The 144,179-nt window shown below is 39.8% G+C and overlaps 3 protein-coding genes, 1 long non-coding RNA gene and 1 other non-coding gene across 22 annotated transcripts in view; 3 read left to right on the plus strand and 2 right to left on the minus strand.

The window, feature by feature from the left end:
• Positions 1–14,729: 14,729 nt before the first annotated feature.
• SNAPC3 (small nuclear RNA activating complex polypeptide 3) lies at positions 14,730–61,357 on the plus strand. Of its 4 annotated transcripts, none has more exons than XR_012374779.1 (10): positions 14,730–15,065; positions 15,789–15,866; positions 30,458–30,542; positions 38,294–38,398; positions 40,670–40,819; positions 48,914–48,996; positions 50,318–50,482; positions 53,667–53,774; positions 54,951–56,570; positions 56,808–61,357. XR_012374779.1 is itself a non-coding variant. In XM_025887851.2 (9 exons), exons 1-9 carry the CDS (start codon positions 14,749–14,751, stop codon positions 55,096–55,098), a joined length of 1,239 nt encoding a protein of 412 aa, XP_025743636.1. In that variant the 5' UTR covers positions 14,730–14,748; the 3' UTR covers positions 55,099–61,357. The 4 variants fall into 4 exon arrangements, 1 of the variants encoding a protein (XP_025743636.1); XR_012374780.1 differs by having other exon boundaries at positions 54,951–55,588; positions 56,380–61,357; XR_012374781.1 differs by having other exon boundaries at positions 54,951–55,236; positions 56,380–61,357.
• On the minus strand, positions 29,199–53,681 carry LOC112836226 (uncharacterized). Of its 3 annotated transcripts, none has more exons than XR_003211432.2 (3): positions 51,309–53,681; positions 44,488–44,797; positions 29,199–29,997 (listed from the first exon to the last, which is right to left on the minus strand). It is a non-coding gene; the product is annotated as an uncharacterized lncRNA (long non-coding RNA). The 3 variants fall into 3 exon arrangements; XR_012374782.1 differs by lacking the exon at positions 29,199–29,997 and adding an exon at positions 31,938–32,103; XR_012374783.1 differs by lacking the exon at positions 29,199–29,997 and adding an exon at positions 40,229–40,852.
• Positions 58,972–98,810, minus strand: PSIP1 (PC4 and SRSF1 interacting protein 1). Of its 6 annotated transcripts, XM_025887849.2 has the most exons (16): positions 98,651–98,809; positions 97,902–98,115; positions 94,498–94,574; positions 82,633–82,771; positions 80,298–80,402; positions 79,332–79,394; positions 74,135–74,231; positions 73,113–73,188; positions 67,487–67,715; positions 66,530–66,648; positions 63,803–63,858; positions 63,132–63,202; positions 62,817–62,918; positions 62,489–62,702; positions 61,349–61,460; positions 58,972–60,548 (listed from the first exon to the last, which is right to left on the minus strand). In XM_025887849.2, exons 2-16 carry the CDS (start codon positions 97,971–97,973, stop codon positions 60,488–60,490), a joined length of 1,593 nt encoding a protein of 530 aa, XP_025743634.1. In that variant the 5' UTR covers positions 97,974–98,115; positions 98,651–98,809; the 3' UTR covers positions 58,972–60,487. The 6 variants fall into 6 exon arrangements, with proteins under 6 accessions (XP_025743634.1, XP_073736930.1, XP_073736929.1 ...); XM_073880829.1 differs by lacking the exons at positions 82,633–82,771; positions 94,498–94,574; XM_073880828.1 differs by lacking the exons at positions 94,498–94,574; positions 97,902–98,115; positions 98,651–98,809 and adding an exon at positions 93,027–93,150.
• A 19,148-nt stretch (positions 98,811–117,958) lies between these two features.
• Positions 117,959–118,062, plus strand: LOC112836305 (small nucleolar RNA U13). Its single transcript, XR_003211453.1, has one exon. It is a non-coding gene; the product is annotated as a small nucleolar RNA U13 (small nucleolar RNA).
• Positions 118,063–136,703: 18,641 nt separating this feature from the next.
• The window catches only part of CCDC171 (coiled-coil domain containing 171), a 316,432-nt gene continuing 308,956 nt past the window's right edge, over positions 136,704–144,179 (plus strand). For 4 of the 8 annotated variants that reach the window (XM_025887898.2, XM_073880822.1, XM_073880819.1 and 1 more), the window contains exons 1-2: positions 136,718–136,781; positions 139,138–139,192. Coding sequence is in view for 1 of the 8 variants with exons in the window: in XM_073880818.1 (XP_073736919.1) it covers positions 136,704–136,781 (78 nt within the window). In the remaining 7 variants the exon portion in view is untranslated. The other 4 variants (XM_025887897.2, XM_073880820.1, XM_025887899.2 and 1 more) reach the window with 3 other exon arrangements.

Genomic DNA, 144,179 nt, shown 5'->3' on the forward strand with positions numbered 1-144,179 from the left:
GTTGCGTGAACCAGACTAACAGCCATGTTAGACAAATTGGGGACGGCTCTGTGACCTGAAACCTTCTGGAGCACAGGTCCCGCCCTCCACATTCTTTCTTTTTGTTTAACCACACCCTTAAGTACACCTTTGGGGCATAGCATCCTTGACTCACTCTGGAGATAGCAGTTCTTACAGGAGATGGGGTTTTGGCGATCTACTCATCTTGCAGCTGCCCAAGACCTGCATGTGTATGTAAGTGCCCTTCATAAACCATTTCTTGTCAGCCCTTTTCTTCAGTCTTCCAACTCCTTTGGCCTTTGAAGGTCATTTTGCATATACCTCCCTTTCAAGAAACAACTGTGTAGGTAAGTTCAAAGTTTCCTGAGAATGCCAGACCACACTGATTTGGTATTCAGTTCTCCGTTGAATCATACATCATGTGAAAAAAATTAGCAAAGGAATAAAGAAGAAGGTCAAGAATAATACCATAATCTTTAAAGAGGCCAACAAAATGTGGAACCATAGCTACAGAGCTAACTGAAGTTCTCTAAAGCAAAAGTGATTTGTAATGGCCTCAAAGGCTATGAAATCAGAGGCATGGCATTTTTAGAACAATGAAAGGGCCTCCATTGTAAGCTAATTTAATCTCCTCACTTTATAGGTGAGCAAACTAAGCCACCACTTAATTAATAACACAGCTGAGCTCAGAGTTGAGGTTTCCTGACTCCAAGTGCATTCTATAGTCCATGACATCATGGCTGCCTTATAGTCTATATCAATACAGGCCTCCGGGCACATGTGATGAGACCTAAGAGAATCTAGAAGTTGCTATGAAGAGGGAAAAATGAGCGTTGGGTCTGAGAACACTTTGTTCAAGTTACTATGTGCTCTGCTATAGTCTGAATGTTTGTGTACCCCCCATATATTGGAAACGGCCCCCCAAAGTGATGGTATTAGGAGGGGGAGCCCTGGGAAGGACTAGGTCCTGACAGCAAAGCCCTTATGAATGGGATTAGTGCCCTTATGAAAGAGACCTCAGAGGGAAAGTTTTCTCGCCGTGTGAAGTTAACAGTGAAAAGATGACTATCTAGGAAGTGGACTCTCAATAAATACCTAATCTGGTGCCGTGATCTTGGACTTCCCAGCCTCTGGAGCTGTGAGAAATAAATGCTTATGGTTTAAAAGTCACCCATTCTGTGATATTTTTAAAGAGTTTTATTTATTTATTTGAGAGAGAGAGGGAGAGCACAGAGGGAGAGGGAGAAGCAGACTCCCCACTGAGCAGAAAGCCCAACGTGGGACTCGATCCCAGGACCCTGAGATCGTGACGTGAGCCGAAGTCAGATGCTTAAGTGACTGAGCCACCCAGGCACCCCTTTGTGGTATTTTGTTATGTCAGCTCAAACAAACTAAGGCAATTTATCTTCCTTGGCCTAAGTTAATTCATCTATAAAAAGAGGACTAATTCTTCCCTCAAGTGGCTATTTTGAGGATATTTTTAAATGTAATAATGCATATGAGATCACTGTCTCTATGTTTGGGACACAGGGGGCACAAATGAACACTAGTATCCTCCCTTTTCTTAGTCACACTAGCATGCAAGTTGGATTCAAGGCCAAATAACATGAACAAAAAATCCCAACAAGACCCCATAGTTGAGAGACAACGAAATACGTAAGCACTTTCGTTATTACACTTTGTTGGGATCAAGATAGGCTGGACCTGTCCTTCATAGTGTCAGTTGGCTGATGAGTGAAGAGAAATGCCTAGGTAACTCTGTTCTGAGAGCTGCATGGAGCAATGGTGCATGCCAGGCCCAGCCTGGTTTCCAGTCTGTACATCCTTCTTACTGGCTTCCCACTCATGTGCCAAGGGCAGGCTCAGTCCTCTTCTAGTTCCCAGAACCAATCTTGACCTGGGTCTAGATGTGCTCAGATGACTCCAACTCCATATTTGGCTACCAGTCTAATTCTGACCTATTGCTCAAGTCTTGATGGCTGGACTTCTGTGTGTGCTCCTATTGGATTCCTGGCCCTACTGACCTGATTTCTATTTGTCCCTGGACTCTTTATCATTTTGCTGTACACACCTGATAGAAAGCCCACTACCTTGTCACCTTGGCTGCTCTTGCAGCCAAAAATTACAATGGCTGCCTAAAACATCATGGTTTCCCAAAAGGCCATGTCTATGTTACCATGCCATCATCTTGTCCTTAAGCTATGTCTAAATGATCCAAGGAAAGGGAGCGGTAACCTAACAGGTTCTTGCCTGCAAACTCTGAGAACTTAGAGACAGAATATGGTAGGAGCTGAGTCACCCTTGGCAATGTTTAGGAGAAAAGCCCACAAGCTCTTCCTGTTTCTGAAGGACCAACCCTGTGACTACCCTTCCTGAGACTTGACCTTTTAGCTTTGCCTTCTCTTGGGAGCTTGCACAATGAATCTAATTTCTGCTTAAGTGATAGAAGATCAGCTTCTGCTGCTTGCTTCCATTTGAGCTTTATCCAGTACACATCTCAGCTGTTTACTATTCATCTGAATGCAGTGTGTTCCACTGTGAGCCCAGGACTTCTCCTTCAGTCAACTGTCCCAGCCAGGCCAAATCTTAAAGCATAAAAATACACACTAGTATTTCACACTGATATTTGCCCCAGCTTCTCCATAGGATCATAATTTTTGGGAACTTACTTTAGTAATAGCAATTTCTTTGGTCATATTCATTTATTCATCCACTCATCCATCCATCCATCCCTCTGTATGGAGCATCTACTGCACACAAGGCACTGTCCATGGTTCTGGGGTTACAAAAATATTGGGGCACCTGAGTGACTCAGTCGATTGAGCCTCCCACTCTTGATCTCAGCTCAGATCTTGATCTGAGAGTCTTGAGTTCAAGCCCCACCTTGGGCTCCACGCTGGGTGTGGAGCCTACTTACAAAATATAGATATAGATATCTATATTTATCTATAGCATTCTTGTTTTTCAACATCATAGACCAGTGAAGGTAACTGCCATACCAATAAATAATCTCAGGACAAAGGGCTAAGGACTATAATGGAGGTATAAACATGGGCAGTGAAAACACCAAGTTGGGAACGAATGTCTATCTTCATGAAAGGGGTCAGAAAGTCTTCACAGAGTAGCTAATGTTTAAAATGAGTATTAGAGAAAGAACAAATTCACCAAGAGAAGAAGGGTAGTACTGCTTTAAGATAACACTGTAAGAATGACAAATTTGTTAACCATTTAACTTTGCAATCCCGTTTTGGGGATTTACCCTACAGAAATATATGTACTTGTAACAAATGACTTACATATAAGATTAACAATTGCAGCATTGTTTGTAAGAGTTTGAGATTAAAAGCAATCCACATGTTAATTAATGAGCACTGCTTAAATAAATATGGTATAGCCACTTGGTGGAAGACTATGAAGCTGTAAAAAAGAATGAAGAAGCTCTCTATTTATGAAAGCTCTCTGATATGAGAAATCTTTTTCTTTAAGATTTTTTTATTTATCTGAGGGAGACCACGAGCAGGGAGAGGGGCAGAGGGAGAAGGGGAGGGAGAAGCAGACTCCCCGCTGAACACAGAGCCTGACGCAGGGCTCGATCCCAGGACCCTGAGATCATGACCTGAGCAAAAGGCCGCCACTTAACTGAGTCACCCAGGCGCCCCTAATATGAGAGATTTCTAAGATACAGTGTTAAGTTAAAAAAAAAAGAGCAACATTTAGTTTAATACTGTTTTTTGTTTTAAATGGGGTAAAAGAAAAATACACATTCATATTCACATTTATATGAAAAAGCTGTACACATAATATACATCTGATAAAAGTGGTTACTATTGGGTCTGGGGACAGTGGAAGGGGTGAGAATGAGACTTTTCATTGAACACTTTTTTTTTAAGTAAAATATTGTCTATTAAAAATGTGAATAATTTGGGGCGCCTGGGTGGCTGATCGTAAGTGTCTGCCTTCGGCTCAGGTCATGATCCCGGGGTCCTGGGATCGAGCCCCGCATCGGGCTCCCCGCTCGGCAGGAAGCCTGCTTCTCCCTCCCCCACTCCCCCTGCTTGTGTTCCCTCTCTCGCTGTGTCTCTCTCTCAGTCAAATAAATAAATTTTTTTAAAAAATAAATAAATAAAATAAAAAATCTTTTAAAAAATGTGAATAATTTTTCAAAGAATACATTACAGGGAAACACTGAAGTTGGATATAGGGCTCAGAAGTCTACTTTTTTTTTTTTTTTTTAACTGCTCCATGAGTCAGAAACTTTCTGGCAAAAGGAAATCAAAAGAGAATGTCTTATTTCATCTCCCTCTTATGTGGGTAGTAATACTCTAACAGCAATTACATAATATGAGAATAGGCACCTTTAAAAACACAAACATGTGTGGAGACTTATGGCTGGTGAGAAAGCAAAACATTGTTGGCAGGGAGGCCTACCATCTAGATTTGGAAGCAGAATTTTGATTCGTTCTTAGGTGGGTGTATTCATTCAGTTTAAACAACATTCCTTCTGCCTTATTCCTGAAAGGATGTTAAGGCTTTCCATTTAAAACACTGGGAAAATAAAACTGTATACGCTAAAGTCATCTCCCAATTAAAAAAAAAAAAATCCACTGAAATTTTGGGCTTTAGAAGCCTCCCTTGTGGAGAGGGGAGGGTACAAGGCTAAAAAGTCTTTACCTACTCCAGGCAATGGGCCAGTGAATGTCATCCCGCAGGCTTTTTTTTTTTTTTTTAAGATTATATTTGTTTATTTTTGAGAGAGAGAGGAAGAGGGAGCACGAGTCGGGGGGAAGGGGCAGAGGGAGAAGCAGATTCCCTGCTGAGCAGGGAGCCCATACAAGACTCTGAGGCAGACGCTTAACCGACTGAGCCAGGTCCTGCCTTGAATAGCCTTTTTATATATTTTTTCCATCCTTTCAAGCCTCGGGGCACCCCTCTTTAAAAGATGAACAATAGGGACGCCTGGGTGGCTCAGTTGGTTAAGTGCCTGGCTTCAGCTCAGGTCATGAACCCAGGGTCCTGGGATTGAGTCCCACATCAGATTCCTTGCTCAGAGGGGAGCCTGCTTCTCCCTCTGCCTGCCGCTCCCCCTGCTTGTGCGCGCTTTCTCCCCGGCAAATAAATAAATAAAATCTTGAAAAATAAAAGAAGAACAATAATTCCCTCTTAGCCATTTCATACCACCTGATTATTATAAAGTTCATTCGGACACTCAAATGAAAGAAGATATAATTAAGTAAAATCAGTGTCATTCAAATTAGAGTCTCCCCTAACATTTACCATTACCTGGTAATGAGAGTTTAGTTCTCGATTTAATAGTTCCAAAACCTTTGTTTTCAGTGCCCTAAGGGATGATCAAGATTTGAGGGGATTGGGTCATTCTACCAAAATTCAGGAGAATCTTGGCTGTGGTAGGACAGCTGTCGTTTTGCCTGCCCATTGCTGACTGCATTTCTTTGGGAAATTATTCTTCTCCAGTCCACTTGCCAGCTCTGATTTGGATTTCGGTGGAGCTGTCATTCACAGTATCTAATCATGTGGCCACAGGGTGACATACATCTGGGCCAAACATAGTAGCTTATTCCTCTAGCCTCAGTCATTGGCTCCAAGGAATGGGACACTCTGTGGTGGGCATGTATTCCAAGCTGGATTAATCACCCTCTTGGGTTGTTGCTATGGAGCTAGATGAGAGGGGGCCTCACCTCTCAGATCACAAAAACTGGAAAGATATAAATATGGCAGCCAGCAGCCATATGAACAGTATGTGAATATTATAAAATTTGGAAAGCTACTCAATTTTTTAAAGTCATTTGGGTTGTTGCCATTATGTGTGATTAAGAAATGTTTAGCGCTATGATTTTGCTGTGCAATTAAAAAAAAAAATCGTGGGGGTTTTGCCTGGGTGGCTCAGTCGGTTAGATGCCTGGCTCTTAGTTCCAGCTCAGGTCGTGGTCTCAGGGTCCTGGGATCCAACCCAGCATCAGGCTCTGCACCCAGCAGGGAGTCTGCGTGGGATTCTCTCTCTCTCTCCCTCTTCCTCTGCCCCTCCCCCTTCAAATGAATGAATAAATCTTAAAAAATAATCATGGGGATGTATAAAAATATCAAATCACTATGATGTATACCTGAAACTAATAGGATATTGTATGTCAATTATACTTCAGTTAAACACACACAAACACACACACAAAAGAAACAAGCTGATTAAACTTTTGAGGTGGTAAAGTATACAGGACACCTTATAGAGTCTGGATAGAGCAGTACAGATTGGAGTGGGAAAGACTTCACAGGACTAAAGCACTTCAGTTGAATCTTACATGATCTGGATGAACAGAGGAATGGTGACCACATTTTGTGCAGCAAAGGCAGCAAGCAAGAAGATGGACCTAACAAGAGCAAGGAGTGGATGTCAGTAGTAGTGAAGTGGGCCAAAATACCTGAGCTGTATCCCAGAGTCTCAAGACTAAGGGAGGAGAAGGAGCAGCGCTGAGTTGAGGTAAGGGGTACTGGAAAAGGAGCCTCTTCCAGCCTGAGCTAGAGAAGGTGGCAAGGAGCAGGGCGGGAGTGAGGTACCTAATCTCAGACTTACATGCACTAGACACTACTACATTCCTTTATTTATTTATTTATTTATTTATTTATTTATTTTTAAAACATTTTATTTATTTATTTGAGAGAGAGAATGAGAGAGAGAGAGAGAGCACATGAGCGGGGGGGAGGGTCAGAGGGAGAAGCAGACTCCCCGCCGAGCAGGGAGCCCGATGCAGGACTCGATCCAGGGACTCCAGGATCATGACCTGAGCTGAAGGCAGTCGCCCAACCAACTGAGCCACCCAGGTGCCCCTACATTCCATTTTTTTTTAATTTTTAAGATTTTATTTATTTGAGAGCGTGAGTGACAGGAGAGAGAGAGAGAGAGCATGAGCAGGGGAAGGGGCAGAGAGAGGGAGAAGCAGTGTCACAGGGAACCCGATGCGGGGCTCCATCCCAGGACTCCGGGATCATGACCTGAGCTGAAGGCAGGTGCTTAACCGACTGAACAACCCAGGCGCCCCCATAATTACATTCCTAACTGCCTGCTATCTACATAAACAAACTCTGTGTGACCTTACACCCCCAGCAGCCCATCACCATGGCCACAACCGGTTAGAACAGAAATAGAGAAGGGACAGGGCTATCTGGATGCTGACCAATGGCCTAGCATGAGCTGGTGTGCAGGGCTTTTCCCCAAAAGGGAAAACTGGGCCAATCCTCTCATCTCACCTTCTCCCTCTGGCTTTTGCTTTCTCTCTCTCAGGAGAGGCAGAGAAAAGTTTCTTATAACTCCAGGGGCTGATGTGAAATTTTATGAAGTAGACTGGAGGCCAGGCATAGGTTTGCCAGATAAAATAAAGAACAGTTAAATCTGAATTTCAGATTAACCATGACAACAACCATTTTTTAGGTTAAGTATGTCCCAGGCAGTGTATGAGACATATTTATACTAAAAAGCTAAAATAACCCACTGAGCCACCCAGGCGCCCCTTCTTCTTCAAGTATCTATTTCTTCTTTCTTTCTTTCTTTCTTTCTTTCTTCCTTCCTTCCTTCCTTCCTTCCTTCTTTCTTTCTTTCTTTTTCTTCTTTCTGTTTCTTTCTTTCTTTCTTTTTCTTTCTTTCTTTCTTTCTTTCTTTCTTTCTTTTTCTTTCTTTCTTTCTTCTTTCTTTCTTTCTTTCTTTCTCTTTCTTTCTTTCTTTCTTTCTTCTTTCTTTCTTCTTTCTTTCTTCTTTCTTTCTTTCTTCTTTCTTTCTTCTTTCTTTCTTTCTTTTCTTTCTTTCTTTCTTTCTTTCTTTTCTTTTCTTTTCTTTTCTTTTCTTTTCTTTCTTTCTTTCGAAAGAAATTGAGAACAGAGATGGGGGTGGGTGGGGGAAAGGAGCAGAGGCAGAGGGAGGAGCAGACTCCTTGCTGAGCCAGGAGCCCGATGTGGGGCTCCATCCCAGGACCCCAAGATCGTGATCTGAGCCAAAGGCAGACACTTAACAGACTGAGCCACCCAGGCACCCCATGTGGTTTTCTTTTTAATGGGGGCAAAGCAGTGTAGATCTGTCTTTTTCTGCCCTAAGCGGGAAGGCGGTCCAGCTGTCTCTGATGCTGGGAGCACCTGCCCCATGCTGCTGGTGGGTCTTTGGTCCTCTCTCCGCTGGAGCGCCACTAAGCCATTGGAGAGCACTTATAGTTCCTTCCTGGGGATCTTAGCTGCCCCATCTTGCCTGACCAGACATACAGTGTCCTAGGAGTGAGGGATAGGCTTCCATCACCAAGGAGTCAGGCTGTAACTCTATTGGACTTTATTCTTTATCCTCCTTCATACCAGGGAGAGCCTTCCAGACGAGGTCTTCAAAAAGAAAGCATCTGATGTATATGTCTCCTCTCTCCGTCCTTCTTCAAACCCTCTCCAGGTAAGATACCCTCTCTTGAAAGTCCCAGATTAGGTGCCCCCATGCCCCTCCCACTCCCTCAGAAAACCCCTGCCCTCCCTTTCGGAGGACATTCCTCCCCTCAGGCTTTTGTGCCCACTTGCAAACTTGAGCACGTGAGAGGTTGCACTTTGCTTACTCACAGCTGATTTCTGGGAGGGTAAGGATCATCCCCAGTGTTTGATGTACTTGATGTCCTTAGAAATGTACCTAAAAAGCCATGCACACCTCTCTAAGGTGAGTAGTTTTTTCTCAGCTACAATGTCTAATCACATACAAAGGAAGGATATTCTTCCTCAAAATGGTACTTCTTTGGCAAGTTGCAAGAGTAATTGTGTTGAGAAGAATAGCTTCTTTTTAAAATTTTGTTTTACTTATTTGACACAGAGAGAGCATGCACACAAGTAAGCGGGGAGGGAGTGGCAGGCAGAGGGAGAGGGAGAAGCAGGCTCCCCGAGGGATCCCAGGACCCTGGGATCATGACCTGAGCTGAAAGAAGACGCTTAACCAACTGAGCCACCCAGTCTCTCTGAGGAAAAAAAAGAAAAAAACAAAACGGTTTATTTTCCGTGGGTCTAGCTCACATGACCAGAGGTGTATATGGCTCTCTTTACTATCCTAGGGGATAGTGCCGGCTCTAAGTAGATTCTTCTTTATTATCCATCTCCTGCCTTATAACCTAGCTAGAAGGTGAAGGTTCTCCGAACAATTTAGCAGTCTACAGAGAGAGGCAGTGAGAACCACCTGATACAGAGGAAAGCAATGGAGAAGTGCACAGTAAAAGCTAAAAAGCCATGAGAGAAAATGTAGTGCTGATTCCTAGTATCAGATCCTATGTTTTGGACTTCCATAAAACCTCTACATGTATTTCTAAAAATAAGTACAGCAACCACCTTCATCTAGAAAAGGGGTCAGCAACTTTCTGTAAAGGACCAGATGGTAAAGATTTCAGGCTCTGCAGGCCATACAGCCTCTGGCAACCACTCAACTCTGCTATAGTAAGGTAAAAGCAGCCACAGGCTATGTGAAAATGAATAAGCATGACCATGTTCCAATAAAACTTTATTTACAAAACCCAATCACAATACCAGTCTCTGGTTTAAAAAAAAAAAACAAAGCAAAGCCAGGGCTCCTTGGAGAAATGGCTCATTCTAGACACTGGGCAGGGAATCCTTGAGTCAGGAGTATCTTGTAGTGCCAGAGGGTAAGGAAGTGCTCAGAAAACAAGAAGACAAGGAACCTGTTGGAAGGGGACCCAGGAGACACAACATGAAAGAGCTTCCCATGGCCAAAGCGAGAACAGTTTGAGCAACAGAGCAAGTCAGTACTTTTGACTATACTTTCAGGGATCATTTCTATAGTTCGTAAAATGTAGGTTTTATTGTTATTCATGTATGGTGAAGGCTAACAGAGCAGGAGACAAGTGGGAATGGAAGACAATGTCGCACACAGTTCCTAAGAGGTGGGGCAAGCCACCCCACAGGGGCCGCACAAGAAAGCACCAGTGCAGACTGGGAGCCAGAGCGAGCAGGGGGGAAATATGGGCAGGAGCCTTTATTGTGGAGTATGGAAGGGGGAAGAGAGGGAAAAAATGTTTTCATCCAAGATGAAGGCAGAATCTTGTGTCAGAGAGTATCTCCATGATCTGATCCCACACATCTAGCCTTCAATCATTTTATACCATTTCCAGGATCTACTCCCCTTACATGAGTGAATGTGTCTTATAGAGGAACTAAGGTAACTTAAGCAGATAGAAGAATATGGTTGCAGAATCTTAGGATGATGCCAGTCTCAAGTCACGGGAATCAGATAATGCCCAAGTTCCCTCCAACAAAAATGGCCGCTTCTGGGCCATCTGCCTTCGGCTTGGGTCATGATCCCGGGGTCCTGGGATGGAGCCCCGCGTTGGGCTCCTTGCTCAGTGGGGAGCCTGCTTCTCCCTCTCCCACTCCCCCTGCTTGGACTTTGTGTGTGTCAGGTGAATAAATGGAACCTTTAAAAATATTTTTTTAAAAATGGCCACTTCTCGGGCGCCTGGGTGGCTCAGATGGTTGAGCGTCTGCCTTCGGCTCGGGTCATGATCCCGGGATCCTGGGATCGAGTCCCACATCGGGCTCCCTGCTCCTTGGGAGCCTGCTTCTCCCTCTGCCTCTCTCTCTCTCTCTCTCTCTCTCTGTCTCTCATGAATAAATAAATAGTTAAAAAAAAATAAAAAAAATAAAAATGGCCACTTCTCCCAAATCTCTTCCTCACATCACAGAACATTTTCTGACTATATTTTTTTACCAATGGACTTTCTTACTCTCTTTGTTCACTCACAAGAAATAGTACAGGTATTCTAAAGCAATTAGTTCGGGCAATTTAGAGAATAAAAAGAAAATCATTATGCAAATACATATTAACAGTCATTCAACCTTGAAAAGCATTGTTGCTTCAATGAAAGGGGATGCTAGATTCATGTTTTCCGCCTCAGTTGTTAACATTCCTTGTAATTAATGTCAGACCTCTGAATGGTGATCTTATTCCTCACTAAATGGTTATTATTCTACCAACTGCCTTTATGACTAAGAGCCCTCCAGCTATCTTTCCCAGTCACATCATTCCCTCTCTGTCCTTCCACTACTACTTTCTTTGGCGGAGAGAAACCCCCACGTGGTCCCCTGGCTTCAGGAAAGCCATTTTCCACCTGAACACACAATCAGTGGAAGCAGAGAATCCAGGAACAGTAAGTACCAAGCAAAAGATTTTCTCTTCTTTGTATTATCTTTCTTTCTTTCTTTTTTTAAGATTTCGTTTATTTATTTGAGAGAGAGAGAGCAAGAACGAGAGCCAGAGAGCACAAGTGGGGTGAAGGGCAGGGGGAAAAGCAGACTCCCTGCCGAGCTGGGAGTCCAATGTGGGGCTTGATCCCGATCCCGGGACTCCGGAATCATGACGTGAGCTGAAAGCAGATGCTTAACCTACTGAGCCACCCAGGCACCCCTCTTCTTTGTATTTTCAAAGAGGAGTCCCCAACCCTTTTGTGTAAAAGAGCTGGCTAGTGATTTTCCTAAAGCCTCGCAGTGTCTAAAGTGTTAAGGGTGAGGACTAAGCTTCTGCCTCTACCCCTTCTCACTAGAAATGCCACATGCTTGGCTGTGGCCTTTCTTTGAATCTGGTGGGAATCCCTGCCCCACAGAGCCTGAAGGAAAGAAAGATCAAGCACTTTGTGACTGTCATTTAAATTTAGAATTGAGGTATTCTGCCCTGCCAATTGTGGCTCAAATGTAAATGTAAACAACTGAAAAATCAATTGGCTTAGTATAAGATCACAAGCAGTGTAGCTTTGGTAATTCATCAAGAGAGATTTATGCTCAATTGAGGCAATGGGTTGCAAAGGCGTATTTTTTTAGAGACACAATTTTTATGACAATTGAGTTCTTTGGGGGAGGCTCTGCATTTAGGCAGACAGTGGAGTTCAGGGGGAAAAATGCCTATTCTCAAATGCCTTCAGCTCAAAATACTTTTTGTTCTGCAGTGGCTACTATGGACCCCATCAGCCTTATTCCAACGAGAGGCTGCTTGCTGATAATAAGACTCAACTGAGTGTTATGTTGTGATTGCTGCTGGTGCTCACCACCAACCCTTTCCCCACTAATCTTTGGAATCCACACCCCTCAAGCTGCTATTCCCAGTACCACACCTTACAGTTTCAAGAACCACCTTTCTCTGACATGCGTATTCTGGTCCTGCCCCTACCCACTGCTGCTCAGGAACCACTGTGGTCTCCACTCCTGAAGCCCATGTTGCTAAATCCCCAAATGTAGGTTAGAATTCTTTCACCTGAAGTATGACCTCATTCTCCGGAGAGAGAGCGCCCCCTGTTGAGAGGTTTGGACCAAGTCATTAGGTTGCAAGACTCCCAACTCATGGGGCATCTGGGTGGCTCAGTTGGTTAAGCCAGGCTATGATCTCAGGGTGCTGGGATCGAGTTGGCTGTCCGCTCAGAGGGTAGTTTGCTTCCCCCGCACCTGCCGCCCCATGCACCCCGTACCCCCTTGCCCCCCACCCCCCTCCACGCTCATGCTCACTCTCTCTCAAACTAAAAAAAAAAAAAAAGAATCCAACTCAAACTAGCTTAAAACAAAAACAATCACTGGCTTACATGATGGCAAGTGGGGGGGCGGTGTGGTTAGATGGCCTTAGCCACAATATTCTAATTCACATGACTTCTCTCCTCTCCACTTTCTGACTTTGCTTCTTTAAACTCTTGGCCTTCCTTCTTTTAACTCTTCCTTTGGCTGATATAGGCTATCTGGGGGCACATCCTTAGGTCCTCAGAATAGAAGAGTTTCTTAGTTTATAAATCCCCAGAGGAGGATTCGGCTTGGTTCTAATTGAATCCACTTACTCATCCTTGAACCAATCCCTGTGGGAGGGATTCTTTGATTGGCAGCCCCAGGAGGACCGAAAGGAGTGGGGGTCGTTTCTAAGAAACAGGAATCTTGTCAGACAAAAATAGCAGATGTTTCCCTCAACAATATATTGATAAATACCAGAACTCTTATAAAAAGACACATAACCTAAAAATTGTCAAAGGTGGGGTGCCTGGGTGGCTCAGTCGGTGGAGAGTCTGCCTTCAGCTCCTGGGATCAAGCCCACATCAGGCTCCCGGCTCAGCGGAGAGCCTGCTTCTCCCTCTCCCTCTGCTACTCCCCCTACTTGTATGCTCTCTCTCTATCAAATAAATAAAATCTTAAAAAAAATTGGCAAAGGACTTGGATAGACATTTCTCCAAAGATATACAAATGGTCAATAAGTCAAGATGCTCAATATCATTAGGTATGATATGCAAATCAAAACCACAAGATACTACTTCACACCCACTAAGATGGCTATAATCAGATAATAACAAAGATGTGGAGAAATCTGAATGAATCCTCATACAATTTTTGGTGGGAGTGTAAAATGGGGCAGCCACTGTGGAAAACAGGCAATTCTTCACATGGCTTAACATAGTTAACATATATATATATGTATATATATGAAAGAGATGAAAATATGTCTGCACAAAAAACTTATACATGAACATTCATAGTGGCATTACTTATAGTAGCCAAAAATTAGACAACTTTTTGATGAATGGGTGAACAAAATGTGGTATACCACACAGTGCAGTATTATTCAGCTATAAAAAGAAATGACGTAGATACAGGCAAAATATGGATAAACCCTGAAGACATTATGCTAAGTGAAAGAAGCTAATCACAAAAGACCACATAAACATGCCATTTATACTAAATGCCCAGAATCTGTAAATCTATAGAGACAAAGATTAGTGGTTGGGTAGGGCTGGAGGAGTTGAGTGGATTCAGGCGATAACTTAAATAGAGTTTCTTTTTGGAGTGGTTAAGATATTCTCAAATCGATTATGGTGATGTTGCACAACTCTGTAAATATACTAAAAACCATTGAATGAGCGCTTTATATGGGTAGAGTATATGATGTGTGAATAATATACCAATAAATAGCCAACCAGTGTTCCTTCTATATGTCCTGCTCCCTCCTTTGGGGTCTCTGAGCCATGGGGAAAGCTCCATCTGAAGCTAGACCGACAGTTCCAATCCTGCTTCTATTTCCTTAAGAGTTAACTCCTTCCTCGATAGTACCATGGGCATGATGATCCCTGCCTGGGAAGGTTATGATTTTTAAAATATACACTAGGGTTAATAATGTACAGTATCTGATACACAGCTGACGCTCAATAAACACTACTGTGAATGTGTACAGCAATGCATATGTATATAGACAAGAACATGGGGGCTGTTGGGGAGATATTTTCCTATCCGTGGTCTCAGCCCTCGCTGCCCCTGTCTCTCAAGCTCTGGGACATTGAGGCATCGGCGCAGCGCACGAACCCCGGTGCCAAGGAAAAGTCCCGCATCCCGGGCCGAGCAACGGCAATGAACGGGCTCGAAAGGTGTCCAGAGGCCGCCCTACCGAGCAGAGAGCGATGCCACGTAATCGTGGGGGAACCGGAACGCAAAAACACAGGTTAGGTTACCCGGGACTGAGAGCCCAACCAACCACTCGCCGCCTCGCCGCGAGCGGAGAACAATGCGCTCAGTCCGGCGCGCGGAAGCTCGCGGTGCCGTTCCCGGAGGCGGGCCGGGCCCGGGGCCTGCTGGGAAATGCAGTGTCTGAAGCTCTCCCACTCTACCCCACTGCTTTTCGGAGCGAGCCCAGTGCAACTACAAGTCCCATCACGCCCCGCGAGGTCTTGATCGCCCGGCTTTTGCAGGGAAAGGAGTGGGGCGAACATGGCTGAAGGCAGCCGGGGCGGCCCAACGTGCCGCGGGATGGACTGCGCGCAGGACCCGGTCTCCAGCAGTGGGAACTGCAACTTTCCAGAGTACGAGCTTCCCGAGCTAAACACGCGCGCTTTCCATGTGGGCGCTTTCGGGGAGCTGTGGCGTGGCCGGTTGCGCCGGGAAGGGGACTTGTCGCTGAAGGAGCCACAGGCATCCGCGTTGCCTGGGAGCCAAGGGGTCGCCGACTGGGGCCAGGAGGATGCTGCGGTGGCCCGGGATCTGGGCTGCAGCTTGGAGGCAGCAGCGGAGCTGCGGACGGTGTGCGGGTGAGTGCGGGGCCGAGGGGCTCTTGCTGTTTCGAGCTAACCTGGGTGCAGCCTTGCTCCTGCGCTCCCCTGGGATTCATCCTTGGGAGGGCCTGTGGTTTACTCCCAGGGGTAGGAGGACCGGTCTTCCAAAGCTTTCAACCTGCTCGAGCTTTCCTGGAATCCCGGGAGAAGTCCCGTGATCGGAATGCATAATTTCGGCGAGTTGGAGTGAAGGGGACGAGAAAGCTGCATGAAAGATTAATTTTTATATTGGTTAATTTTTTTAAGTGCTTGTTAATGTTGAAAAGCAGTCATGTGTAGCTGCCATTGACAAGACACTTTGACAATGGAGGAGCCTTAGTAATGACGAGGCTGGAAGGAGATTTAAGGAGAGGAGTGTTAAAACCTTTGATTAATTGTGGTTCTTTTCGGAGGACCTCCAAGTATGCTGTTACCGAAAATTTCCCCCAAAGTGCCTTTTATGGGGTGAAAATATTTTTTAAAAAAACTTTTAACGATTCCTTTCTCCGTTTAACAGTATGGGCCACCATACATCAATCGGCCATGTATCCTTTTCTCTGTAGGAAAACCGCACTGATGTCATTGTCTTGAATTCGGGCCTCCTGTGAATCCCGCCTGCTGGATTTTATCTGACTTAATTGCTTAATGATGTATTTAGGACACAACCCTGACTTGCTGTGATCAAGATGGGTGATTGCTTTTCCTTTGTTTATGTTTTAGCCTTGATAAACTGAAGTGCCTTGAGGAGGGTGAGGATCCAGATGTCGTCCCAGAGAATACCGACCTAGTGACTTTGGGGTATGGAAGACTTTACTTTTATTATGTGGTACTTATTTAAATGTTTTTCCAACATTATATTGGAAAAATACTTATTGTTATCACCCCACCCCCTAAATACAACCATTAACATTCGGCTGAATTTGCTTTAGTTCTGTGTGTTTGAGATACCTGCTGCAAGTCTTTTTCTGTTGCTGAACCATTCACTAAGTTTCAGACATCGTAATTTAGACCTGAATACATCAGCATATAGCTCCCCTAAGGATCATTCTCCTTCGTAATCAGAGGAGTATGATTGCACCTAGGAAAATTAGCAGTAAATGCATAACCTCTGGGGCGCCTGGGTGGCTTAGTCGTTAAGCGTCTGCCTTCGGCTCAGGTCATGATTCCAGGGTCCTGGGATCAAGTCCCACATCCGGCTCCCTGCTCAGCAGGGAGTCCGCCTCTCCCTCTGCCTGCTGTGTTCTTTCTCTCCTCTCTCTCTGACAAATAAATAAACAAAATCTTTAAAAAACATACCCCTAATGTCCGGTCTGTATTCAGATTTATTTTTTTGTTTATTTTTATTTTTTAATTTTTTAAAGATTTTATTTATTTATCTGACAGAGAGACAGCGAGAGAGGGAACACAAGCAAGGGGGAGTGGGAGAGGGAGAAGCAGGCTTCCCAGTGAGCAGGGAGCCCGATGTGGGACTCGATCCCAGGACCCTGGGATCCTGACCTGAGCTGAAGGCAGACGCTTGAGGACTGAGCCACCCAGGCGCCCCTTGTGTTTATTTTTAAGTAAGTGTGTTTACAAAGGTACAATTAATCTGCTTAGATTCCAGTGCAAGCTGAATACTGATAGTGTCTTTCAAACTGTTTTCTTTTGTTTTCAACTTTTAATTTTTGACAGTCAGTCATATTTTTGTGAAATAGGATACCAATGAATTACTAGGAAAATAGGATTAAAAGACAAATGCAATAATAAAAGTCCTTTATTTTAGAACAGAGGTTATTATTTTTTTTTGAAGATTAAAAAGACTTTATTAAAGATAACTTCCCCCCCAAACTTCCAGATTTCCAGGATGCTTTTTATTTTTTCATTATTTGAAGTATACCAGTGTCTTGATTTTTTTTTGGAGAGCATTTGTGCAGGGGTGGGTGGGGTGCAAAGGGAGAGGGAGAGAGAGAATCCTAAGCAGTCTCCACACTCAGGACGGAGAGCTGGAGCTCGATCTCACGACCCTGAGGTTCTGACCTGAACTGAAATCAAGAGTTGGCTGCTCAACTGACTGAACCACCCAGGTGCCCCTTGAATTTGTTTCTATTGAAGTATAGTTGACATAAAATGCTTCATTAGTTTCAGGTGTATGGCATAGTGATCTGACAGCTCTATATGTTCAGTGCTTACCGCAAGTGTAGCTACCATCTGTCACCACACAAGGCTATTGATAATACCAGTCACGTTACCACTGACTGTATTCCCTATGTTGTCCCATTATCCCCAGGACTGACTTATTCCACAACTGGAAACCTATACCTGTCACTCTCCTTTACCCATTTGCCTCTCTCCCCACCTTTCCTGGCAGCCATCAGTTTGTTCTCTGTATTTATGGGGCTGTTCTCTGCTTTTTGGTATGCTTGTTTGTTTTCCTTTTTTAAATTCCACATATCAGTGAAATTATACAGTATTTGTCTTCCTCTGTCTGATTATTTCACTTAGCATAATACCTTCTAGGTCCATTCATGTTACTGCAGTGGGCAAGATCTCATTCTTTTTTATGGCTGAGTAATACTCCATTACACACACCACATCTTTATCCATTCGTCTATCCATGGACACCTGAGTTGCTTCCGTATCTTGGCTACTGTAAATAATGCCCTAGTAAACCCAGGGATGCATTTATCTTTTGGAATTAGTGTTTTTGTTTTCTTTGGGTTTTGTTTTGTTTTCCTAGTCATGGAATTACTGGATCATACGGTATTTATAGTTTTATATTTCTCAAGAAACTTCATACTGTTTTCTACAGTGGCTGCACCAATTTAATTCCTACCAAGCGTGCTCAAGGATTCCTTTTTCTTTATATCTTCGCCAACACTTGTTATTTCTTGTCTTTTTGATTCTAGCCATTCTGACTAATTTGAGATATTTCTTGGTGGTTTTGATTGGCATTTCCCTGATGATTAGTGATGTTGATCTTTTCATATGTCTGGCCATCTGTATGTCTTCTTTGGAGAAATGTCTATTCAGGCCCTCTGGTATAGTCCCAATAGTTTATTTTGTGTGTGGTTTTTTAAAAAAGATGTTATTTTATTTATTTGTCAGAGAGAGAACGTGCACAGGCAGGGAGAGTGGCAGGCAGAGGGAGAAGCAGGCTCCCCACTGAGCAGGGAGCCCGATGTGGGACTCGATCCTAGGACCCTGGGATCATGCCCTGAGCTGAAGGCAGATGCTTAACCAACTGAGCCACCCAGGCGTCCCATCCCTTGCCTGAGGAGACGTCTTGAAAAATATCGCTAAGACTGATGTCTAAGAGATTATTGCCTATGTTTCCTTCTAGGCATTTTATGTTTCAGGTCTCACGTTTAGGTGTTTAATCCATTATTGAGTCTATTTTTTGTGTGTGGTGTGAAATAGTGGTTCAGTTTCATTTCTTTGAATGTAGCTGTCCAGTTTTCCCAACACCATTTGTTGAAGAGACTGGCTTTTCCCCATTGTATATTCTTGCCTCCTTCATAGAGTAATTGTGTAAGCGTGGGTTTATTTCTGGGCTTGGTCTATGTGTCTGGTTTTGTGCCAGTATGATATTCTTTGATTACTACAGCTTTGTGGTATATCTTGAAATCTGGGATTGTGATACATCCATCTTTCTTCTTTCTCAAGATGGCTGTGACTGTTCTGGGTCTTTTGTGGTTTCATACAAATTTTTATATTCTAGTTCTGTGAAAAATGCTGTTAGTATTTTGATAGGGATTTCCTTGAATCTGTAAGTTGTTTTGGGTAGTATGGATATTTTACCAATATTCTTCCAATCCATGAGCATGCGGTATCTGTCCATTTGTGTTGTCTTCAGTTTCTTTAACAGTGTTTATAGTTTTCAGAGTACAGGTCTTTCACCTCCTTGGTTGAGTTTATTCCTTAGTGTTTTATTCTTCTGGTGCAATTGTAAATGGAATTGCTTTTTAAAAAAATTTTTCTTTATGCTACTTTATTATTAGTGTATAGAGATGCAATCAATTTCTGTACATTAATTTTGTGTTGTGCAACTTTATTACCTCCAATTACATTTTATTATTAAATTCAATAGTAAAATTACTATTCATATTCATACTACTACTTCATATTGCTGTGACTGTTTCTAAATGTTTACTCTCATTGTCTGTACTGATTGAATAACAAATAGCTCTCAGATCAGTGTTGGTCTGCCAGTCACACTTTGAGAAACACTATGCTGTGATAGTAGTGTAGAGAAAATGTGTAATGGTGACATTTATAATTTCTAGTTTATAGCCCACTTACTTCATACCACCTCATCTTTTTAAATCCTTGATCCTACCCTTTGTGTTGTTCCCTTTGAAAATTTAGGCGTTTCAATTCCACCTTGGTTGCTTATTTATTTATTTATTTTTATTAAAAAAAATTTTTTTTTTATATCCACCTTGGTTTCTTTTATAATAGCTGCCAAATTTGTTTTCCTTATCCCCACTGCTTATGTTTACATTAGTGATAACTTTGAGCACCGTGAACACCTCCCATCTCTCCTAGGTCCGGTTTTTTCCTCTTCTGATTTATTCATCTCTGCTACTACCTGAGCATGCTCATTTTTTTTTTTAAGATTTTATTTATTTATTTGAGGGAGAGAGAATGAGAGAGAGCACGAGAGGGAAGAGGGTCAGAGGGAGAAGCAGACTCCCTGCTGAGCAGGGAGCCCGATGCGGGACTCGATCCCGGGACTCCAGGATCATGACCTGAGCCGAAGGCAGTCGCTTAACCAACTGAGCCACCCAGGCGCCCCTCCGGATTTATTTTCAACCACTTTCTCTTTCAGATGGCTCAGGAGGCCCCTCTCCCATCTAAAACGCCATTATTTGAGGCCATAAGATTCCTTTCCTCATTACTACAACCTATCTCTTCCCTTAGGAAATATATTCACTTACAATGTCCAGAACTCAAATTGTAATATTTCTAAAGTTTTTGAAGTCTCATTGAGAGTCAAGACCCCTTCATCTTTGTATTGCCCTTAAGCCTATTGCACTGTTTCGTTTCCCTTGGTGCTCTTTAACTACCATTGATTGATGGGTTGGATATTTCTAAAATGCACATCTGGTTGTGTCTCTCTTAAAACCTTTCACTGGCGCTTAGACAAGTACTGAGTTACTTGGTGGTTCACAGGGGCCTCTATAGAATGGATCTTGCAGATCTTTTCAGTTCTATGTCTGCAATGCTTCAGCCACACTACAGTTTTCAGTTTCTGGAATGTGCGCTCACTCCAGGTCTTTGCCTAGAACTCTCACGCCTCCTTATACTTCTGGGTCTTGCTGACTTCCACTCATCCTTCCAGGACTGAAGGACTATGGACTCCCCTTTAGGCCCCATTGTAGCTCCCTGTACTTCCCTTTTGAAATACTCATCACGCTTATGATATACTTGTTTAATTTTCTGTCTTCCTAGCTAGACTTAAAAGTTCCATGAGCTATGTTTGTCGTACACACTGTTGTATCCCCAGTTCCTGGAACTTTGGCACATAATAGGAAGTCAGTAGATATTTGTAGAGTGAGTAGAATTAAGTGAAACTTTCATAAACTTGAGAAAGTAGTTTTTAGCAATTCACTGAAAAAAGATTATTTTTTTTTAAAGATTTCCTTATTTATTTTTGAGGGGAGGGGCAGGAGGAGAGGGAGAGAGAATCTTAAGCAGACTCCCCACTGAGCGCATGGAGCCTGTCGTGGGGCTCGGTCCCAGGACCCTGAGATCAAGACCTGAGCCAAAACCAAGAGTTGGACACCTAACCAACTGCGCCACCTAGGTGCCTCGAGATTGATAATTATAAACAAAGCAAACTTTTTTGCTGTAGTTAATAAAATACCAGTTGGCTTATAATGACTTTTTGGGCACTTAAAATGATTTTTTTAAAATTTTATTTATTTGAGAGAGAGAGAATGAGAGATAGAGAGCACAAGAGGGAAGAGGGTCAGAGGGAGAAGCAGACTCCCCGCCGAGCAGGGAGCCCGATGTGGGACTCGATCCCGGGACTCCAGGATCATGACCTGAGCCGAAGGCAGTCGCTTAACCAGCTGAGCCACCCAGGTGCCCACTTATAATGATTTTATTAAGCCATGTTGAATAGTAATTTTCAGGCCACTTTACACATTGTTTCACCTGGCTGTTTTCTATTATTAGATCAGCTGAATCTCCTTGGTTGTCTTCTAGTCCCTTCCATAGGAAATGTGGAAGGAAGTTTATATATGATTTAATGTAAAAGGAGTCAGTACGGCATTATTCTGCTGGATTTATTTAGATGTACTTTGAAACTATTACATTTTAAACATAACTAACATTAATCTTAACAGTACTGCGGGTAAATTAGACTTGTGCCAAGTGCTAAAATCTGTATCTCTGTGCCTTCTCTAAACCTTCCTTTCTTCTCTCCACCATTAACTTAAAACTAAAAACAAAATCTAAATACATGACCCCTTTATTATGCCATAAAATGAATACACTTCTAGCACTCCCCCCCCCCCATCTAATAAAGATGCTGCTGGGCTCATTTCGTGCCTGTAAGGTGAACAAAAAGCACTTGAAAGAGGTTGATTCTCCTCTGATACATGCTGCTGTCTTTGGTCCATACCAAGCTAAATACTTGTCCTCAGCATTTCTGAAATTTTTTAATTGCTTGAAGACTGTAATTCCTAGGAAGAGGAGCAATAATTGCTACTACATGGGTACTACTGAAACTTATCCGTCATCCCAAAAGCTTCAGCAACATTAGTTTGTTTATTTGTTTGTTTTTTTAAGATTTTATTTATTTGAGAGAGAGCGAGAGAGCAGGAGGAAGGTGGGGAGGGAGAAGCAGGCTCCCTGCTCAAGGAGCCGATGTGGGGCTCGATTCCAGGACCCTGGGATCATGACCCGAGTTGAAGGCAGACGCTTAACCGACTGAGCCACCCAGGTGCCCCAGCAATATTGGTTTGTTTGTTTTTTTTTTCCAAAGATTTTATTCATCCATTTGACAGAGATATAGTGAGAGAGGGAACACAACCAGGGGAAACAGGAGAGGGAGAAGCAGGCCTCCCGCTGAGCAGGGAGCCCGATGCGGGGCTCGATCCCAGGACCCCGGGGTCATGACCTGAGCCGAAGGCAGACGCGCAACGACTGAGCTACCCAGGCGCCCCAGCAACATTAGTTTTAATACAATAGCAATTTCGTTTAGTCTGCCCATTCCTCTCACTTCGCTGGCCAACAAAGCACTGCTCAGTGTACCATTTAAAGGGTATAAAAAAACTTCAGAGTCCTGCAAGAGAAGGAGAACCACAGAAGTGAAGGACTCAACCCTCCCTACCACCAAAACAAAAACACTCTAGTTTACCTGGGCTTTGTTAGGATGACAGAAAAAGAGTACCATTAAACTAGGAATCTTATAAACCCTCTTCCACCACAAATATCACAAAATGAGTAAGTAGAAATAAAATCTATAGGGAATTTATTGCAGAAAATCAGGAAACAACTGTTTATACAAATCAACTGAGGAAATCGCTCTCCTTCTCCCAGTAAATAACTAGGAAACAAGAAAACTAAGCCTGCATTCCAAATAAAATTCAATATACTAAAACAAGCATTTGAGGATAGAAAAACACTTTGGATCTGAAATTTTGAAACTAAGAACAGAAATGATGAGAAAAAGGAAGAAGGAAAAAAGTGACGAACTCAGAAAATGGAAGAAAAAGACAAAAATTTCTCAAGTGAATTATGAGATAACTAAAGCAGAATAGATGCAAATGAAAATTTAATAAGAGGCACTGAAAGGATGCCTGGGGGGCTCAGTCGGTTAAGCGTCTGCCTTCAGCTCAGGTCATGATCCCAGGGTCCTGGGATCGAGCCCCGCATGGGGAATCCCTGCTCGGCGGGGAGCCTGCTTCTCCCTCTGCCTGCCGCTCCCCTGCTTGTGCTCTCTCCCTCTCTGATAAATAAATAAAATCTTTAAAAAAAAAAAAAAAGGCAGTGAAAGACATGTATACAGTTAGGAGAATGCAAGTGATGTAAAGAAATGAAGTGAGAGAAAGTGGTGGGATTGGAAAACAAGACAAAAGTGTATTTATGAGTCCTTAGAGAAGGAAAACAAAGCAACTGAACAAAATTCATGCTTACTATAATCTAAGAAAATATTCCAGATTGGAAAAAAAATCTGGATCTACAAATTAAGAGGGCTCACTGGGAATCTGGGAAAATTAACCCAAAATCACTTAATTTTGAGACATATCCTAATAAAACTGTTAGATTTCAGAAATAAAGATAGTAAGATCAAGAGAGAAAGATCAACGCAGCAAGGCAAAAAGAACACCTGATGCACAAAAGTGAAAGAATTAGAATGGCATTAACTTGCAAAAGTAACATACAAAGAAGGCAACAATGGAGCAGGATTTTTTCACAGAAAGCTCAGTGAAAACAAGGATTTTATATCCAGTTGAAACGCCTTTCAATAGCGAGGCTATAGAAAAAAATTTTAATATACAAGATCTTGGGTAATTATGTACCCACCAGCTATTTCTGAGCAATATACTAAAGAATGAGCTTCACCCAACCAAATGATGACTGGGAAATTTTCACCCAAGGACTAGTAGAGTAAGGATGAGGGTGGAAAGCTACTGTACAAATGTATATTGTAACAAATTAGAATGTTGTAGCTGAAAAAATGGGATGAGAAAAGAGGAAGAAGATAATGTGTAGGCAATCAGTAGATCTTAATACTGACAAAAAACTTGAAAACTTAGTAATATATTAAATAAGAAAATGGGTAATGAAGGGTGTTAAGAATCTATAAGTACAAAGGTAACCACTGGAACAAAAATACACATAACAGACCCTCCTCAATTTCAAGCCCCAAAACATTAAATGTGACAAAGGTCACTTTTTTTTTTAAGATTATATTTATTTGACAGGGAGCGAGAGAGCACAAGCAGGGGGAGCAGCAGAGACAGAAGGAGAGGGAGCCCGACGTGGGGCTCGACCCCAGGAACCTGGGATCATGACCTGAGGCAGATGCTTAACCGACTGAGCCACCCAGGTGCCCCTATTTTTTATTTTTTTAAAAAAGATTTTATTTATTTAATTTAGAGAGACAGCATGAGTAAGAGGGACAGGGAGAGAGAGGGAGAGAATCAGGCAGACTCCATGTTGAGTGTGGGGCCTGTTGCAGAGCTTGATCCCAGGACCCTGAGATCATGACCTGAGCTGAAATGAAGAGTCAGATGCTTACCTCACTGAGCCACCCACATGCCCCCAAAGGTCACATTTTAATGCTAAAAGCCACAAACCCCAACTGAGATAGAATACTTAGAGACATATATTCACATATATATGTATATATACACACACATACCAAATAATATAGTGATCAACTTTATAAAACAAAACTATAGGAGATGCAAGATGCATAGCTAGGATCTCACTAACATTAGGACACTTTAATAACAGTGGTAAAAAAAATAGATAAAAGTTCTAAACAACATAATGGGCTGTGTATTACGGAGATCTATATACTTAAAATTTATAACCTGATATTAGAGAAAAGTTGATTGTATATTAGATCACAAAGAAAACATCAGTAACACCCATAAAGTAGAAAATACTATGAACAGCACTCTGTGATCACAGCATAATAAAACTGGAGTTTACTAAAAAAACAAAAACCAGGCCATTCTAGGGGCACCTGGGTGGCTTGGTCAGTTGAGTGTACGACTCTTGGTTTCTGTTCAGGGTTGTGAGATCAGGCTCCATGTTGGGTCTTACAAACGGCTGGGAGTCTGCTTGAGATTCTTTCCTTCTCCTTCTGTCCCTCCCCCCCCACGCAGGCTTGCTTACGAACACCCATTCTCTCTCTCTCTCTCAAATAAATACATAAATCTTTTTTAAAAAAATCAGACCGTTTTACCTGGAAATTTTAAAACTCATTAAATACAGGGATACCTTGGAGATCTTGTGGGGTAGTTCCAGACCACAGCAATAAAGCAAATATTGCAATAAAGCGAGTCAGATGAATTTTTTCGTTTCTCAGTGCCTATAAAAGTTACGTTTATTTTTTATTTTTACTTTTTTTCAAGATTTTATTTATTTATTAGAGAGAGAGCACAAGCAGTGGGGAGGGGCAGAGGGAGAGGGAGAAGCATATTCCCCGCTGAGCAGGAAATCCGACATGGGGCTCATTCGATCCCAGGGCTCTGGGATCATGACCTGAGCCAAAGGCAGATGCATAACCTTAACCTACTGAGCCGCCCTGGAGCCCTAAAAGTTATGTTTATACTATAGTCTGTTAAGTGTACAGTAGTTTAATGTTTAGAAAAGTATATACCTCAGGTGAGCACTTTATTGGTAAAAAATGCTAAAATTTGAGCTTTCAGTAGTTATAATCTCTGATGACAGATGTCCATAACAAATATTATAATAAAGAAAAACTTTGAAATATTGGAGAGATAAGAGTAGATAAAGAAGAAAAGCTAGCTCTGTCAATGATATGATAGTATACCTGAAAAATTCCAAAGAAATCAATGCTAAAACAAAGAAACAAGAAAAACCAGAATTTAGTGTAAGAGCAGGATACAGAATTGATATATATTTAAAAAAAATAGCCTTCATATATACAAACTAAACAATTAGAGAATATATTGGTAGGGAAAACTCCCATTGATAATAGTCAAAAAGAAGATGAAATACTTAGGAATAAATTCAACAAGAAATATGTAAAACCTAGGTAAGGAAAATTTTAAAACACTCTGGGAAGACTTGGAAAAAGACTTGAAAATATTGAAAGATGTCCTCTCTTCTTGGATAGGAATCTTAAAAATTATTATGCCATCAGCTCTTTATTTGTTTATTTATTTTAGAGAGGGAGAGCAGGGGGAGAGGGAGAGAAGCAGACTGCCTGCTGTGTGGGGTCTGACACTGGACTTGATCTCACAATTCTGAGATCGTGACCTGAGCCGAAATCTAAAGTCAGGCACTTAAATGACTGAGTCACCCAGGCACCCCCATGTCAGTTCTAAGTTAATTTATAAATTAAGAGCAATCACAGTAAAAATGCCAGATGTATTGGTTATTTTAGGAAGTTAGACAAGTTGTGATAAAGTTTATATGGACTGTATCTGGGAAAAACCCCTGGGGGGGGCTGAAGAAGATTGTAAGGTATACTAATTTTACAAGATATTAAAATATACTACAAATTCTTTGTAATTAAAACAGTGGCTACTAGCTCATGAAGAGACAACAGACCAGTGGAGTAGAAGAGAAAGCCCAGTTAGATTCTAATAATTGTGCAAATTTAGTATGATGCTATATAGAATAAATTCCAAAGGGATTAGGGATTGAAATGTAGAGAATAAAACATACACACTTTGTTATAGTGAAAGGCTTTCTAACTATGATTTAAATCCAGAGGTAATAAAACAAAGATTTGATAAAATTGACTACATAAAAATAAAAAATTTTGGATGACAAACACACCATAAACAAAAGATAGCTGCCAAACTTGGAAAAAATATGTACCACAAAAAACCAATAACCCTCATATAGAAGACCTTAAAAGTTGAGGGACAAAGACCAGAAACACAGTGGAAAAATGTGAAAAAGATAAACCAAGAGTTCACACACAAAAAAGATATAAAAATGACTCATAGACATGAGAAAGTATATTCATAATTTGAGAAATGCAAATTAAAATGACACTGAGATCCCTTTTCTCACTTATCAGACTAGCACAAATTTAAAAATATGTATTCTTTGATGAGGCCGTGAAGAAATGGGCATTTCTGTACATTGCTGATGGAAATGTAGATTGGTACAAGCCTTCTCTAGGGTGATATGGTAATGTCTGACACAAAATACATAGGTACACCTTTTCATCCGAATCAGTCCCACTTCCAGCAATCTATGCAAAAGATACACTTCCAACAATATGAAATTTACAGGGTTATTCATTGCAGCATTGTTTGTAATTGCAAAATATTTGAATTGCCCTAAATATACATGCATAGGAGAGTGTTGAACAAACTGTAGGACATCCACACAGTTGAGTGTTGTGCAGCTATACTAAAGGATGAGGAAGGATGAACGAGTAGGGTGATTTCTAGGAGATACTGTTACAGGAAAAAAGCAAAGCCCAAAAGCGTATGCTACCTTTCATGTGGAAAGTAGGTTTGCAAGTTATCAGTTTGTTGGCTCTCATCTATAAATTGACCTTTTTTGCCTGCTCTGTAAAAATGGGCCTTGGCCCTTTAAATAAATATTTATCTTTTGTCATCTGGCACAGTGTAAATGCTTTGTCAGTAAAGATGGAGAAGAAACTTTGCAAGAGGGAAGGGTTTTGCTTCCTGGTCCAGTGGGCAGTGTGTCCGGCAGCTGCAGTACCTGGCAGCCTGTAGCACCCATTACCCAGCAGCTTTCCCTGCCTCTCCTCTCCCCGTGATGCTTCTCTTGTACAGCTTTTCTTGTACCCTAGATTTCCCCAGTTCCACTGGTGGAGAACCTTAGCCACTTTCTCTGCCGTTCAGTGGGTCACAGCCATGGCCTTCCAGCAAAGTGCAGATCTCAGTCCTGGGAGGGAAGAGGAAGACTTCTTGGGTACGCTTTCTCCCCCCAAATGTTAGGGTACTCCTTATATCTGCTATTCCTATATTCTAGAGTTCTCTTCTTATGTGCTAATCTCTCATTACTCTAATCCTCTGTTAAAGTTAATCTTTGCATTAAGCTTTCTCTATTCTAATTACTGTTTAGGTCTCAGAATGATAGAAAAATTTAGGAAAATACACAGATATTTGCTTATTTGAACAAAAGAAATGGAAAGGATAAACAACTGTAGAGATTGGTTGCCTACAAGGGGTGGGTGGGAACGGGATAGGAGGTAAGGAGGGAGTACGAACCAAGTTAGTAGGGATGGAGAGGGAAGGACACTTCTTTGAGTGTGTTTATATATATATTTATAACTCTGATTCTTAGAACCATAGTGATGTTTCATCTGTCTTTTACACATCCCAAAAGCAATCAAAACCAACCAGGATGTGGTTGTGGGAACCCAAAATGGAGTTTAAAAACCAACACATGAGGGATGCCTGGGTGGCTCAGTTGGTTAAACGTCAGTCTTCCGCTCAGGTCATGGTCCCGGAGCCCTGGGATCGAGCTCCGCATCGGGCTTCCTGCTCAGCCGGGTGTCTGCTTCTCCCTCTGCCCCTCACCTTGCTTGTGTTCTCTCTTTCTCTCTCTCGCTCTTTCTGTCTCTCAAATAAATAAAATCTAAAATAAATAAAGTTAAAAAAAACACCACTAACACATGAGCCTGTGTCACAACATAACAACACTGGAGAGAATGGGGAAGAAAGAACTAACCTAAGTCCTACAAAAACGTATCTGGATTCAGTGTTACAAGAGTAAAAACAAAGAGTAACTATTCATGTTTTAGTTAGTGTTTCCCACAGGGTATAGATTAGCAATGCTGAAACTATGTGTTTTCTAGATTCAAACAATAGATAATGGGAGTGGGGTTTCTCACTTGTGGAGAAGAAAGTTACAAGGAAAGGTTAAAGGCTAAAATGAGTGATTTTTAGTTTGGGATTAGAAGTATCAGTATAAACTCATGGTTTTAAGTATATAACAGAAAAATACAGAAGTGCGGATATTTGTACATGCGTGGAATAATACACAGAAGTATGTTTTCTGCCTTTCTCTGCCGAGAGGTCTAGAAGAAGCACTGACTGCAGTAACAGTAATGCCTAGCACTTAGCTAATGGCCTCTAAACACCTGTCTTGGGCGCCTGGGTGGCTCAGTCGGTTAAGCGTCTGCCTTCAGCTCAGGTCACCCTGGGATCGAGTCCCACATCAGGCTCCCTGCTCAGCGGGGAACCTGCTTCTCCCCCTGCTCGTGCTTTCTCTCTCTCCCTCAAATAAATAAAAGCTTTTTTTTCCTTAAGATTTTATTTATTTGACAGAGAGACAGCGAGAGAGGGAACACAAGCAGGGGGGAGTGGGAGAGGGAGAAGCAGGCTTCCCGTGGAGCAGGGAGCCCAATACGGGGCTCGATCCCAGGACCCTGGGATCATGACCTGAGCCGAAGGCAGACGCTTAATGACTGAGCCACCCAGGCACCCCTAAATAAATAAAATCTTTAAAAAAAAATAAACAGCTATCTCATTGAGGCTCTTAGTAGTTGATTTCAGGACTGAGACAAGGAAGTGCAAGGTGAGCCTGGAGCTCTCGCGGTGCTAGAAAGTAAAGAAATGCTCAAAAAAAGGTTGAGGGTTTGTTGAAAGACAGGAGCCAACTCAAAGGAGCACCTAACAGCCACAGGTAGAACAGTTTGATCAATAGAATAATGATAGTATTAGATTTTAACCTACAGAATGAAATAAATACGAGTTCATATTAATATAAATGATCAAATAAATGGGAGGAGAGGGATAGGTCTTCCTCATAATACCAGTGAATAAATGTAGAAGGAGGGAAATAGAGAATTGCCCTTAGGCATATTCCACAGTAATTAGTGTTGCACACAAAATCTTTTGAATGCTAAAAACCCCGGGTGAGAAAGTGAGGAGAAACAAGATTTGCATGGTTTCAAAGTATCTTCCCCTAAATATTTAGCAAAGGAAAAGAAAGTTATCTTTCTAGTGTAGGAATTTGGCAGACAGGAACTTAACCAAAGTAAACATCACCAGTAACAAGACATGTTAATATCAACATCATGAACCTCTTGGTATGACACTGTGTGGACATCATTCTTGTCGTATTCATGCCAAAAATGCGCAGCATTACTTCAGTCATGAGGAACCAGCAGGCAGTGCAAATTCAAGGACATTCTACAAAATAACGACGTAGAGCTCTTCAGAAGTGTCAAGGTGATGAAAGACGAGGAAAACTGCCGTACTGCAGACAAATGGAGGGAATGTAGTGTAGTGTCCTACAGAGGATCCTAGAGCAGAAAAAAAAGGCATTACATTTAAAAACTTGTGAAATTCAAAAAAGACTTAGAGTTACTAATACTGTATTAATGTTAATTTTCTGATTTTGATAATTAGGATCATGTAAGGTGTTAATATAGGGAAAACGGTGAGAGATGTAAGGGGACTGTACTATTTTTACAGCTTCTTTTAGCTGTAAGTCTAAAATTAGTTCAAAATTCGTTCAAGGGATGCCTGGGTGGCTCAGTCAGTTAAGTGTCCAACTTGGTGTCAGTTCAAGTCATGATCTCAGAGTCATGAGATTGCTGGGCGTGGAGCCTGCTTTGGATTCTCTCTTCTTCTTCCTCTGCCCCTGCCTCTCTCTTTCTCAAAAAAAAAAAAAAATTAGTTCAAATAAAAGTTAAGTATTAAAGATATCTTCGAAGACCCAGTAAAGGTATTGAAGTTTGATTTTTCTTGTTCCTCTAACAGGGTTAGAAAGAAGCTTCTGGAACAGCGGGAAGAAACCATAACAATAGATCGGGTCTGCAGACAAGAAACATTTGCTTATGAGATGGTAAGAGTCTCATCTTTCTTTTTTTTCCCCTGTGAAACAGTGAAACACTCTGTCATTGGGTGTTAGTGATGACTGTAGGGTGGCTTTATATTGGATATGCTTAGCTGAAAACAAACTTAGAGAAACCTCATTGGGACTGGGAACTGGTAGGAGAAAAAGACCCACAGAACTCAAGTGATAAGAACTTAAGTGATCGGGTGGCTCAGTCATTGTGGCTCAGTCAGTTAAACGTCTGCCTTCAGCTCAGCTCATGATCCGATAGAGTCCCACCGATAGAGTCCCACCATCGGGCTCCCTGCTCCGCGGGAAGCCTGCTTCTCCCTCCCCCACTCCCCCCGCTTGTGTTCCCTCTCCCACTGTGTCTCTCTCTGTCAAATAAATAAATAAAAATCTTAATAAAAGTTTAAGTGATGGCACATTTGCCTCTTTCAGATCTCTGCCTTTATTCTTGAATTTGTTTATTTGAGAGAGAGAGCACAAGCAGGGGGAGCAGCAGAGGGAGAGGGAGAAGTAGACTCCCTGCTGAGCAGGGAACCCGATACGGGGCTCAATCCCAGGACCCTGGGATCATGACCCAAGCTTAACTGACTGAGCCACCCAAGCACCCCTTTATTTCTGCTTTTAGTTTGGTTTTGCTCTCTATATTAGGCTAAATTCATGCCTTTTCATCTCCCTATTGCTGGTACTTTTGTTCTGCTCCTGATTGTAGTTTAATCACATTCTTAATCCACCATCTCTTATGTAAACCCTCAGAAAAATTTAAGATGATAAATAATGAGGAATTAAGTGTTAGACATGATGGGTTCATTCAATACATATTCTTGAGGACCTACTGTGTGTCAGATGCTGTGTTGGTCACTTGGTAATACATAAAGGCATCTGTTTTCTCTCCCACTTATTTTTTATTGTGGTAAAATTTACATAACATAAAATTTACTATTTTAACCATTGTTAAATGTTCAGTTGAAGTAGCATTAAGTACATTCACTGTATTATGTACCTATCAGTATTTCCAGAACTTTTTCATCATCTCAAACAGAAATTCTATACTGAGTAAATAACTCCCCATTTTCCTTTCCCTCAGCCCCTGGTAACCTTTATTCTACTTTCTGTCTCTGTGAATTTGCCTGTTCTAGATACCTCATATAAGTGGAATCATGCAATATTTGTCCTTTTGTGTTCAGCTTATTTTACTTAGTATAATGTCTTAGAGGTTTTATCTGTGACTGAATAATATTTCCTTGTATGGATATACCATATTTTGTTTATCTGTTCATCTTCTGATGGCCATTTGGCTTATTTCCATTTTTTGGCTATTGTAAATAATGATGCTATGAACACCAGTAGACCGGTATCTGAGTCTGTTTTCAGTTCTTTTCAGTATATACCTGGGAGTGCAGTTGCTCAGTCATACGGTCATCTAGGTCTAACCTCTTGAGGAACCACCAGACTGTTTTCCACAGCAGCTGGGTCATTTGACAGTCCCTCTAGCGATGCGCAGAGGTTCCAGTTTCTCCACATCCTCTTCAACATTTCTTACTGTCTTTTGAGAATAGCCGTCCTAGTGGGTGTAAAATGGTATCTCATCATGATTTCAATTTGCATTTCCCAGAGGGTAAGTGATGTTGAGTATCTTTTCATGTGCCTTTTGGCCGTTTGAATGTCATCTTTGGAGAAATGTCTATTCGAGTCCTTTATTAGTTTTTTAATTGGAGTGTCCCTTTGTTGAGTCGTAAGAGTTCTTTGTATATTCTGGATACTAGACTCAGCGTATGTGTGATTTTAAAATGTTTTCTCTCGTCTACAGGTCATTTTTTTTTTATTTCTGTATTTGAGAGAGAGAGAGGATGAGAGAGAAAGCACATGAGATGGGGGGAGGGTCAGAGGGAGAAGCAGACTCCCTGCCGAGCAGGGAGCCTGATGCGGGACTCGATCCAGGGACTCCAGGATCATGACCTGAGCTGAAGGCAGTCACTTAACCAACTGAGCCACCCAGGCGCCCTACAGGTCATCTTTTCACCCCCTTGATAGTGTCCTCCGATGTACAAAAGTTTAAAATGTGATTAAGTTCACTTTATCTTTTTGTTGTTATCTGTGCTTTTGGTGTCGTACTTAAGAAAATACTGGCAAATCCATTGTAGGAATGAAGCTTTCCCCCATGTTTTCGTCTAAGAGTTTATAGTTTTAGCTCTTAGTTCAAGTCTTTGATCCATTTTGAGTTAATTTTTATATATATAAGGAAAAGGTATAACTTTATTCATTTGTATGTGGATATCCAGTTTTCCTGGCACCATTTGTTGAAGAATGGTTTTGACACCTTCGTTAGAAGTCAGTTGACCATATAAGATTTATTTCTGAGTTCTCCGTTCTATTCCATGAGTCTCCGTGTCTGTCTTATCCTCAGAAATCCTGTTTTGATTGTTATAGCTTTGTGGTCATTTTTGAAATTGGGAAATGTGAGTCTTCCAACTTTAATCTTTTTCAGGATTGTTTTGACTGTTGATGTCAAAACTCGGAATTCCCTAGGGATTTTAGGAGGGTGGTTTTATTTCTGGGTAAAAAAAAAAAAATAGAAACCCCATAGTGATTTTGATAGGGATTGACTCTGTATATGATTTGGGGTAGTGTTGTCATTTGAACATCTTCCAATCCATGAACAAGCCTTGTTGCCAGTTAATTTTGTTCAGTAACATTTTGTAGTTTTTAAGTGTAAAAGTCTTTGATTTCTTTCTTTTTTTTTTTAAGAATTTTTTATTCTCTTAAAGTAATTTCTACACCCAACATGGGGCTTGAACTCACAATCGAGAGTCACATGCTCTACCGACTGAGCCAGGCAGGCACCCCAAGTCTTTTCATTTCTATTAAGTTTATTCCTAAGTATTTTATTCCTTTTGATGATATTTTAAATGGAATTATTCTCTTAATATCTTTTGAGTTGTACACTGCTGGTTTCTAGAAATATAACTGGTTTTTGTGTGTTGATTTCATAACCTGCAACTTTGGTAAATTTATTAGCTCTAATAGGTTTTTTTGTGTGGATTCTTTAGGATTTTATACATAGAAGATCATGCCTGTCATCTGCAAACAGAAATAACTTTATCTCTTTCTAATTTGGTTGCTCATTCATTCCTTTTCCTTTCTTCCTTTTTAAATCTAATTATTCTGGCTAGAATTTCTAGTACTATGTTGAAGAGAAGTGGCAAAAGTACACATCCTTATAGTTTTTCACCATTGAGTATGATTATAGCTGTGGATTTTTTGTATATGTCCATCATCATGTTGAAGAAGTGCCCTTCTGTTCCTAGTTTATTCAGTGCCTTTATTGTGAAAGGGGATTGGATTTCCTCTATTTTTTCTGCATTTCAGTGAAATAATGATGTGGGTTTTTTCCGTCCTCTATTAGTGTGGTGTATTACATTGATTGATTTGCGTGTGTTGAACTACTCTTGCATCCTGAGGATAAACCCCGCTTGGTTGTGGAATATAATCCTTTTCATATGCTGCTGAATTTGGTTTGCTAGTATTTTGGTTTTAAAGATTATTTATTTATTTATTTGAGATAGAGCAAGAGAGAGCGAGAGCATGGGGGGAGGGGCAGAGGGAGAGGGAGAAGCAGGCTGTCTGCTGACCAGGGAGCCCCAATATGGGGCTTGATCCCAGGACTGTGAGATCATGACCTGAGCTGAAGGCAGATGCTTAACCAACTGAGCCACCCAGGTGTCCCAGTTTGCTAATATTTTGTTAGGGAGTTTTGCATTTATATTCATAAATGATACTGGCCTGTAGTTTTCTTGTGGTGTCTTTGGCTTTGGTATCAGAGTATGTTGATCTCATAGAATGAGTTAAGAAGTTAGTATTCCCTCTGGGGGTTGCCTGCATGGTTGGGCAATGCCTTGCAGTCAGGTCATGATCCCAGGGTCCTGGGATCGAGCCCTACATCGGGCTCCCTGCTCAGCAGGGAGTCTGCTTCTCCCCTCCCCCCCCACCCCCATAAATAAAATCTTAACGTATTCCCTCAGGGCGCCCGGCTGGCTCAGTTGGTAGAGCATGTGACTCTTGACCTCACTTTGGGCATAGAGCATACTTTAAAAAAAAAAAAGTATTCTCTCTTCTTCAGATTTCTTGGAAGATGTTGGGGAGGATTGATGTAATTCTTTGGTATAGTTCACCAGTGAAACAATCTAGTCCTGGGTCTGTCTTCCCTCCCTCCCTCCCTCCCTCCCTCCCTCCCTCCGTCAGTGAGAGAGGGAACACAAGTAGGGGGGAGTGGGAGAGGGAGAAGCAGGCTTCCCACCAAGCAGGGAACCCGATGTGGGACTCGATCCCATGACCTTAGTAGAAGGCAGATGGTTAACGACTGAGCCACCCAGGTGCCCCTTGGATTCATTTTGATTGTTACCTTCCTTCTGCTTATTTTGGGTTTAGTTTGCTCTTCTTTCTCCATTTCCTTAGTGTATACAGTAAGGTTATTTACTTGAGATTGTTCTTTTTTTAATGCAGATGTATACAGCTGTAAGTTTCCCTCTTTGTACTGCTTTTGCTGCATCCTATGAGTTTCTGTGTTCTGTTTTTGTTTTCATTTGTCTCAAGGTATTTTCTCATTTCCCTTGTGATTTCTTTTTTGACCCATTGGTTATTTAAGAGTGTGTTATTTAATTTCCACTAAATTTTTTAGTTTTGTTCCTATTATGATTTCTAGTTTTATTCAGTTATAAACAGAAAATATACTTTAATTGATTTTAGTACTTGCAAATTCATTAAGACTTGGTGGTCTATCTCAGAGAATTGTTCATGTGCACTTGAGAAGAATATTGTTGGATGGAGTGTTCTGTATATGTCAGTGAGATCTCATTGGTTTGTAGGTGTTATTTCCTTATTAATTTTCTGTATGGTTATTCTACTCATTATTGGAAGTGGGGTATTGAAGTTTCCACCTGTTATCATAGAACAATATATTTCTCCCTTGAATTCTGTCAGTTTTGCCTCATATATTTTGGCATTCTGTTGTTAGCAACATATGTATATAATTATTGTATCTTTTTGGATTGCACATTTTATCAGTATACAGTGTCCTTTGTCTCCTATAACCTTTTTTGACTTAAAGTCTGTTTTATCTGACAATAACATTTGGTTACTATTTGTGTGGAATATCTTTTTCCATTTTTTTACTTCCAGCCTCTTTGTGTCTTCACGTCTAAAGTGAGTCTCTTACAGAGAGTGTATAGATGATGAAATATTTTTAATCCATTCTGCCAATCTTTGCCTTTTTAATGGGAAAGTTTAGCCCATCTGTGTTAAAGTAATTACTTTATTTCTGCCATTTAGGTATCTGTATGCCATACCTATCTTTCGTTCCTTGGTTCCTCTATTATTGTCTTCTTTGGTATTTAGTTGAATTTTTATGGTGTATTTTGTTTTCCTTCTCTCCATATATATGTGTTTTACTTATTTACGTAGTGGTTACCTTGTGGATTACAATTACCATCTTAAAATTATAACAACCTAATCTTTTTTTTTTTTTAAGATTTTATTTATTGAGAGAGAGAGAATGAGATAGAGCACGAGAGGGGCGAGGGTCAGAGGGAGAAGCAGACTCCCCGCTGAGCAGGGAGCCCGATGCGGGACTCGATCCTGGGACTCCAGGATCATGACCTGAGCTGAAGGCAGTTGCCCAACCAACTGAGCCACCCAGGCGCCCATAACAACCTAATCTTTTTTTTTTTTTTAAGATTTTATTTATTTATTTGACAGAGAGAGACACAGAGAGAGAGGGAACACAAGCAGGGGGAGTGGGAGAGGGAGAAGCAGACTTCCTGCTGAGCAGGGAGCCGGATGCGGGGCTTGATCCCGGGATCCTGGGACCATGATCTGAGCCGAAGGCAGACGCTTCACGACTGAGCCACCCAGGCGCCCCAGCCTAATCTTAATAATACCAACTTTGTTTCAGTAGAAACTTCAAGGATAGATACTCTGCTTATATACATCTCTGTCCCTCTCCCTTGATGATGTTATTGTCTCATCATATCTTTATGTGTCTGTTAACATAAATTTATAAATACTGTTTTATGCATTTGTTTTTGAGAGAAAAGTTATAAACTAAAAGTATAGTAGCTTTGGCTTTTATATTTGCCTATGTAGTTATCGTTACCAGTGTTCTTTATTTCTTCTTACAGATTCAAATTACTGTCTAGTGTCTTCTCATTTCACCCTGAAGAACTCTCTTTAGCATTTCTTGTACAAAGCCTACTGGTAATGAACTCCCCCCCCTTTTTTTTTATCTGAAAATGCCTTAATTGTTTTTTCATTCCTGAAGGATAGTTTTGCCAGGCATAGAATTCTTGGTTAAAGGTGTTTTTTCTTTCCTGACTTCAGATATGTTGTCCTACCCCCAGCTCACTGAGTGCATTTAAAACAGTTGATTTAACATCTTTGACAAGTAACTTCTGTATCTGGGCTTCCTCGAGGGTGGCTTTTGTCAGATTTTTTTTTTCTTGTGACTGTGACATATCTTCTTGTTTCTTTGTGTGCTTTATGTTTTTATTGAGAACAACGAATCTGTACTGGACATTCTGAGTAAATTCTTTTACTTGTTGATTGTTGGAGCTGCGTGTACTCCTTGTTGTGTATGGTTATGGATATTTCTGTTTTATTATCTCTGTGGACAGCCAGTGACCTGTTCAAGATTTCCTTAAATGTCTGCCTCCACAAATTTAAAAAAAAAGAAAAGGCCCTGTTTCTAAATTTCCCAGTAGCTGCTGCTGTGGGAAGCCACTGCTATCAGGAGACCAAAACCCAGGCAAGTGTCTACACCAGGTCATCAGGACATTACCAGAGCAACCAAAACCACCAGTTTTGGGAGAACAAGGTCCCCATTGCTTGTCATGGCATCACCCATCTGTTCAGGAACACAGGACCCTATTTCCACATCTGTAGTGGGGCTGAGGAATGGGGGGTGGTAGTTGGTTTGCACTCCGTGCTTACTAATGAAAGATCAGCAGCTTATCCTTTCATCAAACACTTTCCTAGTTGATGTAACTGACTGATCAGGTTTCAGAATTCCAGAATAGTTGGTTCCGATCTCTCTTTCCATCTTATTAGTTGCTTTGGTGGAGGGACTGATCCCTAGAGCTGCCTACTATGCCATTTCGCGTATTGTTACTCCCTCTTATTTTTGCACCTGTACTTCTTAACTAGTCTACTCTGAGGGCTTTTATTCTATCGTTATTGTGCACACATAATAGATGTGTGAGGTATTAAAGATGTGAGAATGTTGTAAAAAGCAAGACTGTGTTGGTTTTAGAGCCAAACCGATCTACATCCAGACTTGCTGATTTACCTTGGGTAAATCTGAACCTCTGTGCATCTGTCAAATAGCTTTCGTAATATTGTGAGAGAAGGTGTGTAAAAGTGTTATTAGCAACTGTAAATGCCAGTGTTATACCAACATTAGTTGATATTCCTGTTTTATCATCAGTTGCTAAGCATTTAGTGCCAACCATTGTTAGATACTTTATGTACACATTCTCAGCAATAGTTCTGTAAAATGAGTATTCTCTTTTTTGTTTTTGTTTTGTTTTTTTACAGAAGAAACTAAAGTTTAAGAGAGGTTTTAGCAATTTTCTTAAAGTAAAATTAGGAGTCAAAGCCAGGGCTGCCTGACTCTAGCCCTTGATTACAGCTGTTGTTCCACACTGCCTCTTTGCTGAGTCACACTGTGATTTTAAGGTCTCTTACTTGTTTTTCTCCTTCAGGAGTCACATGCCATAGGAAAAAAGCCTGAAAATCCAGCAGACATGATTGAAGAAGGGGAGCTTATCCTATCTGTGAATATCTTATACCCTGTTATATTTCATAAGGTCAGTAGTAAAACCTTTTGAATTTCACAGGTAATATGGGGGACTTTTGTTAAAGGGTTTAATCATTTGAATAGTTACAACCTTTAGGGTTCAAAATAAATGCAAACATACACTGTTTTATGTAACAGTTATAATATTGGAATTTATTTGTAATTGCTGCACTGGAAGCAACTAAAAGTATATGTAAAGCCACAGTGATTGTAATTATGTGAATTCTTGCGTTTGTTTCTTAGGTGTGTTTGTTTGTTTGTTTGTTTTTTACAGAATAGGTGACTGGTAAAGGAGTAGGGTAACCCTTGTTCACCAAATCAGAATACGTGGGAAGCTGTCAAAACTAACTAAAAACAACTCTTCTTTGATGAAAATGCAGAAAGTTAACAGGAACATTCATAAATTTCTTAGAGGTCTCTGATAAAAAGAATTCTACCCTAGCCCCTAGGGTGTGTATTCTTGATTCCCCAAATAGATGTCACAAACTTTGATAAGGTTTAATTGAAATATTACTATACATGAATAGCACTTGTGAATAGTCAATAATGAATCATCTGGGATAGAGTTTTTTGTTTTTTTTTTTTTAAAGATTTAATTTTTTATTTGAGAGAGAGAGAATGAGAGATAGAGAGCACGAGAGGGAATAGGGTCAGAGGGAGAAGCAGACTCCCTGCTGAGCAGGGAGCCCGATGCGGGACTCGATCCCGGGACTCCAGGATCATGACCCGAGCCAAAGGCAGTGGCTTAACCAACTGAGCCACCCAGGCGCCCCTCATCTGGGATAGAGTTAGTACTAATTACCTTGTTTGATTAAGATCTGAAATTACTAGTCAAACCAAACCAATAAAACAGAACTCTGGGTCTATAACAGAGTAGTGTATAGATTGCTTGGAGGAAATTTTAAAACACACTGCTGCTGGGGCATCTGGGTGGCTCAGTCAGTGTAGATCGCCCAACTCTTGATCTCAGGGTTATGAATAGCCCTGGGTTGGACGTGGAGCCTACTTAATAATAAATAAAACACAGTGCTGCTAGATGAAGTTATATTCCAAAGGTTCTTGGTGATTTCATTTTAGTAGCATCTTGATTATAAACTTTAGCTTATTTTGTTTTTTTAAAGATTTTATTTATTTGACAGAGAGAGAGAGAGAGAGCACAAGCAGGGGGAGTGGCAGGCAGAGTGAGAAGCAGGCTCTCTGCCGAGCAGGGAGCCTGATGTGGGGCTTGATCCCAGGACCCTGGGATCACAACCTGAGCTGAAGGCAGACACCTAATGACTGAGCCACCCAGGCACCCCATAAACTTTAGCTTAAACTAAGAAAGTTCTGTTGCTAAGTGTCTTAGTCCCTTGTGGCCGCTGTAACAAAATACCGCTGATCGAGCGGCTTATAACCAGCAGTTTGCCTCAGTTCTGGATGTTGGCAGTCCAAGCTCGGGGTTAGCACAGGCAGGTGAGGCCCTCTTCCAGGTCACAGACCTCTCAGGGGTCCGAAGGAACTAGGCTTTCTGTGCGATCTTTTATAAGAGCACTAACCCCATTCATGAGGCTCAGCCTGCCACCTCATCACCCTCCCTCCCAGAGACCCAACCTCCGAACACTATCACTTGGGCGGTAGGATTCCAGTATCTGAATTTGGGGTGGACAAAGACATTCAGATCATAACACCAAGTGTCTCAGTTGTCTGTGGAATTCTAAGTTATGGAGGTGGCCGAGTGACTATACTAGAGGCCAATGCCATTGAGAGATGTTAATTACTTACATTTCCTGAGAGGAGCAAGTTGACCACAGCCGCAGGGCCACAGAGGAAAGCACCAGTGACAGTTGGGAACGAAAAGGAGTGAGGAGAAGCCATAGGCCACAGCCTTTATTGAGGTTTCCATGGGCAGGGCGAATGGTTCGGGCTTGGCTAGTTTGAGTAATTCCAGCGGGTTCGGGGGTCTAGGGACTGTCCCTAGTTGTCCACTACCTGACCTTACATTGATTTAGGACGAGCAAATACTGGCTTGGCATGTGAGAATGAGAACAAGGAAGTGGCTTCAGAGACCAGGCTCTGGATCACAGGGGAGATGTAAACAGTTTTGGCCATTAACTTGGCCCTGCTATTAGTGGATGCCAAATGGACAAATACAGAATCTAAGAAAACACAGAACACTAAGTTATGGGGATAACTTTAAATTAAGAAAACCAGTAACTTCATCTAGATCTGGTCAGGACAGGATTTACAGTTTACTTGCTTCGTCTCTAAGTGGACACTTATTTATTTACCATTTGAATTTTAGCACAAAGAACACAAACCATACCAGACGATGCTGGTGTTGGGCAGTCAGAAGCTCACAGAACTGAGAGATTCAATTTGCTGTGTCAGTGACCTCCAGATTGGTGGGGAATTCAGCAACACTCCTGATCAAGCTCCTGAGCACATAAGCAAAGTAAGGTGTTGTGTTTTCTTTTTTTTCTTACCCCTCATAAAACAAGAAGAAATAGTAATAGTCATAACAATAATAATAAGCTAAATAAGTAGTGATTACTCTAGCAGACTCATAAATGTTCCAGTAAATCCTTTCTCCTTTTATGCCATTCCATCAAGTTTATCTCTTCCCTTCTTTTTATCATCAAGACATTTTCAGGGGCGCCTGGGTGGCTCAGTCGTTAACCGTCTGCCTTTGGCTCAGCTCATGATCCCAGGGTCCTGGGATCGAGCCCCGCATCGGGCTCCCTGCTCCGTGGGAAGCCTGCTTCTCCCTCTCCCACTCCCCCTGCTTGTGTTCCCTCTCTTGCTGTATCTCTCTCTCAAATAAATAAAATAAATTAAAAAACGTAGGCTTCATTTTGGTGGTTCTTATAAATTCTCTTGGTCTTTCCTCAGTTTTCATGGTTTTAAATGTACTCTAATCTTTGTTCGTGTCTCTCTGTTGCCGCGTTCTCTCCTGATTTCCAAATCATTTTGACTGCCTCCCGGACATTTCCTTTTAGCCTCAGTGCTACCTGCATTTTATTTGAACTGCTACAGTCGATTCACTCTGCCCCTTTTCAGGGGAACGGTGTGATTCGTTCTGAAACTGCCTACATCTCGTGGCTTACCATCAGTGGAAAACCCTTCCTGTTTGTTTAATGGAGAAAATAAAGTTAGCAGAAAAGAACTTTCCATCACCTCTCACCTCCATATAGCCATCTGCCCGTGTACCCTGCCCTCCCACGTGGAACAGTGGCTGGACTAAAGCTGCTCCCACCTGAGGCCAGGCTGCCTGCCCATGGGATCCCCTGTCCTCACCGTGCTTGGCCTCACATCATGGTTCCTTCCATTCTGCCAGCTCTCCCTTCATTGCAGACGCGCTGTGGTCACTCCCTTCCTAAAACCTTGTCTCGACCATGCGTCTTCCCCTAGCCACCACTCAGAGTGTATAACAGCAAGTAGGAACAATAATACTCAATAATAGCCCCTAAATTCATTGTTTCTCTTTTTCTGCCGTCACCTTGTCTTGCACTCAACGTTTGTTCCCAGCACTCCTGGAAAATCACTTTTCTTGATACCACCATAGACTTGGTTCTCACCTTTTCTGACCACTCATCGGCACGTCACACCTTTGAATATTCCTTCTTCCTTGCAACATTTTCTTTACTTAGCTTTTAAGACATTACACCCACCTGATTTTCTTTCTGTCCGGCTGACTTTTAATTAATTCCTTTGCTGGATGCCTCTCATTTTCCTGACTTGTATTGTAAAGCCCTGGGTGTCAGTCCCTCAGAGCTTCCCTCTACATATCCTCCCTAGGTGATCTTAGCCAGATTCATAGCTGTCAGTACTGGGACTTCCAAAATTATATCTCCAATCTCAGCATCTTCTCTGACCTCCAGACTTCTCTATCCAGCAGTCTCCTTGACAGTTTTTTTATTTAAGTAATGTCTAACCCAATGTGGGACTCTAACTTAACAGCCCTGAGATCAGGAGTTCACATGCTCTTCTGACTGAGCCAGCCAGGTGCCCCATCCTTGACAGTTTTAATTTTTTTAATTTAATTTTTTAAATTTTTTTTAAAGAATTTATTTATGTATGTATGTATTTATTTGACACACAGGGAGAGAGGAAGAAGCAACCCCCGCACCGAGCAGGGAGCCCAATGTGGGGCTTGATCCCAGGGGATCATGACCTGAGCCGAAGGCAGATGCTTAACCGACTTAGCCACCCAGGCGCCCCAACAGCTTTTATTGGATGTCTAATAGCCATCTCAAACTTAATCTGTTCAAAAGCAGACTCTACATCTCCACCTCATTCTGTGCCTTCCTCAGTGTTCCTATCTCAGTAAATATGCCCGTTCTGAATCTGGTTACTTGGGCTAAAAACCTGGGAGTCCTCCTTGTCTCCTTTCCTCCCACACTGAAGGCATCAGCAAGAGCTCTGGCTCTACTTTGAAAATATATTCAGGCTTTGCCCCGCTCTTGCTTTCTCTGTCTCTAAGAAAAATAAAAAATAAATCTTTAAAAAAAATTAATAGTTTTCAAAAATAAAAAGAAATTGATCCTGTCCTTCTCCAGTTTAAAAATCTCAGTGGATCTCTGTAGGCTGACATATAAGGCCTTTTGTAATGATGACTTCCAAGTTAACTTTCCATACTATCCACCCCTACTTCTGCATCTTATGCTTCAGCCACAGATAATTTGTTGCTCAAGCCTAACACTTTTTCATGCCTCCGAATGTCTGAACATGGTAGGAAGCCCTTTCCCTCCCTCCATCCATCCGGTTCATACTCATATTTCCAAACCCAGCTTTAAACTCACTTATTACATAAAATTTTTCCTGACTGACCTCTCTTTGCCACTCTGGCACCATTTCGTCTAGCTATTACAGTGCCTATAATAATCGGCTGGTGCTATTTGATAACGTCTCTCTGCCCCACAGGGCGGGCTGTGTTCTAGTCCTTTTGGTGACTGGCAAGGAGACCAGCGTCCTATGACTCACATGTCGATTTCACTTAGTTTTCTAGTTACACCAAAATGGTTTTAAGATAATTGGTTTCTTCAGGTTTGGCATCTCGGTGCTCTTGGAAATAAACATTAAAGAGAAACATGGAATTTCAAGGCTGTGTGCAGACCAGGAAATAAAAATTTATCTTTTAAAGGAGAAGCAGGAATCTTCTGCTGTTTCTCTACCCTACCAAAAAAAAAAGTGTAATTATAAAGTTTTTATAAATTCACTTTGATAAGCAAAATCTGAATTCACTCTGATGGCAATCATGTTTTCACTGCTCAAGGCAATTGGAGTCAGATCTGGGAATGAGTCTTAGTGCCAGGACCCTGGTTTTTGTTTTTGTTTTTTTTAAGATCTTATTTATTTATTTGACAGAGAGAGCAGGAACACAGGCAGGGGGAGTGGGAGAGGGAGAAGCAGGCTTCCCGCTGAATAGGGAGCCCAATGCGGGGCTCGATCCCAGGACCCTGGGATCATGACCTGAGCTGAAGGCAGACGCTTAACGACTGAGCCACCCGGGCCCCCCCCCCCCCCCCACCGAAAGGGTTTTTAACCAGGCGTGGCTAGTTCGTTGTGTTTGTACATCAGTGCTGATGCGTTCAGCAGCTTTCTAAGCAGGGGGTTGGATGACCCATCGTCCTATTTTAAATACTTAACACACGTGCAGTTGTATTGTTTCTGCCTCTTCCGTCTCTTTATTAAAATAATATCCTCTGGGGGCACCTGGTTAATTAAGCGTCTGCCTTTGGCTCAGGTCATGATCACAGGGTCCTGGGATCGAACCCAGCATTGGGCTCCCTGCTTGGTGGGGGGCCTGCTTCTCCCTCTGCCTGCCGCTCCCCCTGCTTTGTGCTCTCTCTGACAAATAAAATCTTAAAAAAAAAATAGGGTGCCTGGGTGAAAAAAAAAAATAATAGGGTGCCTGGGTGGCTCAGTTGGTTAAGTGACTGCCTTCGGCTCAGGTCATGATCCTGGAGTCCCGGGATCGAGTCCCACATCGGGCTCCCTGCTCAGCGGAGAGTCTACTTCTCCCTCTGACCCTCCCCCCTCTCATGCTCTATCTCATTCTCTCTCTCAGATAAATAAATAAAGTCTTAAAGAAAAAATATCCTCTGATTATTGAGCACTTACCATGTGCTAGACAGAAGTACGCTTTGGACAGAATTATCGCTGTTTGAAAGATACGAGGAAGTTGGCTCAGAGCGCTGTCATGCATTGCCTGTGTTTGGTAAGCAGAGTGGAGGCTGCATTCAGACCGTTGTCAGCTTGCCTTCCAAGCCCCACATTCTTGTTTGCTGTGTTGGCACGACGCCAGGCGTGAGGGTCTTTCCCCGCCTTTTTGTTTCCTTGCTGAATAGGCAGTGAGTGAAAACTCGGGCTGTGCTGAGAGTCGCAGCAGCTTCTAAACACATGGCCTCTGGAATCTCTGCTAACATTTGACCTATGGAAAGATTTTTATTTCACTGATTGGCATTTGTATTTTATGGTTTCGTTTTCTTTTTAATTTTTGCTTTGGAGTTTTTTTTTCCCTGTTTGTCTGAGTCGTCTTTCTTGATGAGTCTGGTCCCTTGGAAAATTCTGACCATACATGCAAGAAATAGTATGAGTCCTTATGTACCCATTACCCACCTTCACCAATTCTCAGCATTTTGCCAAATTACTATTATTATTAAAGCTTTTATTTATTAGAGACACAGCGAGAGAGGGAACCACAAGCAGGGGAGTGGGAGAGGGACAAGCAGGCTTCCTGCTGAGCAGGGAGCCTGATGCAGGGCTTGATCCCGGGACCCTGGGATCATGACCTGAGCCAAAGGCAGACATTTAACCAACTGAGCCACCCAGGCGCCCCTTGCCAAATTATTTTTATCTGTTTACCTCATGCCGTTGTCAAACTTAACAAAATTGAGAATTGATCTGTAAGTTAATGCTTTTTTGGACAGATATTTGGCGTGTATTCCACTGGTAATCATGGGAAAAAAAATCAGTGAGTTGCGGTTCTTGTAGCTGAGGAAAGGAGAATCTTTATTTCAACCAATAAGCAAGAATTTTGAATATTAACTTAGATGACTTTAGTATGTGAGAAGACTGGGAGCATTGAGCCAGTATATTTCAATCTATTTTAAAAGCTTATATCTAAAACATAATATGTTTTGCTAGCATTTGTTTTTTGGACTATAGTTGTTAAAGAATGGAGTGCATTTTTTTTTAAATATGTGTATAAGATCAGGCCAGTATTTTCTACTCAAGTGTTATTTTGTTTTGTTTTTTTTAATGACCCCTCACATTTTAATATGTGGTCTACTTTTAACATTTAACAGATTAGTTTTTTGTTTTTTTCTTTTTTGTCAGTAATCTCTTAAGGGTCTTGCTTAGAGGAACTTAAAAAAATACTTGGCACATATTGCTGTTACTTATTATAAATAAAGCCCTGGTGTAAGACAAAGAGCTTCTTCAGCATCTCTCCCATTACCATTTTCTCACAGCAGATCCTAGGAATACTTCTGAAAAAAATTTAAGATTTTATTTATTTGAGAGAGAAAGAGCAGAAGCTGTGGGGAGGGGCGGAGGGAGAGGGAGAAGCAGACTCCCTCGCTGAGCAAGGGAGCCCGATGCCGGGCTCCATCCCAGGACCTTGGGATCACGACCTGAGCCAAAGGCAGATGTTCAACCAGCTGAGCCACCCAGGTGCCCTATTTCTGAAATTCTAATATAGCTGATTTGAATGTTAGCAAGAGAACAAACTACTGATGCCTAAAATTATATATAAATGACTTTATTCACATGATCCTGTTAGTTCTCGATAGTTACTTTGTTTATAAAGTGGAAATAGTACCAGTAGACTCTGGGGCTACATTAGGTACATAACAGAAGTAACTTCTTACACTAGGTTTTCCATTTTGGTTGACGATCCTCCCCTCCCCAGGGTTGGTCAGCTAAAATAGCTGACAAAATAGGGAAACTAGTAGTGAGGATCTCTGGTTGCCACTGAAAATCAAAATTACCTGGTTTTGAGGTTGCTCACATCTTCTGTTCTATTTGTAGCCTGACACAAGGAAAAGTTATTAATGGATGACTTCAGATTTAGATGCAAAACAGTTCCCCTTCTAAATAATTATGCCAACCAAAAGCATTAAGTTCCCTAAATCACCTCAAGTTCTGTAGGAGCATTTTTTTTAAAAAAAAGATTTATTTATTTGACACAGAGAGAGACACAGTGAGAGAGGGAACACAAGCAGGGGGAGGGGCAGAGGGAGAAGCAGGCTTCCCGCGGAGCAGGGAGCCCAATGCAGGGCTCGATCCCAGGACCCTGGGATTATGACCTGAGCCGAAGGCATACGCTTAACAACTGAGCCACCCAGGCACCCTGTAGAAGCATTTTGTAATGAAAAAATGGAACTTTTGTTTTTATTTCCAAAATAAGGCAGTATTCTTTCAGAACCTTTATTTTAGATCCTAGCTTACCTCTTTGAGGGTCCAGAAGTATATTCAGTGGCAGTTTTTGTGTTAGCAGCTAGATACAGCATTCTAGTACATATTATCCTTTTGTCTCTACAAGTACCTGGGAAGGAGGTAATGGCTTGTACCCCTATGTTATGTGAAGAAACAGGGTCAGGGAAATTGAGGGACGGCCCAACGAGAAACTAGCACAGCTAGTCTCATAAGGGTGTCTGATGCCATTGCCCGATAATATGTAAATGAGGGAATGAAGAAAGAAAAATAGAAGCTTCGAAGGAGATAAATTTGGTTATTTTAGAGTAAGATTTTTTTAATACCTGAAACTTACATATCTTTCATAGTTCATAAACTGCTTTGGGGTTTTGCAGTCCTGTAAGATAGTGTGACAGATATACAGGTGAGGAATCCAAAGTCTGAGGAGTACTTATATATAGATTAAGAAAAAGAACACAGGTCTTCTCACTCTCCCCCAGGGGTCTGATTGTAAGGATATTTTGAAGAGCAAGTCTAACAGAGTGCCTCTCAGCACTGCTGGCCCATTTGAATCTCCTGGGGAGCTTGGGAAAACATTAGTGCCTGGGCCACATCCTGAGAGATTCTCATTTAATGACTCTGAGGTGAGACTTGGTCTTTTGGTGTTTCTAGGATTCTGTTATGCAGTGAGGATCAAGAGACACCCCTCTGGAAAGTCTGGTAGGCTGAAAGTTAAGAAACCTGACGATGGTTCAGACCAGTTGTGTGACTACTATGGTCCTCTGGGGCAAGACTGCTTGAGTAAGGGGACGCCTGGGTGGCTCACTCGGTTAAGTGTCTGTCTTCGGCTGACATCATGATCCCAGAGTCCTGGGATCGAGTCCCACATCGGGCTCCCTGCTCAGCGGGGAGTCTGCTTCTCCCTCTGCCCTTCACCCTGCTCATGCTATCTCTCAAATAAATAAAATCTTAAAAAAAAAAAAGACTGCAGAGTAAGAATAGATATTCAAATTCTGCCTAAGAATTATTGAAAATTTGAAGGGAGAATTTTTATAAAAGTACACTGAGGGCGCCTGGATGGTACAGTTGGTTGAGCATCCTAATCTTGGTTTCGGATAGTGATCTCAGGGCCGTGGGATCGAGCCCAGCATTGGTCTCCACGCTCAGTGTGGAGCCTGTTGGAGAGTCTCTCTCCTGATGCCCCTCCTGCTTGTGCTCTCTTTCAAATAATCTTTAAAAAAAAAAAAAGTACACTGGGTGCGTGGGTGGCTCAGTCGTTGGGCGTCTGCCTTCAGCTCAGGTCATGATCCCAGGGTCCTGGGATCGAGTCCCACATCGGGCTCCCTGCTCAGCGGGAAGCCTGCTTCTCCCTCTCCCACACTCCCTGCTTGTGTTCCCTCTCTTGCTGTCTCTCTCTCTGTTAAAAAATAAATTAAAAAAATCTTTAAAAAAAAAAAACTACACTGAGGGGCACCTGGGTGGCTCAGTCTGTTAAGCATCTGCCTTCGGCTCCCGTCATGATCCCAGGGTCCTAGGATCCATCTCCACATCGGGCTCCCTGCTCAGCCGGAAGTCTGCTTCTCCCTCTCCCTGCTCCTGCTCTCTTTCGCTATCTCTGTTTCTCTCTCACATAAATAAATAAATCTTTTTTTAAAAGTATGCTGAAAATATTAAAAAACAACAAAAACATAACTAATCACTTATCGCTGGGGAAATATCAAAGATGTGACTTTTGGTTTTTACTTCTAGTATCCAGAATAACTCACTGCTGTGTATTCATATAATAAAATAATATTGTTTATTTCATTTCTAATTAGGTTCCTTTCACACGTCTCAGAATACACGAATTTAAATCAGACCTAGTGATTAAAACAGCAATAGGATAACATTGAAAATAGCAGCAAGGATCAGATGTTTACACTTTCATGCCTGTAAATAGCATAATACTTGTCACATAGGTTCCCATTAAATAGTAAACAAATTAATGAGCTGAGCATATTTTGTGAGGTTGCATAAAGTTACTATAAAGCATATTAGTGTGGTTTTATGACCTATAGATTTTGAATTGGTAGCAATTTCCTAATTATTAATAGAGGACTCTCTTTCAATGCCATCTATTTCCTTATAGGACCTGTACAAATCAGCCTTCTTTTATTTTGAAGGGACATTTTACAATGATAAAAGATACCCCGAGTGCAGAGATTTGAGCAGGTACAGTTTTCAAAAATCTTCTCAGTTTTTCCTGTTTCTAGTTCTTGAAATAGTGAGATCTCCACAAATCCTATTACTGGTCCATTAAGGGTCTTTGCTAAGGAATTGTTTTGTTAGACTGGTTTGTTTTGGGGTCAGAAATACCAGTTTTTTAAAATATATTCAGTTATTTCATCTGGTTGGCCTAGGTATTAGTAAGTTAATCAAAATTTTTTTACTTCAGAAAGAAAATTTTCCTATCAAAGATCTACAGACTATTTCAAAATCTTCGTGTTATCTACCGTCTTAGAAATTCCAGCAAATCTTGGGGCACTTGGCTGGCTCAGTCAGTAGCAACTCTTGATCTCGGGGGGTCGTGAGTTTGAGCCCCATGTTGGGTGTGGAGCCTACTTTAAAAAAACAAAAAAAATTCTAGCAGATCTTGTATTGAGCCATAGATACGTCTAAGAAACTTTAAATCCCACTTAAACACTTTATTAGTCTCTTTCATATTTAGGTGATAGCAATAAATTAATCTGTTTTTTCTGCTTTTCCAGTATATACTGTTGTTTGCCCTAGATGAGTATGTTAAATATATGGTTAAGTATGTAACATGGAAAATCTATAGCTCATAGTCATGTTAATTAGCCCATACTTTGACTATCAGTGTCTTAGCAACTAGAATATATATGTATATTGTTTGGCAATATACATATATTGCCAAATATATGTATTTGAGTGTTTATATACATTCTCTTTAATTTTAGCCATTTGTATCTGTATTCTAATGTAGCAGTTCTCAAACTTGCTGCTTTCATCATTCCTTTATACTATAATTGAGTCTAAAGAACTTTATGTGGGCTTTAGCTATCAGTATTTACCATATTAGAAATTGAAACTAAGAAATATTTTAAATATTAATTAATTTAATCCCATTACATGTTAACATTAGTAATTCTGTTTTCCAGAACAGAATGAGGCGGATGTCATTGTTCTACATTTTCCATTCAGTCTGAAATGATAAAACACATCATGTAGCCTTTAGAATACTGGTCATTTATGAGAGATTGGGAGTTGAAAAGGGCAAATGACATTTAATCACAAAGATCATTTTGACTTCCAGAACCACACTTTGAGAACTGTTGCTCTAATGGATAAAGACACATTCAGAGTTCTTAATTTCTACATGTGTCAGCCACTAAGATTTTCTCCTCAAGGTGGCAACTGTCCGGTTATATTGAGTGAGCCAGGCTTTATGAAATACTTGCAGTCACAAACCGTTTTCTGTCATTTTTAGGTTTTTGTGGCATAATGAAATATCCTTGTCTTTCCCCCCCTTCAGAACTATCATTGAATGGTCAGAGTCCCATGACAGAGGCTATGGAAAATTTCAGACTGCTAAAATGGAAGATTTCACCTTCAACGACCTGTATATTAAACTGGGTTTTCCTTACTTATATTGTCACCAGGGAGACTGTGAGCATGTTGTTGTCATTACTGACATAAGGTAAGTGGCAGCACTCAGAACATTGTATTTGTTCTGTTTTCCTTTTCTTTATTTCACAGTATAAAAGCACAGGCAGTTTGGTTTTGTTTTTACACTGCAGCTTGGCTTGGGAGCAGCAAAATCATGTTTGCTCTCCATGGATTGACCAACTCTTCATCCGTTTATATTCTGTCTTTATTTTGGGGAGTAGCTATAATAGAAATACTTTTATTAGAGGGTTAAAAATCTGTAAGTGTCTCCATTTGTATATCAGGCAGGCAGTAGCCATCCACTTTGGATATCACTTTGTATATCCTATCACGCCTTTGCTTAGCAAATTTGCAACTGTGTATCTAGGTTTCTTGTCTCTTTGCCAGAATTTTAAGGAGATCAAAGGGAACTAGGGGAAGAGAAGGGTAATTCTAGTATTTGACAAATGTGAAGTCTTAATGCTTTCATCAAGTATAAAGTGAGAAGGACTAGTTTAAAATGAGATTTTGTTATAATTTTGTATAGCTTGGGTGTCTCTCATAAGGCTCTTCCTTATTTAGGAAATCTCAATTTGTGCAGGATCAATATATAGGAATAAGCCCTATTCCATCCCTGCTTTAATTCCGAGAGACCATTTTTATGTTTTTTGTGTGTGTGTGTGTGTGTGTGTGTGTGTGTGTGTGTGTGTGTGTGGAGTAGTGATACACCCAGGCTTTTTATTATACCAGTGTAGGAACTGATGCCTTCAGAAAGTCCCTGCCTCCACTTTTCTTGGATCTTAGTGACCAGTCTCCAAAATTCTGCCTGGCATGCACTTATTCTCAGGAGGTTTCCCGAGGAAGGACTTCGTACTTACTGCTTAGGAAACCTTGAAGTAGAAAAACACGAATGCAGGGGCACCTGGGTGGCTCAGTTGGTTAAGCGTCTGCCTTCGGCTCAGGTCATGGTCCCGGGGTCCTGGGATCGAGCCCTGAGTCGGGGTCCTTGCTCAACGGGGAGTCTGCTTCTCCCTCTGCCAACCGCTGTCCCTGCTTGTGCTCTTTTTCTCTGACAAATAAAATCTTAAAAAAAAAAGAAAAGAAAAAAACCCATGACTGCAAAAGCAGAAGAGATAATGCTGGTAAAGGGAAATTCCATAATGATGGCCATCTAGCAATTTGTCCCGAGACTGGAGCACAGCAGAGAACTCAGGAAGGTGTCTAGAACTGCCAGGTGTCCTGCTGGTGCATAAACACTTGGAGAGTATGCTTCTCATTCTGTCAGGAAGTACAGAACTGAATTAGCGACAGGTACACGGCAACCTAAGCAGATGCGAACCTGAGAGAAGTCGTTAGCTGGCAGCCTCTGGCTCGTAGCTGGAAAACCGTGTGTTACACAGTAAAAGGAACCTGCAGTCGGTTGTGGAGTTGAGGTGTAAGTAGTAATATTAATTTGGCATCATGTAAACATTAAATATTTAACCAAAGTTATTTTGGTTCTGTAGAGGGATGTTGAGGAGGTAAATTTAAAAGAAACAGTTAAGTATGCAAAACAGTGGCCCTTAGGGAAGAAGATTGGCTGAAGCAAAGGGCCAGGGGGTCAGGAGAGCTCATAAACCCCAGTTTTGTAGGACTTAAAATTAGATATTTTTCTTTGATAATTTTATATAAGCTATTCTGCCTGCTCTTTCCCTGAGGGGAACGTGCCTGAGAATTAGCATAATAAGATGGGAGACAAGCCACTTTCCTCTGATTTTAGTTTAACATTTCTTACTGTATGGCAGTGTCAGTCCTTAAACTCCAGGCAACGTGGGAAAACAACACTTATTAAACATTTGCAGCGTGGGATGTTCCTAAGGAATTTTTAGTTTCAGCTTTTTAAAAAAGATTTTTTAGTTTCACTTTTTAAGAGTTTATTTTTAAGCAGTCCCTACACCCAGTGTGGGGCTTGAACCCACAACCCCCAAGACTAAGAGTCACATGGTCTACTGACTGAGTCAGGTGGGCGCCCTTTAAAGAATTTTTAAATATAATTTGGACTACAAGTCATTTTTTACAAAAGATTTTATTATTTGAGAGAGAGAGCGGGCACATGAGCGGGGGCGGGGGCAGAGGCAGAGGGAGAAGCAAGCTTCCCGCTCAGCGGGGCTCGATCCCAGGACCCCAGGATCATGACCTGAGCCGAAGGCAGATGCTGAACCGACTGAGCCACCCAGGTGCCCCTAGACTACAAGTCATTTTTATCTTCTAGGTGGATTTAATCATTCAGTGCCATACTATAGTCTAATAGTTGGTAAGCTGGGGCGCCTGGGTGGCTCAGTCGTTAAGTGTCTGCCTTCAGCTCAGATTGTGATCCCGGGGTCCTAGGATCGAGCCCTGCATCGGGCTCCGTCCTCGGTGGGAAGCCTGCTTCTCCCTCTCCCGCTCCCTCCTGCTTGTGTTCCCTCTCTCGCTGTATCTCTGTCAAGTAAATAAAATCTTAAAAAAAAACTAGTAATAGTTGGTAAGCTTACAAGTTTTATTAATCATTTTCTGATATGAAGTTGATATATTGCTACCCTTACTAAAGGACAAAAAGAAAGAATCGAATTTTTAAAATGGTCATGGACCTTTAGAACACTCTAGTGTAGTCCCTTTTTTGGATGAAGAATCTAAGGTCCAGCATGGTTAAGGAATTTACTCACACCCAGTCAGCTGATTAGTGGCATAGTAGAGACTGACTTCCATTTACAATTTACGAATTCTGACACCTAAAACTAGAGTCCTCTATCAGTTCACATTATACCAGGAGTACGATTTAGATTTTAATAAAGAGGATGGTAAACAAGAGCCACGTAACATATAACCAAATAGATAAAATAGTTGCTCAAACTGTGTTTCATAAGAAGGTATTAAGTGTTGAGTAAAGCAAGGGCTCTCTGATGGAATACATTCAAGATCTGCTGCACATAGATCTCCCTCTTAAAGAGTCACAGAACACATTACCGTAAAATGCTTTGGGAAGTTTCATAGGAAAGAAAACATTGTTTAATCCCAAATGATCTTTAGGAGAGTGTTTCTGTAGAACACAGGTCAGACCTTGTTTATACCTAAGTCTTTCATAAGAAAAAAATTGAAAAATATACCTACTGTGTTCTTAATGTTGAGGTACAGATATATTTCTTTACAGATCACAATTTGCATTTTTTTAACAATTTGCATTTTAATATTTTCGTTTACGTCTCATGTACACAAAGGCTTGCGCATTGTGATGACTGCTTGGATAGGACACTTTATCCCCTTCTTATCAAGAAGCATTGGCTGTGGACCAGAAAATGTTTTGTTTGTAAAATGTACACAGCCAGGTAAGCGATAGGTATTTTTTTCTTCAAGAATTACTGGTTTTCAATAGTGAAATACTTTCGATTTTTGGTATTTCAGTGTTTCCTATTTTGATTTGAACCTGAGAACTTAACTTTGGGGGTATAAATAATAGAAATGGTTTTATCTAGTAGGTAAGTGCTGCAGAGTAGGTTACATTTAAACAGTAAGGAAATGAATTCTATGTAGTGGAAGTCCAGAATTGGGTCAGACTTTGGATGAGTCAATACTCAGTGTCATCAGGGAGCCGTGTCGTCTTTTCCTCTGCAGTTTACAAAATCAGCTTCATCCACGGCTCCTCCATGTAAAAATAACAGCATTCAATATATGTATAATGAGGTCAAAATATGGTTCCATAAAATTTTTACTTTGTGACACTTCACACTTAGTTAACTGTGGATCAGAGTCAAAAAACTCAGAGGAAAAGAGAATAATTGCTTATCAGATTGGGGGGGGTTCTCCCCGCCCCCCCAGTAGGCTTCTCTAAATGGTAAGTAGGAAAACATGATAAATCAGTTATCAAACTGGAAATCAGGGAATGTTAAAATAGACCATGAGATGCAGATTCAAATAGATTGAAAACCAGTCTTTGATCTTCCCGAAACCAGTACATCTCAGGCCAAAAAACAAAAGTATCAGTTGATTGTTGCCCATATTCCAGTTTGTATACACTCTGTAACATTTTATCCTGAATTCTAGGTAAAACACCTGGAGTTTTCAAATTAGCCAGGACTAATTTACCAGTTAAAAAGATAAGTTACACAAAAGTTCATCAGGTCTGTAGCATCTAATATATATTATGGTTTTTCAAGATGGCCTATTACATTTTAACAGTTACTTGGGAGGATAGGTTAGTCATATCAAAAGTGCAGAATGCTTTCTTGTATGGATTTATATTTTTCTCTACTTACCTTCAAGAAGTCTTTCAGAGAAACAGCACTCTGCAGGGTTTCTGTTAGTTGCCCTTTTGCCTTGCAGAGTATTGGTAGTGATATGTCTGTATCTATATGCACAGACAAGATTGTATAAAGGATTACGGTACATTAAGACAGGATAAGGCAATAGTGGGAATGTTATGTTTACACATTACTACAGGTCCTAACACATTAAAGCTTGAGAAAGTTGACTGTAATGATGTACAATTTTTTTTTTGATTACAGATGGGTGACGAACAACGACAGTTTTGCACCAGAGGACCCATGTTTCTTTTGTGATGTTTGCTTTCGGATGCTCCACTATGATTCAGAAGGCAACAAACTAGGAGAATTCCTTGCTTATCCTTATGTTGATCCTGGAACCTTTAACTAATAATAACAAAAAATGTACCTTGTGAAGTTACTGTCCTCTTGGATGGTTACTTTATTTCCAGAACATGCCACTGAGGAACAGGATCCCCCTGAAATAATCAGCTAGTTACCCACGCCCCTGCAAAAGTTGACATCACAGGTCTTTTTTTTTTTTTTTTAAATCACAGGTTTTCTTATAAAGTACCTTGTGTTTAGAAATCTTTTAGTATTTATTTCAAAATGGGGTTTTTATTTAGTGTGCCCATTTTTAAGTATGTTTATCATACTAAGTTGTAGGAGTACTTTATATTTTTTTGAATACAAATCCTGTCAGATTCAAGTATTCTGGTTTTTAGCCAGTCTGTGGCTTGCCTAAATCATTCTGTGTCCAGAGTACTTTTTGCTAATCTATAATTAGAAAAATTCAGTTAATCATACATCAACTGGTGGAAGTGTTTTGAAAATTCTTTGAAGAATGTGAGCGCTATACCTTGTACCATAAGGCTTCCAAGGTAAAGATCCCTTAAATATCCGTGATAAAAATGAGGGAGAAGAATAAAAGTAGATTTAACAAATACAGTATTAAGAATAGCTATTCTGTAATCTGATCCCACGGTGGGCTCTTTTGTAATATTAGGTTTGGTTTTGGTAGAAACTAGCAAGCATACTAATCATTTTAATGAGACTCACTGCATGAATAATGAATGTAAAAAGATCTTTCAGTACATATAGACTCATACCTTCACAAAAGTAATGTTTAAATTGAAGATTCATTTCTTGATGAGAACTTTTTCAGTTTAATTTTATAATTGAAATAGATTTTGGGGCACCTGGCTGGCTCAGTTGGTAGAGCATGCAACTCTTGATCTCAGGGTTTTAAGTTTGAGCCCCACACTGGGTGTAGAGATTACTTAAAAATCTTAAAAAGGAAAGAAAAATAACAGGACCACTGGGACATGGGAAGTCAAGATCGTGTGGATCGCTAGCTCTGGTTCACTCATTCTTGCACAATAACACCCAGTATTCTATATGCAAAAACAAGAGTTTTTCTGGCCCAACTCTTCCATTCCTCCAGCTCCCTCACCCTGACAACCCTGTTTATTCACATCTCTCATTCTGGGCAAAAGGACACCTTAGATGAATTCCAAGGTCTAGATCATCACAGAAAATTACAGCTATCTATATTGAAATGTTTTCCTCAAATCCTTTTTGGTGGAAAATTTAGTTTTAAGACTTTTAAGAATGCTGTAAAATAGTTCCTTTTAGATGTGTCATTATATAAATTCCACTTTCTCTCTCCTAGGTTATTTATTTAAATTCAGCTGAGTTCCACATTCCCTGGATGGCTAAGAACAGACATTTACCATACAAATCAAAAACTGATGAAGCCTTTAAGCCTCTATGTTTAAAAGCTTGGCAGTGAAATGTTTTATGGACTTAGATTACATATCCAATTAAGTTGATTGGTGTGCTGAGGACAAGCACCTGTTTCTGGTATGTGTAGTGATGGTCTCATTCACTGATTCAGTAAATATACCAGAGGATCAGTAAAAAGAAGAGGTGTCTCCCCTGGCTGGCTTATGTTACTGTCTGAATTTTTACTTTCGTGTTTCTAATGATGCTAAATTGAACAGATTAAAAATTCTGCTAGAAAACCATGTTTACCCAATTCCTATAAGTTCTACAGGTAAAAATGTATTTCTCTTTTTAAAAGATTTTTTTTTTCTTTAGAGAGCGAGTGAGCGTGCGGGGAGAGGGGCAGAGGGAGAGAATCCTAAGCAGACTGATTCCAACACAGAATGCAATTCCATGACCCCGAGATCATGACCTGAGGCAAAATCAAGAGTTGGACACTCAACTGACGGAGCTACCCAGGCACCCCCTGCTTCCTTTATTTTTAAACTGTATTCCTTGTAGGTCTTGCATTAGTATGCAAGGGTGTTTATTTTTTTTTTCTCTCCAAATTAAATTCTACTTAGTTAATATATAGTGTAATATGTTTAGGTTTTACTTTGATTCATTTTCATTTCATATTCTCAAAACAGCAAATTCCAAAACGTGCACTGTACTAACAAAAGCATTAGTCCACGTGTGATCATTTTAGTGGACAAAGAAGAAAGACTGTCAATTAAAACATTACTGCTAGTGAAATTCTATCATTTTTTTTTGTTAATTTAAAGATTTGATTTGTCAGAGAGAGAGAGCATGCATAAGCAGGGGGAATGGCAGGAACAGGGAGCAGCAGAGGCACCCCGCTGAGCAAGGAGCCCAAAGCAGGGCTCCATCTCAGGACCCCCGGGGATCATGATCTGAGCCAAAGGCAGACGCTTAACTGACTGAGCCACCCAGGCATCCCTTATTTTATCATTTAAGAATCTCATCCTTCTGGTTCTTGAGGGTAACTTTTCCAGCAAAGTTACAAAGGCTCTGGTGTCTTTGTGTTATCATTTCCCCTTGTGAAATCTAGAGGAAGAAAGACTAACCTAGTCACTCCCAGAAGTTTTGCCCATATTTATCACTTATACAGATGTCCCACCAAATTCAGGTCAAAAGACCTTCCAAGTTTAAAACAGGCCTGAAAGAGGTCTTGAATTAAGTATTTTATAGCTGTAAATTTCAATATTAAACATTACCTAAATTATGTCATTTTATCTAATGAAAAGCAAATATGGTAATGAACTTATAAATCAGCATCCTCTGTAGTTAGAAATGAGATTTCGATAGAATAATGGATGAACATGCACAAAAAGCACTATTCAGAAAAGCAGTACCTGTTTCTTTAGATATCTTTTTCAGCCTTTGGTATCCTGGTAAGGATAATTTTACCTTCTCCTAATCAAATCATAATGTCTTTATTATTATCTCTACGGTTAGAGAATTCCATAGCACAAATATGAAAACATTTCTACATATATCGCAACTTCATTTCTTAAGGTTTGTAATTATGGGTTTGCTATTTCCAATAGATCACCCTTTCTCTGGCCAATGGGACAAAATAAGGTGTTAGTGAAGCCCTCACAGAGCCTTGTAAGCCTTTGGTCTTATATAGGATTAGTTGGCAGACCGCATCTTGACCTGACCTCTTCGAAGACATCAGGTGAGTGTGTGTGCGGGTACTCTACAAGCAGTGTATCAGCAAAAACTGGGTAAAAAAGATCATCCTATTTGAAACTGCAGGATGTAATAGAAGGTTAAGATCGTCAAGTTGTTCATACAGTTTCCCTCCAGTTCAGATGACACCTCTGAAATCTCCAGAGCAGCTAAGAAGGCTTCCAACAATTCATTCTGCAGGGCCATGCATCGCTTACTCTTTTAAATGTTAGCCGGTAGGTTTAAATAGCACAAAATAGGTGGTTTATACATGCCCCCCCCAAAAGAAGAAAATATCTCCTCTTTTGCTAGCTATTTCATTTAAATTATCTTAGTGACTTGTTCAGCAGTGGAGTTTTGATCAAATACACAATTTAAATGGAGCAAATGCTCCTGAAAGTTTAGTATTTATGACTTTTTTAAGAGTTCGGAGAGCGGTAGTTACCTGTGAATTAGCTTATGACCCAACAGAAAATGGAAGGCCAGTTATATTTTCACACTATATTAATCAACTGTTTCGAGCAAGGCCAGCCCAAACAAACCATACATAAATTATCAGAATGCTGCTATATATATATCCTGAAGTTGAATATTCTGTGGTTTCTTAGTAAACTATATTGCTCTGTTGGGTTATAGAATAAAAGAGGAGGGTGAACAAAAAAATAACAATATTTAGTTACCCTGTCTTATCTCCCCAGACAACACAATCTCTATACCAAGCTAACCAAGAAATTACTCCCTTGGAAGCAAATCCAGAATTCCAAAACACTTTTGTAAATAGCAAAGAATTAATTTACTAGTAGAGTTTGATAGAAAAATCCTTTAATCAAAACAAGTTTACAATGTTGACACTTATGGCTTAACTAGAGTAAGTCCAAATTTAAATTGTATTAAGGACCAGATATAATGTAGTATCAATAGTTACCTCAAAACAGTAGGTCCCAGTTCCATTGTAAGACCTCTCAAAAAGCAAAACTCCAATTACTGAAATAATTCAAACTATCCATTTATAGGTGAAAACCATTATCTGAGAGGTCCAAACATACAATGCATGTCACATGCAAACACTGGTATTAAGCCTGTTCTCCGTATTCATATTTTCAAAACATAAGTCTTTTAGCTACTGAAACCACCAACTGACCTAATAATCAAAATATCTTAAAAATGCTGTTAAGTTACCCTTAAATTTTGTTAACCTTGGTTTACCCTGATTTAGTCCATATATATGAATATACAGACTACCAAAATACTCCTTTACTTTAACTGCCTCGGAGCAACATACATATTTTCTACTTACAATTCTGTCACATGGAGGATCTCTAAGAACCCCTTCTGATAGAGCCATGTTTCCAAATAGGTTAGTTTTACTTATATAGCATTTACTTCTATTTACCGCATAAGAATCACGGAATTTTTTTTCCCAATTAAAAAAATACTTTGACTTCCTTAATGACTGACTTTTTAAAAATTCAGAAACGCGAGACAGTTCTCAAAAATAAACTTTTATCATTTAGTTTTTAGTTTCAGCTACTAGTGCCTGTAAAGGATCTCAGATGGTTGAACCCTAAAGCCAGAGTCATTCCTAAACATACCCCTTCTGCTTTCTGTAGAAAAGTCACATGACCTCACTGAATTCCCAGCCATAAATCTGAGTTACTTTCAAAAGTTAACATGAGTTTTGTACCTTGTAGAACTGTCAGTTGGAATCTCTAGTTGTCATACAAAAAGGCATACAGACCACAAATTGTTACAAAGCAGCAGGATAATGTAGCACAATGTAGACTGTGAGATTAAAATTAACTTTTGATAAAAGGAGTGAGTACTTGTATAGAAGTAACATTTTATCTACCATAAAAATGCGTAACTTCTACAAAACCCACAAACAGTGAAAAGACAGTCTGGTAAATCCAAGGTTTGTAAAAACTATGCACAAAACCCACAGTATTTGGGAAAAGAGGAAAGGTTTATACAAGTAGCAGTTTTAAAAATGTAACTTTTTTCTACTATCAATTACACATTAACATACACACGCTAATTGAAATTATGCTACAACCAAATGTCTGGAAAAGCAGTTTAACATTTCCTAAATGGGTTTTCCCTCACATTTACTGAATAATGTAGCTGTTAATACTGCACAAGTACAATTAGCAATAATGTTTAATTACTTTTAAACAAATATAAAGGGATTTTTCTCCCTCAAAACAAGTTTTCAACATCAAAACCTATGCTTATAAAAATTTAAAACTTTCAGCAGTCTAAATATTTCAAATGAAAACCATTACAAACTCTTCAAATGTTCTTTATATTCCAGGTATGTCAACCTAATTATCTAGTGTAGAATCCTTCAGAGATATTTCAGGCTCTCTCTCTTCACTGGATGGCCTAAAGGAAGGAAAGAAAGGTGTGTCAACTGGGATTAGGGGCTTTTCTCCTTCATGAGGGTCAGAAAACACATTAAATCCGTGCATTTTTATTTTTAAAATATCAAATTATTTTTAAAAATCTTGACTTTTTGGTCAAAATTTAATTTTCCATGTTGTATCTTCTTCCTAAAGTAATATTCAGATCAAGCAAATTAACTCAGGGAAGCATCATGGCTCAGGCCCTTTCCATCATTTCCAGCTTTAAAATGAATTCCCTTTAAAAACATGAAAAGGTTATATCTGTGATACCAACATATTACAAACCTTAATAAGGAGAGGGGATGACAGAGACACAGATAAGATTTCCCTGAATTTCAGAATTAGAAGGGATGCTTGATTCCAAGTCCTTCAAACGTGCAGCAGAACAAACCAAGACTCGGGTAACTACAGTCCAATAACTAGTTGTTTAGAGGCTATAATACAAAACAGCCTGTGATTCTAGATCTCATTTTTGTATTACCCTGTCACAATGCAAGAAAGTATGAATGTAAATCACTATTAAAGCTGTTATCAGTGAAAAAAGTCCAAAGATGAAGTTATTTTAAACTGGATTCCTACTATCTAGCTCTATTCCCTTTGACTACAGGCAAGTTAAATGTAAATTATGAAGTTTTTTGCTTTTTGCCTTTCTGATTTGTATCTTGCTTCCTGAGTTCAGGAATTGAGTGATCAAAATACAATCCTATACAAATAACCTTGGAACAGCAATGTGATTTTAAAAATTAAAAATATACATGACCCATTAAAATATGTCCTCACTTTTTCTTACTGCTGGCCTCGTGGTTGTCTTTGCTTTCCTCACTGCTGTCTCCATTGTGTTGTGGTTGATTACCGTCTTGAGCATCGGAGCCTCCATTTAGAGTCTTTGAACCTTTAAAAAGGTTCCAATGGAAAAACTGTTAGAGCTTCTAGTACTTTAAGATGTCCTCTAAAGAGCCAAAATAAAAAATAAAATACGGCCCTAAAGTTTCTAATACTTAATACACCTTATTTGAAATTACACTGTAATCTTTTGGGTAGCTGAGGCACACTAAATAGCAGGGTTACTATATATGGGTACAAGAAAGGGGGGGCTTTTAAAGATTTTATTTTAGAGAGTGTGTACAAGTGGGGGGGGAAGGGCAGAGGAGAAGAGAGGATCTCAAGTAGACACCGTGCTCCATCTCACAATCTTGAGATCATGACCTGAGCCGAAATCAACAGTTGGACATTCAACCAAGGCACCAAAAGCGGGGGGGGGGGGAGGGGGGCCACTTAATCTGGTCATTCCCTTTCTTATAAAAATGTGCATCATAGTAAAATTTTATATCTTTACTTGGTATTTTACAACAAAGTGTCAAAAGTACTATTCTTAACAGGATTTTGTGTCCTACCTAACCTAAGTAAATGAGGGCATCCCTGTAAATCTTATTTCTAAGAAATCTCTAAGGAGACCTATATCATCATTCCCTAATAAATAAAATATCCAACTCCTAAAGACATTTAATAACATGGAATTGGGGGAGCTGATAATGACACTATGTTCTATTTAAGAATCCATCACAGATACATCCTAACATATTTGTGGTTGAAATAGCGTATCTGGAATTTGCTTCACAGAGAAACCTGAAGAGGGTAAAACAGAGCAACAATCATTTACTGATAACTGCAGGAGATGAGTGATGGGAACATGGGAAGTTCCTTTCTTGTCTACTGTTGTCAGAAATTATTCCTAATTTAAGTGAAAAGAACAGCAACTGCTAATTTAAGCTTGATTATAAATGATTTAAACAGAAATGCTCAACCTGAAGCTTCTGTTTTTCTAAGTGCTTTATGAAACCTTAGATAAGGTATTAATGAAATTATACGTCAAAGCCATTTTTTAAAAGCGGTCCCAGCAAACAACTTATTATCACATACCTGTTTGTTCCTTTTCTAGCTTTTTGTTTGGCCCTTTCTTCCCTTGATCTTTGGTTTTATTTGCTTCCTCATGCTGTCTTTGTTCGGCAAGAGATTTATTCAGCACTTGTGTGATCACAGAATCTCCTTCACCAACCAAAAACATATTCTTAAACTTGTTATACAGCATTGTAGACTTTTCCATGATAACCTGACTAACTTTGAAACGCCGTATCTGAGAAAACAAAATAGACACTCACAATTGTTTTCTTCACTGATTTGTAAAATGGTACTTAATGAACTGTTGATGAGGAAATTTTCACACTCTGCACGACTCTGGATCACTTACTTTTTTCAGTGTTGTAATCATTTCTGTGTGCTTCTGAGCTTGTTGCATTGTGACCTGAAGTGAAGCAAGTTCATCCAAGGCCTCAATACATCTGTTCACATCCTTCATGACAAGACAGTAATTTCATAGCTGTTAATCACCACACCCTATATGATCTAGTCCTAAAGATTACTTTTAAAATCTCAAACAAGGCAATAAAAAGGGCCAGTAATAGTCCCATTTTTCTTAAATTTACACATACTTATAAAACATGAGAAAAAACATGAAGCAATAAAAGGAGTACTATATTTTTAAATGAGGTATTTAAAGACTTACAAGATTATCAATTTTGAGTGAATTTTTAATTTCAGCATGTATCCTTTGAAGTCGAGAATCCATTGATGTTTCTATAAATTAAAATTTGAAACACAGTAAATAGTTTTTCCAAAACCAGTATTTCTGTATAAATCTAATAGGCAAAGCACAATGACAAGATTTGAATTTTTAAAAATGTTCTTCATAATCTGCCTAGTTCACCAAGAAGTTATTTGCCATTTTAAGTATTTAGGAAAACAACATTCATCATTTGAAGAAAAAAATCACCATCTAGCTACATAGGTTTCTAAAATAAGCAGTCTGTATCCACAGTTAATAAACCCCTCTATTCCAATCCTTAAACAGCTGTTTTACCTTACTTACACATGTGACCAGAAACAGAAACTCTTATCTGAAACCATGAGATTTGTCAAAAATGGGAAAATACCTAGCTTTTGGCAATGTTACAAAAATGTGACTGTTAGATAATGAGCTTAAGCTTAAAACTAAGCCTGAGTCCTTAGCAAGTGCACCTAATCAAAATACAATGTATATAGAATTCATTAGGGATTTGAAAAAACACTTTTGTAGGATTTAAGAACATAAAATGATTTTAAGACCTATACATGAAAAATTAAGGGTATAATTTCCTTTCTATTAATTTAAACATCTTAGAAAGTGAAATAACTAACCTCGCTTCTTCTCCACTTTCTTAACTTCTGGCTTCTTTCCTTCATCTTTATTCTGCCTATCAAACGTTAACACAAATATTTCAAAACATTGGAACTTTGTGACTGATTACCAAATGCCCACAATCCCTTAGCTAAAATTTTTTTTAAGATAGAAAATCAGTAGCCTAGGTCATAAGGCATTGACTGTAATTCATAGAACTCTGGAATGCCACAGCATTAGTATTAATTCCTAAAAACACATGTAAAAATTAACATGCTAAAATCTAATTTTTCAGTGGCATCACAAATAATTTTAACACTTGTCATGGTGAAATTTTTTTCCAGCAGTACATAGTGTTAGTTTAAAGACCCAATTTCAGGGTCAATGGACAAGCAGACCATAGTGGGAAAAAGAATGCCTATAAACACTTCATGAGTTCTATATCACAATTATTTTTAAAGGTAGCGTGTCAAAAACACTAATTTTTCCCACATCTCCAAAAGGGTAGATAATTGGAAGGGTTAAGTTTCTAGGTTAAACAGACTGTTCAATGATACTATTGTATTAAAATGGATTTTTTTGGCCAATATATCAAACTTAAATGACATTCACTGACATTTACATACCATTTCACAAAAGAAAAGGTACCATTTTACTGCAAATCACAAAAATAACCATTTAAAAATGAGTTCTTAATTTCTAGTACCTTGGCTTTGAGTTCGGGCCCTATTATAAACCAATTGAAATAGACAAGAACAAAACAATATCTAAAAATCAGGTTTTTTTTTTTAAAAAAACTTTATTTTAAAATTTTGGTTACAGTTTCATTTTTGTTTTCTTAACAAGTCTACTGTTTAATCTCTCAGGATTAAAAAAAACAAGATTCTAAAGATTTAAACAACAAAGGAATGTCAAGGGAAGGGCACAACTGCCCCATTCTCTGGGGTATAAGAGCTATTCCAGTTTAACACCTAGCTTCAAAACAAAATGAGTTTTTATATTTTCTAAATGAAATAATGTACAACCACCATCTTCTAACTTTCAAACACAAAGCTTCATCTTAAGCTTGGTAAAAAAAACTTTAACAGGAATGATGGCCGACCTTAGTATGTAGTGTGTACCTTACAGGAATTTTTTTTTTTTTTTTAACAATCATAACACAGTAATAATGCCATTAATGAAGTCCTCAATTTAGAATCTGCAACATTCTTCCATCAAGGGGGGGGAGGGGGAAATTCAGTCCAATGAGTCTGTCTCAAGATCTTCATCTCTTGTTTGCTCCACTTGTATTCTCTTTTCAGTAACTGGATTAATGCTTTGAGCCCAAAATGAGATATATTTTTTATTACTGTAGATTACATGTTGTTTGGCTGGGAATACAATACAATAAACTTTATTTTGCATAATGCATTTCACACAAGCTGCATCTGAAATGCTTTACAGAGCAAAACTGTCCAAGTACAAAGTTTTGTAATAACAGGAGAAGGAAAGAAAACACAAATATTAGAATTTGAGAAAGTTACATTCGGAGGACATTCAAAAAGAAACTGAAACACAAAGATAACTTTGAGATACTGAAGAAGGGTTGGGGCTAGATCTACTAAGCAACGACTAATTTTATATCCTAATTTGGGGAGCACAATAAAGTTAAAAGCAACAAACAGTCCAACAACTTTTCAGTGAAAGGATAGGAAAGGATAGGTAACAAAAAATTAATTTACAGAAATGGTCCAAAGTCTAACAGAATAGAGGGAGTAACATTTTTGAGCTTTAGATCAATTTTTAAATTACTCCCCTCAAGCAGATGAAACTGCTTATATAATCATCCTCCAAACAACTAAGAGAGCAGAATAGTCAAATGCTATACTTGTAGAGACTTTTGGCTTACAAATGTATTTTATAAAGAAAAAGTACAAAATTACTTAAAGAATTCACTACTTATCATTAAGTTTGTCTTAGTGACCTACAGCATGTGTTTAAAATCACCTCCATTAACAAAAAAAACCCCACCAAGTTTAGTGAGAATGCAAGATGCTTCACAAAACGCTTTTCAAAGAAAGAATTTGGAAGTGACAGTCTCAAGATAACTAGGCAAACAAATGTAATATAAGCACATGAAGTGTAATCATCACCAGTGCGATTTTCCTTCTAATAAAACTACTTTATATAATAAAACTGAAGGGGAAAGAAATTCCCCATGGTCTGTATATACTGTCTCCAGGTATCACAACTTCAATCAGCTTTGACCTTGACTTATATTACACACACTTAATGCAAACCCTGTCAGCCTTCAGATTTACCGGCCTTGGGTCTACAACTGTGCTGCTATTATTTTGGCTGGTCTTTTGGGAGTGGCCTGCTGGTGGTATGTGACAAATAAGGATATTTAATTCTTTCTCCACCAACATAGTATCACCACTCTTCTGTACTGAATACTTAACAAGTGAACAGTAGAGGATGAGGACATTTTCAGCAAAGCCACTAACAGTTAAATCCTATCTGCACTTTCAGTTTAAATTAAAAATAATTCACAGAGTGAGTACCTCAGTGAATTTCATCCTCTTACTCAGCAAAGAATGAAGCCTAAAACATGATTATCATCATGTAAGGAAGATTTTTTTTCTAACACCTGGGAAAAGTCACTTCTCTAAAAGGCTTCATATGGTCCAGAAAACAAGATTCTGTCATTTAAAAATTTCATGCTAGCTTAAAAAGGAAATCAAAATTTAGAATAAAAAAATACTTACTGCTCAGTTTCCATCTGTTCCTCTTGCTTGCGTTTTCTATCTGCTGCTTCTTTCTCATGCTGGCCTTTCAGCATATTCCTTCTATGAGGATTTTGAAAGTTCCTTCCACCTTTTCTCTTCTGTTTTGAGAATTAGGATGAATTTAGTTAACTACCAAGTCAGGGACAAGTGCTTCTAGGATTACAATCTTGGGAGGAAAAAAAGCAACCAATACTTAAAAAATCTCAGAATTATACATGTTGCTATCTGAACTTGCCCTCGATGACTCGGGGAATAAAAGTATGTCAGGCTATTTGCCGCTTTGCTGTGGTTCTCTATACTATGGTTCTGACCTGTTTACTGACAAGTACCTGGTTACTGACAAGTACATTGCTCAAGCTATCCAATTAAAAATTTTTGGCTTCTAAAGAAAGTATTAAGAAATAAGGAAAAAAAAACAAAGATACATGATGACCTGGGTCTGTAGATCTCCAAGGCTGTACACTATACTTGTGTTTCTCTATATAAAAAGATGTATAGCTTTAATCAAATTCCTAAACAACTGTGGCACTCAAATAAAATACCACTGATAAAATGTACGTACACTAAACAGGCCTGAAGAGTGCGAAGAATTTCATTGTAGTAAATAATAAAAATGTATAAATGCATCTCTTTTATATCTGTCTTCACTGGTCACAGTCCATTTGGCTTAATTTCTACTTTTCTAGATAGGTGGGTTACTGGAAGTTTATTATATAACATTTGATTTCCACATTATAACTGAAAAGGTGACAGATTTAGAATGTCCAATAAAGTTTCAAATATGCTTTTTAAAACAGCTAGTTCAAGCTTACAAAGGTAGAGAAACTCAGTTTTAATCATACTCATGCTTTGAGATACTGAAAGCTTGCTAGGTAAAAAATAAGAACTACATAGGCAACTAAAAATAAAACAAATATTTTCCTTGATAAACACTACCTTTTCACTTTCTTGATCATCTCCTTCCTCTTCAGAATCAGAGGTTGATGTGACCCCTGTTTTAGCTAAATTTTTTCTTTTGGATTCAACTTCTTTCTTCCCTTCCTTTTTGTCTGGCTCTTTTCTTGGTTTATCTTCTTCCTTCTGGCTGTCTTCGTCCTTTTTAAGCTGCTTTTTAGGTTGCTTTTCTTCTTGCCCCTTTTTCTTACTTTTGTCTTCTTCAGCTACCCTATTTTAGAGAATATAGCAATGGAAAATGATTTTTTAGGTATCATTAGTAGCTGTCTTTTAACCATACTCTCCTAACCAGCTAACAGGAAGCAATAAATTTTTACTTAAAGACAAATTTAACGTATCTTCTAGTAAAATATAATGAAATGTCTTTACCATCCAATCATAAAAGGAAAAAGGAATATCCTTTTCACATAAATTAGAAAATATAAAAATTACAGTGGCACTAGGGTAATAAAAAAGTGATTTTTTCCGTTTTCCAAGCTTTTCGTAATGTTATGTATTTGCTGACAAAATTACCTAGTATGATCTTACGTGCCAAGGTAATTCTTCACCATGGGGTGCGGCAATACAGAAGATGGGTGAGACACCCGGACCTTCTATTCTACATAACTGTAAGAATAACATGTTTCAAAAGTACACAGATGGGGAAAAATACAATTGCAGAAGGGAACTGCTTATGATCAAATATGATCACTTTAGAACTCAAAGAAATACTTTGCAAGGTAAAAGGCTCCTAACTTATGCATACAATGATATGGTAATTAAGCATAATATGTAACAGTGCTGAATTCACTAGCACTAAGCATTCCCATCACCAATGGAATTACAGACCTCACTAAGTCAAAACTACCAAAATTGCTCAGTAAGCCTAATGTTACTATGGGATGATGTTTATGATAACTAGTACAGCAGAAATAAATACAAGTATTTATGGTATGATGACAGGCTCTAGGAGAACCAAATGATGCCAATGCTGACCATATAATTACTTTCATGGTATATACATTCAACTAAAGCTATCCCATAAAAAATAAATATAACTTGAAGCTTGGACAAGCTGTTTAAAAAATTAATCTTTTTACCAATCTAGTAATTTCACTGAGATTTTCGAAGACTACACAATTATATCAATGGATCTGAGAGGTGGAAGAGACTTCAGATCGTTAGTCCAACCCATTCCATTTGACGAAGGAGAAAATGATGGTGTGAAAGGTCAAATAATTAGGCCAGTATCTTGGTTCCAAATCCAGTGACCACCTACCAGACAACTGCTTCCTTGAACCTTTAAGAGATTATTAAATTGGAAGAGAAAAAAATTGATTCTTTAATCTCTTTAGAAATTTACTTGTCACATAACCATCATTGGCTATGGTTATTTTCAAATGTCACATGGGTTTCCTCGTTAATTTCTAATCGATAGAAAAGGCATGCATGTAAAATCATTTTAACTTTCTTCAATATTTTCACAAATGTGAGTATTTCGATAATTTCATGGAGATGAGAATACCAAGTCAAATGTAGAAAGCATTTCCATGGCTCTTAAGAGATACCAATTCCTCGCCCAAAATATCCCCTCAGTGGAAGCAGATATTAAAAATCCAAATACCCTCTGAACTAGCAAATCTGCTTCCAGCAATGTATTCTAACCAGTGTATCTGCACATGTACAGAACAGATGACAGTGGTTTTAAAAGGATGTACCCATACCTGAGAGAGATGTTAAGAATTGTACATACAGTGGAATACCATGCAGCTTTTTAAAATTAAACATAGATTAAGAAGTGTACCATAAGGTCATAAGAAATGGGATTAGTATTTCAAAGGCTTTTGAACAAGAGCAAAGCAGACTGCCACAGACTTAACTACCACGGCTTGCTACAAACAAGTATTTTCCCAGTGGTCCTTCATGAAAAACAGACTTCTCCATAGTGACAATTTCCCTTTTTAATAGGTGAAGGCACAGTAGGAAACTCTTAGTAAACAGTTAAAAGTATGTTAACATAAGCAACAACTAATGCAAATACAACTCCAAATATCTCAGTGGCTTGTATCAAATATTTCTTACTCTACATGTGGATTATGAGATGGTTTCAGCTTTTCTGGGCTCTATTCCACTATCTTGTCATTTCAGGACTCACTGCAAAAAAGCTGTCACTAACACATACATCCTGTTCTCAAGGTGGAGAGCAAAACTTTCAGAAGGGCTTCTATAGTTTAGCTCTGTACTCCAGAGTTTGTGCTCAGGTATATATGGCTGAGAATAGCCATGGCCGATGCCGAACCTACATATAACATGGATACAAACATTTATGTAAAAACTTTAAACCTGTGACACTGACTTTGAGGCTGAGAAATGGAAGATCCTAATATATTTTTATACAATGGGTAACCGGTCACCTGCGATAATGTGAAAGAAAATTCCGTGGCTCTGGGTGAAAAGGCTTCAAGATAGAATGCTAGCATCTTGAGTGAGTTGTTAGCAGGATAAATAGGGCACTTTAAGAAAGAAACAAGTTTAAAAAAGAGCAAAATGACAAAAGGAGAACCTAAAAATTCCATGCATTTCAGTGTTGAAAGTCCCCTCCATCTTGTAAAAAATTTTCAAATTCAGAAAAAGACTGGGGTCAAAGATCCATCAAAGGTATAAACTGCCAGCCTTTCTTTAGTAATTCAAATTGGGCTACCTTGGTCCTTCAGATGAACAGTTTCTAGGGAAGAGGACCAAGGGGTTCTCATGAAAACCTATAAACTAAAGGGAGTGTAAATTAAGTATATAATAAGATAAGCATGTCTGGGGGGGCGGTGGGGGAAAAATTTTAAAAAAGCAAGTCTGAGAAAATCCTATGAAAAGACCACTGGGCATGAAGTTGACTAAAATACACCCACAGGCCATAAAGTATTATTATTACCGAAAGTAACACAGCCTCCATCAAGAGAAATTAATGAAGATCAAAAAAGGAACCTTGGGTCCCCAATACCCTCTATCCTGAAAGCAGACACAATACCACCCAGCTGATGATATTTTCCATTGACCTTTTCAGATACAACTAAGGAGGATACTGAAAAGTAGACAACTGTCACAAGATTAGCTAAAAGCCATGAAGAGCAAGACAAACTGGGGCCTAATCAAGGGAACCTTCCTTATACATGAAATAGGGAGACCTCACAATATTTTCCAGAGTTCTAGATTTCTTAGGGAACAAAGACATTCTCCTTTCCAAATAGGAGCATTTAGTTCTTCTGGCTCTTCTGGCTCCCTATCCTAGATGTAGGTGTGTGATAAAAAGGAGAGGGGCGCAGATAACTGGTGCTTTCAGTTCCTAAGACTCCAGATCAGGGCCTTATAGCAATCATGAAATCCTAGACTTTATGCATGATGTCACGATTAGATTAGGCAGGGAACAAGTGAGAGCTATTTGGTGTGTTTTTTTTGTTTTGTTTCGTTTTTTTTAGTTTTTTAAAAATCCTTTTAAAATTTTTTATTTATTTGAGAGAGAAGGAGAGTGAGAGAGCACGCACGTGAGAACGCATGGTGGGAGGGGAGGCGGGGGAGGAGCAGAGGGAGAGGGAGGAAACAGACTCCCTGCTGAGTAGGGAGCATGATGTGGGACTAGATCCTGGGATGACCTGAGCCAAAGGCAGAGGCTTAAGCAACTGAGCCACCCAGGTGCCCCTATTTGGTATGTCAAAAAAACAAAACAAAACAAAAAACCCTCACCTGCATGTACCTAATTTCTTAATTTCTCTACAGTAGTTAAAACCATGTTGTAATTCTGTGCCACTATATTTGAGAATACTTTAAAAGCTAGCTTGGCAGTAAAATAAAACTCTTAAAGTTGAAAAGTACCAACGCTTCAGTGTTCTGTAACTAAAATCTCCTATAAAAATGTTTCATTCAAAACACTGTAAATCCCCTCTTAAATGACCTACTTGCTTGAGCCTTCTCTATAAAATCTTTAAACACAATAGCTAAAAAGAGTTTTGTCCTTTCTCTAAATATACATTCTCTCCTTCCTGGTGAAGTTTCTACCCAGAAAAGCCACATAAACAATACCCATCTGTGTTGCAACGATGTGGATGAAACTAGAGAGTATTATGCTAAGCAAAATAAGTCAGAGAAAGACAAGTATCATATGATCTCACTGATATGAGGAATTTGAGATACAAGACAGAGGATCATAGGGGAAGGGAGGGAAAAATGAAACAAACCAGAGAGGGAGACGAACCAATAAGAGACTCTTAACCTCAGGAAACAAACTGAGGGTTGCTGGAGTGGAGGGGGGGGTGGGAGGGATAGGGTGGCTGGGTGATGGACCCTGTGGAGGGTATGTGCTATGGTGAGCGCTGTGAATTGTGTAAGACTGATGAATAGCAGGCGCTCCTGGGTGGCTCAGTTGTTAAGTGTCTGCCTTCGGCTCAGGTTGTGATCCTGGGGTCCTGGGATGGAGCCCCGCGTTGGGCTCCTTGCTCTGCGGGAAGCCTGCTTCTCCCTCTCCCTCTGCCTGCCGCTCTGCCTACTTTTGCGCTCTATCCCTCTGTCAAATTAAAAAAAAAAAAATCTTTAAAAAAAAAGACTAATGAATCATAGACCTGTACCTCTGAGATAATACACTATGTTAATAAATAAAAAAAAACGACACAGTATCCATCTGTGGAAAAGAAAGGAGGCAAGAAAAAAAACCACATTATTTGTTGATTAAGTAGCTATACCAAAATACTTTAAAATTTTAAATTCACATTTCAAAAACAATTTGGTAACTTTTTTTTTAAGTAATCTCTATGTCCAATGTGGTGCTTGAACTCACAGCCCTGAGATCAAGAGTCACATGCTCTACACTGAGTCAGCCAGATGACCCTTAGTATTTTTTTTTTAAAGATTTATTTGAAAGAGCATGCCTGGGGTGGTGGGGCGGGGAGGAGAGAGGGGGAGAGAGAGAGAGAGTCTTAAGCGGACTCCTTGCTCATAGCAGAGCCAGACGGCAGCCTCGATCTGATCTCACAACCCCAAGATCATGACCTAAGCGGAAACCAAAAGTCAGACGCTTAAGGGACTGCACCACCCAGACGCCCCTCCCCCTTAGTATTTTTTTTTAAGTTATTTTGAAGGAGCTAGAAAAGATGTGTGGAAATTGCCTCAAAAATACTTTGTCTAAACCTTCCTTAAACATATACCTTGCCCAATTTCTCTATTGCAGATTTTACCCTGTATTATCTAAGTATCTTTATATCCTGATATACCAAGAAGACATCTTAGATTAAGGAAATGATCACATCAGATTTTTTGTAAAGCAGGTACTAGGCCCAACATGGAGCTCAATGGGGGAGCCTGAATTCAGGACCCTGAGATCAAGATCTGAGCTGAAATTAAGAGTCAGACATTTAATCGACTTGAGCCATCCAGGCGCCCCTCATCATATTTTTCTTGATTCCCCATCAATTTTTACTTTCTACACAACAAAAAACTTTTCAATAGTTTTTCCCCATAATTTTTAGAAATACAAAATAGTAACAGCAAATATCCTATAAAACTGACACAAATACAAAGAGATTTATACTTAAAGTCAAATACCTCATTCAGTGTGTAACTAACTATACATTAAAAATAAACTCACATGTCACTCTCTGAAGGGCAAGGCTGTTTTACCATTTTGGGTCTGCCTCTTGGTTTTGGAATCTTCACTTCTGTAGCTAACATTCAGAGGGAAAAAATTAGTAACTATCATCTTTCAAGATGCAATTCTCACATATAAAGATTACAAATATATACTAAGAATATTAGTGGTTTATTACAGACATTATCTTTACTTTTTAAGTTTTAAAGATAATATCCTCCAATGATTCAAGTGAGCAACAACAGAATGTTTAAAAGTGGTAGATCAACTGAGTAATTTTCATTCCCTCCTTAGTATGGCTGAGAGGGCTTAAAAGAATGTTCCTTAAGTGTATATTGTACATTCACATCTTTGAAAATCTGTACAGAATTCACTTAATTTCCTAACACCATTAACTGATCCATTAAAAATTAAATCCCAAGTAATTATGGCAACAAATCTCAGGATTTTTCTTTTCTGGGTATTATTCATCTTCCCCCCTTTTCAAAGAATCCTATTACGAGGTAGAAAAACATTGGCTCTATTTTGGTTAATTGTCTTTGGTTTACTTTGTATTAGAGGCATATCCTTCCAAACTATTTCCAATTTCCCAAATTAGGACAATACTTCCTTTATATAAGCAATGCTGAAGATAGCTGCACACTGCAAAGGTCATAGACAAAGAATGCAATAATTTCCATTGGGAAAACTTATGCTTTCTACAGTGAGAGGTAAAGTAAATCCATCATTCATGGAATTTAACCTCACCACAGCCTCAATGTGCCGCTATTAGGGAAAAATATGAGAGATAAAACAGAAGATAAAAAAAGTGTCCCAATTACTTTAAATCTAAAATACTTTATCACATAAAGCAGAAACCACCATGTTTATCTCCTCTGAAATTTGTTTTATTTATATATAAATAAATAAATATAAAAAATACATAACCAATTGCCTAACCACCTATTCCAAAGTATCCAAGGCACAACACTGTAGTGGGAGTATTATTCACAACTCAGAGATTTAAACAATAATAATCATACCTGCAGGTCGTCCTCTTTTAGGACTCACTTTTAGATTAACAGATGCTGTTGCTGTTGTCACTACTCCTGCCTCCTCGGTTTCTACTTGTTTTTCTGCCTGAATCACAAAAACTTAATTAACTTATTACTTAAGCAAATAAATAGTAAGCATTCCAAATTTAATTCAACAAAGATATGCCACCCTAAAGGGTTTGCATATAAGCATAACTTGTACATGACTTATTCTTTCTCAATAGTGAACTCGTTAGAGTGACATCCCCAAACACAGCTTATAACAATTTATAAGAGTGAACAATTTTTTTTAAATTTATTTGAGAGAGAGTGCGCACAGGAGAAGGGGCAGAGAGAAAGGGAGGAGAGAATCCTAAGCAGGCTCCCCACTGAGAGTGGGGCCTGATGCAGGCGGGGCTCAAGCCCACGACCCCGAGACCATGACCTGAGCTGAAATCAAGAGCGGCCACTTAACTGACTGAGCCACCCAGGCGCCCCTCTAGCAAGTAATTCTAAAACAAAAAAAAATCGCTTCTTAGATATCCTCGGCCTAAAAAAATCATTTGTAAAAATAGAGCTAACATGCTTGATGCAAAATGGTGACCCAAGTATAATTACACTTAACCCACACGTTGCTTATAAATATACTTTCACCAAGTATCTCAAAATGCGAATAACACTTTACACTTTGTACTTATGAGAACCTAAATTAATATTCTAATATTAGTAAAGGCAAGAAATTAAGTTGCGGATATTTCTTACTCTTTTACTTTGTTAATATATACATGTTTTATTTTTGAACTAAGACTGACATCTGCTGTTCTTCTCTAGGAGTTATTCTTATTTTCCATAAAAAGTGATTTACTACAGTAAAGTAATAAATTCCAGTGACCCTTTGCAGACTAAAATGACCCCTGAAGAGACAAGAGCCCCAAATGAGAGTCAGTTTAATTGATTAAAGCAGTAGAGTAGAACAAAGGTTAAAACCCCCAATTAGAAGGGAAATGCAAACAACTGATCATAACTGAAATGGGAGGAAAGAAACAGGGAAGAAAGAAGAGGGGAGGACCACTCTAAGCTGCTTCCCTATGACCAATTATTTCAATTCAGCACTAACTAGATCAAAAATAAAGGCAATAAAGCATGTAAAAACATGCATAATCCAATCTTATTGACAAAAGACTTAAACATCTTTTTTTAAAAGATTTTATTTATCGAGAGAAAGAGAGCATGAGTGGGGGGAAGGGACAGGGAGAGAAGCAGACTCCGCACTGAGCAGGGAGCCTGACAGGGGGCTCCATCCCAGGACCGAGATCATGACGTGAGCCCATGGCAGACACTTAACTGAGCCACCCAGGTGCCCTGAAAACTTAACAAATCTTTTAATCAACAATCTGATTTGCAAACATTTAAGAGATAATGCCCAGTATTGGTAAGGAAATGAAGAATCATATTATTACCAATAATCAGTAAGCTGGCAACACCTTTCTGCAAGATTATCTTTATGAATATCAGCAATTACAAATATGCAAATTTTTGATTTAGCAATCCCACTTCTAAGAATGTATCCATTTTTAATCTTTAAACATGATTTTTGCTTTTATCGTTGGAAAATAATGCATATTCAAAGCATTATTAAAAGTCAATAAACTCAGCAAAGTTCACCCCTGAATTGTTCGCAAGGAACATTACAAAAATTGCTCTGCTAAACATTAAGTTTGTATTTCTAGAATTTTTAAGAACTTCCATACCACCCCCACTCCTGCACAAATCTTGATTCAATAGCTCCCCTGGTGGAGAGCCAGGAATATGTGTTTTTTCCAAGTTCCCCAGGTACCAAAGGTTGAGGAACCCAAGACTGTATGACAGCTCTTTTCATACTGAGGTGTTTATGAGGGCAAAGTTCTCTAAGATTCAGTTCCAACTGGGGTGCCTGGGTGGCTCAGTCGTTAAACATCTGCCTTCGGCTCAGGTCATGGTCCTTGGGGTCCGAGCCCCACATCGGGCTCCCTGCTCAGCGGGAAGCCTGCTTCTCCCTCTCCCACTCCCCCTGCTTGTGTTCCCTCTCTTGCTGTCTCTGTCAAATAAATAAAATCTTAAAAAAAAAAAAAGATTCAGTTCAAACTGATGAGCTCTTCAGTGCAAAACAAAACAAAACAAAAAAACCCTCATACATCTCTTCATTTACATTTTCTACTTTTGGAAGTAAATCAAAACATTACATGAGAATTAAAGGTAGAATGGATGTTCTGGAGGAGATGCCAGTAAGAGGTAACAAATTCACCAATAATTAGTATCATAAACAAAAATATAATACTGCATCAAAAAACCAGCCCTCCCCATGGATATGTATTCTTGACTGTTAGAAAAATCAGACAAGTCAAAAGCATTCCTCATGAAAATAAAGTATTTCTTCCAGAGAAAAGACAATTATTATTTCGAACATACACATATTTAAATCTTAAATGCAAATAGACTACAAATTTCTTCCATATTTTACTTGATCTCCCTGAGGCCTCTAAGCCTTTGATACCTCTACTCCCCGTTTATTACCCCACTTTCTAGCACTACTCCCTTCATGATCTTACCTAAAGCACCCCTTCCCAAACCTCATGGGACTACACTATTCATATGCATATCCTCAAGTCCTCTCTGCATTCTTGTTTTGCTGCACCCTTCCCACAAATCTCCAGCAGAGAATTACTGTAAAACTCTACCTTCTCTGCTCTATTATTCCCTGCTGCTGAGACCTGAGGGGGGTAAAAATGATACTACTACATTCATTTTACACGATCTCAGTTGGGAACTCAAAGCCATCCATTAATATCTTTACCCTGTTGTGCGTGCCTTTTCTCCCCTCACCAGCATAAACTTTCAAGCCTTTCTTCCTGCCTTAGATCATATACACAGTCCTCCTTTGAACTGGGTGGTGGAGAAAAGAGAGACTGAGGCCAGCAGGAAGGAACTCCCTTAATTCCCAATTCTCCCTAGAACTTCTAAATAACCTCCTCCATCCTTCTCTTTAGTGTTAAAAAGAATGAAATGTCCACCTCCTTCTTCCTGTTAAGTCTCTTCCTTCAAATGTGCCCCCCCCATCCAGCATCTTCTTTATGCTTATTATGGACAATTACCCATATTTTCCACATCTTCAATCTTTCCTAGTTTTGCAAAGAAACAGTTAAAGCCATCATTTTTTTTCACTTTTAACCCTCTCCTTTAACCATGCAATTCCCTGTTGCTGCATTCTCTCTCCTTCCCTTCAAAGATTTCAGAACAGTGTAACTTTAACATTAAACATTTTATTCTGCAACCCCCTTCATTAGCCCTTACTGTCTGACTTTAAAGTATCCTGGGGGAGCCCAACTGTCAAATACCTTCCAGGATCTTCTCTGTATCAGGACACTACTGGCCATTTAAAAAAAATTCTCCTGACATCCTCTCTTTTCTCCTGATAGTTCATTCTCAGCCTTAACTTTACAAAGCAACCTCTCATCTCCGTTAAGTTCCCTCAGGATTCTGGTTTCTGCATTCTTCCCAGTAAACTTTCTCCCTTGACTACCTCACCTACTGTCCTATCTTTATATCAGTGACTAGATCTTTAACTTTTACCTTTTCCCCTTTTGATGTTAAAACAATATACCTGCAGTCTAATTCCCCTAGATGTTTTACTTTCTCCTCCCCATGTCTCTGCTCCCAAACCAAACCAACCTTGGAGTCACCCTACATTCTCTCCGTCCCTTCACACCCACTTCCAATCAACCATCAGCTTTATCCCTGAAGTGCTCTTAAATCCTATCTCTCATTCTACACTACTAAAAAACCTGCTAGAAGGTCCCTTCCTTCCAATCTCATGCTAACTCCTTAGATAAGCCTTTCATGACTTAGTTTACCAAGTCACTATCATAATGCCCCATTTTAACTCTTATGTATCTACTGCCTGTCCCACAAAAATGTAAGTTCAACAAAAACAGAGACCTTATCTTCTTTATTCACTGCTCCATGCTCTGCCTGCACCAGTCATGTTAGTACTAAAATTCTGAATGAATTAATCTGTGAACTTGTCTCACCACCCCAATCCAGTTTCCATCATTCACACTGCTTTAAAAAAGGATGCATGTGAAATTTAAAATGATCCAACGGCTTCCCATCACTTCTCTAAGTTCAAGGTTAAGTTTAAGGTGTTGTACGGTTTTCCCTCAAACTTTAATACTGAGATGCCATGCTTGAAACAAAATTTTCTCTACACCTATGTATATACTATTCAAATTGCCTCACATGTTCTTCCCCTCCCTCCTTCATCTGCCGGACAAGACTCCCTATGTTAAAATCTTGTTAAAGTTATCATAGCCCCTTCCATACACATCCCACAGGAAAAAAAAAAAAGCCACTATAATTATTTGTTTTCATATCTTACTTCCTCATGAGATACCAAAGCCTTAGTTTTCCTTGAATCTTTGGCATATAATAGTCTGAGACATAAATAGGTCAGAAAAAGGTGATGAACAAAACATATAGGGGAGAAACATTAATTAAAAGCAGAGGGTGTACCTCCTCCTAAAATGTCACATATTCTCATTTAATGCAACAATGATGCCAATGATAACATTAGAAAGGACAATACTGACAGCAATTACTGTGTACCAGGATTTATTATGGATATTTAATGTGGTAACTCATTTAATCCTCTCAACAACCTTATGAGTATATATTATTATCCATTTTACAAAGACAACTTGAGGAAGTGGCATTACAAGGAATGAAAGCTGATGCATTTCCTTTACCAGTCAACGTATCTTAAGGGTGCTGTATCACTAGAAAAGAAACACGGATAGTTTTCCTAAATAAACATAATCTATCCTTTAAAAAAGTTAAGGACTTGGGGGCGCCTGGGTGGCTCAGTCATTAAGCGCCTGCCTTCAGCTCAGGTCCTGATCCCAGGGTCCTGGGATCGAGCCCCACATTGGGCTCCCTGCTCAGCAGGAAGCCTGCTTCTCCCTCTCCTGCTCCCCCTGCTTGTGTTCCCTCTCTCGCTGTGTCTCTGTCAAATACAAAAATAAAATCTTAAAAAAAGAAAAAAAAAAAAGTTAAGGACTTGAGAGTAAAGGGCCAACTTTAAATTTAATAAGGTTTCATTATCTCTAGTCTTCTTCAATCTGACCAAAATAAAAATTATTTTACAATCCCTGTGGTTAAGCAGCAACATTACCTTTCTCTTTCTCCCCCTTCTGGCAGCTTTTGGAGTGGTTATGTCAATTGCTTTAGTCACATCCTAAAATTGAAAAAAATATATATACACACACACAAAACTGAATAAATTATGTCAAGACTTAAAACTTCTTTTAAAATAACGGCATAGTTCACTAAAGACACTAGAGAAACTTGTTTTAATTCTCTGAAGTTTGAAATTATCAACATTAGAAGTCTTATCATTATAAAGTTAAAGGAATAGCTAGTATCTTTGTCTACAAAAAAAAAAATTATTTCCTCTGTCAGATGAAATACAAAATTCATGCTTGCTAGTACACAAGGAAATCTGTCTTTTTAAATTTATAAAACCACTTTTTTTCTATAGTAGAATCCTGAATTTTAGGGTTGTAAATTTTAAGTGGCTGAAACTTTGGAGATCATCTAACAACTATTCCATGGGGCCTGAAAAGGCTCAATGAAATAATCAAATTCAGAGATGGAAGTAAATCTAGATTTTTAAAAATTCAGTTCAATGCCCTTTCCAGTAGCTCCAGCCCACAATACCTTGCTTTAAAAAGATTCCTAACATATTACTATATGTATAACCCACTCTCCTATATGTGGACCTCATACATTGCAGAGCAAAATAACTTCAAATAAAAACATCCATGCATCTTTTTAAAAAATTTTTTGTAAGTAATCTCTATTCCCCATATGGGGCTCGAACTCATGACCCCAACATCAAGAGTCACATGCTCTACCAACTGAGCCAGCCAGGTGCCCCAATATCATGCATCTTAAAAATGCAAAAATTATTTTACAATACAGTATTTCATATTCACACAAGGAAATAAGCCTTAAATATTTTCTCATTCATTACTCAACTACTTTAAAAATTACTTTCTACTTAGCAAAGGACGAACCCATCTTACAGTTTCTTCCTTAAAACAAAATGGGCTTAGAATGCAAGAGAAATTAAACACACCTCATTGCTGGCTTTTTCTTCATGGTCAGTATCTTCCTTTGAAACACTTGTTTCTTTTTCTTCAACTTCAACATCAGATGATGCATTTGATTGTTTAGTTGATGCCTATAAACAACCAGGTCTATTAACCACAATTTACCCCAATTTAAAAATTTTCTACCCATGAAAAAATTCAAAAGCCTATCTGCAAGTTACAAAAGTACCCTCATTTGTGTTCCATGTTTTTTAACATACACAATTTAAAAACAAGTTTTAAATTCTATTTTTTTAACGTCTTAAAGGGACTGGAGTCCTATAATTAAAGGTATACAGAGTGTAAAGGATAAAACTGTAAGGCAGAAATGAAGTATAATTACAAAGAATACCATTCTGATGTTCTGACCAATAAATATCCAACAAGATATAATGTAACTTGATTTAGAATAGCACTGTTTATTCAACTATTGACATATTCTAAAGAGAAACTTACTCCAAGACACAGAGCCTTAGCAAAGGACATATATAACAGCTTTATTTAAAGACTTAGATTTATATCTCATACTTAGTTTATTTACTTAAAAGGCACCAAGTGGGAGTCCAGTAATCATCATTTTTCCCCCCATATTCGTGGAAGGTAATTCAATCAGGCAGCGATTCATTCCTCTGGGTTCAGGGTGGGGGTGAGAACCAATCATCATTAAATTTTAAAAGTACCCCCCAGATGATAAGATACACAGATGATCTACTAGGGGCCCAAAAAGATGAGTAATAGAGGTAACACAGTACATATTGGGAGGAGGTAAGCACAGGTCTACAAGATGACAGCACTGCAGTCCAAACTGTGCCCCTAATGATTTCAAGTCTAAACTGTAAACCCATTTCTTCTTTGGTAAAAACCCATAAAATTATTAAGTCACAACAGAAAAATATAAAAATGCCCCCAAAATTACTTAAATTTTTGTAAATCATGATGGCCAATTTTTTTGTTTTGTATGTTTAGGGTTCACTGTTTTCTCCAAATCCTAGGAATGTGCCACTGGGGACGTCTGGGCCAGAACACAAAGTACATCACACCAGCACAATCATTCATACTTTTGTTAAGGACAGAAAAATGCTAGGTTTCATGCACACAACCTACCAAAAATTTCATTGTGAAATGGAAAATACCAAGCATATATGGTAAAAACTACCTGGAGATTAAGTAGGTACATAGGAACACAGGATAGGGTGACCATGCTGGGCTATCTGGAGGATAAAAAAGTCCTTGAAGATACAATCCCAGGACACAGGATCCAAGTGAAGTTACAAACTGTTGGCTTCAGGAAATAATGAATTCAGTCTCTCTGGACAACTGAGGCAACAACGATGGGACACCATCTAGCCTTACATTCATGCAACAATATTTAGTGAATACCTATTCTTGCCACACATATAACAGTAACAGGCACACACAACACACAACTTCTTTCTTCATGGAGCTAATAAAAACTGTGGCAGTTAAGTACAGAAGCAAATATGATATGATTAACAAGTAAGTTTTGGGTGGTAATGAAGGTATTTAGGATCATCTAATGCAGCCAGCGAGGATCAATATAAGATTTAAATCTTCCAGGGAGAATAACACCTGAAAAGTTCTCAAAGGTGAGAAAAAGCATGGCACATGCAAAAAAAAACTTCAAAGTAGAAAGTTGTAGAATTTTTGGTCTACTGCTAACTCCTTTAGTTTTTACTACCTCAGTCTAATTTATTTATTTTTTTAAGCAAGCTCTACACCCAATGTGGGGCTTGAACTCACAACCCCAAGATCAAAAGTCACATGCTCTACTGACTACCAGTCAGGTACCCCTACACCTCAGTCTAATTTAAATGAACAAAACTCTGAACACGTGAAAAACAATAAAAAGGAAGGTTAAGGCTACTCTTCTAGATACCAAAAACATTAAGTATAAATTGCATTGTGCTATAACTACTTCTGTCACATATTTAATTTAACCCATGTGAGGTTTGTATTTTAGTACAATTTTATGGATTTAGAAATTAAAATGAATAAGAAAAAAACATACATCCTTCGAGTTAATACCTGAATTTAAGAGAACAGTACATATGATGTAATGATACATCAAACTATCAATCAGGACTTAGATAACTGAGTATTTCTCAGTTTTCTGAGATCTGTTTAACCAGGCAGGGAATATTTTCATCATTTCATCTAGCTATGAAGATCAAGTTTCAACCTCACAAGTAAACACAATTTAATCTGAAATTCACAAGGCTCTTAATATTTACTTTCCTACAGCTAGCATAGTGATTATCCCCCAAGACTGAAGAATACTAAATTTTATGTAATGTAACGCACCTGTTGACTTGAAAATTTCACTTTCGGATTATTATCTATCTCCCATAAACCTTCATTAAAGCCTTTTCGTTTATTTGGTTTGCCGTACTTTTCCTTATTTTCTGAGTAAGGAAATATATCCTTTGGGCCTAAAAAAGCACTAAAAAGGGAGAAGGAGAAAAATGTGAGTGCAAAGCAATTTCGAATATGTGTCATTAAATAGCATTATGCTATGATGCAATTATAAACAATTCTTAACCCAAAATTTATTTAAAAAATCTTAAAGGGTAGACACAAATAACTCATTAGATTTAAGTTCAAATGCTTTTATTAAATTCAATCACAAGCTCCTAGAATCCAGTCCTATATCAAAAAAACTCAAGTTGCACAATGTGAATGTACTTAATGCCACTGAATTGTACACTTGAAAATGGTTAAATTTTATGTATATAATTAAAAAATGCCCCAAAATGAAAAGAACTGTGATGCAACTGCATTAATCAATCCATTTAAAATGCACTCCAAATATAATTTTATTTCAAAGTAATCTGGTATAATACACAACTCACAAAACACTATCATTAAGGTATATTACTACATGTATATATACGTAGGTTTTTGGAATAAAGTGTGTTAAGAATTTTACTTTATTCAATGAAGGAATGAGAGGTTATAACTGGTTCGTTTGTTCATTCCTATATTCATTAAAGTCAGTCTTGTATTTGTGGTAGTTATGTCTTAAAGTCACCACAAACACTGGATTAGTGAATAACACACCACTGCCCCAGGGAAAATACAGGGTAGGGTTCCTGTGAGCCTCTGGTCGGTCATATTTTCGTCAACCAATCGATACATAATCTTGTTTTTTTGTGTGTTCTGTTTAAAGACACATTAACATATGTTAGGGACTCATTCACATTGAACTCACAGTCAGCAACTTATATAACACATACAGCACATTTCTCCATACAGCACAAAATTGCCTTCTGGCACTTAGGAACGCTAAATAGCACTTCAGCACCGTATGTGGGGGCTATAACAAAGTGCAAAATGACCAAGAAAAAAAAACACACAAAAATGAAAAAACTATAGCACTACCTAGGACTGCAAAAAGGACAGTTTATAGTATAAGAGCAAAAACAAGAAGGCAGAGTACTGCCCTGGTCAGCCTCAGGCTAGGAATGTGTGCATCAAATCACTCAAAATTTTTGCCATTCTGCTTGCACATGAAGGCACAGTGAGTACTGATTTGGGTATATTTTTAGTGAGTAGGCAAATTCACAAATATGGAATCTGTGAATGATGAGACTAAATGGTGTGTGTAATTGGAGATATTTTCCAGAACAGACACTTTATATCTCTTACAACAGTAGGTCCTGCAGATGTTTGTCAATTCTATAAAGGAAGAGGCACTGTACCTATGAGTTTTTTGGTTATGCTGCTTGATATACATGTACTCTCCAAAGGAAAAGGAAAATGAAAAGCAGATTACTACTCATTTCCTCTAAAATGTACTATGATTTAAGATTATAAATTATTAATTAGGTATATATCACAAATTCCTTATCTGGTGAAATTCTTTAAGAATTAGGACCTAATGACTACAGTTTATACTCCAGTTAGAGTATTTTAGAAGGCTTTAGGATAAAATTTTAATTAAAAAGACTCAGAGCTCTATTTAAATATAACCAGTGCATATAAATGTCAGCTTTATAATTTAAATTCTGTAATTTAGGAATTCTCACTGTATATATGTACTTTTAACTGCACATTGATTAAAGCACATTTAAATCATCATCTGATTCCTAGTAAAAGGCTGAATTTCTGAATCATTCATTCCTACCCATCATCTCAAGTTAGAAAAACTAACACATTCAGTTACAACAGTAAAACAATTCTTCCTACATAATGTTTCAAATTCCAAGTAAATAACTTGAGTTAAATATCCATCAAAAACAAATATACTTCTAGTTAGAACAAACCAATTCAACACAAATCCTTGTAAAACCTCACAAAAACAACTCGTAAGGCCAAAGAGGACGAGAAACACAATACCATCAGAGACCTAGAAGCTGGAAAGAAAACTGAAAAAAGGTTGGATACTAAGCAGCAATGTACAAACACAGCACCATCCCTTACAGCTCAAAATGCCCAATGGGCTCAAAATTTGTGGCATCAAGAACTTCCAAAAGTGGAAGGGATCTTAAATACTTAATAAAATTATACAAAAGTATTTTAAAACTTCAAACATGGGCATTTTTAGATATGACTCTAAACCTAAAAGCTATTCAAAAGAGAAGACTCATTCTATCATGATGTTATTTAGTGTAAGAAGGTTTGACAGTTCATTTTACGTGGGTTATTTTTCTTTTAAAACAGATAATCCTTACTTTGCATGACAGCATGAGACTATAAAAATGACCAAGCAAAAGGGCCCTGGATGGCTCAGTTGGTTAGGTGTCTGACTCCCGGTTTCAGCTAAGGTCATGATAGGTCAAGATCTTAGGGTCCTGAGATTGAGCCCTCTTGTCAGGCTCCACACTCAGCAGGGTTTCTGCTTGAAGGGTCTCTCCTTTTGCCCCTCCCCCCATTCACACACATAAATAAATAAATCTAAATAAATAAAAAAGACAGCAAGGCAATCTAAATTAACAAGGGGAAAAATTATGGTCGTTCCCTAATTTGAAACTGTCAAAACATTAAACTCTATTATTGACAAAGACATGAAAAAAATAAAATATTTAGCACACTGTAAAGTAAAACATTAGAAAAACTGAGATTGAAGTGTTTTTCTTTGCTAAAAAAAATGTAACTCAGGAAGAATAGTTTGAACAGAGCTTACTTTCTTCTGATCATGTAACTTATGTATGGAGTGAGCATATTTTCTATGCCTTGGCAAACTCATACTAAGTCTGATCAGCTTCCAACATTTTATCCTTTGCACTTTGAATGTTGTGAAATATCTGTAATGCTTTTTGTTGGCATCACTTCCTCTGAGACATCTTCATCCTTTGTATTACAACCACTTTCCTCATTTATGTTGCTAAGCTTGCCTTCACCAAGTTCCTCTGGCTGCATATGCAGTCTCTCCAAATGCAGCATGTCTACATTTGAAGATTAGCTATTTATTCTGTAACTCCACTTCCATTCAGTTCAAATTTCACTTCTAGTGTTATTAATTTGTTTCTTTGCTGCACTTTCACCTTTGTTGGCCAATCCCCTATATTGTTTTTTAAAAGTAACCTGACTGGGTATATCATTGAGATAACAATGCACCACCACCACTACACTCTGTCATCTACGCATGAATAGAAAAACAGATGCACACCGACCAATCACTAAGAGCCTTTGAAAAAAGTGACATGCTATGCATCTGTTATTTATATTCTGACTTGTGGACTGAACAGCTAGCAGCAAATTTTGTGGTTTATGCAATTACAGTTAATATTCCAGGGTATGTGAAATTTGAACCATGTTATTGGGGGACTGGTGTTATTTAACTAAAACATGGCAACAAAATTCATGCATACTGGGCCTGTACCCTTCTCTCCTCTTCATGCTCTGACTTCAAAATTCTATTTTTAATAGATAGTAATACTGCCACTCTTGCTTTCTTTGTGACTATATTATATCGTTACTTGGTCATGTCTTATTTGAGCTTTTTCTCACAAAGTAAGACACAGCTAGATTATTCCTACCTGAAAGACTGTTTCCAATCTGAAAGTCTTAACAGAATTCTATTCATACAATGTAATCATTTATATTTGGTCTTATTCATACCACCTTGTTTTACATATACCTTTTGATTATACTTGGATAACTGTCATTCTTACTTTTGCTGAATAGGTTTTCAAAAAATTCCCCCCCCCAATCCTTCTCTAGATTCAGATTTCAAGCTCTACTTTCTTTTATTTTTACTATTATGTTCACAGTTTAGCTGACTCTTGAACAAAATGGGTTTGAACTGTGCAGGTCCACTTATGAAGGGGATTTTTTTTTTTGACATTGTAAATGTATTTTCTCTAGCTTACTTTATTATAATAATACAGCATATAATACATGTAACATACAAAATATGTGCTAATTAACTATATTATCCATAAGGCTTCCAGTCAACAGTAGGCTAGTAGTTAAGTTTTTGGCGAGTCAAAGTTATTTGCAGATTTTCAACTGCATGGAGGGTCAAGCGCCTCTAATGCCCACGCTCTTCAAGGGTCAACTGCGTAAGTCCTACTTAAAATTGCATCTTTATCAACATACCAAAATTTAAATAACGATGCTTTTCCAAGTGAAAAAACCTTTATAACTCTAAATAGTTCACATTATGTACAGAAGGTTAAAAAATATTCACACATGAAAAGATGCTCAATATCATTAGTCATCAGTAAAATGCAAATCAAAACCACAAGACACTACCTTCACACCCACTAGGATGGCTATAATAAAAGAGACAGATAATAACACGTCTTGGCAAAGATACTGATAAATTAAAATCCTCATACATTGCTCGCAGGAATGTTAAAATGATGCATGGCTGATCTGACAACAGTCTGGCAATTCCCGAAAGGATTAAACATAAAGTTATCATTTGACCCAGGAATTCCACTCCTACAGAAGTAAAAACACGTCCATGCAAAAACTGGTACACACAAAACTTGTATTCATAATAGCCAAAAGTAAAAACAATCCAAATGTCTATACACTGGTGAATGGATAAATAAAATATGCTAGATTAATACAGTGGGGTATTTGGCAATAAAAAGTAATGAAGAACTATCACATGATACAATACAGATTAACCCTGAAAACATGATAAATGAAAAAAGCCAGTCATTAAAGACATGTTATACAGTTCCATTTATATGAAACACTCAGAACAAGGAAATAGATTAGTGACTGCCATGGCAAGACAGGAGACAGAATCGGGGACAAATGGGAAGTATCTGCTAAAGGGCACAGGGTTTCTTCTTGGCATGATGAAAATGTTTTAAAACTGTGCTAATGGCTGCACTCCTCTCTTGTATATACTATGCATTGAATTGTACACTTTAAATGGATGAATTGCATAAGATATGCATTATATCTCAATAAAGCTGTTGAAAATATTCTTTAGTAAGTACACATCCTACCAAAAACAATCCATAATTTTACCGACTATAGATAGCCACTGTTTCAACCTGCTTTTTAGCTGTATGTATACATATTAATACGTAATTTAGATGTACATGCTACATATTCAGCCATCCTTTTTCAAATTAAAATGAACATCTCTTCATGGCAATAATTACTAACAGCTACATATTATGTCACTGAATGGCTATCTCAAAATTGATTTGCCTATTGTTGGACTACTTTCTGTAACATATTTTCTTTAAAAATAATGCAGCCATAGTAAATATAATAACGCTCAATCTTTGCACCTATCTTCATAATCTATTGTCAGTAGAATTGCTGGCTCAAGGAGTATGAGCAAGACTAAGGAACCCCTTAATGAGACTCAAACCATGGAGGAAGAAAGAAGACTCCTCCCACATTCTCACTGTAAAAAAGAAATGGTAATTATGGAACATGATGGAAGTGCTAGCTATTGCTATAGTGGTAATCGTACTGCAATACAGAAATGTATCAAATCAATATGTACACCCTAAACTTACACATTTTTTAAAGATTGTATTTATTTATTGAGAGAGACAGGGAGTGAGCAGGTGCTAGTTGGGGGGGGGGGGCGGAGCAGCAGAGGGAGAGGGACAAGCAAACTCCGGGCTGAGCTCCAGAGCCTAACATGGGGCTCTATCTCAGGACCCTGATGATCTGAGCCAACATCAAGAGTCAGACACTCAACCAACTGAGCCACCCAGGCGCCCCAAACTTATACAATAGTATATATGTCTACTACATTAAAAAAAAAAAAAAAAGAAACTACAAGCACACGCCCATGCGCCCACACACACATACACAGAATCCTCCCTGGGGATGCAATCCCAAAGGTTTAATGAAGAGGGTCTTGATTATTGTTTAGACAGCCATCACTAGTCCCCAAGGGCACAACCTGATGTGGCTATGGCTCTGATTCATTCTTCAAAGCAGCCCATTTTAAAATGACATACCAAAAATAAAATTTAAAAAAGTTTTAAAATTAAGATTTAAAAAATAAATAAAATGACCTACAAATCTCAGAGAAAATACATCAAAACCTTAACAGGTTTTGGGGTCATTTCTTAAAAACAGGATAAAAATGGCTTGTTTCCTTTATAGAAAACTTCTTAATTTTAACAATGAAAAGATACACGTTAATTCAGAGTTACCCATCAAATTCCAGAGGTGAGAAGAAACTTAGGTATCACCAAAATCCTCATTTTAAAGATTAGAAAACTGAAGCCCAGAAGGATTAACTCATTCAAGCAAGGTCATCTAGCTATTAAACAGCAGAGCCTCAACTTTGTACAGTACTCGTTAAGAGGGTTTCAGAGTTTCCTTTATTCACTGCAATACAGTCTCTGAAATCCCTACTAAAATACTGATACCATATCCCTGTATCTGTCAACTCTGACTTTAAATACCAATGTCCTCGCCCTTAAGAATCAAGGCTAATGTAAAATGTCCTAAGAAAATAGCAAATCGGGGTGCCTGGGTGGCTCAGTCGTTAAGCGTCTGCCTTTGGCTCAGGTCATGATCCCAGGGTCCTGGGATTGAGCCCCACATCGGGGTCCCTGCTGAGCGGGGAGCCTGCCTCTCCCTCTCCCACTCCCCCTGCTTGTGCTCCCTCTCTTGCTGTCAAATAAATAAAATAGCAAATCATTAACAGTTGGCCCTTGAACAAGGTGGGGGTTTGGGGTGCTGACTCCCCATATGGTCAAAAATGCGTAACTTCGTCTCCCCCTAAACTTTACTAATAGCCTACTGTTGACCAGAAACACATATTTTATGTTACATGTATTATATACTATATTCTTACAATAAAGTTAGGAAAAATGAAATCTTAGTTAAAAAAATCATAAAGAAGAAAAAATATATTTACAGTACTGTAAAAAGTCCGCATAAACAGACTTGCGCAGTTCAAACCCATGTTGTTCAAGGGTCACCAGATGTATCCCTCACCAAAGCTCAATTATCACACACCTGGGGTTCTCGCCCTTTAAGGCAAAGCAGAAGTCATATGTAAAAACTGGGAAAACTTATCAAGAGCTCAACATACAAAGCTCAAAACTTGTTTAACTGTTGCCAAGTAGTACTACTGAACAGCTCTATTTCCGAAAACACTGATTCTAAGTTGCTGCTTCATTTCTCCGTTATTATTAAATCACAAAATATGAAATATACTGTTTCATAACTAGGTTTTATTTTTTTAAGATTTTATCTTTTTGGCAGCAAGCGCACGAGTGAGCACAAGCAGGCAGAGCGGCAGGCAGAAGCAGGCTCCCCATTGAGCAGGGAGCCTGACACTGGGCTCGGTCCCAAGGCCCTGGGACCATGACCTGAGCCAAAGGCAGATGCTTAACCACTGAGCTACCCAGGCGCCCCTATAACTAGGTTTTATAACAACATGCATTCCTTATTTTTTTTTTTTTAAGATTTTATTATTTGTCAGAGAGAGAGAGCAAGCACAAGCAGGGGGAGTGGTAGGCAGAGCAAGCAGAGCAGGCAGGAGGAGGAGCAGGGAGCCTGATGCAGGGCTCGATCCCAGGACCCTGGGATCATGACCTGAGCTGAAGGCAGACGCTCAACTGACTGAGCCACCCAAGCGTCCCAACATGCATTCTTTCTAACAGCAAACAATTCAAGAGACAACTGACTATATATCTACTATGTGCCATGAGCCTGCTGGTATAGAGATGAATAAACAGTATAAGGCTTATGAGAAACTATACTGTATAAAGTTCCACACCAACACATGCAATTATGGCTAGAGTACAGAAGCTGTATAGAAGAACAAGTGAAGACAATAAAATCCCATCTATGATTTCATTTCTTTATTCCTTTCTTGTGGACAGGTTATACAAAAAACTGCCACCTCCCCATTCATCTTCACTCCTAAAACTATGTATCAGGCTGGTTTTAAAACAGCCTGTGATGGATACTTTTGAAGTTCCTAGAACTGGGCCTCCAACCTCTTTGTATTAAGACAAAAATCAGTTAAGGAGATAAATTCAACAAAGTAACATCTTCATTTAAATTTTCTAGACTTTAGAGAGAGACCTGTGAGAGTATTTCCTCAGTAAGCAATAGCAATCAGCAAATCTTCAAGCTGCATTTCAAACAATTTAACACTTGTATTAATTTGTCTTTGAAAAATAATATAACATTATCTTTAGTAGCTGATGTTTATTAATACATGCGAAGCACCGTTCTAAGCATTTTTCATGTAGTATGTTGTTTATACCCCAAAATTCTGAGGTAAATTATTCCCATTTTACAAATAAGGACACAAGGCTAAGTAACCTATCCAGGGTCATGTAGCAAATAAATGGCAGTCAGAATTCATAAACGGTCTTCTGATCTAGTTGTCTTAAAACACTATATAAATGTTGGTTAATGGACAACAAATTCATCATCAACAAATGATTTTATCTAGGGCGTACACTTTCAATCACCAAATATTTATTTAACAGCTACTATGCACCAGGCACTTATGTAAATGATGACAAACAAGATAGACAAAGGTCCCTGGTCTCCAAGCTCTTCACTTGGGGGTGAAAGAAAAAAAAATTTCAGTCATCATAGCGATGAAGAAAATAAGTATGAAAAAGAGGACATGAGCTAAGATCTAAATGACTTTGAAAATCTGAGGGCGTTTCCCAACAAAGAAAAAAATAAGGAAGGACCTAAGACAAGAAAAAGTAGATTTATGTAACAGTGAAAAAAATGTGATGAGGTTGGAGAGGTAAGCATAGGCTAATTCATACAGTTCTTAATAAACAGCATTTATAGATAAATTTTGGGGGTCCTGTTTGTTGGTAATGTTAATTAGGAAGCCACTAAAGATTTCTGGACAGGGAAATGATATGTTCTGACTAGGATATGAAGATCACTTTGACTATATACGAAGAATGCAAACTGAAACCAAGATAGGGTTAGGACACTTTTTTAAAAAAGATTTTATTTATTTAATTTATTTATTAGAGAGTGAGGGCACGAGGAGCAGGGAGGGGCAGAGGAGAGAGAGCAGCAGACTCCCCTCTGGGCAGGGAGCCCGATGGGGGAACTCATCCTAGGACTCTGGGATCACGACCTGAGGTGAAGGCAGACGCTTAACTGACTGAGCCACCCAGGTGCCCAGGTTAGGACACCATATGGGCTGAAGTTGTAGTAGAGGAGACAGAGAAGAGTGGAAAGATCATAATGCACTCTAAAAAGAATAAAACTTGCAGGCTGACTGCTAGTGGGGAGGAAGGGAAAAGACTATAATATGTAATCAAAGATAACACCACGACTTGGCTCCAGCAAAGCACTGGGTCCTTGTCAGTCTCGTTTACTAAGAATCTGTCTTGAACGTTAGTTTTAAGATACCTAGCAGATGGTCACAGTTGGTATACATAAGGGCTCACTGTTGTCTAATATTCAAAATTTGACTGCTAGATGAATTTACTGTGAATGTCATAAAATGCTAAGAAAAACCAAAGTTTCTAGGTCAGGGCAAGAATGAAGCAAGCTCCAAAAAAGTTCTGCACTAAATTCACATTTAAAAAATATCTTTAAAAAAATTTTACTCTATAAATCAGTTATGAATAAGTATAGTTTTCCAAATTGCCCTTTCTTCTCCCATGTTCTTCCTTTCCCATATCCCTAACTATAGGCTGTTAGAATAATCTCCCATTTATGCAAAATCCACACTGAAAGGCTCCCAATAAACACCATCCCAATTTGGCAGGGGGGGAAGGGGGTACCAAGGCAAATCATCAGAGACCTAGTTTCTAAAAATTAACCTTAAATACAAAAAAAGTCAAGTCACCAGACCAATGGAGATACAGCAGCACTGCCTTTTTGAAGATAAATGGTATACTTATGACAACACTAAAGCACAGAACGTCAGATGCTGAAATGAAAATTTAATATTGGCTTAATTTTAAAGTTATATTCTAAATCCTTGAACATATTCCAATTTTTTAAATATTAATTCATTGTCTTCACCAATCATTCAATAATTGTTATTTTGTTATTAACCAAACAATGCTTAATGAAAGTTTGGTTATTTGGTGTTGTTTTAAAATTTACAGATATTTACAACATAAAAATCTTCATTTTCAAATGCTAGGGGAAGGTATAGTCATTCCTCTATACATAATATAAACTATGTGTTCTCGGAAGCTATAAGGCCACATATGAAAGTATGTAAAATCTGTCCCATATCAGAAAAATCACTTTTAAAGAATCCTAAACTTACAAAACTGAAAAAAATCTAAGGAACGTCTACTCACATTACTACAGTGTTTCCAAACTTCACATGCATCAGAATCATCTGGAAGGCTTGTTAAAACAGATTGCTGGGCCCCACACCCCAGTTTCTGATTCAGTAGTTGTGAGGTGGAGTCCAAGACTTTGCATGTCTAAAATTCCCATGTGATGCTGGTGCAGCTTGACCTAGGACCACACTTTGTAAACCGCTACTCCAATAGCGAGTACACAAATTTTTCATCAAAAGATAGCTTTTCCTATTAATTTAATGGGAATTTTTAAAATGATAATTACCCTATTGAGTCAGAAATACATCATTTCTTACAAAACTTAAGTTTTGACGTGTAGGATATACCTAAACCCGACTCAAAGTAATTATGAAGGCCAATCCAATTCTAGACTCAAAACTGCATTTAACAAAATAATTATGCAACACTGTATAATACCATTAATATGACACGTCCGGAATTGGCAAATCTACAGAGTGGTTGTCCAATTCTTGGGAGGAGGGAATGGAGAATAACTGCTAATGGATATGAAAATAAATGTACTAAAACCCACTGAATTACATACTTTAAACAAGTGAAACTTTATGATGTAAACTTCATCTCAATAAAGCTGTCAAAAGAAATTATGTGAAAGTTCATAGGATAGCTAACATCAAACCAACTGTTGCCTTTGTAGACACTGTTAGGAACACATAATTCTAATTAGCTGTATCAACTTTGTTTCTCCTGGTCCAAGGTAAACAAGCCTACTCTACCAAAATTATTGCAAATTTTAAACTTCAAGTCCAAAATCAGCAAAGTTACATAAATAGTACTTCTAAGACTGTTAAATTATAGGTATGTAGGATGTCATACACCAAATCAGTGAAATAGGCCTTGGAGTAGTCCTATGCACCTAGAAGTACCAGTTCAACAATATTGGGTTGCAATTTTTGAAAGATTAATTTGCTCTACCAAATTGGTCCTCTGCCCACATATCCACCAGGGGCAGCAGGGTAGTCCCAAGGGCTCTCAGGACCACATAAATCACACGAGAGAGAACCATCCAGACTTCTCTCTCTCTCTTCCCATAATATACCATTTGTGTGGCTAATATCGCCAAAGCCGAAAACAAGGCGCTAGGCTGTCCTTATGAAAAGCATTTATTATACTAAATATCAATACCAAATGCCCTGTTAAGAACTTTCTTTACACACTTATCTATGAGTCATTCTTCTGGTAGCTGAGGGGATCCATATACATCCCCCTTTTATAATTAAGGAAACATCTATTCCAGTGAAAGTTAAACCTGCAGCGTCTAAATTTTCTGCCCTAAAAATAAATTTTAAAAAGGAAACTTGAAGTCTTTTTCCAAAATTCAAAGATCTTAAAAGTTTCCTATTATTACTCTAATGTTTTCTCTTTGAAGTAGTCTCTACTTCTCATTTTATGCTCAATGACCCTATGAAATTAACTCTGATTTGCCTTTAGAGCTAAAAGGACTTACGTCTCATGAGTTCCAAAAAAGAAAATGGGTAGTTTGTTTGTGGGTGGTTTTACAGCTCCATCAGGAACTTCATCTACCTAAAAGAAAGATCAGAAAAATTAAAATCTTTTAAATCACACACACCTCAACACACCAGAATAAAGTGAGAACAAGACATCCAAAAAGGATCTTATAAAAGTAGACCAGTTCTATAGGTCATAATCCCTATCCCAGTTCTGAAACCCAAGAAGTTCTGAAACCCAAGAAGTTCTGAAACCCAAAATATTTCTCAAAATTCAACTGATGACAAAACCTGGACTGACACTGAAGCTATTTTGTTGTTTCTTTTATCCACCAGTGTTTCTACTAATGCTTCTCTGCAAAAATACTCTGTTAGATTACCATGTGCCATTCTAGAAGTCTACCGGGAGCAAAATATATACCGTATGTATACCTCGAATTTTGATTTTTTAAACATATCTGATCCCGAGCATTTCAGATAAGGGAGCCCGAACCCGTTCAAAAATCCTAACTGATATTTCTGCAGGGAGCCTACACAAATACCAGAGAAATGTAAATGCAGACATTAATGAAAGTTTCAAGCAGTATTTCTCAAAGTTTGAAACACATGTTCTAGAAAGATCATGTACCTACATGGCGGAATCAGATGAAGTTCTGTTCCTTTTTCAATCATTCTAATTAAGTAATGAAGGAAGTATCAGGTGCTATCATGTCTAACATATCTGTAATACCTGTTACTTTCTCTTAACAATGAAGGAAAAGCAGACCTCAAAGGTAAAGCCATCAGGCAGTAATTTAACATTTCAATTTTTTCATTACTTCATAATAACATTTCTGTATCATAACCCGCCTAATTTCAAAGATATTTTAAAAAATCAATTAGCTCTGTTAAGAAGGGAGCAGACCATTTGAGGACCTACTACGCTCTGTATGCATTACCATGTTGAAAAAAGACGGTGAAAGTGATTTGACTGTTTCTCAGTCTGAAGGTTTCAGACATCAACAGAATCATTATCACCTAACACTCTTAGGGACTTTAATTTCCTCACCTATACCATCATTATACTGGTCATTTCAACCTCATGAGAAGGCCCCAAGAACTGTGAAAATCCTTAGGGCCCTTAAGGGATATTTTCTGTCAACCCAGTTCGTATGCTTCTTTCTGCTGGCAAACAGTTTTTTTTTTTGTTTTTTGTTCTTTTAAAGATTTTATTTATTTATTTGACAGAGAGAGAATGAGAGATAGAGAGCACGAGAGGGAAGAGGGTCAGAGGGAGAAGCAGACTCCCCGCTGAGCAGGGAGCCCGATGTGGGACTCAATCCCGGGACTCCAGGATCATGACCTGAGCTGAAGGCAGTCGCTTAACCGACTGAGCCACCCAGACACCCTGCCTGCAAACAGTTTTAAATGTGGAGCACCTACGGAGTTTAATAAGTCTTAGGCAATTTTTAAAAAGTTGACTGTAAAAACAATTATCCTGATAGAGGATTCCAAGAACATACAAAACTTAAAATTAAGGAAGTTTGAAATATAGACAGAAAACATTAAAATCAAAATACGGACAACTGTCATCTTCACAGATGATAATAAATACCCTAATCTCTCAAGCAAAGACATAACTTGTTAAAATTACAGAAGAGAGAAAAAGGAATATAATTCTCGGACAGAGACTATCAAACCAAATTCAGCTGCTTCTAAAGAAAAAAAGGAGAAAAGAGACAAAAAGTTCCCATTCCGAGTGACCTTGTTGAATATAGAACTTATTAAAGAAGGAAAATACTCTGGCCCTCCTAAGGCTACTTACTCTGCTTGCAGTATCATCTCTTAATCACCTAACACAATAAAGCATGTTAAGAGGACAATTTGTAAGAAAAGTAGGTAACTTTTTAAACGTTTTCATTTGGATTTTAACTGTAGTGTAGCACCAAAATGTGAATACAGATATACCCCATAACCTCAAATTTTATAACAACTCAAAATAAATAAGGATGTTAAAACCATGAAAAAAAGTATCCTGGAGGGGCCTTAAACCTGCCCAGTTTCCCTCTCCTCTATTCAAACAAGAAATCGTGTTGTATAAGTACATGATTACATACTAAGGGCTGTGGGAGACATGAAGAAATTCAGTTTGTCTATTGCCCTCAAGAAGCTTACAATCTAAAAAAAACAAACAAAAAACCCTTATAATCTATTTGTAAATCAAAGCATGAACCTAAGAGTTAAAATGTTATCACAAAGGAAATAGAATGTCAAATATATAGATAAGAATTAAGAGTAAGGATTGTTCAAGATAAGACTTCGGTGAAAAGGTAGACTTGATAGACTGGGGGGTAAATTCTTTCCAGGTTTAGGAAGGAAACCTGTAAGCAAGAACTGGACAGGAAAAATCAAGAGAACAGTAAACATTTTATACTTGCACAGCACTCAGCAAACACGCTACATGAGTCTCTGTAACCAATGGCTATGTTTTCTCCCAGCTGACATAATTAAAAATACAGGTTTTAATTGTCTTTAAGAAATACACTCCTTAAAGAAGAGTAAATTGGTGGAAATTACAACTCTAGAATTTATATTTAAAAAAGATCTTGAGCATTCTAATCTAATGGATCTCAACAGTTTTTTGGTTCTATCGTGATCTTAGAACCTGAGTCCTACCATAAGCTAACAAAAAGACCTCTTTTTCTGAAAATGGCGTTTAGGTATTAGTCTCAATTGTTAAATGTCACAAAAATCCTGGGCTTTAATTACCTCTCTGTACCACTAGATGTGAACCTAGGAATCTGGGTCTACTGATCTTTTGCCTATGGGAAACAAAGAGGTAAAACAACTTCTTCAAGGTCATAAGGCAAACTTCACGAATACAAACGTGAAAATAAATTTACAAAAAACTTATTGTAAAATTTTCAAAAATATCCAGTCCTGAATCTCTGTATTAAACAAGCAAATCCACAAGGCCTCATCAACTACAAAACAAAAAATCCCTATGAAACCAATTTAATCACATCTCTGACGTCCAAGACTGTGCATAAACTCCGATACTCTGCCTTTTACTTAAAATTTTTAAAAAGTCAATGTTTCATTAAACGGTAAACATAAAATCCCACCTTGATTATTTTCACCTACAATGGAACATTATTAACTGGCATCACATTTAAATATTTCCTATTAAGAAAACCTGCCCAAGTCTGTCAAAAACAAACCCATAGGGAATCGCTTAAGTAGAAACACCTGGATTTTTACAATTCCACGGGAGCTTCCTGGGCAAAAGGCTAAAACGAAAGGCTACAAATGAGACCAAACGAAAGCAAGGGGGGAAAAGGACCCGAGAACAAAATTAAGAGAAAGGGTAAGTAGGCCCCTGAGGAAGGTAGCACCGCTAAATGCGAAGGCTAAAATCACTTACTCGAGCTGGCCAATGAGGATAACCTTTCATCTTGGCGAAGATGAGGTCTCCAGGTTTGAAATCGCGAGTCATGTTTCGGGGGCGAGGCCGGGGGTCCGAAGCCCAGGGAGGAGGCGCGGCGGTGCGGACGGCGAGGGGATGCCAGAGGCCGGACGGGAGCCGAGGCTCCCGGGGCGGCGGGAGGGGGAAGATGCCTCCGGGCGTCCCGACGCGCCTGCGAGGGAGAGCACCGAGGGCGGTTAATGCTCAGAAACCCGAAGGGAGGGGCCCCACGGGGAGGCCCGGGGGAGGGGGAGGGGAGGGCCGGGGAGGGGTGGGGGTGGGAGAGTGAGGGGAGAGCCGCCTCCCGCTCCTCCCCCGCGAGTGCGCGGCCTCCGCAGCCCAGGAGCTACCCTTCCAGGCTTCGGCAGCTTCACCGCTCGACGACCGAAAAGACGCCACCACCTGAGGCTGAGATGCTTCTCAGCCCCCAATTCCCCTTTCTCCCGCCCCATCTTTCCTCTGGCTTTTTTCTCCGGGCTTAAGCCCCAAGAGGGAGGGGGTCTGGGGAGAGGGAAAAAAGATGGCATAGGAAAAGGGGAATGTCCCCCTCCCATCAACACCCAACATCTCCCCCAACCTGCTTCCCGACGGTCGCAGCCCCGGGCCGCCCCTCGGCTCCCGGGCGGGCCGCGGCCACTTCCACGCTAGAGCCAGGAGCGAGGCCACTGGGGGGGGGGGGGCGGGGCGAGTCCCCGCCACCCGCTCACCTGCCGGGGCCGCGGGCGCTGAGGCTGCGGTGGCGGGCCGGCCGCCTCTGCCCGCGTCCACGCAAGCCACCTGCGCCACCAGCTGCCGCAGAGACGTCTCAACGGCTCCGAATGGCAACCGCCGCCGCCGCTGCCGCCGCCGTCGCTGCGCTGCTCCCGCGCGGCTCCCGCTCGGCGCCCGCTAGCACTGGGGCGGGACCAACTGCTGGCCGAGGGAGGGGGGCAACGCAGCACCGGCCTGAGGTGTGTGGCTCGGAAGCGGAACTTCAGAAGCCGCTAGATCTCCAAGTTGGCTTTTGCCCAGCGGTTACAGCCAAGTGCAGAGAGATACTGGGGTAAAGGAACAAAGGAGTGGGCGAAAAAAGCTCGGCCTGCGGCGGCTCCCCCCTGCGGTTTGCAGAGTGGTCGGGCCCGGCCCGCCCCTGCTGGCTACTCTGCGTGTGTGTATTTGTATGTGTACTGTATGTAAAAGGCGGGGAGGGAGGAAACGATTGTTGTGGACGGGGTTTGGGGGCGGGTATCCGGGCCTCCAGCCCTTGGCTGTGTGTTGGGGAGAACCTGGCAGCCTAAGCTGCATGTTCTTGCATCGTTTCCCAGGGTGGGGAGGCTTTAATGCTGCACTTGCGCGGTTTGCACCATCCATCCAAAAAAGAACTGTACAAAAACCCATAGATGAAATCGGAGCATGAGGCTGTTGCAGGGTGTGCAGCTTGTAGGCCTCTTACACCTCGCTGAATGGGCCTTTTCCTTGAAATTGTAATACGAGAAAGCCCTATTTCTTTTCTTTTAAATTTGAAGCACCAAGGACTATTAAAACTGCAGTCCTAACGAATGCAAAATGTGAAGGGAAAAAAAACAATAACAGGAAAGCATAAGTCTTTCAGATAGGATGTGGGTTTGGGCCCGGACTAAATTTTAGCTGCATCTAAATTGTATTTCTTTGGTGGAATTGTAGCTGGGTGGTGGTCAAGTGTAAAAGTGTTGCTAAACCTCACATGTTTTGTCTCTTAAAATACTCTTCAAGGGATTTCTAAAATTATTTTATTTTTTGATCCTTCAGCTAATACGATTTTTAAGACGTTGGTAGTAACATGCCCAGCTTTCTAATATGAATTGGTACTGTAATATTTTTATTGTGCCTGAACTATGTTACTAGAATTGTCTAATTTTACTTAACCATTAACATTCACCCAGGTTCCCAATACATGTAGTAAATAAAAAGGCATTTCGAAAATTAATAAAAATTAATCTTAAGTTTTGTTTCATGCTTTACTGAATCCCCCCAAAAAGTACCTACTGTGTGTCAAGCATTTTTAAGTGCTGGGGATACAACCATGAACAAAAAGCATAAATACTTCCTGTCTAGAAACAGAATGAAAATATGAAAAAGCTTAAAAATATATATATAAAGAATGGTATGTAGCGCATCCTCCTTTAAATGAAGAACTCACAACTGGGAATAAGTCAGGGAAAGCTTTATTAAAGTAGGTAAAAATTGAGAAGAATACTTTGAAAGAGATACTTCCTTAAAAGGAATGAAGACATCCCCAATGCAAATTGTCCTGCAGGGAATTTCAAGAGACTAAATCATACCTCAGCAACAGGCTGAGGGTTCCAAGTGTTGCAAAAAGAGAAATTGGCAATGAAGAGGGAAAGGTTAGAGAGAGGTCTTGAAGCCTCTCATCCTGAATGAATTTGATATAATGTATGCTAGGGAGCTACTAAAGGTTGCTGAGCAAGAAAGTAAAGATGATTCTTTAAAAAGTTATTCTTGCTTGCTACAAAGTAGGTGACAATAGAAAGAGGTTGGAGGTTACTGTTGTACTCCCAAAGTGACCCATTTCTAGATGAGACTGGTGACTGAAAAAGGCAAGAAAGTGAACAACTAAGTATACAAAAGAATGATTACCAGGCGTTAGCCATAGATGGTGCACAGGAAAAGTGGAGAAAGATGTACTGAAGAAAATTCCAAGACACTGAGTAGGAGAGACCAAAGCATCATCCAGCTACCATTTCTTACACACCTCCTTTGTTCTAAGCCTTTAAAGGCTTTGCAATTCCAAGTATGGTCCAGGGCCCAGCAGCATGAGCTGTATCTCCCCAGACTTGCTAAATCATAATCTGCATTTTAACAAGACCCCCAGGTGATTCTTATGCAGATTCAACTTAGAGAGACTTTTGCTATGGAGGATGCGACAGGAACATTAAACCAAGTAGGGAAAACACACATGATAGATAAATTATAATTAATATTAAAAGATAACATTGTATTAGTGCTAAATGACAGAACAAATAAAAAAGGAGTGGTTTCTGTGAGTGGGGGGGTGGGCCTCAGAAAAGATGAAAATAGAGGGAAAATGGAAAAGCATTGTTGTTTCCGTGTTAATGTCAAAAATAAAAAGTACAAACTTAGCTCTTGGTGTCTTTAAGTTTGGCAATTTCATTTTGTGTTAGTCTATAGACAAACCCTTGAAAACAGTAAGTCAGGGCAAAACAGGTGGTAGTTTAAGCCTCCAGAGAACAAAAGCCCAGGATCCCTGGGAGCAGCAGTTCGGAATGGGAGGAAAAGGGGGAGTGGTGAGGGAGGAGGGAGGGTTGCACTCAGCAGAGCCTCTTGGAGAGCTTTTCTGAACTATGGAGAGCCTGTTCCCCTCTCCAGCCGGGCTTCATGCACCCCGCCCCCGTACTCCGTCTTCCTAGGGAGGTGAAGCCAGGAAAAGTACAGCAAGATAGAGATTAAAGGGCAGTGAGAAAGTTGTAAGGAGAAAGAATACAATTTCCAAAACAACTGAAGCAAGGGGGTGGGGTAGCGGGGAGGTGAGGTGGGGAAGGAGATCTAAATGAATTCAGGAAGGAACTTGATTCACAGTCTTTCATTTTATCAGGGTGCTCCTATCCCCATTTTACAGATGAGAAAACAAGCTCACAAAAGTTCAGCAACCTGCCCCAAATCACACATCTAGTCAAGCGGCCAAGACAATGTGCCAGCCAGTCAATTCTCAATTCTCTTGTGCCTTGGTGTGGTCCCACACCACCTCTAGGTGGAGCGGGCCAGCAGTGCCTGAGACCAAGGAGCTCATAATTAGAAAAAGATGCTGGAAAGAAAAGCAGCCAGAACTCCCTCTTCCACCTTCTGTCTTTCGACTTGAAAGTATTTCCAGCTTCACATTTCCTAACGACCTTCCTCTACCCCACCCCGTTCCCCAGCTGGTCTCCCTACCATCAGCCCATTCTATTTAACTCCCAGTTTTAAGAGATTCAACCCCAAAATCACCCCCGGAAAGGTTTCCGACCTCATCTTACTGTGGCATAATTTCTCATTTACAGTCCTTCAGACTAGTATTTAAGCTGCTTAGAAATAGGCACCGTGGGCGCCTGTGTGGCTCAGATGGTTGAGCGTCTGCCTTCAGCTCAGGTCATGATCTCCAGGTCCTGGGATGGAGCCCCATGGCTGGCTCAGCTGGGAGTCAGCTTCTCCCTCTCCCTCTACCTCTCCCCCTGCTAGTGTGCTCTCTCTCTCTCTCTCTCAAACGAATAAATAAAACTCAAAAAAAAAAAAAAGAAAAAAGAAATAGGCACAATCTTAGTCATCAGGGCCCAGCGTTTAGCGGGCACTAAATAAAATTTTTTTTCTCAATAAATACTTGTTGAGTAAGAGGAAGGGGCAAGTGGAAAACTCCCTAGTCCCTTAGTCTGAGAAAACAGATAAAAAGACACTTTAAAAGACATTTGTTTTTGTTTTGACTTTGTGAATTCTTCGTGTACTTAAAGGTTAACCCTTTAAAAGCACTGACATGCTTTATTGACTAAAATACATTCAACAGTTTTAATGGAAATCTTTCTAAATGAGATTTGGTATATATCCCCGAAATTAAGTAATGATAATCCCTTCCTTCACATCTTTTACATAGAATATACATAATTCCCTACCTCAATATGCAGTATTTATAACATACCTTAAGCTCATGAGTATGAACCCCGATTCCTGAACTTTTCTTATGTGTGATCCTTCAAGCCTCGTGATGGGGAAGTTAGCAAAAATAAGAGGAAGATAAAGGGTATTAATCCAAGAGCTTGTGCAGTCAGAGATGTCATAAATCTGGTCTAGGCTTACCTTCCCCTGGCTTCCCTTAGCTTCAATAAGCATTTGGAATTTGGGCCCTTTGGATGGGAGAAACCAACATGTGCTGGTTTGTAAGACAGAGACTAGAGACACTACTGAGCTGGTTTAACAATGGGTAGACGAGAGTCGTTCTCAGACACATGGGCTAAGAGAAGCCTTAATGAGTCTGAAGTGCTAGGCCACATCCAGTCTTAGCTAAGGCTTCTCTCATCCCACGTGTCCGTGAACCATGCTCCTCTTTATTTTTCTGCCTGTGTCTTGGGCCTTTTTTCCTTTTTCATCCTCTTCTTTCTCATTCATTCTTCCTCATTTTCCTGCACACTCTCACCTGATTTGGGTAACTGAGAAGTATAGCTTTGAAAGTGGAATGATCACTTGTTCTGGTCAACAGGCCTACTAATGAGATACCTTTTATTATCTTTGTGCCTTTGGTTCTTCTAGGAGTGGAGAAATGAGTGGTGATTGCCAAAAGTTAGGAACTGTAAGAGGCAGAGGATGGGATGACTCTAAAGTGGTAACACTAGGGAGATATTCCTGGTGATGGAAGAGTTCTGTATCTTGACTGTGGTAGTGGCTGCAGAAATCTATGCATGTGACAAAAATAGCATCGAACTAGACATTGTACCAGTGTCAATTTCCTGGTTTTGTCATTGTACTATAGTTGGTTAAGATGTAACCATTAGAGGAAATGGGTGAAGGGTTATACAGGACCTTTCTGTAGTATTTTTGCAATTTCCTGTCAATCTATAATTATTTCAAAATAAAAGTAAAAAAAAAAACCAGGTATATAAAAAGTTCAAGAGAAGTTTTTTGTTTAAGGCACGGAAATTCTGCTTGTGTTTATGGGTATTAGGAAGTTAGGAATAGGACCAGGAGAAGGAGAGAAATACAATATTTGTAGTGTCTTCTCACCTGTGTGTGTGTGTGTGTGTGTGTGTGTGTGTGTGTGTGTGTGAGACGCATGTCTCTACAATGCTTTCTTTTTCCCTTCTGCATGACCATGAATATCTCCCTACTGCTACCACCACTTTAGAGTCATCCCAACCCCTTGCCCCTTGCAATTCCTAACTGTTGGCAATCACTAATCATTTCTCTATCCCTATAATTTTGTTATTTCGTTTCATTATATATCTAGAATCATGCAGTATATGACCTTTGCAGATGGGCTTTTTCCGTTCATCTTAATGCTTTTAAAATCCATTTAAGTTTTTTTTTTTTTTGGAAACATATTACTCATTTATTTGAGAGAGAGAGTGATCATGAGCAGAGGGAGGGGCAGAAGGAGAGGGAGAAGCACACTCCCCACTGAGCAGGGAGCCCAAAGCGGGGCTCAATCCCAGGACCCTGAAATCATGACTGAGCCAAAGTCAGACGCTGAAGCTATTGAGCCACCCAGGCGCCCCCATTTAAATTTTTCTATATATCAAAAGTTCATTACTTTTTATATCTGAGGAGATTCCATGGATGGATTTACATAGTTTGTTTGACCATTTACCTATGAAGGGACATTTTGGTTGTTTCCAGATTTTTGCTATTACAATTGAAACTGCTGTAAACACTCCTGTACATGTTTTGTGTAGATAAAAGTTTATATTCCTCTAGGATACATGCCCAGGAGTACAATTACTGATCATATTGCAGTTGCATACTTAGGATTTTTTTTTAATTTTTTTTTAAAGATTTTATTTATTTATTTGAGAGAGAGAGAATGAGAGACAGAGAGCATGAGAGGGAGGGGGGTCAGGGGGAGAAGCAGAGTCTCCGCCGAGCGGGGAGCCCGATGTGGGACTCGATCCCGGGACTCCAGGATCATGACCTGAGCCGACGGGCAGTCGCTTAACCAACTGAGCCACCCAGGCGCCCCGCATACTTAGGATTTTAAGAAATCGCCAAACTGGGCGCCTGGGTGGCTCAGTTGGTTAAGTGACTGCCTTCGGCCCAGGTCATGATCCTGGAGTCCCGGGATCGAGTCTCGGGATCGAGTCCCGGGATCGAGTCCCGCATCGAACTCCCTGCTCAGCAGGGAGTCTGCTTCTCCCTCTGACCCTCCTCCCTCTCGTGCTCTCTATCTCTCACTCTCTCTCTCAAATAAAAAAATCACCAAACTGTTTTCCAGAATGGCTGTGCATTTTACATTCCCACCAACAATGTATGAGACATCTAGTTTTTCCACACCTTCACCACCATTTGGAATTGTCACTAGTTTTTCTTTTTACTGCTCTAACAGGCATGGTCTTAAATTTTCATTTCCCTAATGATTCATGATAGTAAACATCTTTTCATGTGCTTATTTGCCATCTATATATCCTCTTTGGTGAAATGTCTCTTCATGTTCTTTGCCAGTTTTCTAATAGGATTAGTTTTTTACCGTTGAGTTTTGAGCAATTCTTTCTATATTTTAGGTAACAATTCTTTGTCAGATGTGATTTGCAAATATTTTCTCCCAATCTATACCTTGTCCTTTCATCTTCTTTACAGGATCTTTCACAGATTAAAAGTTGTTAATATTGATGAAATCCAATTTAGCAACTTTTTTCTTTTATACATTACGTTTTTGTTGTCATGTCTAAGAACTCTTCACCGAGCCCTGTGTCGTGAAGATTTTTCTCCTATGTTTTCTTCTTAAAGTTTTATAGTTTAATATCTCATATTTAAATTTATGATCCGTTTTGAGTTAATTTTTGGGTAAGATATGATGTTTAGATGGAGGTTCATATTGTTTGTCTATGGATATCCAAATCCTCCAGCACCTTTATTGAAAAACTATCCTTGTTTCATTGAATTGCTTTTTTACCTTAGTCAAAAATCATTTTAACATACTTGTGTGAGCTTACTTGTCTGTTTTGTCCAATTGATCATTATGTCTTTCTGTTGAGTCTTGGTCCCAGCGTCCTAGGATCAAGCCCCACATTGGGGCTCCCTGCTCTGCGGGAAGCCTGCTTCTCCCTCTCCCACTCCCCCTGCTTGTGTTCCCTCTCTCACTGTGTCTCTCTGTCAAAAATAAATAAAATCTTAAAAAAAAAATCTTCCTGAGATTTTAATAAGGATTTTTTTTTTTTGAGAGAGAAAGAGAGAGCGGGTGGGGGAGGGACAGAGAGAAAATGTTTTTTAACTTTGTTATTTTATTATTTATTTTAAAGATTTTTATTCATTTATTTGACAGAGAAAGAGAGGGAGAGAGCACAAGCAGGGGGAGCAGCAGACAGAGGGAGAGGGAGAATCAGATGTGGGGCTCAGTCCCAGGACTCTGGGATCATGACCTGAGTCAAAGGCAAACACTCAACCAACTGAGCCACCCAGGCACCCCGGAGAAAGAAATCTTAAGCAGGCTCCATGCCCAGTGCAGAGCCCATGTGGAGCCTGATCTCACAACCCTGAGATCGTGACCTGAGCCAAAATCGAGAGCTGGATGCTTAACCAACTTAGCCACCCAGGCACCCCAGATAGGAATTATGTTAAACCTATATATCGTTTTGGGGAGAATTGATATCTTTACTAGGTTGAGCCTTCTAATCCATGAACACAATTTGTCTGTTCACTAATTTAAGTAATCTTTAATTTTTTTCATTAGCATTTTGTAGTTTTTAGCCTACAAGCCCCATATGTGATTTGTTAGATTTACAACTAAGTATTTAATTTTTTGTGTAGAATTGATTTTTGTATGTTTATGTTGTATTTTGAAACGTGGCTGAACTAATTTATTAATTTTAGGAGGGTATTTTGTTTTTGTCTCTCAGTTTTTTTGGTAATTTCTTGGGATTTTCTACATAATCATGTTATTTGCAAATGGGGACAGAAATAGTTTATATAATTTTAGTTCTTTTAAAATTTTTAAAAGATTTTATTTTTTATTTATTTGAGAGAGAGAAAGAGAGAGAGAGGGCTTGAGTGGGGACAGAGGCAGAGGGAGAGGGAGAAGGAGACTCGTCACTGAAAAGGGAGCCAGATGCAGGACCCCGAGATTATAACCAGAGCCAAAGGCAGACACTTAACCTACTGAGCCACCCAGGTGCCCCATAGTTCTTTTAAATTTTCTGAGGATTGTTTTATGGCCCAGGATATGGCCTATTCATATGTTTGTAATGACTATGTATTCTGCTATTTCTTTTTTCAAGATTTTCTTGTTTTTAAATAATCTCTATACCCTATGTGGGGCTCGAATTTACAACCCCAAGACCAAGAGTCACATGCTCCACCAGCTGAGCCAGCCAGTCGCCTCTATTCTGCTTTGTTGAGTAGAATTCAATAAATGTCAATTTATATCCTATCCTGTTGGTTGATGTCATTGAGTTCTTGTATATTCTTCATTATTTTCTGTTTATTTGTCCTATCAATTGTTGACAGGAAGATACCGAAGTCTCCAACTATGGTTGTAGATTTATTAATTTCTCCTTTCAGTTATATCAGTTTCTACTATATGTATTTTATAGCTCTGTTGTTTGATATATATATGCTTTGAGAATTGCTATGTTTTTGCTGTATTTTCTTTATCAACTTTTTTTTAAAGATTTTAGTTATTTATTTGACACAGAGAGACACAGCGAGAGAGGGAACACAAGCAGGGGGAGTGGAAGAGGGAGAAGCAGGCTTCCCGCGGAGCAGGGAACCTGATGTGGGGCTCAATCCCAGGACCCTGGGATCATGACCTGAGCCAAAGGCAGACACCCAACTACTGAGCCACCCAGACGTCCCCAGAGACTTCTTATGTTTGTTTTATTTACAGTGACCAGTGGACCTATTTTTCTCTTTCCCTTTATCACCAAGTTCATGGGTAGAAAATCGTTTATTAAAAATAGTTTGCCTCTACTTCATCACTCACAACTTAACCTTCATCTCCAGTGGAATTGAACTCCAAGAGAGCAGGGGCTTGGTTTTATTCATGACTGTGTCCTAAGGATACAGTGCCTGCCACAAAGCAGGCCTTTAGTAAATATTTCCTGTCACTACATTATCCTAGTAACTTTTTCTTCTTTATTTTCTCAATGCACCACTCCAGTATAGAAATTTCATTAGCTCATGCGTGAATTAAGATATTGGTTTATGTTTCATGCTTTTCTCCCTGTGCCTTTCTTTATACCATCATCTTCCTCAGAAATGCCCTTCAATCATTCTCTGCTTATTAATTTTTTTTCTTCTCTTTAAAGTCCAGATCTAGTTACTCTTCTTAGGTCTCTTCCTGGCCTCATCACCCTATTCTGAAATCCTATATACACTACTTTCTGTAGTACTCATTTTTAAAATTAATGAAGAAAATGCCTTCAGCTCTAATCAACAGAAAATTCTGCTGTAGTGGCTTATGCAAAAGAAATTAAGAGATAGATGCTGGCATTGCAGCTTGATTACTTTGGGGCCAGTGTCTCTTCAATTTACTTGACCTTTTCCTCATGCTGGCTTGTCTGCTTGTAAGCAGATGACTGCTCTTCTGGGAACCACATCTGAACTTTAGGTAGGGAAAAAAAGGGGCATAGAATGAAAGGATAGGGTATGCAAGTCCATCTCTTTTTATTTAGAAAGCAAAAGTTGTGGGGTACCTGGGTGGCTTGGATGGTTAAGTTAAGCATTTGCCTTCAGCTCGGGTCACGGTCCCAGGGTCCTAGGATCAAGCCCAAGGCAGGCGCCCTGCTCAGGGGGGAGCCTGCTTCTCCCTCTCCCTCAGCTCCTCCCTGCCCCACTTGTACTCTCTCTCAAATAAATAAATAAAATCTTTAAAAAAGAAAAAGGAAAAGGAAACAGAAAGTTCTTCCAAAAGTCACATTGAGCAGGCTTCTCATTTTATCTCATGGGACAATATTCTGTTACATAGCCACTCCTAGCTGGAAAGTGCAAGTGAGGAAAGGGTTGTCAATAGGAATTCAGTTAGCCAAACAATGATATCTGCCATATGTATCCATATATACCTATATAATACATTTAGGTAAATATCTCTCCCTAATTAGTTTGAAGATATTTGAGATCAGAGATCCAGTCAGAGTTAGTCATTTCATACTTCACACTAGATGAATGTAAGGTCCCCCCAATTTCATGCATTTCTACTACAAACAACAAAGAAAACTCTTAAATGGGGACTTTAAACTTAACACAATTATTTGAGAATTATTTAGTCAGCTCAGTTTCTTCTGAAATTAATAATTTTTTAGTCAGGGAGGCAGGACCACTATGAGTTATGAGAGGAGAGTTTCTTTTTTCTTTTTCTTTTTTACAGGAAGTAGCTCTTTCACAATCGTGGCAGGAACAGGAGAAGCGAAGGTCCAAGAAACACATTAGAAGATGAGAGGGGTAGGAACTAAGGAGTCAATCTAAGCAACCAAACATGTCCAGCTGTGAAAATAGGACTGACCAGGGAAGGTTTATGGAGAGATCTCTGGGAAGTTGTGCCTCCATTCAGCTAGCACCCCTGTGGATCAGCTGCCGAGCATCTGCTGTAGGGCCTGGGGCCACTGTTGGTCAACAGCGTCAAAAGTTGGGAAGAGCCAGGTATGGATTGGAGGACAATGAAGACAAGCTGAAACCTGCTGGTCCTCTACATCTGTCTCTACCAGCATCTAACCACAAGGACCTGCAGAGTAATGGCTGCCGCTTCACTTCTACCTTCCAAATCTCTCTGAAATTCTTCTGACCAACTCTAATTTGGAATCTTTCAGGGAAGAGGATTTTGGGAAATGTGATCCAGCTTATTCAAGCTGGCACAGAACAAACCATCACACTAAGTAAACTATACAAATGGAAGTTGAATCTCATCACATAGGGATTCAAAACGATTGAAATGCCTGGAGGGGTAGGACTCTGTCTTAGGCTATTTCTTTTGTCCGTTTTGTCCTAGCCAATTCTTAAATCATGTGTTGTCCTCAGTGATCTTACTGTGCAAGCTAGTTTTTCCGCTGCCCTGGGACCTATCTCCTAGGAGGAAAAAGGAGTCCCTTCTTTGATTTAGGCTATATCATGCTGCCCAGGCAGTCTTGTCTTTTGACTTTGTTTTGGTTCTTATATTTCTGTTGGCTTCCTCTCCTGTTCCTCTGTTCTGGCTACAATCCTTATGTGTTCTCTAGTATATCTAGCTGCTTCTCTCCTGCCTAAGCATGTTTCTTCTAGGTAGTAATTTATCTTTGGGTGATGTAGTTCTCCCATTTTTGTTTTAACTAACCAATATATATTCAACTGCAGATATTTATTGAACATCTCAGATACTATCTAACCCTCCATAGGAGTTCAAGGAACAAAAATATCTATATAACAAGAGAAGGAGTAAAATATACCAACATAAAGCAACAAATAAATAGCTTTCAGAGTTCAGAGAAGGGAATTGAATTCTGCCCGCCTATAGGCCCTTTATTTACCTTTTCCAATCAAGGAACTTCTTATAAAATTTCTAAATCCTCATAATATTGCAGTATTTCTATTATAAGTTAGCTGCGAATAGTAGAATCAAATTAAATACACAGAATTTAAGCAATATCAAATTAAACAGTATTGAAAAAAGCTATGTACAACTGTTTGTAAAGGAAGATGTAATAATAATTTAAACCACATAAAAATTGAAGAAACACTGATTGTGAAAATATAAATACAGAACGAGGAAAACTAGGCTGTAATTTTATTCCACTGACTATTTGGAAACGATTTTTCTTTTCTGCACTGTTTCGGTGACATGAACTTCTGACGTTCAGAATTATTTAGTGTTGCATACATTCACTCAAGCTTAGTTTTCACATCATAAAATTTGTCACTTGATGGCATGAGCAAGCAATACGCTGGTCGTGGTTTTAGGACATTTTATCCACATGCAACATCATCACCAGTGAATGCCAGAAAGGGTTTTTGAAGACAATGCAGATGTAGAAAATTTTGTCTTTTTAATGAAGTTATACATTTCTTCTTTGTATAAAAATTAAATACCATAAACTAGACTGTACTTATAATTTCACATTAGTGTTTATGAATAGGTAAGGGAAATATGACCCCGCTCATTATGAAGTTCAAGTGTGGATTTACACATAATAAGGTACAACTGTCCAAATAGCTTCAGGACTGAGGAAATGGTTATAAATGTTCTGCAGAAGCAAAGTTGACAAACTGTCATGTGTTTTCTTTGCTAACATTTTAGGTAAGGGAAACGTTAAGACGTAGAATTTGTTCTGGAGTATGCAAAACTCAACTTCTCATTCAGTCTAATCTCATCAATCCAGCTTAGATTTGGTCCAGCCTCTAAAATTCAATTTAGTGTCTTTTTTTAAAAAGATTTATTTATTTATTTATTTGAGAGAGAGAATGAGATAGAGAGAGAGAACATGAGAGGGGGGAGGGTCAGAGGGAGAAGCAGACTCCCTGCTGAACAGGGAACCCGATGCGGGACTCAACCCCGGGACTCCAGTATCATGACCTGAGCCGAAGGCAGTCGCTCAACCAACTGAGCCACCCAGGCGCCCCAATTTAGTGTCTTTTACCCATTGGTACTTCATGCCTCCTGGTTAAGGTAGAACAAAAAGGAGGAAAAAGATACTGTGAAATTTTATCTTTAGATCCTGTTCTAGTTTACTCTTGATATGGAACCGTAAATCTTTCAAAGGATTTTTTTTTTTCTATTTCAAGATACTTTACGAAAACTAGGGTAGCTGCATTAAAAAGAACACTTTTTTATTGTGGTAAAATATAACATAAAATTTACAATTTTAACCATTTTTAAGTGTGCAGTTTAGTGACATTTCAGTACTTTTACATTTACATTGTGTTGCAACCATCACCACCATTTCCAGAACACTTTTCCTGATCCTAATATAAACATTTCTTGTCCTAATTTACTTGTAGGAGAGTAGGGTCATTGGGATAGAGAGACACATCACAACTCTATGTGTTAGTCATGTCCTTGATGGAAAGAGAGAGTGAGCCGTAGCATTGTGACCTTGGTTAGTGGTCTACCTCCGGAAGTCTTGAAGAGATATGTATAGAGAACAGCTCAGATAATGCACATTGTTCTTTGCTAAGGAATCGTGTCTTTGATCTCTAAGGTGTAACTCTTGGATTTATTGTGCTGGGTTGAATCTCAAGGGATCTTATGTTTTTAAATCCCTATAGCCTCAAACCTCACTACAAACAGCCTAAACTTGGCCATTCCTAAGGGCCATGAAAACTTTTCTCTACAGTTGAGAATAGGCTCAGAAAGATAAAGCCAGGAAAAAGAGTGATAAGGAAAAACAAGCATTTCTCTTGAAGGCATAGAGCTACAGTTCTGGACATCTACACTCACCCTATCTTCTTTGTCTTGGGCCCCACTCTGTATTCTCCTTGGTCTTCTAGACAGTGTAGAGGATGGGAGGATAAGACTCAAGGCCTTCTTCCTACACCAGCTACATAAAAGGGTAGGATTAAACAACCCAAAGAAATAGGACATTTGAAGAGAAGAAAATTGAAAAACCAAAATAAAAATGGAAAATTCCAGAGGGAATAAAGCAATCAAAAAAGTCCTCCCAGGGGCACCTGGGTGGCTCGGTCAGTTAAGCATCTGCCTTCGGCTCAGGTCATGATCTCAGGGTCCTGGGATCGAGCCCCACGTCCGGCTCCCTGCTCAGCGGGGGACCTGTTCCTCCCTCTCCCTCTGCCTGCAGCTCCCCCTGCTTGTGCTCTCTCTCTGTCAAATAAATAAGTAAAATCTTAAAAAGAAATCTTCCCAAAAGATTTCAAAATGATGATGATAATAATAATTTTAAAAATTACTGAGTGCGGGGCGCCTGGGTGGCTCAGTTGGTTAAGCGACTGCCTTCGGCTCAGGTCATGATCCTGGAGTCCCCGGATCGAGTCCCGCATCGGGCTCCCCGCTCGGCAGGGAGTCTGCTTCTCCCTCTGACCTTCTTCCCTCTCGTGCTCTCTATCTCTCATTCTCTCTCTCTCAAATAAATAAATAAAATCTTTAAAAAATATTAAAAAAATAAAAAATAAAAATTACTGAGTGCTTGCTATGTGCTCACAAAATTCCTGTGAGGAATGTACAATTTTTTTCCCATTTTTGATAAGGAAACTGAGGCAAAGAGAGGATAATGGGCTTTATTTGATTCATTCATTCCACTAATACCTAATTTGTTTGGTGAGAGGTGTTCGGGATATAGCACTAAACATATTTGATGTTGGCCATTCTGCCCTAATGAAATTTACAATCAAATGGAGGAGATAAATAAACAAAAATAAAAACAGACAAATGAATAAACTTCAGATCGAATCAGGTGGTATGAAGAGAACATATGAAAGGGAAGTTGAGTTTGGGACTAATTTAGGCAAGGTAATCAGGGATGACCTTTCTGTAGAGATAAGGTCTAAACAGTTCCTTAAAGGAGGAGAAAGAGCGACTCAATTCCAAGGGTGAAGGAAGCATTCCAGGCAAGATAAATAGCCTGTGCACAGAGCTTAGTGTATTCTTGAAACTGAAATAAAACCTGTTTGGCCGGAGTGTACATAGATGGATGGGAACAAGGCATTTGCTGATGTTGAAAGACTCCAGATCATGCAGGGCCTGTAGGCCACAATTAAAGGCTTCAACTTTACTCTCTCTTTTTTACGTATACCCATATGTTAACAGTCATTAGCTCCTGGTAGTGGGGTTAGAATTTTTTTTTTTAATATTTTTTTAACCTTTTTTTTTTTGAAGTTTTAAGAACAAGCATACATTATTTATGTAAAAACAAATACAGATCCTTTTTCTTTTTAAAAGTGGATATGGTATGATTCCATTTATGTGAAATGTCAATAAATGGTAAATCTACAGAAATGAGGAGCAGATCAGATTGTGATTTTGGTTGCCCAACTCTATAAATTTACAAACAAACAGAGAGACCAATTTAATTGTACCTCCAATGGGCTAATTTGATGGCATGTGAAATAAATCTCAATAAGTCTGCTTTGAAAAATGGAAGTAAGTACAAACTTGGGATGATTTCTAAAACCAGAGACAAAATGAAATAAGATAAAATAAAAATAAAATAAAACCAGAGACAAAATAAACTACCTGAAGAAGGTGAAGGAAAGGTTTGGCTGTTCTGGAGCCTGTAAAGAACCTTATAACTTTGCCCAAATCTGCACCCTTTTGCAGAACTACCTGCGTCTGCTCCTTCTAAGAGCTCTTGCAGCTTGCTTCTGATATTTGCTCTTTTTTTTTTTAAGATTTTATTTATTTATTTGACAGAGAGAGAGAGACAGCACAAGCTGGAGGGACAGAGGGAGAGGGAGAGGGAGAAGCAGACTCCCCGCTGAGCAAGGAGCCCGATGTGGGGCTAGATCCCAGGACCCTGGGATCATGACCTGAGCCAAAGGCAGACGCTTAACCGATTTAGCACCCAGGTGACCCTGCCACTTGCTCTTAATTTTTATAGGAGTTATGATGAGAAATGGGGTGGGGTGTGGGCAGAATATAAGAATAACACACACGACTTTGGAAGGTTTTTTTTTCCCCCCCTGGGAGTTTGGGAGCTTTTTCTAGTTATTTATTGCTGTGTAACACACTACTTCCAAAACGTAGGGCCTTCAGAGAGCAACTATGTTACTATTTCTCCTAATTCTGTGAGTCAAAAAATTTGAACAGGCCACAGAGGGAATACTTCATAATTGCTCCATGTGGTGCCTGCAGGGGCTGAGCCATCCAAGACGGCTTCTTCACTTACTTGTCTGGTGCCTTAGTTAGAGTAACTCAAATAGCTGGAGGCTGGCTGGAACAGTTCAATATGGGTCATACGTCTGTGGCTTTGGTTCTCACAATTGGCTGGGTTCCTCCTCAGGTCTTCCCTATTTAGTCCTGTGCCTCTGCTCCTCCATGTAGTTTCTGCAACTGGTTTCTCCCCTGGGGTAGCAGGACTTCTTAGAGGCAGAGAGTTTCTCCAGAGTGCAAGAGCAAATGGTGCCAGGTCTTCCTAAAGATTTAGGACCAGAGCTGGTGCAGTATCACTTCACTGATTTTATTGGTTAGAACAAGTCCTAGAGCCACTCCAGTTTTAAGGAATGAGGTATCCACAGGGTTGGGCAACCAAGAGGCACGCATGTTTCATTACAGGCCACCAGGTTACTGTCTCTTACACTCAATTTTCCTTCAGCCCCTCGGTTACTCAGTAAGCTCTTGCATTAAATATAATAAATATCTTTCTGCTTGAAATATCTAGCTTAAGATTCTGTTGACTACAGGGGCGCCTGGGTGGCTCAGTCAGTTAAGTGTCTGACTCTTTGATTTTGGCTCAGGTCATGATCTCATGGGCTGTGGGATCGAGCCCGAGGTCGAGCTCTGCACTAGGTGGGAAGTAGCGGCAGATTCTCTCCCTCTGTCCCTGCCCCCCACCCACATGCACATGCATTCTATCTCTCTCTCAAACAAATAAATTAATTAATCTTTAAAAAAAATAAAAGGTGGGGTGCCTGGGTGGCTCAGTTGGTTGGGCGACTGCCTTCGGCTCAGGTCATGATCCTGGAGTCCTGGGATCGAGTCCCACATCGGGCTCCCTGCTCGGCAGGGAGTCTGCTTCTCCCTCGGACCCTCCCCCCTCTCATGCTCTCTCTCTCTATCTAATTCTCTCTCTCAAATAAATAAATAAAATCTTTAAACATAAATAAATAAATAAAAGGAACAGCATAAGGAATATACTTCTGTAATAGCATTGTATGTGACAGAGGGTAGCTACACTTGTGCTAAGCAGAGCATAATGTAGAAACTTGTTGAAGCATTATGTTGTATACCTGAAACTAATGTAATATTGTGTGTCAACTAAAAAAGAAATAATACCACAAATTAAACAAAAGAAATGCAACATCTTTCACAAGACAGGGAAGCTTTCTTATTAATTACTTGATAAAATTAATTTTACTTATTTATTTAAAATTTTTTTTAATTCAAAATTTTTATTTATTTATTTTTTTAAAGATTTTACTTATTAATTTGGGAGTGAGAGAGAGAACGGTACAAGTGGAGGTAGTGACAGAGGGAGAGGGAGAAGCAGGCTCCTCCCTGACCAGAGAGTCTGATGTGGGGCTCCATCCGGGGTCCCTGGGATCAAGACCTGAGCTGTAGGCAGACACTTAAACGACTGAGCCATCCAGGTGCCCTGAAAGGTTTTTTTTTTTTATTATTTTTAAGTAATCTCTACACTCAACATAGGGCTTGAACTTACAACCCCAAGATCAGAGTTGCACGCTCTACCTACTGTGCCAGCCTGGCACCCGTTGATAAAATTAATTTTATTTCTTTATTTAATTAAGTTAATTTTTTTAAGATTTTGTTTTTAGGTAATCTCTACACACAACGTGGGGCTCAAACCCTCAATCCTGAGATCAAGAGTTGCATGCACTACCAACTGAGGCAGCCAGGCACCCCTGACAAAATTAATTGTAAACATTTACAAGAATAATAAGCAACATTATTAAAAGTCCTTCCCCTTGAGGTTGTTTTCCAACGCACATAGTGATGTGGACTGATGGCCAATAAAAAACTTGTACGTACAAGGAAAAAAAACAAAAACAAAAACAAAATGAGTCATGAGACAGACCAATATGCAGATTTTCAAAAGAATAGTAACCCATCTTGGACCCCATACCAACTCTAAGGACATTAAAAATATTCAGATGTGGGGGGATTCAAGGACAATTTTGAAGAGATTTCTTTCGAGAAAATTTATGATATATTTTGTGTCCCAGATCACCAAGCAACAGAGGTAAAAAGTTCCTCCCAACTCTCCAGTCAAGGGTTTAAGAAGACCTCTTGGGGAACTTGATATACATCTCCAGTGGTGGGGGGAACATGGAGGGTAGGGCAGACTGGAGCCTTGTTGACTTCTGACCAAGAAGACGGATGCAGGAATGCTGGGTGGCTCAGTCAGTTAAGTATCTGCCTTTGGCTCAGGTCATGATCCTGGGGTCCTGGGATCGAGCCCCGCATCAGGCTCCCTGCTTGATGGGTTACTTGCTTCTCTTCCTTCTCTCTCTGCCGCTACCCCCTGCTTGTGTGCATGCTCTCTCTCTCAAATAAATAAATAAAATATTAAAAAAAGAATAAAGAAGACTCATGCAAAGGGTAATGAGCTTCCAAGAAAGAGATGATGTGGAGTACCATTGGAAAATCAGAAGATGGAGAGCAGGAGACAGAAATTCTTTTGCCCATGTCATAGGAGTAGTAGGTGGAGAATACCAGCAAGGAGCCTCAGAAGAATCCACAAAAGTCTTCAACACAGAAGAAGACAGCTTTAAACATTTACTGAACCTTTGGACCCAGCAATTCCAATCCTACCTCCCATAATTAGTTTGACAGAAATGTATACGTATATACATCAAAGACATGTACAAGATGTTCATAGCAGAATTTTTCATATTAGCCCAAACTGAAAGCTTTCTAAATGTCTATCAACAGTGGAATGGATAAATGTGTTATATTCATACAATAGAGTATTATCCAGCAATACATTAAAGAATGGCTTGCTGAATCATTTAATCACAAGGATAAATCTCACACATTGAGTGAAAGAAACCAGATACAAAATAGTATATTCCGTATAATTCCATTTGTGGAAAGGTAAAAAAAAAAATAGGCAAAACTAACCTATATTGATAGAGGTAAGCATAGTGATTAAGAGGTGGTGTAAGGGAGAGTTCTGGGGTCTGGTAATATTGAGTTTTTTGATCTGGGAGCTAGATACATGGATGTTCTCATTTTGTAAAATTCCACTGAGGTGTATTATGTGTAATATTTTAATTAAAAAAATTACAAACACAAATTTCCTAGACCCAAAGCATATGAGATCATTTTATGATAGAAGTTAAGTATAAATTGTCTGCCCCCTTTTCACCTCCTTCCCCTAAGTAGTAAATGAGAAAAGAAGTTCACTATGTTTTCTGTAAAAGCAAGCATCCCACCTGAAACCAGGCCCTACCTAAAGGTGTGTGAGTGGGGAAATCTTAACCTTTGCATGCAGATTAAAGTGTTAATATAGATTGATTCATATATTGGATAAGACATTCTAATTACTGAATTGAAAATAGACTGGCCTCTTATGATGATGTCTGGACTTCCAATTATCTAAGAGAGATCAGAGAAGTCAAACTTGAGTTTTATTCAGGAGGATGAAATAGACCTTGCCCACTGAATACATTTTAAAGGGACCATGAGAAACAACATATAGGTGCATTTTTATTATAGCTCACCATTTTGCTTGTTTAATATACTGCTACAAATCCTTTTGTAGTTCATAAGCATGATGATTCAGGGTTCACGCTGTTGTGTGACTTTTGCCTCCCTCAAACCTTGTTGTGACATTGGCACTTTACCTGTCTGACATGAAAAAAAAAACAAAAACCACTTATATTGCTCACTACCAATGCAAAAATAGGCTTTTGGTTTTAAAAAATAGGAAATTAGTAAGAGAAAGATAATTTCTTAAGGTAAAAATAATTTCTAATACATAATCAGTCAAAATTATATTTAAAGGAAGTAAATCTAAGAATTATTTCACATTAGGGGCCCCTGAGTGGCTCAGTCGGTTAAGCGTCTGCCTTCAGCTCAGGTCATGATCTCAGAGCCCTGGGATCAAACCCCACATCGGACTCCCCGCTCAAGGGGGAGTCCGCTTCTCCCTTTGCCTCTCCTCCTGCTTGTATTCTCCCCCCTCAAATAAATAAAATCTTAAAAAAAGAGAATTATTTCACATTAATGTCACAAATAATATAAATGTTGTTGCCCCTTTTATTCAGAAATTTTCTGAGAATTTGGGGCGCCTGGGTGGCTCAGTCGTTAAGCGCTTGCCTTCGGCTCAGGTCATGATCCCAGGGTCCTTTGATCGAGCCCCGCATCGGGCTCCCTGCTCTGTGGGAAGCCTGCTTCTCCCTCCCCCACTCCCCCTGCTTGTGTTGCCTCTCTCGCTGTGTCTCTCTCTGTCAAATAAATAAATAAAATCTTTTAAAAAAATTAAAAAAAAAGAAATTTTCTGAGAATTCTATCCAATGTAGCAAACTAGGTAACACAAGTGAGTTATAACTGCCAAGACTGAAGAGAAAAAACTGTCTGGGATGCCTGGCTGGCTTAGCTGGTAGAGCAGATGACTCTTGATTTTAGGGTTGTGAGTTCAAGCCCCACACTGGGTACAGAGCTGAGTTTTAAAAAATTGCCATTGGGCGCCTGGGTGGCTCAGATGGTTGAGCGTCTGCCTTTGGCTCAGGTCATGATCCCGGGGTCCTGGGATCGAGTCCCGCATTGAGCTCCCTGCTCCTTGGGAGCCTGCTTCTCCCTCTGCCTCTCTCTCTCTCTCTCTCATGAATAAATAAATAAAATCTTTAAAAAAATAAAAAAATAAAAAAAATAAAAAATTGCCATTATTCAGAGGCAATATAATTATTACCAAAATATTCCAAGAGAATGAACTAAATGGATATTAGCATTAATTTTGAACTACCTTAAGGTAACTATAAGAGGAATATATTAAAAGTTAATGGTTTTTCTCTATATATTATATTTATATATTCATATGATGATAATTATATATCATACAAATCATATATCATATAAATATAATCATGAATATATTAATCACTTGAATATAAAATATAATATATAAATACAATATATTTATAAAATAGGCAAAACTAACCTGTTTGATAGAGGTCAGGATAGTGACTGAATTTAGAGTGAAAGTCATGATTGAGAGGTGGTAGAGTTAGAGGATGTAATGGGGGGGAAATCCCATTTATAACAGTGAAAAACCAAGCCAAACAAAAATAAACCTTTAAAACCCAAGTAATAAACTTGATAAGAGTTTAGAAGATTCACAGGACAAGAACTATTAAGGTTTATTGAAGTACATAAAAGAGAGTCTAGGATAAATGGAGAGATACGACATCTTCCTGGATGGGAAGACTCAATATCATAAAAATGTCAATTATCCCCTAAGTAATCTATACATTTCATGTACCTCTTTGATAAGTGAATTTTAAAGTTCCCCCTGAATGGTTTCCCATCTCATTTAGAGAAAAGGTCCTATACAACCTATTTCCCTCCTGTTGCCTTTTATTCACATATCCCACCTCTCTGCTGTTTACTCTCTTCTTCTTCTTCTTTTTTTTTTTATTTATTTGAGAGGGAGAGAGCACTTGAGCTTGAGTGGAGGTGAAGGGGCAGCAGGAGAGGGAGACGCAGACTCCCCACTGAGCAGGGAGCCCAACTTGGGGCTCGATCCCAGGACTGTGAGATCATGACCTGAGCCGAAAGCAGACACTCAGCTGACTGAGCCACCCCGGCATCCCTGTTCACTCTCTGCTTTAGCTATACTGGCTTCCTTGTCCTTCCTTCAACATGCCAGGCAAGCTCCTGCTTTACACTCTTTGCAATTGCTATTCCTTCTTTCTGGAATGCTCTTTCCCTAAACAGCTGTATGCTTGCTCTCTCACCACCTACAGGTCTTTGATCAAATGTCATCCATCAGGCAGGCCTTCCTTGATTACCTAATCTAAAATTGGAATAACAGCATCTACATGTACTTCCCTTCTCACTTCCTTGGCTTTTTTTTTTTTTTTTCATAGCACTTAAGCCTATCTGGCATGCAGTATATTTTTTTACTTACTTGTTTATTGCCGGTATCAAGGGTTGGCTTCCTCTAACACACACACACACACACACACACATACACACACACACACAACCTGTTAATCAAAAAAACTAAATTTACTTTTGTTTAAGGGAAAACATCATGAAAGAGTCTAAGGAGTGCCTCAAAATGAGGAAAATAGGGAAAGGTAAAAAAGACACTTAGGGCCTGGGCTAGATGGTTTTAAGGCAGGTCTTGCAAGGGAATGAGCAGAATTTATGATATAACAGTTTTGGATTAGTGGGCTCAGTGGAACAAGAATCTTAAAATGAGGGTTTTTTTTAAAGATTTTATTTATTTACTTGAGAGGAGACAGCAGGCCCCCCCCCCCACAGGGCATGGAGGGGAGGCGGAAGGGGAGAGGGAGAAGCAGACTCCCCGCTGAGCAGGGAGCCAGACACAGCTCCATCCCCTGACCCTGAGATCATGACCTAAGCCAAAGGCAGATGATTAACGAACTGAGCCACCCAGGTTCCCCTTAAAGTGAGTCTTGATGGGCTAGCAGTTTTGATAAGTAAGCTTTTTAGTCAATTCGCATTATATTCTCCAACCAGCAGCAAATATTTTGCTTTGTTATTATTTTAACACAGGGACTTGAGAATTTATGTTAGATTAAATTCCCAGTTTCCCCTTTTATCATTCTGCAGACTAATTGGCAAGACCATTTATCATTTGGGGACACCATCAATCCAGATCTACACCATGTTTGAGGATGTGGTTGAGTGTGTTTCCTGAGGGTAGTCATTCCAACCTCCATGAGTGTCAACTTTTCTTGTTCTTCTTGGTAGAAGATCGTCAGGATGCACAATGACTGCACAGCAGCATTTAAGATTCTGGAGTTCTCCATTTGTACATTGCAGCACAAACCGATGCCAATCTGATTTGGGTAAACATATCCAAACTAAATTAAGAAAACAGATTCCATTGCAACTATAAAGAGCGCACAGAACCAGATATTGGGTATTATATAAATTATTTCATTTCATGATACTTTATTTGTTTTTTGGATCTTTTTAGTGATATAAAAGACCCCAAAGAAATCTGCAAAAATGTAAGTACAATACTATTTCCCTCACACAGTACATGGTCTCCTTTAAGAAGAGAATATTATGTCTAATGACTCTGTTCTGAGCTATCATCTACCTAATTTCATGAAAGTCTTAGGGGAGAAGTTCCATGGCCTTAGACAGATTATTTAGTTTTACTACTTTCTGAACCATAGCATGTAGGATTACTCCTATTTTTTAGGTGTTTTGGAAAGCATAAAATGAAAAGTTTTGGGTATAGAAGAAGGCAGTCCAAAAAAAATTCGCTTCAGTTTTCAGTTTTGAACTCAAATCACAGACCAGTTTTGCTCCTTGTTGAGTTAAATTATTTAAATAATAGGGGAATCTGTGAGCTAAAGTAAGTCCTGGGTGATACAGGGCCTATCCTGAAAGCAGGCATCAATGAACAAAGATAACATCTCTGTCCAATCTGCTGGTTGCCATCAGTCCACCAGTTGCCTTTTTGTAAGATCTGTAAGAGTGGAACAGTCTTTAAATGTCCTCCATCTCTTTTGGAATACTCCTCAAGCTCTATTTCTATTGGTTGCAAAGGCTAGCTCCTACAAAAGTTTCCTACAGCGAGTTTGTCAACATGCAAATTTTGAGAGCACAGTTCTTCACAAGCTGCCTTCACTTCAGATACCAGCCACAGGATTGGTGGTCTCCAGGGTGACTCTCACTTCTCACCAGTTGGCTACAAGTTGAGGGGGTCCCATGACTACCTTCGGGTTTGATAATTTCCTAATTATCTGTGGGAGACTCACAGAACATACTAATAGTCCTCACTAATACTTATGATTGCATAATTTTGTTTTGGCAAACGGCTATAAAAGAGAAGAGATGCATAGGGTGAAACCTGGGAGAATTTCAAGTATGAAGCTTCCATCATTCTCAGGGATATGTTACCCTCTCAGCATTAAAGTGTGAAAATACTCAGAGTATTGCTAACCAGGGAACTTCATCTGAACTTCAGGGTCCAAAGTTTCTATTGAAGTTGTATTACATAGGCATGGCTGATTGAATCATTACCTGTGTGGTTGAGCTCAGTCCAGGCTTCCTTTCTTTCCCAGAGGTCAAGATGTTACCACCTGACTCAACCCCTCAATCCTGTAATCACATGGTTGGTCTTTCTGGCATGGCCATCCCCCCATCTGAGTCACCTCAGCTATCAGGTGTGGTCTGAGGGGTCCACCATAACAAAGATGCTCTATCACTCAGGAAATTAAAAGGTTTAGAGATTATCTTCTAGGAACTAAGGCCAAAGGCTAGCCAAATTGTTTATTACACAGTCCTCAAGTATTGTGTCTTTGGAGGGGAATATGATAAGGGATTTCTGGCTGTTTAACCTGTTGTGCTATTCTCAAAAAAAGTCACTTAGTGATTGAATTCAATTACCCGGGACGTTAACTGATTTATTAAAAGGAACTAAGATAAATGAAAATGAGTGGCACCCAAAGGAAAGCAAATATAAATTCAAGAGTTGGCTTGATTTTGTGTTTTAGCCAAATCATAAGGAAAATATAGTTAAGCATTAGACTTTTACCAAGCAGTGACTAGGACTACAAGAAGCATTACTGAGCATAGGGATCCCATAGATATCATAGTTAACAATCCAAAACCTTAAGGCAACCAGGAGGAAATAAAATGGCTTGGCAATTGAAGAACAAAAGCATGACGACTGAAGGATGGCACTCTGTACATCCAGTCATCAGATTTAATTTCATGAGCCTTGGCTGGAAGCTATCTATTTCATGCAGTCATTTTATTGATCTGAAAGTCTTAGGTTGCAGCTCTATCTTCCTGATGTTGTAGATTCTGGTTAGTAAGTTTTCCAGTAATTTAACAGTGACTTAAATTTCTTTACTTGAGAGAAGTGGTTCTAAGAATCAACTCTAGATTTAGCGTTTGTTGTTTACAGTAACAGATAAGGTCCTTTTCATCAAGACTCAAAGGCCATATTTCTCTGAAGTCTCCTCCTCAAGATGAAATAATGTGGGAATAGAGGGAGTAGATTTCTTTCTTGAAGTGTAACAGAAAATTAATATAGAAGGTTGTAGTCAATGATTATCCTTTGAATAGAAACATATTATGAAGAGGAAGGAGACTCCAAGGTTTTTTGGTTTGTACCACAAAGGTATTATGATGGTCCCTGAATGACAAAGGCATCAGAAGTTAAGAGCCTAGAAATAAAATCTATTTGGAGATAGTTATTGTACTGGTCTTTGGACATGAACAAAAGTATGTTTCTAAGATATGTCAGTCAGGTACCAGTCAGGAGACAGAAACCACACCAGTTTTTTCAAACAGGGAAAATTAATATAAAGAATTATTAACGAGTAGGAGGTAGAGGTAGAAGAAGACTCTAAGGGATGCAGAATAGCAGGTACAAAAATGCAGCTACTACCTCTAGGCTGAGGAAAAAGGAGCAACACAGGAGCTAATGACTAGGAAAAGAGCCTCCTCCCACTACCACTCCCCGAAGGCTGAGATTCAGACCTCTTCAAAGAGTATGTGACTACTCCATATATAGCCACACAACCTGCCTGGGGTGAAGAAACTTGCCAGATGAGTGTGTAGAAGTGGTCCACCATTGCTGGAGAGGATGGGCAGCCAGGGTCAGTCTGTAGAAGTATCTGGCTTTTGCCAGAGGATATAGGTGGGTTGGACCTTGACAAAGTTGCCTCAAGAAGAGAGAGCACAGACTGAAGGTACAGCTGGAGCTCCTCTATTGGTTTCCTGTGTTAAAGAATAATAATAGGGGGCGCCTGGTGAGTCAGATGGCTAAGCGTCTGCCTTCGGCTCAGGTCATGATCCCAGGGTCCTGGGATCAAGTTCCACACGGAGCCCCATGCTGGGCTCCCTGCTCAGCGGGGAGTCTGCTTCTCCCTTTCCCTCTGCTCCTACCCCCACTCATGCTCTCTCTCTCTCTGTCTCTCAAAAAAATAAATAAAATCTTAAAAAAAAAAAGAATAGAAGTCTAGAGCCTTAAAAAAAAGTGCCTTCCAGCAGCTGTGGCCATGCAATGTCACTCCATTGCCCTCTGCTGATCAATCATAATGTCTCATCTGCTGGCAAAGAAGTGATTGTATGGTCCAGGACTAGTATCATAAATCAGGGCAAAAAAGTGCAGATTTAGAGCATAGCAATAATATTAAACGGATAAATGATACAGAAAATATTCAGTCTTTGAAAAATACCAATAATTTTATTTTTATCCTAATTTCAATAAAGAGTTCTCATAACAATTCTTTTTTTTAAAGATTTTATTTATTTTGTCTGTCAGAGAATGAGAGAGAGAGCTCACAAGCAGGGGGAGTGGGAGGCAGAGGGAGAGGGAGAAGCAGGCTCCCTGCTGAGCAAGGAGCCTGACATGGGGCTCCATTCCAGGACCCTGGGATCATGACCTGAGTCAAAGGCAGATGCCCAACCGACTGAGCCACCCAGGTGCCCCAATAATGTTTTAAGTTAAATAAAATTTGGAGAGTGTCAAACAAGCCTAATTTTTTCTACTATTTTTCTTTTCTTTTTTAAGGATTTTATTTATTTATTTGTCAGAGAGAGAGAGAGAGAGAGAGAGCACAAGCGGGAGGGTGGCAGGCAGAGGAAAAGGGAGAAGCAGGCTCCCTGCTGAGCAGGGAGCCCGACGTGGGACTCAATCCCAGGCCCCTGGGATCATGACCCGAGCAGAAGGCAGACACTTAACCAAGTGAGCCACCCAGGTGTCCCTCTACTATCTTTCTTGCATAAGTTGAGGGACTGAGTCTTTAGCTGAACTGGTTGCTATTCCAGTAAACTCAAAGAAAGTTGTGATTCATAAGAAAGCTTAACAATCTGATTATTCTGAATTTGGGACAAAATCAAAAAAAGTTGTCAGAGGAGGTAAGAAACAAACCTAAGTCATTTTATTAAAAGACAAGGAATAGTTGTAGGTAATAACTAGGAAACACACAACAATAGGTAATAATGTTAGTAGGAACTTAACTTTTCTTTTTAACTTCTTGTCAAAATGATTCAGAAGTATGCCAAAATCTAGAGAATTAATTGAATATTTTAGGAATGAAAAATAACTCGGGGCACCTAGGTGGCTCAGTCGTTAAGCGTCTGCCTTCAGCTCAGGTCATGATCCCAGGGTCCTGGGATCGAGCCCTGCATCAGGTTCCCTGCTCTGCGGGAAGCCTGCCTCTCCCTCTCCCACTCCCTCTGCTTGTGTTCCCTCTCTCGTTGTGTCTCTCTCTGTCAAATAAATAAATAAAATCTTAAAAAAAAAAAAAAGAAAAAGAACTCTTGCTTGTCCAAGCCAGAATGACTAGGTTGTTTTACAGAAAAAAATGCAGATTCTAATTTTACTTTTTGTTTTCCAACCATAATTCTTTTTAAAGATTTTATTTATTTATTTATTTATTTTAGCGCACACACACGGGAGAGAGAGATGGAAAGAGAAAAAGAGAGAGAGAGAACAAGTATGTGAGTAAGGGGAGAAGGAAAGAGGGAGGGAGAGGGAGAAAATGTCAAGCAGACTCTGCGCTGATCACGGAGCTCAACTTGGGGCTGGGCACAGGGCTTGATCTCACGACCCTGAGATCATGACCTGAGCTGAAACCAAGAATCAGATGCTTAACTGACTGAGCCACCCAGGTGCCCCTCCAACCATATGATTACAGTAAAGAATACATAAGCCCTTAAATTTGTCTTTTATTAGCTTTTTAATCTTAATTAAACCTTTATATACTTTTCTATATGTGCATGTAGGCATACACATATATATAATATGCATAATATATGAATATGCCAATAGATGACTAAATTAAGGCATTGAAGTAGCTTTAAAATATATTTAACACTATCACTATTAAATAAAACAATATATATATTATGTTGTTGAGTGTAACACCTTTCTTCTTTTTTTAATGTTTTTTTATTAAGTAAACTCTACCTCCAAAATGGTGTTTGAACTCATGACCTTGAGATCAAGAGTCCCATGCTTTGCTGATGGAGCCAGCCAAGTGCCTCAAGTTTAACATCTTTATATACTGCAACAATACCCTTAAGAAGCAAACAGGCATACCATATTTATGGTTTTGATTGCATATTCCTATTTTTATTTAATAATTCTCATTATTACAAACATAACCAGAGTAATCAATTTTGAACTTTTCAAGCAGAAAAGAAATTAGAAAGGAGGAAACCAAAACCTATCTTGCTTATTTTTTCCATGGAGCATTTATTATACTACTTTAATATATTTTGAGATGGGAGAATAATACATATACACACAAGTATGTGTGTATATGAAAATAAAAAAATTTTAAAACATTTGCACGTCGTGCTAATCTATAGTCATTATGTATATAAAAACAAGGAGCAAGAGTAATTTAGAATTATGTTTAGTGTTCATGTTCGTTTGTTTACATAAAAATTATTTGGAATACCACAGTATATTTGTTAATTATATTATTTAAATATGAATCTAAGGTCTTCAAGTTGACCAAAAATCTGTAAATTACAATTTATGTTAACCCATTACATCCTTAACACATGTAGTATTATAAGAATCCGTGAGATAAAATCCTTTAAAAATATCCATTATTAGTGGGCCTTTATTACATTTAATGCAGGTGAATTTGAAGACATTGTGGCTGAAAAGCGGCCTATCCCAGATGGCTGTGGAGTCAAATATATCTCTAATCGTGGCCCCTTGGACAAATGGAGGGCTTTGCACTCATGAGAACCTCGGCACTGCTCCCTCCCTATTTCATGCCCACCAATAAATTCTACTTCCTGTCAAAAAAAAAATCCATTATTGCAATTTCATTGGCTAAACACAATTTTATATTTGTAATCTTAAGCCATCTGTGGAAATAATAACTTGCTGGACTCATAGAATTAACCTAGAAACTTAAAACACTTAAATCATAAGAGACTACGCCCAAATCATGTGTTTAAAAACTATATAGGGCTGGGCACCTGGGTGGCTCAGTTGGTTAAGCGACTGCCTTTGGCTCAGGTCATGATCCTGGAGTCAGGATCGAGTCCTGCATCGGGCTCCCTGCTCAGTAGGGAGTCTGCTTCTCCCTCTGACCCTATCCCTTCTCATGCGCGCTCTCTCTCTCAAATAAATAAAATCTTTAAAAAAAAAGAAACTACATAGGGCTAATGTTTTTATTTTGTGACAAAGTCAGGAAGAAGACATAAAGGTGTTTCAAGCTAAAGTTTTATCACTGTGATATGTCTAAAGAATTGTCTATTTTCAGTAATATTACACAGACTTTTAATAATTAGAAACAAATCTCTGTATATATAAAACTTTATTTATTTATTTATTTATTTATTTATTTATTTTTTAAGTAGGCTCCACACCCAGCATGCAAAATATATGCACACAAGACCCCCAACGCAGGGCTTAAACTCACGACCCTGAGATCAAGACCTGAGTAGAGATCAAGAGTTGGATGCTTAACCAACTGAGCCACCCAGGTGCCCCTAAAACATTTTTTTAAAAGATTTTATTTATTTATTTGAGAAAGTCAGAGATAGCGACAGAGAGCATGAGTGAGGAGGAGAGGGAGAAACAGGCTCCCCGCTGAGCAGGGAGCCCGATATGGGGCTCGATTCCAGGACCCTGGGATCATGACCTGAGCTGGAGGCGGTCACTTAACCAAATGAGCCACCCAGGCGCCCCCCCAAAACATTTTTTTTAAAAAGAGTTTTGAGGGGCGCCTGGGTGGCTCAGTCGTTGGGCGTCTGCCTTCGGCTCAGGTCGTGATCCCAGGGTCCTGGGATCGAACCCCACATCGGGCTCCCTGCTCAGCGGGGAGCCTGCTTCTCCCTCTCTTGCTACCCCTGCTTGTGTTCCCTCTCTCACTGTGTCTCTCTCTGTCAAATAAATAAATAAAATCTTTAAAAAAATAAAAAAATAAGAAGAGTTTTGAACTCATGCCAAAAGCTCTAAGTGTCTAGGTTTTCTTTTTTTTTTTTTTAAAGATTTTATTTATTTATTTGAGAGAGAGAGCACACGAGAGGGGGGAGGGTCAGAGAGAGAAGCAGACTCCCTGCCGAGAGGGAGCCCGATGTGGGACTCGATCCCAGGACTCCAGGATCATGACCTGAGCCGAAGGCAGTTGCTTAACCAACTGAGCCACCCAGGCGCCCTCTAGGTTTTCTTTTTTAGGAATCAAGGCTATTGCCTAAAGTCACCTCTATCATGACTTACAATGAAGAAATTAAGGAAGAATCTTTTATAGAAAGACTTTTAAAGGTGAGTTTTGCTAGCTAGGAACTTGTTGGGATGGTTGGATTTGGGCACAAGGTGGAGGAACGTCTTGAGACAATTCTTAGTAAGAGTGCTCTTAGTCAAAATAAATAAACTGGTTGGTTCATAGCATTATCTTCCAGGAATAGGTATTTTCTAGAGCAAATAGGTGAATTATTTTTGCTTGGTGTCAGTCTTATTTAATATAGGGGCAAGAAAGCGTGCTTGGTCCTATGAGGGTGTGACATGCAGACAGGGATTACGTTGGTTTGACTTCTCACCTGTGTCCCCTCACTAAAACATAAGCTCCTTGAAAGCAGAGATTTTTGGGTATATTGCTTGCTTTTATATCCCCAGAACCTACAATATCCAGCAAAGGTTCAGTACATATTTGTTAACAAATCTTAGTTAACAAATGCAGAGAATAGCCGAGAGAAATTTGAAAAGTGAAGAGAAGATCTAGCAGTTAAAGTACAACAAAGGTACAATAATTAAAACAGTGTAATGTGGGAACATAGATCCATGGAACAGAATAGAAAATCCAGAAATCGATGTATGTGTATTTATATGTATATAGGTGTGGAAGTATAGATAGATGTCTTCCAAACTTTCACTCCCCTTTAGGAGACATCTTCTCAAGTATACTTTTTAAAAAGTAAGGAATTTGTCTCACTGCTGCTTCTGAGCTGATCACTGTTTCTCTGTCGGCGAGCCCCCTCAATACTTCTGTGTTCCCTTGGGCGGCTCACAAGCTGGAACTCATTAACTAGTTAGCACGTTCCTCCTTCATCGATACTGACATCTCCACAAGGGCTTCTATAGAGAGCTAGCAGAGGGTAATAAGGGGCAGGCCCAGCTTCCCTTCATGAACTGGTTCTTTCTTCCAACAACAACTCCATCTACAGAGTTGTTCATTTCTCCAACGGAGTCATAACATTTAAAACTATACATTACGGGTGTCTGGCGGGCTCAGTTGGTAGAGCATGCAGCTCTTGATCTTGGGGTCTTGAGCTCAAGCCCCACATTGAGCACAGAGTTTACTTTAAAAAAAAAAAAACCCTAAATTAAAAGTTGAGGTTTCATAAGGTTGGAGACAAAGATGCTCAATAAAGTTTTACACTCCTTCGGGGGCCAATGTAGACTCACTGTTTCCCTAACTTCTCTCTGCAGTCCTCTGGTCCACCCTCCCTTCTGCAGCAGTGCCTCCTTTTTCCTTTTGGGAAATCCTGACTTCTAACCATGGAGGCTAGTCTCACTGTGGGAGACATTTTCCTTAGAAGTATGGTTCTCTAGATTTGAGTTATTTCATCTGGGACAGTAGCTCAGAGCTTCAACAGAGAAATCTGAGGTGAGCTTTGGGAGATGAAATCCTGTCCAGAAGAGTCCCATGCAGGCTGTTAACAAATCTGGACTTCTTTCAGATCTTCCATCCAGAGATAAATGCACGTAATCGCTTTACTTTTTTGGAAGTCTATTGGGTGGGTAATTATTGGATTAGGAATATGTACATTCGTATCACTTAAGGATAAATAGCAGAGAATGTCTATATTTACAAGTAGAAGAGGAACATTTTCCTATTACATATAATTTGCAAGAACACTGCTATTCGTGTTGAAGAATTACTTTACATTTTAAAGAATTTTTTTTTTAAGATTTTATTTATTTGGGAGAGAGAGAATGAGAGACAGAGAGCATGAGAAGGAGGAGGGTCAGAGGGAGAAGCAGACTCCCTGCCGAGCAGGGAGCCCGATGTGGGACTCGATCCCGGGACTCCAGGATCATGACCTGAGCCGAAGGCAGTCGCTTAACCAACTGAGCCACCCAGGTGCCCTTTTTTACATTTAGTTGTGCAATTTGTTCCAGCAGTCTTTGGGTTGTTTTATGGGTTATTTACACTCATGTAAGTGTTATGCAGTTACATTTGTGGAAGGAGGTAAGCTTAGTTTCTCCCACTCTGCCATCTTCCCCAAAGTCTTCATGGCAAGGTTATGAATTAAATTCTTAGGCCTGGCAAATTCTCTGCTCTAATTTCTTTTTTTTTTATTTTTTATTGTTATGTTAATCACCATATATTACATCATTAGTTTTTGATGTAGTGTTCCATGATTCATTGTTTGTTCATAACACCCAGTGCTCTATGCAGAATGTGCCCTCTTTAATACCCATCACCAGGCTAACCCATCCCCCTACCCTCCTCCCCTCTAGAACCCTCAGTTTGTTTTTCAGAGTCCATCATCTCTCATGGTTCGTCTCCCCCTCTGACTTACTCCTCTTCATTCTTCCTCTCCTGCTATCTTCTTCTTTTTCTTTTTTCTAAAATATGTTGCGTTATTTGTTTCAGAAGTACAGTTCTGTGATTCAACAGTCTTGCACAATTCACAGCGCTCACCGTAGCACATACCCTCCCAATGTCTATCACCCAGCCACCCCATCCCTCCCAACCACTCTGCTCTAATTTCTGAGGGCAGTGGTGTAATAGTGGTTTCACGCTTCCCGGGACACAAGATAAAAATGGCACTTCTAGATGTTACTGAACTTCATTAATGATCAGATAAATGCAAGAACATTAGAACATTGAGGTGTCAGGACACCTGGGTGGCTCAGTCAGTTGGGCCTCTGCCTTTGGCTCAGGTCATGATTCCAGGGTCCTGGGATCAAGTTCTGCTTCCGGCTCCTTGCTTAGCGGGGAGTCTGCTTCTCCCTCTGCCCCTCCCCGCCACTTGTGCGCCCTATCTCTTGCGCTCTCTCTCTTTCTCTCTGACAAATAAATAAATAAAATCTTAAAAAAAAAAAAAGAACAACGAGGTGTCACTTTTTGCCTACCAGATTGAAAAATTTTCAATATTGCAAAAATATCCAGTGCTGGCAAGGGCAGAGGAAAGCAGACATTCTCTCACAATGTTGTTATTTCTTTAAATTGATACACTCTTCCTAGAAGGTAACCTGGTACTCTGTATAAAAAGTTTAAATATGCTGTCAAATGTTGACTCCTAAAAAGCTCATCATAGATAAAAGCTGTTGCTGAAGCAAAGTTAAGTTTACTAAATTTGCTGCAGTAAGGGCGAATACCCCTTGACTGAGCCTTAGTGGTATCTCAAAAGGGAAAATTAGGGCCAGTTATTTTTAGGATTTTAACGCTTGGGCTGAATAACTGTGGGGAAGGAAGCAAGTCAGGGAAATGATTGGAATTGAGCAGAGTTTATGATACAATAGCCTTAGCTGGTGGGCATAGCAGGGCAACGGTCTTGACACCTTTTTTAAGTAAACTGTTAGTCTTCATGAGCAATCTATTTAACAAATTCTGTTTTATCTTCCAGGAACAAGTATTAACTGGAGCAGGCAACCAAGTTATTTTTGCTTGGTTTCAGAATTGTTTAACATAAGTCCAGGAAAGTATGTCTAGTGTTTAGTCCCAGTATTATTCAACATAGGGACAGATAATTATATTGTTTTCAGTTTCAAAGCTTATTCTTTTCTGGTCACCTGGCTGCCTCAGTTGGAAGAACATATGACTCTCAGGGTCATGAGTTTGAGCCCCGTATTGGGTGCTGATTATTACTTAAAAAATAAATTTAAAAATAAAAGCTTATTCTTTTACCTAGCAATTTCTATTCTAGGAATTTATAATATGTCTTTATTTTCTTTTATTTTTTAAAAGGTTTTATTTATTTATTTGACAGAGAGAGAGAGAGAGCGAGCACAAGCAGGGGGAGTAGCAGAGGGAGAGGGAGAAGCAGGCTTCCCGCTGAGAAGGGAGCCCCGATGCGGGGCCTGATGCGAGGCCCGATCCCAGGACCCTGGGATCATGACCTGAGCCAAAGGCAGACGCTTAACGACTGAGCCACCCAGGTGCCCCTATAATATGACTTTAAAAGACAAATACTCAAAGTATTATCTACAGAGACAGTTTTTTTTTTTTAAGAAAAGGAACAAGTCAGAAACAACCTAGATGACTAGATAAGTAAATTACAGGCATTCACAAAATAGATTACAATGCAGCTATTAAAAATGTATCTTTGGGGCATCTGGGTAACTCAGTCAGTTAAGCATCTGACTCTTGATTTCAGCTCAGGTCATGATCTCAGGCTTGTGAGATAGAGCCCTGAGTTGGGCTCTGTCCTGGGCATGGAGACTGTTTAAGATTCTCTCCCTCCCTCTGTGCTCCACCATCCCCACCCCCCACAACCCCCAGACTCACGCTCTCATTCTCTCTCTCTAAAAAAAAAGAGGAGAAGACAGGCACAGACAAGAATAGGGGCACTTGATTCATGGGGGAGAGGGGAGGGGGTTAAGTCTGGGTTTTATGCAGTAAGGACTGAAGAGCCATTAAAAGAATTGATTGATAGGGTAACATAATCTGAGTTACTCTGAGTTATGATGTGAAAATTACATATGTATGTATATAAAGCTCTCATTTTCCTCCAATGGACTTTTGTTCAAAACAACTCCTTCCAATATTCTCCTTTCCTCTCCTTTTGTTCTCTGGACTTGCCTATGGTTCAACATAGCTGGCATGTCCCAAATTGCAATTCCTCTGCTATTTCTGAATAAATTCATTTGCTTCTTGATAACCTTTGTTGTTTAATTTTTAAGGTCGACAATGCTTTAGAAGGATCATCCATTACAGCACACAGAATGGGGATTGAAGCAGCAAAGGACCAGAGCCTCTGAGAGCAGCAATTATGGCAAGGCCTTGCAGTTCTAAGAATTGATACCAAAGCAGCATAATAATCAAGCACCTGGTGTTTGAACCTTCTGAGGGAGGTTACTGAAGGGTCAAAAGGATGTGCCTCATCTGGCGATTAAAAAACCCTGAGGCTCACATGCATAAAATCAGCTCCTAACACTCCCCTAGTGTCAGAAAGGTACACATGTGCCCTTAGGCCTACTTTTGATTTTGATTTTCTATTTTTTGATCTTTTCCGCTCATATTTGCCAGCTTAACAATGCCCTAGATGTTTAGTTGTCAACTTATAAAAATGTTGAGAATTTGCGCAGAAAGGGGAGGAGGGTGACTTGCATCAGGCCACGGAGCAGGTTCTGATCACAAGTGTCTGGATACAAAGCAGTAAAGAAACAAATCATTAAGATGTTTAATAGTAGGTGTAGAAACAGGACAGGAGAGTTGAAAAAAGTAAGTAGGACTTAGTGATTCTTAGATGTAGGAATTGAAAGCTTGAGAGAGAAGAAAGATTCTCTGAGGTTTTTTTTTTTTTTTTATCTGGGTGTCTGAGATTAGTTTTATAAATTGGTGGAGGAGCAGTTGGGGGACTCCCGTTTAAGAAGTTAAGAAAGATAATGTTTAGATATGTTGAATTCAGTATTACCACACATTAAAGTGATACTGTTCAAATGAGAGGTAAAAATTCACCACCACAGCAGAGTTTATGATATTATGATGTCATGTGGACCCAGGGATGGATGACATTGCCTAGAAAGTTTATGTGGTAACATGTGAAAGTTGAGGACAGAAACTGAGAAAATATTACGTTGAGGGGCAAGAAGGGGTAACAGTTCCTGAGCAGCAAGCAATAAAAAGGTCGGCGAGTTGGAGAAACCAAGAGTCTTACCAATGCTGTCGAGAAATCTGAGGATCAAAGTGTCAATGAATTCAAGGGGAGTGGGATTTAGTAATGAGATCATTATTGATTTTGGAAGCTGTTTTGGTGGACTGCAGGGGATGAATTGAATAACATGTTGAAAGTAAAAAGAATGAAGTGAGTATTGTGACTTTTAAGGCTAAAAGGGAAGTGAAGAAGAGAACGTCTTTATGTGCAGCTTTTTGTAAGTAGCAGTAGAATTTTAAGCAAACAGCAGAGAATGAACCTTGTAACTATTAGAAAAACAGAAAACCTCCAAATATTTTAGATTTGATTTATTGTGTAATTATTATAACTTCTCTGCTCAACACACGTCGTTAGCTTCATTGCTTGATAAACTAAGTACAGTAGTCCTCCCTTGCCTGTGGGGGATATGTTCCAAGACCCCTAGTGAGGCCTGAGACTGGGGATAGTACCAAGTCCTATACACATGATCTTTTTTCCTATGCGTAGACACCTATGATAAAGTTACATTTATAAGAGATTAACAATAACAATACAATAGAAAATTATAATAATATATTGTAATAAAAGTTATGTGAATGTGGTCTCTCTCTCCAAAAATATTTATTGTACTGTACTCTTTAGACAGTAAAATGCAAACATGATTACGTGAAGTGAGGTGAATGACGTAGGCATTATGACACAGAGTTAGGCTACTATTGATCTTCTGAGTATGTCAGAGGGAGGATGATCTGCTTTCTGACCTTGGTTGACTGCAGGTAATGGAAGCCATGGAATGAGAAACCATGCATAACGGGAGGACTACCCTATGACCTAGAAGGTCCCTGTTATCTGGGGTCTGCCTATTTCTCCAGCCTGCTATCTTACTCTCCACGCTCTCCCACTCCCAAGACTGCACACAGACCTTCCAGTTTTCCCAGCGCCTCATGATGTTTCCTGCGCTGGTGTGCGTAGGTTTCAGGTCTTCCAGTTCCTTCTCAGATTGCTGAATCTATAACCATCTTCCCTGAGTAAGTTCATAGTTCTCCATTAAAGCCTTTGGGGGTCCTCATGGTTGTTATTAACATTTGCCTCTTCTGATTTCCACTGTACCTATATTAAATAACCTGTATTTCTATCACCTAGCTCCAGATTGGGTATATAGTCTGTATTCAGTAAATATCGAATGAACAAATAGATGAAGTTTGCAAGCCTTCATATGGCACCTATTCTTCATTTAAAAAAGTGTGCAGTATAGTACATATGCCATTTATTCTTGCCATATATATTCAGTTTTGTGATTTTTTTTTAAAACGTAAGAAATTTTCTAAGTATTTAAAACTTGTAAAGAAAAAAAAAAGACCTAATATCATTAGTCTGCTGTAATTTTCCACTGCATTTCTAAATGTTAGAATGGGCTCTTTTTTCCTTTCCATAAACTCTTTCCTTTGAAGCAATTATCCTCTTTCTGGCAAAATTATTAGGAAGCGGGATGGCTTTCCTTTTTTTTAACCTGTGACAACTCAAACCAATTAAAGTTGCAGTGTTACAGGAATCAGGGAGGTTTTGATCTCAATTTATATTTGCATTTATGACCGTTGGCTCTCCCCAGGGAGACGGAAAAGACGGCCCCTACACCTGGTTTCAGGTTGATTACAATCAACGTGGGACAATTTAGCATAAAAGGTTCATTTTGTATCAAACACCTTTTTGAAGGGAGGAGGTGGAGGTGGAGGTGGTGAAGATAAAATCCTTCATCAAAATCCCGCCAATTTGCACTGTTCTTTGGGGAACAGATTTTCAAATGCCAAGGAACAAAAGAGCGTTTGGTTTTCCAGTCTCCCTGGGGCGGCAGCGGATTGTGAAGCAGCTACCGGAAGAAACCAAAGTATAAATTATCAACTAGAGGAAGGCGTGTGTGCGCGTGTGTGCGCTCGGGGGCCTGGAGGAGGCTAGGAAAGAGATGGAGCACATGCTAAGGCTCCAAGGACTTTTTTGCGAGGTACCTCGTTATGTAATATTCATAATGAACGGCGCTGCAACAGTATCAGCGCGCTGACCCGCGCTTTCTCCGCACTGTTTACAACCTCAAGCTGGGATACAATGCGGATGGGAGGAGGGGACAAGAAGCGTCTTGCAGGCGAGAGCGGGCTACACAGCGGGAAACCAGCCACTTGCGCAGAAGCCGAGCCCACAGAATTTACCCGTGGCTCTGGCACCAGGCCACAGGCCCCGAGGGGGCTACACTGGCTTTAGGATCGGCAGTTTAATGCACAGTCGGGGATCCAGCCTCTTAAGAGTTTTGTTCAGTAGGCGCGGAAAAGGGGTTAGGGTTTAGAAAACGGCATTGTCTGGCGGCTCCGGGGATTCTGAGACCGCGACCGGGAGACCTCACGCTGAGAGCAGCATATTGGAGCGTGGGCCGGGGCGTTTTCGTGCGGGAGGGGCGCGCGCGCCGCGGGATCGCGCGCGCTCACGAGCGCGCCGCTCCTCAGCAACGGCGCATGCGCCTGCTCGCCTTCCCGCACGGCCGCACAACTTCGCGGGCCCTCCTCTTCCAATCGGAGCGCCGGATTCTCCGAGTGCGTATCCTGGAGCTGCGGGCAGCGGGAGGCGGGAGGCGGGAGGAAAGGGGCCGGCTGGGCGGGGCCGGGACGCCTGCGAAAGTCTGCGAAGGTCTGTGAGCGCTGCCTAGTCTCCGGAAGTGGCCGTTGTAAACCGCGTCTCCCCAGGGCTTTTCCCCTCCTGTCCCCCTATGCTATGCGTTCCCCTCCCCGGGTCCTAGAGTCCGTCGGGTTCCAACAGTTTTTGCTCTGACCCCGGCGATCTGCTCAGGCCTCTTTGTACCATTGAGGTCTGGAGCTGCCCCTGGGGTCTTGGGTGTGCGGTCTGGACCACGGGAGCCCCCTGAGGTAACCACGGGATGTGGGGGCTTCGAGGCGAACGACTTGGGCGGGGAGGTGTTGAGGAAGGTATGGGTGGCAGCAGTGAGAGTTATGGGGAACCCCGAGTTAGTTCGTGGTTGTCCTGGGGCTGTTGGTGTCGTTTGTGGGGACGCGCCTCCAGCTCCCTGGGCTGGGCCTCTCCGCCCATCTGGGGGAAGATCTCCTTGGAGCATCCTAACCCGAGACCGCTGCAGCAGCACCCAGAGGACTGAGTAGGGACCAGAGGGCAGGACCCAGAGGGCCTGGACTTGGAACTTTCCAGGTTTACAACTCCGGACTGCCGGGCTTTTCCCCTCCAAGAATCACTAAACTCTTCGAGGACAAGGACCACGTCTTTTTCATCCTTTAAAAAAATGCCAGCCACACACTAGACACTCTTATCAATGTTTGATAAATGAAAGAATGAGTTGTGGTAGGCTATCATCTGTAGTTTCTACTGCTCACCCTCCAGGACCATTAAGAGACATAGAAAATACGGCTGTTTTTCAAGGCTGTAAATTTTCTGCAGAAGTAGAGCCTCCTTTTGACTGTTCTTTACTCCGTCATGATATTTACCCTAGGCAAATGCATATTTTTTCGTTTTAAGGAGATCTCTAATGATTCTGTGTAAGTTTACTTGAGAAGCAATTTCAGTTGGTGTCCAACTCTTTCAAATACAAAACACATGGATGTTTTGTATAGTTCACATAATTTTGGAGAGGAGACCTACCTGTTTTGTTGAACAGTTAGTGCCTGGTAACAACAAAACAGTGGTAGGGCAGAAACTAACAATGGTTTCCCATGAAATGAAGAAGAAACAAAGACAGTGCAACCTGCTAAAAGGAAAGAGGGGAGTAGTTTTAGTCTGGAGCTTGAAGTTTTATTAGCTGAGTGACCTCAAGCAAATCACCTAAGCTCACTAGACATTACGTTCCTTATCTGTCAGATAAGGAGGATGGACTTGGTCTTTATTTTAGTTTTTAAAGATTTTATTTATTTATTTGACAGAGAGGTAGTGAGAGAGGGAACACAAGCAGGGGGAGTGGGAGAGGGAGAAGCAGGCTTCCCGAGGAGCAGGGAGCCCGATGTGGGGCTTGATCCCAGGACCCTGGGATCATGACTTGAGCTGAAGGCAGATGCTTAATGACTGAGCCACCCAGGTGCCCCAGGACTTGGTCTTTAAAGTCCTATTTAATTCTAAAATTCTTTGTCTCAGCCCCCTTGTCATGGTTTTTATTTTTTTAAGATTTTATTTTATTTTATTTGAGAGAGAACGAGCAGTGGGGAGGGCAGAGGGGGAGAGAGAGAGAGAAGCAGAACCTTCACAGAGCAGGGAGCCCGATGTGGGGCTCCATCCCAGGACCCAGGGATCATGACCCGAGTCGAAGGCAGACACCTAACTGTCTGAGCCACCCAGGTGCCCCATCACGGTCTTATTTTGATGAAAGAACCGGACATCCTCTTTAAAGGTGAAATATATAAGTCTGCAGTAAGAGTCTCCCAACACAGATGTAGTTATTATTGAAGTTAGCATGTGTTATGAAAGAGGATGGATTTAGAAGTCCACCAGATGTGAGTTTGAATTCTAACCCTCCCACTGAATATCTTTTTTTTTTTAAAGATTTTATTTATTTATTTTAGAGGAGGGGGAGCAGAGGGGGAGGGGGAAAATCTCAAGCAGCCTGGGGCAGAGTGCTGAGCCCCAAATTGGGGCTTGATCTCAAGGCCCTGAGATAATGACCTGAGCTGAAACCAAGAGTGTCCCTTAACCAACTGGGCCACCCCGGGGTCCCTCCCACTGAATAGCTTTATACAAGTTACTCATCCTCGCCAAGCATCAGTGTTCTCATCTGTGAAATATGTATGATCATCTTACAGGGCTGTAGGGAGGATTCAATGAGATCAGGTACGGTTAGCCTAGTATCTGCACATAGTAAGTGCTCAATAATAGTGGTTTTTGTCTTTTCATCCCCACCCCTGCGCTCACCCCTCCCTTTTCCCCTGATCTGTACAGACACACTGAGAGATGAATACATTCTGCATGACCCACTGAAGGACTCAGCTGTGAGGTAGGAAACTTTGTACCAGCAGTGGCTCTGAAATCTAAAGTAGAATTGTCTTTCTGGCTCGTACTTACTCTTAGGATGTCTAGATCATCGATCCCTTGGCCTCAATTACCTATATTTGGCCCTATGTCTAAAAAACTTCTTATTGAAGAATGATATATATAACATCCCCTTATCTATTTTAGTAGGAATGGTGAGAATAGTCCAACTCCACTACCAAGAGAAGATTAGTCTATTAATAGATTAACATAAAAAGCTGATCTAAACTTTGCCTTTATCCATCACTGCTACAGGGTGGCCTGGTTTGGGCCCAAGCCTGTGGAAGTGCCATTTGGATTGAGAATCTACTGGAGGTCCAAGTTATCTTTCATTAAGAAGACCCTGCCTTGTAGTTAGTTTGGATGGGGTAGGGGTGTGGGGAAGAAGGAGCTGTGTTTGAAAACTCTGCAGTTGGGAGAAGTGCTTTTCTGATTAGCAAGGTCTCACAAGGTCTCAATGCTCTCTGGCTGGGGGAGAACCATGTCTTGAAGGCCAATAGCAAGACACATAGAACTGTGGAGTCCGGTAATTTGGGCTTGAATCCAGATTCTGTCACTTACTAGAGATGAGACTTTGGACAGGTGATTGAATGAATATCTTTAAGCCCCAGTTTCCTTAGGTATAAAGTAGGGACATTAACAGTATCTTCCCCTTGGGGTTGGTGTAGAGTGACAGTGTAGAGATAGAGAAAGTTCTTAGCACACTGGAGAAGGGGTGTTTGTCACAGTTGGCATGAGGACAGTAGGGGTGGCTTTGAGGTATTGGATATTTTGTTTATAGATAATGATGTATTGAATGTTTTCAAATGGAAAGCGTTATTTACAGAGTTAGATACATGTTGGAGAAAGGCTGATGTTGATTACGTCTCAAGGAATTTGTAATTACTCGTACAGATTAGCTAAACTCTTGTGGTTTCTTTTTCTTTCTTTCTTCTTCTTTTTTTTTTTAAAGATTTTATTTATTTATTTGACACAGAGAGAGAGAGCACAAGCAGGGGCAACGGCAGGCAGAGGGAGAAGCAGACTCCCCGCTGAGCAGGGAGCCCAATGCGGGACTCGATCCCAGGACCCTGGGATCGTGACCTGAGCTGAAGGCAGACACTTAAGCAACTGAGCCACCCAGGCACCCACTCTTGCGGAGTTTTGTAGGGAAGTTTCAAGTAAAGCTTGGAACATACATTGTGTGAGGAACCTATAATTCTTTGACCTAGGTCCCTATGTCACTGACATTTCCATTACTGTACCTAGCTAGTTTCCTCATCATTCATTACCTCTTCAGTCTGGTGTATGAAAAGGGAGCTTTTGCTACATGGTCTCTGCCATGTTCACTAGGCTAGATCTCCAGTCGTAGTTTAAATTCAGCCACAGATCTGACTTTGGCTCTTCATTGATGTAGTCTTCCTAAAACAAACAGAGGTAGGCTCTTGAACCCTAGTGTCCTCAGGAGCTGATAACAGAGACAGAGAAGAAGAAAATAAGATTTTGCTAAAGGAGACTTTAGATAGGATTTTTTTTTTGGATGATGAATTTGAAAAATTGAGATATAACTCACCTATCAAAATGTACAGTTTTAAAGTGTACAATTCAGTGGTTTTTAGTGTATTCACCGTGGTCCACAGCAATCACCGCTATCTAATTCCAGAACATTTCCATCACTCCCAAGAAGAAACGTCGTACTTATTAGCAGTCAGACCCAATTCCCCGTCTCTCTACCCTCTGGCAACCACAAATCTACTTTCTATTTCTATGTGTTTGCTCGTTCTATACATTTCATATACATGGAGTCCTAGGAGCCTTTTGTGTCTGGCTTCTTTCACTTAGCATACTGTTTTCAAGGTTTACCCATGTGGGGGCATGTATCATTACTTCTTTCCTTTTAATGGTTGAATATATTTTTCATATTTTATTTATCCATGGGTCAGTTAATGGACATTTGGATTTTTTTTTTTTTTTTTTTTTTTTTACCCTTTGGCTATAATGAACATTTGTGTGCAAGTTTTTGTTAAAGTCCAGTAATTCCCTTAGAATGTGTCTTGGTATTCAATACTCTTGCATATACATTTTGCTTTTCAAAATGTACATTAAAATCTTTCTGTTACTTCAGGAAAGTTTTCCTGGACTACAGTTTTTAGTGTTTTATTCCCTCGCTTTTGTCTTCTTATTCAGGGACTCCTGTTATCTCTACATTGGTTTTTTTTTTTGCCTGTTTTCAGTATTTTGTCACTTTCTCTTGAATCTTTTTGATCTCTTCCTTCATTGTTTTTTACCCAGAAAATTTTCCTCTTTTTATTTCCTATGTCCTTTCAGGCATTTCTGTCATGTGTATTTCCTTCGTGTCCCCTCTTAGTCTTCATCATTGAAATGATTTACTCTCTTTTTACCTGTGTTAACTTTGTATGGGATTTGACCACTAGTTTTCTGTTGCTTATTTTTTTTTTAAAGATTTATTTATTCATCTGAGAGAGCGAGAATGAGAGAGAGTACATGAGAGAGGGGAGGGTCAGAGGGAGAAGCAGGCTCCCCGCCGAGCAGGGAGCCCAATGTGGGACTCGATCCCGGAACTCCGGGATCATGACCTGAGCCGAAGGCAGTCGCTTAACCAACTGAGCCACCGAGGCGCCCCTTCTGTTGCTTATTTTTATGGAAGATTAGTTTACTTGCACTTTGAGATTGGGGCAAGCTTCAGGAAAGCTTTTCTGACTTCATGGAACTCTGTCTTGTGGTGTTTCTGTGAGTGTTAAAAAACTATGGTGGCTTGTTTCTGGGATTTCCAGGCTCTGTCTCCTACAGTTTGGTCTGGGCCTTTGCTTTTCTTTGTCTTTGTTTCCCCTATCCTGCTCAGTTTTGATTCCATTCCTTGCAGTTTCTCTTTAGTGTGTGCCTTTGTCCAGGAAGGGGACCCTGGCAGGTCAGTTCCAAGGGTTCATAGGCTGGACGGTACCAACCCTTTCAAGACTTTCTTACCATATGCCTGTATCTCATGCCGACTTGTGGAACGGGCAGACTCCTCCCAGTTTTATCTGCTGTTCCCAGATTGGCGTGCCGTGCTCCCCATTGAATATCTGCTGGCTCTTTTTGGTGTTCTTTCAGATGTAGACTTATTTCCCTCTGCTTTCTCCTCCTTACATACTTCTACTGCTCCCATGTAGGTTTTGTGGCTGTTGGTGGTTTGCCCTTATTCATTTGTATTTTGTAGCTTTTTGTTGTAAGTGTAAATGTAAATTAGATTTTCTAGTTTCTGTAATTACCTTAGAGTTTTTACAATGTCCCTCATTTAAATTAATAAATCATAGAAAAACAACTTTATGAAAGACACATGCAGGCAGAGGGCTGAGGTGAGAACTCATTTTTGTATCTTTCTTGTCCCTCAACTTCTTTTCTTTTTAACCCTACAAGAGTATTTTCAAATGTCTTATCCATATGAGTTTTTTTAAAGTTTATTTTTTTTAGTAATCTCTATACCCAATGTGGGGCTCAAACTCACCACCCTGAGATCAAGAGTCGCATGCTCTTCAGACTGAGCCAGCCAGACGCCCTCCATATTAGTTTTCTATTGGTGTGTAGCAAGTTACCACACACTCAGTGCCTTAAAACAGCACCCATTTATTATCTCTTAGGAATCTGGGCACAGCTTAGGTGGGTCCTCTGTTTAGAATTTCACTGGGCTGCAGTCAAGGTGCTGGCTGGGCTGTATTCTTTCTTTTTTTTCTTTTTTTAAATTTTTAAATTTTAAGATTTTATTTATTTGAGAGAGAGAGAATGAGAGACAGAGAGCATGAGAGGGAGGAGGGTCAGAGGGAGAAGCGGACTCCCCGCTGAGCAGGGAGCCTGATGTGGGACTTGATCCCGGGACTCCGGGATCATGACCTGAGCTGAAGGCAGTCACTTAACCAGCTGAGCCACCCAGGCGCCCTGGGCTGTACTCTCATCTGGAGGTTTGACTGGAAAGAATCCACTTCTGAGCTCATTTAGATTGTTGGCAGAATTTATGTCCTATTGGCATCTGTATGACTGAAGCATCTAGCTTTTTACTGGCTATGGGGTGGAGGCTGCATGCTGTTCCGGTTATGTAGCCCTCTCTGTAGGCAGTTCACAGCATGGCATTTTGCTTCTTCATGGCCAGCAGCAGATTGTCATTTTGGTCTTTTAAGGCAGAATCTTATATAACATAATGTACATATATTGTATTATAACAATAATGGGAGTGGCATATCATCATCCCTTTGCCATATTCTGTTGGTTAGAAGTAAGTCACAGGTTCTGCCCACAGAAAAGGGAAGGATATCATAGAAGAGAGAAAAACGCCAGTGGGGGCCGAGATTGTGGGGACCATCTGCCTACTACATTATCTGTATCTGTGTCTGTATGTACATTATGTTATATAAGATTCTGTCTTAAAAGACCAAAATGACAATCTCCTGCTGCATCGATATGGAAGTTGATGAAACTTGCTCCTGAGCTATAGAAGATGCTCTTCTCTCTAGAAGACTATTCACATTTGAAGATGTTAGATACCAAAATGATGCACCAAAAAAAAAAAAATAATGATTCTCTTCAATTTAGCTTTATTGAAACAACTTTATTAAAATTTGGTGAACTGCCTCTTTCTACACTTCTCTGCCCCATATAAAACCCAAACAAAACACAACAGACATTATTAAAGTCCTATCTATCTAAATTCTTTTCCTGTGGGTGAGAGGTTCTGTTCGTGCCTATTGTGACATGTATGCATACACGTGTGTGTTTAATCTTTTGCATAAAAATAGAAACATTTTACGTATATGCTTTTGAGCCTTGGACTTTACTCTTAAGTATAGAAGAATCCATTCCATCTACGTTTTAACTCTTTAACTCCCATTCTGAAGGCGGTTTCTCTGGAGTCTGACCTTTGGCAGTATGGTGGTAAGGTGAAAAGATTTTGGGACTCAGAAGAGCTTGATTGAGTCCTTAGT

The sequence above is a fragment of the Callorhinus ursinus genome, unplaced genomic scaffold (assembly GCF_003265705.2).
Source record: "Callorhinus ursinus isolate GAN/ISIS: 27379988/994484 unplaced genomic scaffold, GSC_fseal_2.0 scaffold39, whole genome shotgun sequence".
Taxonomy (NCBI): Eukaryota; Metazoa; Chordata; class Mammalia; order Carnivora; family Otariidae; genus Callorhinus; species Callorhinus ursinus.

Bases quoted from the DNA above. Each gene is read 5' to 3' on its own strand.
- SNAPC3 (XM_025887851.2), top strand. From the start codon at position 14,749: ATGGCTGAAGGCAGCCGGGGCGGCCCAACGTGCCGCGGGATGGACTGC. The intron at 38,399-40,669 runs GTCAGTAGTAAA...TTTGAATTTTAG, and splicing joins ACCCTGTTATATTTCATAAG to CACAAAGAACACAAACCATA. The intron at 40,820-48,913 runs GTAAGGTGTTGT...ATTTCCTTATAG, and splicing joins CTCCTGAGCACATAAGCAAA to GACCTGTACAAATCAGCCTT.
- PSIP1 (XM_025887849.2), bottom strand. From the start codon at position 97,973: ATGACTCGCGATTTCAAACCTGGAGACCTCATCTTCGCCAAGATGAAA. The intron at 63,859-66,529 runs GTAAGTATTTTT...AACGTTTGATAG, and splicing joins GAACAGATGGAAACTGAGCA to GCAGAATAAAGATGAAGGAA. The intron at 63,203-63,802 runs GTTAGTTATTTC...TTTAATTTATAG, and splicing joins GAAAGTGGAGAAGAAGCGAG to AAACATCAATGGATTCTCGA.